The 144,179-nt window shown below is 45.7% G+C and overlaps 1 protein-coding gene across 1 annotated transcript; it reads right to left on the reverse strand.

Annotated features, from left to right (window-relative positions):
* Window positions 1–11,880: 11,880 nt before the first annotated feature.
* FAM78B (family with sequence similarity 78 member B) lies at window positions 11,881–105,444 on the reverse strand. Its single transcript, XM_069547758.1, has 2 exons — window positions 104,355–105,444; window positions 11,881–12,628 (listed from the first exon to the last, which is right to left on the reverse strand). The coding sequence occupies exons 1-2, from the start codon at window positions 104,615–104,617 to the stop codon at window positions 12,106–12,108; spliced, it is 786 nt and encodes a 261-aa protein (XP_069403859.1). The 5' UTR covers window positions 104,618–105,444; the 3' UTR covers window positions 11,881–12,105.
* Window positions 105,445–144,179: the final 38,735 nt, after the last annotated feature.

Consider the following 144,179-nt stretch of genomic DNA (forward strand, 5'->3'; position numbering starts at 1 on the left):
ATCGGGAAACAGGACAGGAAGGAAATTCATGTGGGGAGGTGGGACAGAAGAACATGGAGAAGATGTACAATTTGATGAACTGACACAGTGGGAGCAGAAAAGTGAAGAGGCAGAAGGGAAATGGGACAGGGTGGGGTGGGCCAGATGGCTGGCAGCCAGTGAAAAATAGGCTACATTTCCCAGTGATGTTTCAATTAATTTAGCTGGTTCCTTTTTTTTTTTTTTTAAGATGGAGCCGATATAAGGGAGGTGTCTCAAAATTATGTCTCAAAATTATGTGTACACAGTAAGTGTGCCTGCTTGTGCTCATGCACTGAAGAGGGTTTGATTTTAGACACAGGTGTGATTTAGGAGCTCTAAAAAGCCCCCTTTTGATAAAAAATAATATCCCTTACTGGCCCACAACTGTGCCTGAAATTCCCACCATGAGAGCCATACTTTCAGATTAAGGCAAAATCTATAGCCCCTATTAAAATATAAATGTCACTGGAGAGGGTAACACTCAACTCTTTAGCACCCACTGACTGAACTGTCTGTTTCCTATCCAGAGTAGGACCCTGAGAGATGGGATGGAGGGGTGGGCACATTCTGACAGTTGGGGGAAGAAGGCTTGGTGACGTGGGATGCAGGAGGGGGACAGGTTGGGCAGCTGAGGGTGTGTGACATCGTATTAATAGTTGCTCCAGGAGGTTACTCAGGGGCAAAAGAGTAACCCTTCGAGGGATGGGGTAGCAAAAACAACTCCTCCCACATCACAGGTTTCCTTAGTGTGTGTGTGTGTGTGTGTGTGTGTGTGTGTGTGTGTGTGTGTGTGTGTGTGTGTGGTATATCTAACAGTTTGTAAATATTACAACATTCTGGGTATATGCCCAATATATTGGGTTGGTCAAAAAAGTTCATTCATAACATATTATGGAAAAACCCAAATGAGCTTTTTGGCCAACCCAACAGAATTCACTCGGGCCTTTTAAGAACAGAGTACATCTCTGTATGTCCCTATGATGTGTATACAGTCTGTGCACATGTGTACACACACACCTTTCCTCATACTCCACAGTAAAAGATCTTGTAAGCCATCGGGGATTTGGATGGGTCCAGTTCTTGGGGAAAGGACTGGCTTGGGGCAGGCAACATGGCTCCTTTCTTTGTTATCAGCAGATTTTCGTTCAGTTCAGGTGGCTCTGCAGAAATGGCCAAGGCTTGGGTTATAAACACTGGGCGTGGGCCTTTCCATCTGGACTGGGGTTTGGAGGCATTCATGTGGACTTGGGGAGCCTGGGGGAGGGGCAAGTGGAGAGAGAATCTGGCAAAGGGTAGGTCTGAGATCAGCCCCAGGCCGCGTGCAGGAACCACGCGGGTACAGCAGGCAGGATCTGCCAGCTCTCCAGGGGTTTGCTCTGGTTGACTGACCTAATGGGGAAGAGTCAGAAATGAGGAAGGTTCAGGGCTGGAGGAGTGGGAGGAGAACTCGTCATTCCTCAATGGCCTTTTCCTATTCTTTGCACAGAAGAAAACTTGGGAAATCACGGATGAAGAATGTGGGCGGGGGGAGGGGCAAAGGTGGGAAGACACTAGAAGTGCTTCTCAATCCTAGTCTCACATTAGGATCATCTGCGTGACTTTCTAAAAACACCCGTCCCAGGCCCCATCCCCAGAGATTCTGTTGGAATGCGGTTGGGGAGGGGATCAGACATGAGTTTTCTGTAAGCTCCTTGGTGTCTCAAAAGTACATGTGGCGTTAGTTGAGAAGACAGCACCAGAGCAATCCAGAAGTCTTGTTCTGAGAGGGCCAGGCTGGAGCTGACTGGTCAGTCCCCACCATCGTATGAAGAAGGAGAAGAGAGGGGTCGATATGAGGGGGGACAGTGGGGGACGATTCTGAGAACTTCTATTTGGACAGTCAAGCGTCTACTAGTTTGTTTGGCTTTACGGCCTCACTAGGTCTCTAATCCACTTCTGGTTTAAAATCTGTCTGAGGTGGAGGTGTTTGGGCACAGGGAGAGAATCCCCTGCGGCCCTCCCCTCCCCCCCCCGCCCCCCCGCCCCCCCGCCCCATTTCCTGTTACTTCAAAGAGGAGTAATTCACTGTGCTGTATGGGGCCAAGAAGACAAATTCTGGGGTGAGATGGGAGTAGATTTTTCTGTTATATAATAAACACGTTTCATAAATAAATAAACCAGTAAGCAAGGCAATAAACAAAATAATGCGCTCAGTTTTTGCTCTCTTAAAGTGGTTCTCTCCTCACCCCATTGATCCTAGTGACATACACGAGGCCCTTGGTCACCTGAAGGTGACCAGCCCAGTCGCATGGAGGAAGTAGGACTGCTTTGGCCCCGGCTCTGCAAGGATCAGAGGAATCTAGAGAGAGTATTAACACTGGCCACCAGTGTGGCAGAGGGAGAAAGAGAGGAGCTATATATTCCCTCTGTTTTTCATCCAAAAGTATAGGGAGGGAAGTTAGGGCTTGGGAACCAATGCTGGAACATTTTAGGTATCTGAAGTCCAAACTGACCGGCACTTCATCGCAGCTTCACTTAGAGGTGTGGGGATGGACTTGAGATCTGGATGGACCCAATCTTTCCACACAAAAAGATACAGCAGGCACAACTCCCGCTTCAACACAGCTCCCCAGGAGCCAACCAGCCAGGCTGTGGAGAGTGCTGCACGGCATGTGGTGGGGTGGGAGGGAGGACAGGCCATGGGATGAGGGAATGGGAGGATGGTGAGGAGACAGGTAGGGTGGCGCCCGTTTTAGTGGGAAGGCAGCTATCCAGGGCTTCCGCTTCTGGAGCCAGCAGCCATTGCTCACTTCCTCCTCTTTAGTCTCTGCCATGTGGTTCTGCTCCTGGGCGTGCCTTGTTCTACTAGGTGACCTGTATGTGGACATGGAGACATGTAAATAAAATGGGCATTAAGACAGTGGCCAAAGAATGTTATTCCTTACAAGCAGATGTTTATAATCTGGGCTTCATAAGTAGATTGCAAGGGGACAATGACCCTGAGACTTTTATGCAAAATTATGAGTACTTATTTACATATGCATTGCTCTGTCAAGACAGTCTATAGTATTTATGTGGCTGTTAAGCACAAACAATATTAGATTCTAGATCGGCTATAAGTATAACCCACTAGCAAGGCACAAAAGGGTCTACAGAAATGGGTGGGAATTCCAGACCCTCTACGGCTTTGGTTCTCAGCATCCAAAGGCACAAGGGAATTTGTAAGAATTGCTGATTCACCAGAACTCTATCTATGGCTCTCCCAGTATACCTGCGCATGGGCATATATTCAAGCTCTGCTAAAACATTTTGAATGTGAATCTGTATTACTCAACTTAGAGTTGTTAATCAATTTTTCTTCTTTCAAAAAGACTATTTTTGGGGAGTACTTGCATATATGGTAAGTTGTGGTCCTAAAGAAGTGAACCGAATTTTTAAATTAAAAAGGGTATTTTTGAATGCATGAACGGAGTTGTTTTGAGATAAATCCAAGCATTGGACATCTTCCTCTTGCTTTCCTGATCATTTGTTTATGCTTCGTATCATTGGATTGTTATTATGCGGGGTTGGTTATAGCAACGTACTACTATAATGGCACAGTGAGTTGTTGTGATTCCAAATGAACACAGTTGCATTCAGATTTTAGGCATGGTTTCAGTTTCAGAAAGGAAAAAAAACTCAAATTCTTATAGAGATGGTGAAATAAACTTGTTCCAACTGTTTGAACTTTGCAGACAACCCCACTATATATACAAACGTGGACTTAATAGCCTAGAAGCCATTCTAGAAAGTGTCCCTCCCTTCATCTTGTGCTCTGGAATAACTGCCATGCTCTAGCGTCAGTGAATGCCAGTTCCCCTTCCTGCAGTGAGAGACTGCTTGTGCTGGGCTCTGCCGGCGTTTGATGTTATGCATGCCACAGAGAGACACATATGGTGCATGATGGGGAAGAGTGGGGGTACTGCCTGGATACAGGTGTGCAGAGGCTTGGAGACAACCTCGGAATCTGTCTACTGCTCATGGACCACAGTGGAGAGATACCTGTGTGCAAAAGTCACATCATCGTGATGACCACTTTATATGACTATTATATTTATTATCATATTCCTATTATAGTAGTTATACAATAAGGATGCCTTTAGAGTAGCATAATTTTTGCACAAAATTTTTTTCAACTACATAGTTGAGTTCCATCTATCAATTTTCCCCAAGGCAAGGCACAAGAAGCTTAGAGTTCTCTGTCAATGTGCTCCCACAAACCTAAAAACTTTAAGGGAGTGACTGTGGCACTGAGGACAGGTTTTCTTCCCATTTTACAGATGGAAAAGTGCAGGTGAGCTGTATGAGAAGTCTTGCCTAATAAAGTCAATTCAATATCAGGCCTTAGGGGTTCTCAGGTTTCCGCATCCACAAGACCTCCTGAGCACTTGAAATAGGCTTGGGAAATGACTCTTTCTCTACTGAAGAGGAAAAGACAAGATTGTTCTGGCTGCAGAAAGTTTGGAATCCAGCTGAGTTTAGAGTTGCTTATCCTCTCCTAAGAAATGGCCCATTTCCTTTATGATAAACACGCCCAAAGATAGCATTTCTCCTTGCTATTTTGAATGGCTTTTCAGAGGTGGTATTTTCTTGTTGTTTCTTCAGGTGAGACAGTGAGTCTTTAGTCCCTGATGTGTGTGTGTGTGTGTGTGTGTGTGTGTGCGTACATTGTGTGTATGCATAGCGCTGTGCATGGAGAGGTGGGTGGGATAGTGCCTTGGTCCCTGTTCATCGGATATGCACACACAGAGTCCTTCTTTCTTTCCTAATCAATTACTAATAATAGTTTTCTATAGTTTCTGGTATATAAGGGAATGAGTGGGAAATAATCTAATTGGCTGTTTTGCTTTCAAAGTCCAGTTTAATGAAATTGTTCTCAGCCTGAAATGCATCTTTCCTGTTATTTTTCCAATTAATATTTCACTGGATCACGTCTATGAGGAATATTCTAATTGGTTTGAAGGGGTGGGGGGTGAGGGGATGAGAGCAGATGGAGAGATGACCAGCTGCTCCTCTCATCACCAGAGCCACGCATGCACTGATGCAGCTGTAGGTTTTCCCCAATGCCTTTCCTTGGAGGAGCTCAAAGAGCTTGACAGAGTGCTGCCTTGCCACCTTAACCATCCTCACTGATCTCTTGGGCCAGGCAGACCAAGGGACCTCCTGCCAAGGTCCCTGGGTTCGCTGAGATGTGTGACTCCAAAGGCAAAATGAGTAGCTCCTGTTTCCTGTGAGCATTGTCTACCTGCAGACTCTGTGTAGCCTACAAGAGTGAACACCTCTTATAAACACTTGTTTTAAGAGTGAGACTCCAGAGGGACCTCACAATACCTCCCCATATCTGCTCTTCTTGTGAAGAGAACAATGCATAGAAGATGGCATGGAAACAGGGCTGGGCCTGGGGTGAGGCAATCCGGGTGCCCAGGGCAGAGACCGAAGGGGCCTCCCTCTCAGCAGATGCAGAATCAGTGTTTGCAAACAGGAGTGAGTGCCTTCTTTGATTTTCCAGGGCAGGCACCTTGGTTGGTTTGTGTCTGGCCTGAAGCAAAGCATTCCGTCCTCTCTCCTGTCTCCTCCTTGCTCCCCGTGACGTGGGGTCTCAGCCGTCTGAGCCCAGCCCCATGCCTAGCCATCTCTCTATTCAGATGCTTCATGTGCGCTCTCAGAGCCCCTCACAATCCCCAGGGAGGTCTGCATGCAGCGAGGCTGCTGCTCTGCGTCTTGGCCTTCTCCTTTCTCCTATAACTTGAACGTCTATTTTCCATTCTCTTGGGCATTGCTGACCCAGTATTCAGCTGTTTTAAGGGTCAGGCCACATTTTCTGGGTTAGTGAAGGACAGATAGGAGCCAGAGGCAGAGAAGAGCCTCCTTTGCATGGCCATGTGACCTGCTGCCCAAAGGCCTGACTTCATGTTTGTTTTGGTGAGAAAAGATAGTAGGTTCTCTTTGGGATCACTCTCCAGCTGGGCAAAATTGCCTTTCTTCCCAGAAATTCTGTGGTGTGGCCAACCTGGGAGTGAGGCACAGATTGGGATGTGGGAGCAGGGGGCCTTGGGGAGCAGCCCTGAAGCAAGCTCTGTGGCTGGTCCAGGATGGGGCATGTGAAATAGGGCCTTAGCAGGCAGGGCAGGCAGAGAGAGGGGCCATAGCCAATTATACTTCCAGTGTGGTGAGACAGCTTGGGGGTGGGGGGCAGTGTAGGAAGAAGTATTTCCTCCTTTTATGTGCACCCATGTGACCAAATCTGTAATGTTACCTACAAACTTGAAGTCCCAGCCAAGATCTGGTGCATCTTGCAGAGATGGGAACCGTGTAGAGACAGACAGGCCAGTGGAGACCCACATAAAGACATGTATACATATAATAATAAGAATAATTTCCCCCTCTGTGTTTCTTGCCTGAGCCCATGATAGGAAAAATGTAGCTGTCCCTGGCTGGCTTCTCCAGGAGGTTTAAATAGGCAAATCATTTTGGGATTTCAAGTCTGGCCCAGATCTGATCAGCCTCTTTTCCTTTCTGAAAGATCTCTTGGAATTCCAGCTATAAATTCTTCCCAGAGCTGCTTTCTACAGGGCTATGTAGAGATCTGCTTTCTTTCCTTGACTGCCAGGGTCCAGGCCTCACCAACAAGGTGTCCGGGGGCAGGGTGAACTCAAGATCCCCACTATTCTCCACAAAGCCAGGCCTCCCCTGGCAGGGACAGTGGGCTTCCCTGAGATGGTCTTGGGATTCCAAACTGATGGGGCTTGAAGGCCTGCAACTCTTCCTGGGCCCCATGATTCTACTGACATGACAAGACCTTACATCAGGCAGCACTTCAGACATTTTTGAGTGTTTCCAGACATCACATCGCTGTGTCTTCCTGACTACAATGTTGGCTGGGCTGTGCTAGTGGCTCTGTTAACAAAGGACGAAACAGGCTGAGATGAATGACATGATTTGTTGACGGTCTAGTTCATCAGCTGGGTTTAGAAGATTCAGATCGTTCGGAGGTTCTGGGCTCTGGCCTCTGACTTCAGAGCACCCAAGTAGGCCTCCTTTCCAACATGGAAGAAGAGAGAAGTCACTGAAGACACAGATCCTAAGACCACTGAACCCAGATTCCTCAGGAGAGCTTACTCTGCCTGGTCAAAGTGCATCCAGAGATCAATTAGGGCGGCTGTGCACAGACTTCCCCTGCAAGGGAGTCACCCTGCCTGAGGAAGAGCAGTGGAGAAAATGCTCCATGAGAGTGGAGGAAAGGAGAGGAGCCAGAAGACTGAAATTCAAATCTTAAGAGCACCATTGGTAGTAGTGTGACCTTGGACAGGTCACTTGACCTTCAAGTCTCTCATCTGTAAAACGGGGATACAAATTAGACCTTACAAGGTTATTGAGAATCAAGTCAAAAAGCATTTGTGTCTGTGCTATGCAAACTGCAACAAACTAATCAAATGGGAATTATTGTTGTTATAAGGATTAGACCAATACTAAGAATTTCTATCTTGAATAGAGATGTTTTATACTCTATGTAAAGGGAAGAAAGCACCCTTTTTAAGCTGTAAAGTGCTGTAGACCTCAAAGGAATTGTTAGGAGGAATGAGGTTAATTAGTAACGGGATCCATCATGGGAGGGAGCATGGCTAACCAAGGTAAGCAGAAGGACTCCATTTCTCCAAAAGCATTCTTATGAGTGTTTAAAAATGGCCAAACAACCTTGGCTGTCCTCTAGTCACTGAGCTGGCAACTCTTCTGAAGGCCTTCCATAGGCAGATGTCCTAACTAAGAAACTGGAACCAGACGTACTCAAGATCTCAAAAGAAATTTATGGAAATAAGACTCTGGGGTAAAAATATCTCTGGGCACTGAGCTAGCTCACTCCACTCCCTTTCTATCTAAGGATCATTTAGGCTTAATTATAGAGTTCAGGCATTCATTGGGGTTTTGATTAATTTTCTTTTCAGCTTGAAGCATGTGTGAGTGTAGCAGGTCTCTGTGTGTGTGTGTTTACATCTTTTTTTGCAACTCAGTTGGGAGCTGGCTCTGGCAATGTTTAATTGTGCCCTCAGTTCTAACAAGAATAGTCAATGTGCCAACTGGAGCTTGGAAAGCCATTGTTTCCAGTGCCGCCGCCCCATGGGCTGCTCCTGCTGCATTGAGGGGTGGAGGGTGGCAAGGCCTTGCTCAGCTGGGACCTCAGCTGTGGGATGCTTGCTTTCCTCCCCCTTTTGTGCTCTTGGTGTTTCAGGGATTCTGAGACCAGGAGAGTAGGTTTCCTACTCCACCGATCACCAGTACTGTGCTACAAGCTGGTGAGTGACAGCCAGCTCACCCACACTGCAGCCCCTGGCAGGAATGTTTTCTGGGCAAGTCTCCTTGTGGATTACACAGTTTTCTGCATAAGAAAGCAGTGTTACTTCTCTTAGTTTAATATGCCCACTTAGTTGACGGGTACGGACTACATGACTGTGTAGGTGAAAGTGACCTGCTTTCTCCTTCCTTCTCTTCTGTGCTCTCCAGGCAGGGAACAACTCAGGAGGCGCCACAGTGTAGCATCATGGCAAGAGATGTGGAGCCAAGTGGCTCAGTTTGAATCCCAACTCCCCATATTTTCCATTTGTGTGCCTATCCACTTAACCTCTGTGGATCTCAATTTACTGTTACACTTCTAAGACTCTCTGGGGATGGAAAAATGCACGTGGAAGCCTTTTGTAAACTACTCCATAAATCACAGTTGTTTTATTTTACTGCTCAGAATGACTGCTGAGAACATGATTTTGATCTATGAGATATTCCTAGCTCCAGAAAAGAGCTGCAAAAAGGCCCATGGAAAAGAAGACAGAGAAAGAACTAGCTTCCAACCTTCTTGGGTGCTGCGGACCAAAGCAACAAGCTGGGAATGTAAGATGCTGCAAAGACCCAGACTAAGAGTTCAAAACAGTTGGTATAGGTAAAAGAGAATCAGGAACATTCATTTCTTGGACATAACTGTTTTTTAAAGGATGGATTTCATTGTCTCTAGTGCTAAGAGGGTGAATGGCTCAAGGACTGTGACAATGTTTTGCCTGGAGCCAAGAGGAGAACTACGGGTCTCAGGTAAGTGTGACAATGCTGTGATACGAGATATGGGAACCCAGGTCTTCTCTCGGCTCTGCTGCTGATTATGACCCTGTGAATGATGTGACCCTGAATAGATGAGACCTCAATTTCCTTGAGATTATGGAAAAAAAAATCTCAAAGGAATCTATGAGGAATTTATGATTTAATAAAATGCTCTTTTCCACACAGCAATTAAAAACTCTTGTGCCATTAAGAGACTGTTGTGGTATGTATGTGTGTTTAGAATTCAAATATAGTACTAGGACTACCCAACTAAAACCTAGTCGAGGCACCACACGAACCCCTTTAAACTGATGGCATCTGGTGTCAGACACAAGGACTGTCAGGGAAAGAAAGGCCTGATGGGAGGATGGAGGTGACCCAAACAGAGATTTCAAGATGAATTCACTCTTGTTGGAGAGCCTTTCATTTGGCAATATCTGATGAAGCTGAAAGGTAATGACCTATGGATGACAGAAAAGACACTATTTCCTTATAAAGCAACTCTAACTTCAAAATAATAGGCTGCAGAGCAACAGAACATTCTACCAGGCTGACTTCAGAACTGAGACACCCAACTAAGAGTTCACAGTACTATCACTGACAGTAGCCATAATGTATATTTGCACAGTACCTTTAACTTTTATAAGTACCTTCCTATTTCTCTCATTTTTGTTATTACCTAATTTTCCAGAAAACTTGCCCAGGGCAATTTCTTTTAAAACTCTAGAAAATGTGAGTTTTCAGTGGGAAAAAATGTCTAACCAAGTATGTAGCATTTATAAATACAGATATGCCCTTGAAAAAGTTATGCTATATGTAAACATAATTGTGTAAGTCATGTCATATTTTCATGGGCAGAAATCATGTGTAGCATTTTGTAATGTAAAAAAACCTTTCCTCTTTAACCTTCTGTTTGTTACAATTTTAGATTTTTAAATATCAGGTTTTCTTAAAGTAGGGCCATAAGGATTAGATTTCAGGATCAGTATCCACACTCCAGAATTCCATAAGGGTAACATCTAATTCAATCACAGGGAGAGATTCCTATTTCTGATGTCAACATGGAAAATTAAGCAGCTTTGTATATAAACCATGGAGCTCTCTGAGACTACCTCTCCCATAAAATAAGGAGAGATAGGAAAGGACAGGGAAATCCAAATATAACAGTTGAACTGTTTCTAAATGGAATGTCTCCAGGTTTTCTGTGAGCCACTGCTGTGTCATGAATGTGGTGTTATAAATAGCTCAGCTTGCCATCAATAACTAATCTATAAGAGAGTAGTTGGTGGTTAGGATATGAGGTTAAAATTTGGAGTGGATCTGCTAAACTTCTCATGTAAAGCACCTACTCCTGTGACATGAAGTAACCTGAAGTAAATAAGACCAAACTCCATTTTTGATAAAAGTAATAAACAAGTCTTCCTGCTTTTTATTCTCCATCTTCAAACTCAGATAAAAGATAGATCAGTGGAGCCAACCATGGGATTATAATAACTGCATGAACGTTAACTCTCTCGGCTCTGAAATTAGGCTGGCAATATCCACTCATAAAATCCACAACGGTATTGTGGGAGTTTTAGAATTATTTTGCATGGAGGGTTTTGAACAAGGATCTATCTATCTATCAAAATTAGCACTATCAAGAATAAAAGGAAAAGCTCTTTTGTAATGACTTAAAAGTTCTTTTTGTGGTGATCCTTATGGCAAAGACTGGATACCTTTAAAAACTTATATTGTCCTGACTAGAGGAAATATGGCCTTTCATCCTTATTGGTTGGATCTCACCAATACAGGTTTGTTTGCTGTGAGTAGCTCAGATTTTCATTAAGAGTCTGAAGTTAAGCATTATGAAGCACGTTCTCACAAATGCTCAAGCAGTTAAAGTTGAGCTTCTGTGAAACTGACCTAAAATAAACATATACAGATACACAGCATATGTACTGTGTATGCAGAAAGGCTATAAGCACACAAGCAGATACAGCTAGCAGGTCCTGCCAGCAATCATGCTGGCATGGGTGTTTGCACGTGTGAATGTGTAACAGCAAAATACTATTCTTACTTGTTGAAATGGTCTCGAAACTCTACATGGGTTCAAGCCTTATAAACAATTATCTTTTTGTAAGTTAGGGCTGGTAATAGGAAGAGAAGCAGCAGCTGTAAACAAAATCACAATTTGGGTTTCAGTAAAAACATGGTGAAGGCCCCAAATATCACAGCTATTGCAGAATTCAGAAACTATCTATCCAAATACTGTGACTGAGGATACTTTGAATAAACAGTTTTTGGAAAGATGTGGGTAGATGGAAATGCTGTCATCATCATCAACTAGAACCACCGTCAGCACCCTGGACAGTTCCTAGGAGGCTCTCCCTCGGAACAGAAGCAACATATTGTTTTCTTAGCGTTTCTTTCATTTCAGTGAGTGTGTTGATGATCTGATGATTAACTAATACATGCATAGGTATTACTTTGCAGTAACAAAGTTATCCCCTCCTCCTTCCATTGCCCATTCACTTTCATTCCGCCCCATTCCCCAGCACCCTCCAGTTAGACAATGGGACATATGTCTTACAAACACCTGATGTGGATGTTTTCACTCTCACTTCTAATTGGTTGGGAAGCAGCATTTGCCACAGGCACTGTTTAATTTTGTTTCCATCCCCTGCCTCTCACAGGAAAGAAATGGTCAATAGTTCAGATAAAAGAATCATCCTGGTCAGCTCCAAAATATGGCTACTTGCATGGTAATCACAGCAAGTCTTTCAGAGCAGCGATTTTCTTTATTCCTAAAAGGAAGGGATTTTTCCTAAGGACTATGGTTCTACCAACCAAGGAGCAGCTCTACTCTTCACAAGTGGCTGCAAAGGCTGGCAAACCACGAGGTCTGCTTTGGCTCAGAAACTCAGTTTGGCTCCTGCCACCCCTGGCAACCTCACTGCGTGTCTCAGTGGCATATGCTCCACACACAGTCAGGCCAGTCTGCTTCTACTTAGGAGGGATCACAACTAGAGGTGGCCCCCGCTTGGGCCTCCACATGAGGACCTGGGCATCGTTGGCATTGGGCTTCACTAGTGCGTTGGGGGGTATGGGCTCCATCCGGCTCAGGATTCGGGGCTGCTCCTGCTGAGTCCTGCCCACCAGGCGGGCCCGTTGCCCCAAAAGTTGAAGAGGGTCCACCTCAATGTCCACCCTCATCCTCCACTTGATGGTCTGCAGAATGATCTTCTCTTTCGTGGTCGTGTTCATGGCCACCAGCCAGGTAGTGAAACTTTGGTCCCTCTTGATCCGTGTGAGCAGTGGCACATTGCTGTCACTCACTGGCACTGCCCATGTCACACTGGGGTAGAAATTGTCATTCATGCTGACGGAGAACCTGGAGATCTTGTTGGTGGGGCCAACCAGGGTCACAGTTTCTGTGGTGTTCCCGTACCAAGGGTAGCTCACCCCATCTGAGTCACTGATGGCTTTCACTCTCCCTTCCCTCAAGTCAGGCAGTTCCCAGCTTGACCTGGCAAAGCAGAAGAGATGCACAAGAAAAGAAGAGGCTGAATGAATTTTTTAAAAGCTGGAGAGGTGCCCACCACTTACTAACAGTCAACTTGGGCAAAATGGAAAGTTTAGAGGGGGAATTCAGGTAAAAAATGTCTATGCTGCCTTGCTTCAGGATTAAATAAGAACAAATCAAAACAGAACAAAAATGCAACACCAATACAAGTCAAGTTAAGCCATAAGTAGTTCAACAGAGAGCAAAAATCTCAAAGAAGCATTTGTGAGGTCCACAAAGGCATCAACTATCTGCAACCGTATAACTGTAATGAACTATTTAGAGGTATTCAACTGAATAAAAATACTTTCTCAGGAAGTGTGAGCTTATGTAAGGTTTGTTTGTTAAGAAAAGATGGTGGTTGGAATTTGACATACTTGTAAGGAAGTTGCATGTGGAAAGGAGGGCAAAGAGAGCTAAGGTTAAAGGTTATACTGATTTCATATGAAATCACAATAGTAGAATTTCTACTCAACAAAGAAAAATGTTTAAATTCTAGTCATTGGCCAATCCAGTATTTAGAAAACCTGCACATAGAAACTTGTAATAGGAGATAAGGGTCACCTTTGGGAAACCACCTCAGTGTGCAAGTTGTGCCACAGATTGGGTTATATAGTCTATTGTCCTGTTCTCCCATCACCTTTAAGTCCAGCCTGGAAGTTTAATTGCGTAGTTTAGCAAACACGCCATTCTGGGCACTTTGTTACTCCTCCTGGCTGCTTCTAACTTTGAACGGAAGGAAGGAGGAGAAGATATGCCCATATTCTTAGCCCATGTTTCTCCTCCAATGCCATGGAATATTCTTCATCATCATCATAGCTGATACTTATTGAGTGCTTACTCTATTCCAACCACTGTGCTGAGTTTTTTATGTTATCTCAGTTAATGCTCAAAATATCCCACAAGATAAATATATTTTTATTTCCATTTATACTTGAGAGGATGGACACTTAAAAATATTAAGGCGTATGCAAGAGTTCTACAAGCTGTAAGGCGTGGGGCTGGGAGTCGTCTGACTCCAAAGTCTATGCTTTTGACCACAAAGCAACAATGCCTTCTGAAGTGGCCTTACACGATGCTGGAAGAAGCCAGAGTGGAGGGGATTCAGGCTGTCCAATGATCTAGCAGCTCCCAGCGCAGCCATGGGAAGCTGGACTGGACCCTACTGGGGGCAGATATTGAGTCAGCAGAGTCTGGCTATGCAACCTCCATATATCCTTTCCTGGGACCAAGAATAACTCAGTAATAATGTGTAAGAATTTAATAATTAAGGAAAGGAAGGAGACTGTGCCACTCATCAGCAAAGAGGTAGTCTTGTTCTATACAATGTTCTTCCTCTTACAAAGTGACAGAGATCCTGCAGGACTTTATACCAAACACCTGAAAGGGAGCTACGTTGCCAGGTTAATACTGAACTGTCTCAGAATCCTTCACACAAGGACACTGACTGCTGCCTCCTGCTGCCACTGCCCCCACCCCACCCCCCACCCCAGCGTTCCCTATGCTAGTCAGACCCAGCCTGAAGGGAAGGGAAGGCTGGATTGCCTGGAGAGGAGGTGAGCTCACAGCTTCAAGAACCCTTTATCTTGCCTCCATGCCCTTAATAACTGCTGGCAATAACTGCAGTGTATAATGGTTAGCAGAAACTAAATAAGAGGAATTGACTTGATGCAGAAAGTTGGAGATTTTGTTACAATTTTGTTACCTGTGCTAGTTGTAGCTGGACCAAGGAGTAGCTGCCAGATAATTCTATAGCTGCTTATTACTGTACAAAGGGGAATAAGTGTTGTTTGAGTGGGATATAATCATACAAGGGTCAGGTCAAGTGAGAACCGAACTGCTTGCTGGGTTGATGAAACAACCACACTGGAGGTAGCTTTGTGTCCCAAGTCAAAGGATTGCTACAATTATTCAGTCACAAGGCACTCATTTTCTGTGTTGCTCCAACCTACTTCTTCACTGGTTACAGTGACCAGGCTCCGCTGGCCTGTGGTTTCCTCTGTGGGACTGGAGGACAAGTATTCTCAATAGTGCAAAACTGTACTTGCTCTCCTGTCCTAAACACTGGGCTGGCTGTAGAATGTTGTTTAGGGAATTTGGCTTGTTATAATGCTGTCCTTTTCTGGGCTGAATATCTTGCCATTTAATTATTTTTTTTCTATAAAGTATTTACAGTTCATACTTTGCCTCTATTTTCCTACACAAAATTATGTGAGCAGAGACTTGGGCCCAAAGCTTAGTTTGGTCCCAGATTTTCTGAAAACAGAGATAATAAAATAAAGTTGCACTCTTGTGCCTATCTTGAAAGAGAAAGATGATACCCTTGTCTTAGAAGATTCTCTGGAACAGAGAAATGAAACAGGCTTCTTAATCATCACAATGGTCATGAACTTGAGCAAATTCCAGGAGACAGTGAAAGACAGGGAAGTCCGGAGTGCTGCAGTCCATGGGGTTGCAAAGAGACATGACTTAGCAACTGAACAACAATCATCACATCAAAACAAATGCATCTGGAAAGTGTAGCCAGTGAATGTGGTGACCTTGGGAGGCTACACATTTGTTCATTCCACCCATTGCTGTGACTTTGTCCACTGGTCTACTGGAAATCCCTCAGGTCTGAGGTATGGTCTCTTTCACAGCCCCAGGTGCCCCAGGACTACTACAATGGTTAAGGAAGTGTTTGATTTTGGAAGCAGCCAAAACTCATTGACTTAAGCCTAGTGATTGAGAGTAGGTTTCTTTTTGAAAAGTATCATATCATCTTTCTTTTATGAAAAATAGTTATTAATGTGCATTCCAAGGTAGTGGATTTTTACAAAAAGAGTTATGCCTATAAAATGCATAACTGGTTAATGCAGCTTTTGTAATAGTTTGCAAAGAGATCCCTGATAAGTTCCAAAAATAGCACCACTGGAATCATTCTATAACTATTACAACTACTTCAAATGAGATGCCAGAATCACTTCAAATTCCACATGACCTAAACTAAATCACCACATCCACCATAAACTTGGGCTTCCCTGATAGCTCAGTTGGTAAAATATCTGCCTGCAATGCAGGAGACCGCTGTTCAATTCTTGGGTTGGGAAGATCGGCTGGAGAAGGGCTAGGCTACCCACTCCAGTATTCTTGGGCTTCCCTTGTGGCTCAGCTGGTAAAGAATCCACCTGCAATGTGGGAGACGTGGGTTCAATGCCTGGGTTGGGAAGATTGCCTGGAGAAGGGAATGGCTACCCACTCCAGTATTCCAGCCTGGAGAATTCCATGGACAGTAAAGTCGATGGGGGTCACAAAGAGTTGGACATGACTGAGCGACCTTCAGCATAAACTTGGTTCTTTCACCCTGTCTCTGCTGCAGGCATTGGCCCACTGTTCATCCCATCTTCCAGGCCAGAAGTGTGATCATTTTTGGCTCTTCCTCTGCCCTGTCCTAGACTGCCACAGCCACTGTGTTACTGCATATTGTGAATTTTTTCCCATAGGTGATGCTTGACTTTATCTCCCTTTCTCCATCAAACTCTCACTGCCCTCGTTTAAGCCAAGCCCTCAGCATCTCTTACCTGGTCTACTATAATGGTCCACAACTGGTCTCTCTGCATCCAACTCTGATTCCTCTTAAATTCATCTTCCAGGCTGCACTGATGTTCAAATATGCAGATATGACTATGTCTTTTCTCTGCCTAAAACCCTTCATAGTCTCCTTTACATGGACATCACTGGCACAACCTACAGGAAAAATTTAAGTTCCTTAATAGGACATTTGTGGCCCTCTGGCCCTCTGGGCCCTTCCTGTCCCCATAAACCATGCTGTTTCTCACCTCTGGCCCTTTGCTCATGCTATGCCCTCTGCCTGCAATGCTCTTTCCTCTCCTAAAGTTTACTGTGTGTAACTACCCGATATTTGAGGATCATTGCATGTACTATCTCCTCCAGGAAGCTTTCTTCTGCATTTCCATGGATATCTCCAGGTCTTTATAAGTCCTGGATTTTAATTATCTGGAAGGCTTTCCCCTTTGCCCCCATCATTCCTGGCAATCTTTCCTGATTTCCTGAATCTCAGTGCAATCTTTCCTGATCACCATATTTAAAATCAAAACTTCTTGCCCCAGCCCTCCGCATCCCCCATCTTTGCTTCATTTTTCTCTACAGCAGTCTAATATACAATATTAGACATATGCAGAGTACATATATTTAACTTATATGTTTATTTAACTTATACACAGGGTACATCATGCAAAATGATGAATCAGAAGCTGGAATCGAGATAACCAATAACCTCACATATGTAGATGACATTGCCCTAATGGCAGAAAGCAAAGAGGAACTAAAGAGACTCCTGATGAAGGTAAAAGAGAGTAAAAAGGCTGGTTTAAAACTCAACATTAAAAAAACTAAGATCATGGCATCCAGTTCCATTGCTTCATGGCAAGTAGATGGGGAAAAGATGGACAGTAACAGACTTTATTTTCTTGGGCTCCAGAATCACTGGATGGTGACTGCAACCATGCAATTAAAAGATGCTTGCACCTTGGAAGAAAAGCTATGACAAAACTAGACATTAAAAAGGAGAGACATCACTTTTCTGATAAAGGTCCATGTAGTCAAAGCTATGGTTTTTCCAGTAGTCATGTATGGATGTGAGAGTTAGAAAGAAGACTGAGCACTGAGGAATTGATGCTCTCAAAGGGTAGTGCTGGAGAAGACTCTTAAGAATCCCTTGGACTGCAAGGATATCAAACCAGTTAACCCTAAAGGAAACCAACCTGGAGTATTCACTGGAAGGACTGATACTGAAGGTGAAGCTCCAATACTTGGGCTACCTGATGTGAAGAGCTGACTCATTGGAAAAGACCCTGATGCTGGGAAAGATTGAAAGCAAGAGAAGAAGGGGGCGAAAGAGGATGAGATGGCTGGATGGCATCACTGACTCAATGGACATGAGTTTGAGTAAACTCCGGGAGATAGGAAAGGACAGGGAAGCTTGGCATGGTGCAGTCAATGGGATTTCAAAGAGCCGGACATGACTTAGCAACTGAACAACCACAACATATTATATAACTTACTTATCCCTTGGAGAAGGGAATGGCAACCCACACCAGTATTCTTGCCTAGAGAATCCCATGGACAGAGGAACCTGGTGGGCTACAGTCCATAGGGTCGCAAAGAGTCAGACATGACTGAAGTGACTGAGCACAGCGCAAGGGACAGAGATGGGACAGGGTTAGAGAGAAAGGAAACAAACAACCACAGGACCCTTGCATGTGAAAGCACTTGGCAGCAACTGTAAGAAGCAGGGACTATTATGTGGTGTTCTTACATGAGGAAAGGGGGAGGAAATAGCAACCTACTCCAGTAGTCTTGCCTGGAAAATCCCCTGGACAGAGGAGCGTGGTGGGTTACAGTCCACATGGCTACAAAAGTGCTGGGCACGACTTAGCGACTGAGCATGGATAAGGAAAAGAGAACTATGCAAAGTCATACAGATGGGAAAGGGGTGGTGCCAGGATTTAAAGCCGAATCTCCTTGACCTCAAACTCTTGCCTTTTCTACTGCATCACACTTGTGGGAACAGCTCCTCTGAGTTTTATATCTCACCTTTCCTTCCTTGAAGTCTTTGGTGTGATGGATGGAGGAAGCACCAAGACTGCCCTCAGAAGTCTTGGATGTCAGTCCCAAGGTGGCTGCTGGCTGACTTAGCAAGTCAGCCTCAGGCTGCTCATGTGTAAAATAGGAAGAAAAATAAGTCCACCTCCTCAATCTCAGGGCTATTCCAAGGATCAGATGAAGTGACGTGATGTGTGAACAACTGCTTTGTAAACTGTAACACACTAGGTCAATATTAATCCTTATCATCTCATTTCCCTCCTTCTCCAACAACCCTTCTCCTCATTGTGATAAACACAGTGTTTTTGTTTTAGACAATCAGCCATTGACCTGAAGCTCACAGCTAATGGACTCGCCAATGGAGCTGATAATGAACACATCGATTACTGCAACCTTCATGCTTTCTGAATCCCATTTCTAGAATAAAGACGCAAATCTCAATCAAACAAGCTCATGTGAAGCATTTCATTTAAATAACCAGTCCCTGGGTTCAAGTACAGGCCTCCACCCAGACCCAGCTAGTTTTCCCAGTGTCCATGAGGGCCAGAGCAACCTCTCTGAAGGACCCTTGCTTTGTTCTCATGGAAGCCCTGTGGTCACCAAGTGGGTGTGGGCAGGGGCAGCAGCATTCTTCAAGGCAGGGAGTGGGCAGGTGTGCAGGGCACGGTTGATACTAACACCCTCTGATGGAGACTGGAATGGGAATCAGAGAACCACACACGAGATGATGGTTTCATGCCTGTATAGCTGCCAGGGAAGGCTCTGAGATCCTGGATGGTTCTAAACTGACTCCCCTCTCCCAAAGAGCACCCTCCCAGGCTACCCAGGTTCTTCCTTGGGCTCTGGTTCTGTCCAGCAACTAAAGGGTTAGTGTAGGCATGGCAGAGGACAAGTTCCGCCGCTGAGCCGCAGTCGTGGTCATGTCGCAGGCCCTGTTCTGAGAGTCTCTGGCCTAACCACCATCACAAGCCTGGTCTTAAAGGAAGTCTGACCGCTGTGTAAACTTTACTGCATTTAGAAGGTGGAAAAGAGGCCCCCTACCTTGTCTCTTTATGTCGTGGTCTGAACCTATGGAGTTACCAGTCAGGAATGTGGGAAGTTTAAAGAGCACACCGGGGTTTCTGAGAATTCAGCTTCTTTTCTCCCGACTGTGCTAAGAGCCTTGTGCCCACGTCCCAGGAAACCTGCTCTGTATCACTTCTGGCACATGCAGCACCCAGAATCTTTCCTCCCCACGGCCCACTGCAGAAGAGGCTCTGAAACAGCAGTCCAAGGCAGGTGGGGAGGCTGAGAGGGAGAGGACGGAGACACGCCCCTTTGGAAAGAGTTGGTGGGGACAGGGCTCAGCACTGGGAGAGGGCTGAGGTGGGGGTGGGGTGAAGCCAGCACCCTGTGTCACCCAGGGGAGTCATGAAGTCCATGGGCCCTTGGCTCACTCAGGCACCAGTCCCAGCCCGGGTGCTGGCACATATACTGATTCTCAGATGGTCTGCACCATGATTACAGAGTAAGTTTTAAAATTAGGTTTTTCCTCATTCTGCTCTGTTTATGTCAGACTCTTGAGAAGCCTGTAAATACCACCCTCCCACCTCCCCCTTCCTTCCTGACCACATCCTTTTCTTTCTGGCACACAGGGAGGCATTTTTCCCCCCACAGCAGAAAGGACAATTTCCAGTGTTTTTAGAGTCATCAGTGTTGGGCAAGACTCCACGTTTGAGTGAAAGGCTTCTTTGGTAAGTCACCCTCACGTTCTGTTTAGACTGGGTGTCTCTACCACTGGAGACACCTTTTAGTATGTACTTATCCTTCACCACTGGGAGGTCTGTTACCATCTCGAAGCCCCTGTCTCAGAGGCCTCTGCTGGGCTGTCTTATTTGATAGCCCTGAGGTCTTGGATCAGTGGCCAGTTTTCTGGGTCATGTCTGGGGATGGTTTGTCTCTGACTCTCATTCTGAGTTTCTTGGAGCAAAGTCCTTCCCCCGCAGAGCGAGAGTGAGCTACAGGCCGGGGTAGCTTTACCCATGGAGCATCCTCACATACGCCTGTGGGGTGGGAATGATGAGCTACGGCCGCTACAGAGCTGACCAGGCCCTGGCACATGAGGGTCTGTATCTACCCTCAAAGGGCTCACAGCCAGCCTGAGGTGACAGACCATACCTCCTGATGAGTTGGAGACCAGAATTCACCTTTTCTCTCTATGTGCGTGGCCCCCATCCTGTTCCTCATCATTTTTCCTCTCACTGGGATGCTGCAATGCTGGGCCCCAGCTCTAAACTTGCCCTACCCTGACAAGCCACAGACGTGGTTTTTAAGAAATGTAAATCAGGTCATGCCTCACTTCTCTGAAAACTCCTACGATGGTATCCCTTGCACTTAACATCCACAATGCATTATTTTCCCCCTGTCAGTTCTCCAGCCTCATCTCCACTGCCTCCCCGGCTCCTTACACTCCACCAACACTGGCTGTCTTCACCCTGGAAAAAAACACCTTCCCACCTCTGGGCCTTGGGACTTCCTGTTCTCTTTGCCCAGAGCTCCCTTCTCCCAGTTCTTTCAATGCTTGACTCCTCTTCATCCTCAATTTGCAGTTACAATTCACCTCCTGAGAGGGAGTGAACAACAGAGTGTGAACTTCCATGTGCTGCATCTGCAGCAGAGGGGATGAGATGGGGAAGGCTCTTCAAGAGACCAGGGAGACAGGCCTGATATGGTAGCCAAAGGAATGCAAAGGGATTGGATGCAGAAGCATTGGGACAAGTGTCCTGGGGCTTCTGGCTTGGTGCTGAGTGCCCTCCTTCTGACAGTCAGCACTGCCCATGGGCCCGGCTCCCCAGGCAGTGGGAGAGGCCATAGGAGATGGGTGGTGGTGGGTGCACATTTCGGGCATGGCATCCCCTGAAGCAGACAGATAGTGGGCAGAGGAAGAGGGAAAGTGGACGTGTGGTTTTTCTTCTTATTATTTTGGAATTCTGCCACTACAGGTAGAATCTTGGTTAAAATTTAAAAAAGATATTGTTGGGTGGAGACCATCAAAATGTTAAAAGTATGAGGATAAGGTTATGGGTATTCCCTTTTATTTTTATTTTGTATGTTTTCTCATATAAAAGGGAGCTTCCCTGGTAGCTCAGTTGGTAAAGAATCTGCCTGCAGTACAGGAGACCTGGGTTTGATCCCTGGGTCAGCAACAGCCCCTGGAGAAGGAAATGGCAACCCACTCTAGTATCCTTACCTGGAAAATCCCATGGACAGAGGAGTCTGGCAGGCTGCAGTCCATGGGTTGCAAAGAGTTTGGCATGACTGAGTGACTAACACTGGGTCACTGGGCTTATATAAAAAATAATTAATGTGTATCTATTCTGCAATCAGAAGTGATGAGATGCTTCACAGCATTGCATATCATGAGCATGATGCATTTGGGGAGAAAAAAGAGGAAGAGGAGTGGCAACATAATGTAAGATGAATTGAGCTGGGCAGGCGAGTGGCGACTGGAGGCGACACGGGGAGGCAGCTGGTGCGGCTGACACTGACCTGTGTGTAGCTCTGGACAGCGCTTCCTGACGCACCACACAGCCTTGGGCAGACAGCTAGGCTTCTCAGGTTTTCAGTTTCCAACAAGGATGGGAATAATAATAAAACCTATCTTACATGTTGCTTTTTGAAATAAATGAGAATGCTTTGCAAAGCAATCTCTTTAGTGCCTGGCACAGAGTAGGTGCTTCATGAATGAAAACTGTAATTATGGACACAGCTCATTTAGGGAGAATGTTGACTGGCTGGGACCCAAGCATCCTCAAAGGGTAAGAGGTATTTGCTCCTTTTATGCAGGTAATGTGGCTACCTAAGTATATCCCCTCCATCCCAGCTATGGCTTTTCCAGTAGTCATGTATGGATGTGAGAGTTGGACCATAAAGAAAGCTGTGAAAGTCGCTCAGTCATGTTCAACTCTTTGCAACCCCTCTTGGAATTCTCCAGGCCAGAATACTGGAGTGGGTAGCCTTTCCCTTCTCCAGGGGATCTTCCCAACCCAAGGATTGAACCCAGGTCTCCCGCATTGCAGGAAGATGCTTTACCAGCTGAGCTACAAGGGAAGCCCAAGAATACTGGAGTGAGTAGCCTATCCCTTCTCCAGAGGATCTTCCCAACAAAGGAAATCAAACTGGGGTCTCCTGCGTTGCAGGTGGATTCTTTACCAACTGAACTATCAAGGAAAGCTGAGTGCTGAGGAATTGATGCTTTTGAACTGTGGTGTTTAAAAAGACTCTTGATTCATGTTGATGTATTGCAAAACCAATACAATATTGTAAAGTAATTAGCCTCCAATTAAAATAAGTAAATTTAAATTAAAAAAAAAATAAGACTCTTGAGAGTCTCTTTGACAGCAGGAGATCAAACCAGTCAATCCTAAAGGAAATCAACCTTGAATATTCATTGGAAGGACTGATGCTGATGCTGAAGCTCCAATACTTTGGCCACTTGATGAGAAGAACTGACTCATTGGAAAAGACCCTGATGCTGTAAAGGATTGAAGGCAGGACGAGAAGGGGCCAAGAGAGGATGAGAAGGGGCCAACAGAGGATGAGATGGTTGGAGGGCATCACCAACTCGATGTACATGAGTTTGAGACAGCTCCAGGAGCTGTGATGGACAGGGAAGCCTGATGTGCTGCATTCCATGGGGTTGCAAAGTGTTGGACATGACTGAGCAACTGAACTGAATTGAACTTTCTTCTCAACATTGAGTCAGACTTTGTGGTTAACACAGAGGACCAAGGACACCAACACCGTCAAATTTTGCATACAATTTCACGGGAGAAGGGTTTTCAATTTTAAAATACCTCTTTTGGAAGTTACTAGCCTGGTGAGAGACTACCCTCTCATGCTCTTCTGGGATGACTTGTGGGGCTCCTTCTCCAATACGAGCCCTTTCATCTTCAATTTCTTCACCTATAAAACTGACAGAATGAAACAAACAGCCTCATGAATAAGCTCCTATGCTCTTTGACCAAAGACCTCAGTCCTTGTGCTGATGGCCAGTAGGGTTTGCAGGGCCACAGAGGAAGAAGCTCTGGTTTCAGAAGAGAAATGTCATGGGTACTTCCCAAGGACAGGGAATAGCACTGTTCCAGAACACAAGATCCCACACAAATTGTTCTCCCTGAGGTCCAGGAACACTGGGGACTTACGGTGGCTTCCCTTCATTCACACTCCACTCCAGGGTCTGACATCATCCTGACTGAGGTTCCCGCACCGCCTGCAGCTGGGGAGCCACTGCAGTTCTTGAGCCCCGATGGGCGTCTCTGACTTGCCAGTTGTCAGGCTTCTAACCTGCGCCTTGGTGATGGAAGGAGACATCATACTTGCCTTCACATGGCCTGGATCCCAGCCCCAAGCCAGGCCTCCCCTACAGTTCCCAGTGGAGCCTAGAATCTGGGAGCTTTGTGATGACGAAAGGCCTTTCACAGTGCGGATATCCAATCTCTTTCTTTCTTTGCATTTTTCCTCTTCTTTCTTGTTCCTGACTGGGAGGAGGTGTGGTTTGCTTCTTTCTTTTTTTTTTTTTTTGTTATTCAAGTAGGATTCCTAGTACGGAATCTTCTGTTGATCCTGGGGGTGGACATATTGAAGTCCTCCCATTTACTCCATCTCAGAGAGCTGACACCATCTGGCCCTGTGTGCTCGGCAGTCTCATTGACTCTTTTACCCCAGAATATATGCAGCTTTAACTGTTATTTATACAGATATGGCTAGTTTTCTGGGGGCTGAATCTGATGGTGGCACATATGTATGACGAAGGCAATAAGAGGAAGGTTGGCTGGGAGCCCTGGGCAGCCCGGAGGAGGAGACAGACACTCTGCCACCCCAGTCTGTCATCTGCACCTAACACGGATGGGGGCTGAGGCCAGAACTCAGAAGTCTTCCTGTCTGTTGGCCTGGACAGCAGTTATTATTTCTAGATTTCCATCTAATTTGAGGACTATTAAAGGGGAAAAATTCTTCAAGATCAAGGAGATATGGGTAATGACACAACTGCCAAATCTTCCCCGAGATGAACAGGAAGTCCCTAGACATTTACCATCTGAGTGAATGAATGAACCAGAGCAGGACTCCTGGGCACAAGTCTCTGCAGGCTTGCAGGGGCGCCACCCACCCTCTTGTGTCAGGGAGCATCCTTACCTTTCTCCTTGGACCAGAGCTATTCAAGGCTCATTGATCCCAGCCTGGGAGAGGGGAAATGTTGCCCTCTTCCTCTCTTGCCCACCCCATCAGCTGGCCTCAAGGAACATCCCACAGAGCTCTGGATGCTTTGGGAGACTAGAGTTAGGGAGGCAGGTAGAGAGGCTAACAGACTCTGGTCTGTGCCACTGAGCCAAGGCTGGGGCTCAAGAGTGGCCTGAGGGGTGGGGGGCCAATGCAGGGTTTTGGGGGGTGGGCTCCTTGGCCTCAGTGGTCTAGAGGTTAAACTCTGGAAACTGGGAAACAAAGTCAAAGTTAAAAATACATTAATTGGAGCAAGAGCAAGACCAGAAGAATCAGACTGAGCAAAACAGCCATGCTGACAATGCTGAGAAGATCAAGGCAGACAGAGGGGAGACTCTCAGAAGTCAGGTATTATTAATACCGCTATTACTCATAAGAGCTGGAGGCTTACTGTGTGCCAAGCAAATCTACTAAATGCCTGACACATCAGCTTCAAAGGAGGCACTGCTACTCCCTCCACCTTTTTTTCTCCCCACTTAAGGGAAGTTAAATCACTTGGCAAAGTCACAAAGCAAGTAGGCGGCTGAGCTGGTGTGAACCTATCTCTCTAGCACCTGTGCCCATCTTTTGCCTGGAACCAAAGGTATTGACCACCGTTTCCTAGCCTGATTGCTTGAGTAGTCCCCACACACTGGTTCCCTGTACAGGTGGCACTATAGTGACACTGCAGGTCCCCAGGGGAGGCCTGATGGCAGAAGGACAGGACTGCTGGCTGCTGCCACTGGCTGCTGGGACCAGTCCTCTCTCCCCAGCACTGGGCCAGGTGCAGCTGCAAGCCACATTGGCAGAACATGGATACGCCTGTTCCCCTTCTCCAGCTGCCAAATCCTTCCACTGCTTCTTCAGGGAGCTCCTATATTCTGCCAAATAATGGCCAAGGTATTATTAGTAGCTGAGTTGGTAAAGAATCTGCCTGCAATGCAGGAGACCTAGGTTCAATCCCTGGGTCGGGAAGAGCCCCTGGAGAAGGCAATGGCAACCCACTCTAGTACTCTTGCCTGGAGAATTCCATGCACAGAGGAGTCTGGCAGGCTGCAGTCCATGGCATCACAAAGAGTTGGACATGACTGTGTGACTTCCTTTCACTTTCAGTGGCAAAGGAGGCAGAGGGAAGGGTCAGGTTCACCAGGCTAAGCTGAGGAGAGAGGCAGACACAGAGACGCAGAATGGACCAGGCTGAGGATGGAGGTGGAGGCGTATAGCCGCACAGGCTTTGAAAATCACAGTTGACTGTTTTCATTAGCTTTCCACTGTGTGTTCATCCCAGGCCACATTTCACCGCACGCTGAGCAGGGCAGCAGATGTGGGGAGCTACTAGCAGCAGCTAAGCTGGGGGCAGACCATGAGGATGCTGGCAGCTCTGTGTGTGTTCTGGTGACAGAGCCATGAAGAGGACTCATTAGACAGGTGCCTGCTTAGCACACGGAAGGAGCAGCCATGTGCAGGGAGTTGAGATCCGCACATGCGCAGGCACAGAGGGCTCCGTGCGGGGCATCTCGGTGTTTCCCAGTGCAGCATGTCCGGGTGGGACGCCCCTCTGGGCTCCGTGCGGGGCATCTCGGTGCTTACCAGTGTGGCATGTCCGGGGGGGACACCCCTCTGGGCTCTATGTGGGGCATCTCAGTGTTTCCCAGTGTGGCATGTCTGGGTGGGATGCCCCTCTCGGTTCCAACGGAGGTAAGTGCTTCACACACTTGTCCTCACACGCTTGTCCTCACTGTATCTGAATCACTACCAGGTGCTTTCTGTTAGGCTGACCAAAAAGTTCGTTTGGGCTTTTCTGTTAAATGTGACAGAAAAACCCAAACAAACTTTCTGGCCAACCCAATATTATTGCCATCCTATCTTGCAAAGGGGGAAACAGATGCAGAAAGATTAAGAGGTGCCCAGGATCACATGACTAGTAACCACGGGGCCAGGATTCACACCCAAGCAGTTCTCTCCATGGCCCAGATTCAGGCACTTGGCTCTTCAGAGACAGAGAAAAATACCTTTTCTTGAGCACCTCCTATGCTTCAGGCAGCATACTAGGTCCTTGGTCAACTAGTCCAGGTTTCATAACTGTCCTTGTGAGGGAGGCAAAGCCCTGACTTGGAAATGCAGCAACTTAGATTGACAGAAGTTGGTAACTTATCTACATTCTCCTGGCTAGTAACTACAGAGCTGAGATTTAGCCCAAGAGCAATGCCTTGATGCCGTGCTCTTTCCCCTAACATGGGACAGAGTGTGGTGTGCCTCCTACATGGCCATATAGTGTTTCCAATTTTAAGAAGTTACACTACAACAGGCCCTCAGCATCCAAAGGTTCTGCATCCACAGATTCAACCAACAGTGCATTGAAAATATTGGGAAAAGTATTTCAGAAAGTTCCAAGAAGCAAACTTAAATTTGCCATTGTTGTTGTTCATCAGTATTGTCTGACTCTTTGCAATCCCATGGACTGCAGCATGCCAGGCTTCCCTGTCCTTAACCATCTCCTGGAGTTTGCTCAAACTCATATCCATTGAGTCGGTGATGCCATCCAACCATTTCATCCTCAGTCATTCCCATCTCCTCCTGCCAACTATCTACATAGCACTTGGAGAAGGAAATGGCAGCCCACTCCAGTATTCTTGCCTGGAAAGTTCCATGGACAGAGGAGCCTGGTAGGCTACAGTCCATGGGGTCGCAAAGAGTCGGACATGACTGAGCGACTTCACTTCACTTCTACATCGTATTTACAACTATTTACACACTCATATTGTGTTAGGTATTATACCTAGGTATAAGTAACCTAGAGATGATTTAAAGTATATGGGAAGACTTCCCTGGTAGTCCAGTGGTTAAGACTCCATGCTTCCAATGTAGGGGATACAGGTTCGATCCCTAGTCGGGGAACTAAGATTCCATATGCCATGGAGTGTGGCCAAAAAAATAAAAATAAATAAATAAAATATATCGGAGAATGTGTATAGGCTATATGAAAATACTATGCCATTTTATATAATGGACTTGGACATTACCAGATTCTGGTATACTCCAGGGGTCCTGGGACCAATATCCTGTGAATACTGAGGGACAACTGTATTTATTGACAGGGCTTTGCTCATTGATTGTTTAATTCCTTTAACATGTAATTTTTGAAGTCCTTCTGTGCCCAAGGCAATATGGGGGAAGGAACCAAAGCTGGCTGTAGTCTGGTTCCCAGTGGGTATGGTGACCGGGATGTGAGGAGGAAGGAGGAAGGTGAGGAGTGCTGCTCAACCAGAGAACATTTTGGGGTGTCGGGGATGGCAGAGGGCACTTGTTCTTGGTACTTTATTCTTGATGTTTCTGTAAGTGGGATTGTTTCCTGATCTCCTGTTCTGATAATTCATTATTAGTGTATGGAGATGCAGCTGATTCAGGGCGCACCTGTGTCTACCACCGTTTCCTTCTGCACCCTGAGGAAGGTGGCTCAGGAGTCAGTCTTCCCCAGTGTGAAGTCCAGGCTTACACACTTTGAGCCAGTTCCCTTCAAGCTGTTGATCACCTCCATCAAACACTCAGGGGACTGGCTCTTTCCCTTGGATGGATCATCTCTGCTCTGATGATTCTGGTGTCAGCATGAGAGCCAGGAGGGGAGCTAGCTTTCAACAGAGGCTTCTGAAACCTTGTGCTTTTTAGAGGGTCAGTTGAAAGCAGGAGCTTTATGACTTTTCCTTTATTTGAGAGCCCATCAAAGCCATGTGGGAGCTACTGTGGATTCAGAAAGAACACCAGCATCACAGCTGCATGGCCTGTGGCCCCACCATGTTCCAATTCACTCTCTTTCCAAGGGAATTTTCTTTCTTCTGCAGACCCTGCTGGGTGGGGCAGAAAAAACACTGGGAGGCAGAAGCTCCAGGCCCTCATTCCCAGCTGTCTCTCAGTGGCTCGACTCTCAGGAGTCAGATTCTTCTAGGCCTCAGTTGTCTGAGCTGCAGAATGGAGATAATAACGCCCTCTTGGGGATCCACCATGTGGAAGTAAGTGAAATGCTAGGTTTTATGTCCATTACAATTTCTAGGCTTCACTGAGGAACTTTCAGCTATAGACAAGTCATTTCCACCCTCTGAATCTCTGTGAAGGGCTTCTTGATTAGTCTAGCCCACCTGACTTCCAGAGGGCTGTGTGACTTCTTCCCAGATGTACAGGCACAGGAAGCAGATGCTGGATTAATCTGGGGTTTGGGTTTTGCTGGGCTGGTGGCCTCCCCAGTTTACGAAACTTCAAAGGCTTCCTATCACAGGTAGAATAAAACGCAGAGCCCTAACTTGCTCCACATGGCCTTACCTACTCTGGTCTCTGACTCTCTCCCCAGCTTCACCTCACACTATACTCCCTTGGCTCTCAGCTCTCCATCCCCACCAGCTTCCATGATAGTTCTGAAACGTGCCCTCTCTTTCCTGACTCAGGGCCTTGGCACACGCTGTTGAGAAAGCACTTCTCCCACTGTCAATGTGGCTAACTGAGTAATCTCAGCTGTCAGAGCAAGTATTACTTCCTCTGGGATCTTCTCTGGTCTGCACGTGATCACTGAGCTAAACTAGGTCTCTTATTGAGCCCAGATTCATAGAACATATCACTGTTTGCAATTATATATGTGTGAATGCATTTACGGCTTAATCTCTGTCTCTTCATGCTTGACTGGACACGTAGACTCTGATGACTGTTACAGACTCAGCACCTGCCAGAGTCTGGCTCATGGTGCTGTTTTCGTGAATTTGTGGAAGGGTGAATGTCTGCCGAAGAGGCAAGAGGATGGAGACTGCTGCAAAATGAGGGATGATGATAACGCGCCTGAGAGGTGAGGAGGCAGGGAGAAAGCAGAGGGCTCCATGAGATGGAAGATGAGTCCAGGGGAAGACCTGAGAGTGAGTATTTGAATTTAAGATGTCATAGGAGCAGTCTTGAAGGATGGTCTGTTTTGATGCTCTCAGAAGGGGTACGTGCTGCCTCCTGATTGGGTCTTGTGCAGTTGGGGCATCCAGAGGCCCTGGGGGCTGGGGAACAGACCGGAGAGTAGGAGCGAGCTCCTGTGTTGTCATGACACTGTGGGATGGGGCAGCCCTGCCTCCAGGTATCTGAGGGAGTTGGGATTTCACGTATATTCCCTGGACTCAGCAGGAGGGAGCTCTCTCTGGAAGGCAGGGGTTCTGTGAACATAACTGCAGTGGGGGTTAAGTAGCAGCTTTCCCTCATGGTCTGCAACTGTGTGGCCAAAAATGCCGCATGGATTCTGTGAGTCTCAGCTGTCACTACCCCTGGGCCCCACTGGGGCTCTTCGTCCTCTTGGCAGCAATGATAAAGCTGAACAGCAGAGGAGGTAGGGAAGGCCAGGTAGGAAGCTGGTAATTGCCTCTTGCAGAAGCAGCTCTTCTGTAATACAAAGGTTGATACCAAGGGCAGTTATACAACACTCGCCCTGTCCTGCCCAGGCCTACAGTTCTTCTCAGTGTCCACTTTCTGACCAGATGCTCTCATGTGGATTGAAAGATGTCAACATGAAAACTGGGAAACAGGAAGCCCTGTCCCGTGTGTATCACTTTTCAGGGCTCTTGAGCATACAGCTGTGGGGGTAAATCTTCATGTTCCAAGCCAGGACCATGATAACCATCTGCTCATTCACAAGCCCTGCCCCTAGACAGACAGACCACATTCCAGAGCCACTGAAACTGACCCTCATGCAACAGGAAGACAGGCTGAAAAAGTAAAGGTCATCAGGAGAAGCAGGCACTAGAAGCTGACCACTTTGATGATGACAGTGAAGTCAGAGCCATACAAAATCACAGGTTAAGTCCATCCTCCCACGGCTATGACTAGCTCCACTGAAAGGACTGTTGTTCCAGTCAAAATTGACAGTAAAGAAAAACCACCCCATGGTGCCAGATGGTAACTAGACATCGTGGTGGTCATTTTGTAATGTATAGAAATATTGAGTCACTATGTTGTACACCAGGAATTAACACAGTGTGGTAGGTCAAATTATACTCCAGTTAAAAAACAATCATGATCAAATAGGTATGAAGGCAGGGAAGTTTGCCAAATTCCTTTTAGCAGCATCCTGCTTGCACACCTAATTAGATAAATTGTGGAAAGCAGTTACACTGAAGTCCCACCCAACTGTAGCGTCTTCATTCCAGACCCAAAGCTCAGATGCCATTAGACAGGACAGAAGTCACCTAGAGTGTACACTGAAATGTCATGTTATTTCTGAGAGTGGTGCTGAGGGTGATTTTGTTTTCTGCCTTATATGCTTACGTATGAATTGCTTGTATAATAAAAAATGGTATTAAAGAAAAAAGAAAAACCACCACAGGGATATTTGAAGTCAGTTCCATGATTTCTTGAACTTGTACCATGTGCCTGGCTCTGTCTGGGTACAGAGACCATTAGGACTCATAAGACAGGGTCCCTGTCCTCAGAGAATGTCAACATTATTTGGGGAGGACTTAGAGGCAGATCACTTCAACACAATGTGGTCTATTTGGGGACAGAGACACATCATCATGGGAGAAGGAGTGCTTTTCTGGAGAGAGGATGGTGGTGGCAATAACAACAGCCAACGCTGATGCAGTACCTGCTCTGTGTGGCCACTGTTCATGGCCCTTCACAGGTATTATCTGATTAATCTTAACCCAGTAAGGCTGGAACTAGCCTTGTCCCCTGGGAGAAGGAAATGGCAACCCACTCCAGTGTTCTTGCCTGGAGAATCCCAGAGACAGAGGAGCCTGGTGGGCTGCCGTCTATGGGGTCACACAGAGCTGGACACGACTGAAGCGACTTAGCAGCAGCAGCAGCCTTGTCCCCATTTTACTTATTTTTTAACACTTACATTTACTTATTTGTTTGGTTGCTCTGCATATTAGTTGTCTCATGCAGGATCTGCAGTTATAGCATGCGGGATCTAGTTTCCTCACCAGGAATCAAACCTGGGACCCCTGCATTGGCAGTGTTAGCCACTGGACCACTAGGGAAGTCCCAGCCTTGTCTCCATTTTAAATGGGAAAAAAATGAGGTTTGGGGAGGTGAAGAAGCTAGTCTTAGGGTAATACAGGATTTGAATGCAGGCCAGCTGCCTCCTGAGCAGAATCAGGAGAAAGAATGCAGAAGAGGAAGCAGTGTGAGCAAGGGCCTTGATGCGTGCGGTGGGCAGAAAAAGGTAGAAGTAATTTCTGTATCACCTGAACAGACGCTGGGCTAAAAACAAGGGAGGATGAGGCTGGAGAGGAGGTAGTGGCCTTGACAATGCCCCAGGGCTGTCTGCTCAGGTTGGTACAGGGAGGTAGGGTCTCAAGAATGATTCCTTGTGGTCCTGTTGCCTCCTGCTGCCATGGAAATTCTCCACAATGTTTGGTGACTGAACGAGAAAACAACAGCCAAATATTGGCTTGTGCTGTGCTAAGTTGCTTCAGTTGTGTCTGACTCTGTGTGATCCCATGGACAGGGGAGCCTGGCAGGCTACTGTCCATGGGATTCTCCAGGCAGGAATACTGGAATGGATTGCCATGCCCTCCTACAGATGATCTTCCACACCCAGGGATTAAAACCCACAGCTCTTATGTCTCCTGCATTGGCAGGTGAGTTCTTTACCACTACCGCCACCTGGGAAGCCCAGCAAATACTGGCTTAACATTCTACTTTTCACAACATACTTACCTTTTTTCTTGGCCGTGTCACGTAGTTTGTGGGATCTTCGTTCCATGACCCCGGTTCGGTTCCTGGGTCGGGAAGAATCCCTTGGAGAAGGCATAGGCTACCCATTCCAGTATTCTTGGGCTTCCCTGGTGGCTCAGATGGTAATGAATCCACCTGCAGTGTGGGAGACCTGGGTTCGATCCCTGGGTTGGGAAGATCCCCTGGAGGAGGGCATGGCAACCCACTCTAGTATTCCTGCCTGGAGAATCCCCATGGACAGAGGAGCCTGGTGGGCTACAGCCCATGGGGTCTCAAAGAGTTGGACACGATTGAGCAACTAAGCATAGCACAGTTCCCTGACAGGGGATCAAACCTGCATTCCTGACATTGAAAGCACAGAGTCTTAACCAGTGGATCACCAGGGAGGTCCCAAAACATACTCCTCTTATAAAGGATCTTGTTTAATCTTCATGATAATCTTATGAAACAGACAGTATGTCCTCCATTTCATAGACAGGGAAACCGAAGCTCAGAAAAGCTAACTACTTTTTCTCAAGGTTCAACAGTTAGTCAGCGATGGAGACAGGTCTTGAGCCCACATATAAGTTCTGTGTCTCCTGCCACACTCCCCACGGCCGTCACTGAGGCAAGATGGAGGAGAACGTAGAAATGCTGTAGTAGTCAGTTGAGCTATCATTTTTCTGAAAGACAGGGGGATAGGAGCCTTATGTATCAAGCATCTATTTTTTCTGAAGAATTTTCCAGTACTTGACTCTCAGAAAGATGTGTCCAAATTGTCCATAATGCACTTGGTAAACATGAACCAGAAATAATTAGCTAATGAGCTACCAGCAGTGCTAATTATCTGTGCCAAGAGAGACAGGCACTGAGGAAGGAGGTAAAAAGTCACAGGAAACTGTCTCTTAGATGGTGGGGCTATGGCTCTGCTCCGCAGCTGGGGGTCCTGGACTGGCCTGCCCCCTAAACCTGCCTAATGGTCCTGACCCTACTCTCTCTGGGGGCTTTGTTTAAAGGGACCCCTCCAGGAGGTCAGTGGTCGCAACCCCCCTCCTGCCTCCAGTTAGTCCTGCTCGTCTTCTCTTCTGCAGACATTTCACCTTGGATTCCATTCTGGTTCTCTACCTATTCTCTGCCTTCAGGCTTCCTGAGCCTGTTCTTGTCAATCAGGATGCAGACCTGGCTTCTCTTTTACTCCATGACCCTTAGTTACAAGCCAGCCTTGCCCACCCAGAGCTCCAGTCCTGACACTCAGGAGCCATGGGCATGGGCTCCCCAAAGTGAATTTTGTGTGCACAGCAGAGTTTTTATCTTAGGTCCAACCATCCCAAACATAGTCTCAAATTGGCTCACATCTGCCGGGTTCTTTTTGTGTGAAACAGTAAAGGAGTCTCTCAGACATGCCATTCTAAACCACATTTTTGATGAGTGAAGTGATAAGGAAATTGTTTAATCCTCTCAACAATGTCCACTCTATAGAGAAGCACGTAGGATCTTGAGGTCTTCTAACTTGCCAGTAAGTGGCCAGGCTAGAATTAAACCTCCGCCTGTCTGAGCCGCAAGCCTATACTCTTAGATCCACTTGGAACTTCAGCAGTAGTTAAGGATATGTAAAGAGACAAATACACTGGGCAGCTGCTCCTTAAACGAGCCTCTCAGGGAAGCACTGTGGAACAGAAAAATCTTTATAAATAAGCACCCGTCAGTCTTCTGGTTTTATAAGTTTCTCTAAATCTGTATGTCCAGTTCCTTAAAGTGGGCATGTCAGTTTATGAGAAATGACCCCCAAAAAAGTATTGGGCAGAAAGGGGTGGTGGGAAGACATGGCCAAATCATGTCTCAAGTCTAGTGATGAATGGTGGTTGTGAGCAGCAGGGAGAATATACAGCTGATCATGAGTTCTAATTTTCAAGCAGCTATTCTAAGTTCCTGCCCTTCCTACGACTCTTACCAAGAAAAAAAGGGGTCCTACAGAGACTTGTGGTTGTCAAGGGGGAGAGAGTTGGGGAAGATATGGATTGGAAGTTTGGGATTAGCAGATGCAAACTGGTATTTATAGAATGGATAAACAAGGTCCTATTGTATAGCACAGGGAACTATATTCAATATCCTATAATATAAACTGTAATGAAAAATAATATGAAAAAGAATTTATGTGTGTTATTCACTAAGTTGTGTCTGACTCTTTGCGACCCCATGGATTGTAGCCCGCCAGGCTCCTCTGTTCATGGAATTCTCCAGGCAAGGATATTGGAGTGGGTTGCCATTCCCTTTTCCAGGGGATCTTCTTGACTCAGGGACTGAACAGGATCTCCTGCACTGCCAGCAGAGTCTTTACCATCTGAGCCACCAGGGAAGCAATGTATATATATGTATGACCGAATCACTTTGCTATACAGTAGAAATTAACACAACATTGTAAAACAACTATGGGTTTCTCTGGTGGCTCAACTGGTAAAGAACCCGCCTGCAATGAGGGAGACCAGGGTTCTATCCCTGCGTTGGGAAGATCCACTATACTTCAACACAATGATTTAAAAAAAAAAAAAAATAATTCTTGACATGGGCTTGTGGTGGGGGGAGAGGCATCTGTTGCTTTTTATTTCCTTTTCCCCTGGGCCAAAAGCAGAAGGAAAGAGGTTGATATGTCACTCCCTGCCAGGTCGTATGGGGCCCAGAGCTCAGAGAACCCTTTTAAGAGCCCTCTATGCTATCAAATATCTTCCTGGCCCTTCCCACACATACAGCCTCTAAAAACCCGCGCCACATGAACAGAGGACAAACTCATGAGAGAAAAGTGTGTCAGAGCAATTCTTTGCAGAATAAAAGATTTCTGATCAGCAGAAGCTTTTCAGGGCCCTGGCAGTGGCAGGCAAGCGGGTCATGTGAAAAGAGCGCTTTATTATTTATTAATTTTTTTTTTTTAAAGAAAGGGAGAGGATGAGCAAATGTAGATTAGGCACTAGAAGTAAGGCAGGCATTGATTTTTAGGCAAGATTTGATGCCTCCTGATTGGCTGGGATGATAGAATAGGGCTGCAAGGAAGAGACTGCGTTATCTTGGGAACAATGTCTGCAGAGGGGAGAGGCAGATGTGGATGTGAGGAACAGGAGAGGGGGGCACGTGAGGAGTGTGAATCTGTGCGTATGTGTGTGTGTTCTGGAGTCCACGTTCTACAGAGCCAGAGGGCCGGCAGAGGGAGGGGAAGCAGGAGGCCGGGATGCAGCGCTGAGCTCAAACAGCAAACGCTGAATGCAGCCCCACAGCAGAAGCCATTTGAGGGGGCCTGTGCCTAGGGAAGTGCCCACACCCAAGAGAAACATGTGGCAAATGAAGAGCAAACAGGAGTGGTGGGAATGAAAGTCGATGTGGTCCTGGTGGAGTGTGAGGCTGCAGCCAGGAGGAGGGGATGGAAGTGGAAGGCCACCACCCGACTACAGAGGCAGGAAATGTCCTGTGCTCCCTGTGGGATCGGCCTGCCAGCTTCTCTCCCGGAGGTGTGCGCCATGCTGACATCTGTCCTCCACGAGAACGCTGCGGCAGGCATTTCCCAGTCAAGGTGGACCCAGCGTTCTCTGCCCTTGGCCAGGCTGCACTGGGGCTGCAATGAGTCTGCGGATTCCTGCTGTCGTGTTCTGCCAGCAAGAACTTCCCTCTGCTTCAAACAGTCTGTACTTTAGCTAGAAGGCTGACGGGGCAGGAGTGTCCTGTAGATCCGGGGACAGAACGTGCCTTAATTCTTCTGAAGTGAACATTCTGGCCCCATATGGATGGGGCAATGAATTGAAACGGTCACGTATTCTGGGAGCAGCCCTGAGAAGAGGATGGTTGGGGCCACCTGAAGCTGAGAAGTGCAGGGGAGGGACAAGGCAAGGCTTCTGCTGCCGAGACAGCAATACGAGTGGTTCTCGTTACTGTGGTTTATGCACCTGTGACATGCCAGAGGCTGAAGAGCCTTTTATAGACGTTTCTCCCCTCAATACTGAGAACCATGCTTCTGCAGTGGGTATTGTTATAGCCATTCAATATATAAGAACGCAAGCTCAAGAAGTTGGTGAGTCAGAAGTGGCCAAGCTGGTAGGTAAGATACTTGCCCTCCTCATTAGGCAGGAGACCTCTGTCCATCTGCACCTGCCCTTAGGACCCTGCAGAAGCAAGGCTGCCACACACCTGGGGGCTCGGGCAGCCGGGCCTCACGTGGCTATGTTTCCTCATTCTCCAAGGGCTTGCCAGGCCCTGTGGTGGCAGTTTCCTTTCCTTTGAGCATGGCAAGCTCAGTGCACAGGCTTCTCCCTCTGTCTCAGCCCCTCTGCGGTGGCAGGCCAGGCCCGGAGGGACTTGGGTGGAGGAGTGCAGAGGTGAAACCAGGGTAATGGGGAGGCATGTGGACAGTTTAAATAAAAGCCAGAGAGGCAGGTAGAGGTGGCAGTGCAAGTGGCCAGTGGGCCCGGAGCCAGGCCAGGCAGGCAGGCGAGCTCACGGAGAGGGAGGAGTCAGAACACACAGAGGCTGGCCCCATGCTGGCCCGAGGTTCAGGCACATCGGGGGCATGAGTGCACTTTACAGCTTCCTGATGGGGCAGCAGGGGCCGTCAGGAGCTCTCAGGAGCTCGGAGGTAGGGACTTCAGGGGAAGGAAGGCCAGCACGAGCATTTTCAGTAGGAGAGGTACAGCTGGGGCCTCTAGCACAGACTGCTGGGCAAGGCCCTGGCAGAGAATCCTCACTCCCTGCCTCTGCCCCACAACTCTTGAGCCCCCAGGGACCCTGGGTACCCCTAGTCATCCCTCTCGTCACCCCAGCCCAGACGGAGGCTGGGGGAAACAGGCAGCACACTGCCCACGTGATAGATACAGTTAGTGAGGCACAGACCCTCTCCAGAGAGGCCTCTGGGGCTGGAGCAGGGGAGGGAATCGGGAACCCTTGTGGGTGGAGACACTCCACCGGCAGAGAGGAGAAAGGCGCTGACTCCCGAGGACTGGTGATAGTTAGAAGAAGCACGGAGTTAATCAGATCCTACACGCACAAGCTGCAGACAGAAAGGTAATTCCCCAGCTGGCAATGATAACACCTAAAAATACTGAGCTGTGGTTCTCACAGGAATGCTTAACGGCCCACATTCAATCTAGAGCAGCTTCTGGATTACGGGTTAGAGTAAATAAAGAAGATCAGCTATGCAACATAACCATAGGCTTTTAGCTGAAAATGACGTCTGGTACAGCAGAGTGTCTGTCTCTAAGAAACTCAAATTGCCAGTCATCCCAGGAGGCTCTCTGCTGCTCTCAGCTAGTTTTCATCCTGACTTGTTCTGACCGGTGGGAAGAACACAGGTTTGGATCTCCAGCTTTCCTTTGGGTGCCTGTTGCTTGTTACCCAGGAGAGACTGCTGGGGATGACTGGCCACTGGCTAGCAGGGGCAGTGAGGTGGGTCTACTCCCACCTGTGGGCCAGAAGCTCAACCACTGGCCAGTCTTAACAGCCCCCCGTGCACCTCATTGTACACCTGTCTCTTCTCCAAGAGAAGCAACTTCAAGCGCTCAGCTTCCTGATGGCTGCTCAGTGGCAGCATTTTCTTTGGAAACAAGGAAAAGTCACTCCATGATAGATCTAATTCCTGGTTCTACACTGTCCTTCCCATGTGACCTAGGGCAGGTTACTTAGCTGCTTAGCTGGTTCAGTTTCATCTTCCAAGATGCTGCCCTGAAGTTATCAGAGAGGACCGCTTCAGTGTTCTCATCCTCTTTTCACCCAGCTGGCCTTCCTGTCCTGAACACCCATCACGGCAGGTCTTCCTGCATCTTACTGCACCCTGACCTCTGCCTCTGGAAGCCAGTCTAGTCACCAGGGAAACCAGGCTGGAGTCCTAGGATCAAGAGACAATGAAGAGCTGTCTTCAAAAGGAAAAGAGCAGGATTTATCTCTGGCCCTGACCCTGGGTATCATGAAATCCTGACTTCACATCCTTCCTCAGCACAGCTGGGCACCTTTGAAGAGTCAGGCAGGGAGAGACTGTAACTGCTGTCTTACTTCTGCTGTTTTGGACGTTATTCATGATCTTTTCTTCCTGTGGCTGAGGCCAAGGTAAGCGGTGAGCAATGGCTGGCTTTTCCTCCCATGAGCGGCTACCCAAATCCCAGCGAACAGTGACCTTCCCTGCTCCTTTCTTGCGTGCTGGTCACTGATGCTCTGAGCCCACCCTGCACACACTGGCTGCTGGCTAGGTGGGCATCAGGCACTTCAGATTCCACAAAGTTGGGCACTCCTCTGCTTTGGGAAAGTAGAGCCTGTGGCCCTTAACTATGAAAGATTCAGCTTCTGCTATCTTGTTGGGCAGAGCTCCAGGAAACTCAGCACACCTGGACTTGTGAGGAGCAAGGCAGAAGGTATGGGATGGCATGGCCCGGGACAGGCACCAGCTCTGAGCCTCCAGCTTCTTTGCTTACAATACTAAGAATTAAAAAGTTACAGTTGCGAGCTTGGGCTGGCACTATACCATCAAGCTTTGAGAGGTCCTGTGCCCTACAAGTGTCGACAGGAATGACCAAGAAACCTGAAAGGTCCCTGCTGAGCAAGTATGAAGAAGGACACCATAGCTGTGGAAAACCCAGTGACCAGGATGAGCTGTCTTTGATGACCACAGCTGGAGAGCGGAAAAAATTCAGCCTCTTCGTGAAGACAACTGATGGGACCACTGTCGATAAGGGTCTCCTGACCGCCTTGAAAATGCTGGTCTGGACCTGACCCTTCTCTTTCATATGTCCCCTGGATCAAGCAACCATGGGATTTAAGCAGCTGAGATCAGTTCAAAGAACGCACCTTTCAGCGCATCTGCTCCTTCCGTATTAGGAGACCCCGAAAGCATGGTTTGTTAAAAGTAGGTACTCTCTCCAGCACTTATGGGCAGAAATAGGAAGGATAAGATTATACTGGGTGTTATGTCTGTACTCTGCATCCCAGGAAATGGGCCTCTGCATTCAGAGCTCGATTGTCAAGTCAAGATGCCTGATATGATGATCTCATCAATGCAGACAGAAAACTGGAAGTCTCAGACAAGTCCAGGACAACCTGTAACAGAGGCTAGAATAGCTGTCATCCAACAAGGACACACTGACTGTGGTCCATGTACAGTCTCTGATGTACCTACAGTTTTTTCTGGAAATGTAATCAGTCCGTTCCTTTAGGTACAAATAACTGGGGACTGCCATTTCTTTTTGGCAAAAAAGAAAAGTGGGAGAAAAGTCAAACCGCAAGGTCCCAGAATATGTCTTTATAACAGAAAACTGTCAAGTGCTTACTAAACCAGGATGGCTCCTGCACAGGGCTTTTAGAGGGGATCCAGTGAGTGCAGGTTATTCGAAGTACAGTTCTTAATACATAATAAGTACTTGCAAAATGTTCAATTATCTAATTTCCTATAATATTTAAAATATAACCAGCCAGAAAGTAGGGCTCTTGGTTTCCCAGAGGCTAATTCATTGCCTATGGCTTTCCAGTTTTTAATGTTCTCTGGCTAAATTTCTATCCAGGTCATAGTGGTTTTGCCTAAGAGATAAATTGAATTCAGTAAGTTGCATGATCCAGGTTCTCAGAGACTTGATTAACATCAGGAATCATTACTCAGTGCTATGAACTTCCCTGGTTATATTCTGTAATCTTGTTTCCAGAAGCAGCCAGGTCTCTGGCGTTGCTGCTTCTGTCTAAATTCTTGGGGTGTATCTCCCCACTGGTTCTGTCTACAATCCTCTTTCCGCTTAGTCTTTCCTTCTCCAGAATAGACTTACTAGAGATTAACTTTCTTATTTATCACATTTCTATTACAATCATACTCACAACCCCAGTCCCTGGACAGACACAAAACAGAGAGAAAGGTTAAGGGAAAATACAGGCCCAAGCCCAAAGCAGGGTTCTATGGAGTCCAGCCTATTTCTTCTCTTTTGTTCTCCACTTCATTTGTGTGTGCTCATGTCCGACTCTTTGTGGCTATGGCCTGGGACCCGCCAGGCTCCTCTCTCCATGGGACTCTCCGGTCAAGAACACTAGAGTGGGTTGTCATTTCCTCCTCCAGGGGATCTTCTTGACCTAGGGATCGAACCTGTGTCTCCTGCATCAGCAGGTGGATCCTCTTACCACTGAGCCACCTCACCACTGAAGCCCAGTCTTCACCTCACTTCACCCAGTTTATTTATTTTTCTTTTCCATTATGGTTTATTACAAGATACTGAATATAGTTCCCTGTGCCGTACAGTAGGACCTTGTTATTTATCCATCCTATATACAATAGTTTGCATCTACTAATCCAAACTCCCCAATCCATTTCCTCTTCATATCCCTCCAACTTGGCAACCACGAATCTGTTCTCTATGTCTGTTAGGCACTAACCAGAGTTCTTGCTTAGGTCAACAATCTGAATTACCTTGGACAGAAACCTCTGGAACCCAAAAGGGTACTTTCCCTCAATCCTCCTTTAAATGTTGTCAGACCAAGCTCCCGGCCCTCAGCGCACATGGCACTGCCTCAGTAATGTACCTGAGGAAAGGTCTTGAAGGAGATGTTAATTCATCAATTTCCCTGAAGAGCAGAGCACACACTAATGTCCCACTCTTCTGCAGATGGCTCACCATTCAAGGAGCAGCTAAAATACTGTAAGTGCTCCATCACTCCAAGAGGCAGGTATTGTTTGAGCTCCTGTCCTCAAATCAAGAAGGATTTGAGATCCTTGGACTCAATAGGCTGGACTCCTAGAACCCTGCTTTGGGCTTGGGTTTGGGATTTGACAACAAGGCCCTGGATCACCTACAATTCTGGGAGTACTTCCTATATGCCAGACCCCATGCTAAGAATTCTATACAGTCACCTAATTTCATCTTTGCAACAATACTAAAAAGCACAGACTAGGTTACCCCTATGTTATAGATGTGCAAAGTGAGGCCCAGAGGGGTTATATAATTTAACCAAAGTCACTAATATGTGCCAGAGCTGAGACATGAAACCATTAGACTGTATTCTTGGGAAGTCCACTCAAAGTACATCGTTAAATGTACATGGCTAAATTAGAGAGATGAGAGATTAAAAACAAATATGCTTCCTAATTAAAAAATAAAACTACAGAAACTTACTATCATTAATCAGGCTTGGCTGTGCCCTGCCTGATGGCTATTGAGCCTGAAGACAGTCACTGGCCCGCAGACCCTGCATGCCCTGTCCTGGTCCAGGTGCGGGGCTGGGTGTGGGTGGGTGGGCAGCAGATGAGCAAGCTGACTCTCATGATGAGCCTCCAGGCCGCTTTGCTGTACTCAGACAGGATTCCCCTTCTGCGGGCTCTGGACTCACAGCCCTTCCATATTAGGGTCCTGCCCCCCAACAGGTTTCCTTGGAGACAAGAGACAAGTAGGGGTCAGGGAGGGGGAAGAGGGGAGCTGGATTTTAAATTCCATCTCTCTTACTTGTACCTATATGTTCAGATGACTTTACCACTCCAGTTTTGGTTTCCTCAGCTGCGAAGAAGAGCTAATCGGTCCATCACAGTTGTGAAGATACATTAAATGTGCGGTGAGAGATCACAAGAAGAGCTTTGTAAATGTTAGCAGTTAAATATATAACAAGATGCATTTTCATCAGGGTGTGAATGACCACTGGGAGTTTTGCATTTTAAAGCGTACTTGCATTTTAAAAGAGGAATCTGACAAAGCAAATGAGGCTGAAGCCCTGGGTTGTTGACGTGACACCAGGAATCCAAGAACCCCATTTATTTCCTCCAGCAGGCAGGCCTCTGTCCTTGCTTCAGAAAGGCTCTGGCCCCGCTGTGTTGTTCTAGGTGGCCTCTGTGCATTCACACTCAAGCGTGTTTCCGTGAACAGCCTGGTGCACCCACACTCAAGCGTGTTTCCGTGAACAGCCCACCACAGAAATGCACTGATGTTTCCTGGTACAGAGGGGCTGCCGGGGGTGGGCAGTGGGGAGTGGGGCCTGCATGCAGAGGAGAGCAGCTGTGAAACCTCAGCTCTGCCATGCGAGATGGGGAAGGTAAGGGAAGATGCCACCTCTGACAGGAGCAGTGTCAGGATCCAAATGTATAATCCAAAGAGGGTCAAACACAGGCCAAAAGGAGGCAGCCCATCGTAACCTGTAACACCTGCTACCATCCCAAGATTCACCACCCTGAGGATGCTTGTCGGCAGGCAGACGCTTTATGTAGCAAGAGGCAGGGCAGTAAGTAAATCAAAGCAACATCGTTTATGCTCTTAATATTCAGGCAAAGGCCCACTCTGTGCTCACTCTATGTTGGGGACCATTGGGGAATATGATATATGATATAAAAAGGCATTTCTAATGCACATTAGAATTTTTGAGGTGCTCACACATGTGTTATCTAAGTCCTTGAAACAAACTGCAGAAAATAGTCTAATGCCCATTTAGAGGTTGGGACACTGAGGTTCAGAGAGGGTACCCTGAATCAAAGTAAATAACAGCTCAGGCTAAAGGTCATTTGTTTATTCATTCATCAGTCACAAAGTGGCTGGGGTTTCTCTTAATTGATTTTGGTGTAGATCTGTCATCTTTTAGAAAAGACTGACTGTTGAGGCCAGAGCATCCAGTGGCCTATGAGGGACAGAGATGTCTGTTTGGTTGATGTGGTCTTGCTGGGACAGTGGCTGCTCTCTTGAACACAGAGGGAGGAGTAACAGGTAGAAAACTGAACTTTTACTGACTTCAAACGGTGCCTCTCTTTTGCTCAGCTCCTATGGGTCCAGAGACCATGACACAGAGGACACAGGAAGCCCGGCATCACAAATCACACTGGCTGGTGGTCAGCTGCCATGTTACACACTCTTTTCATCTCTATAACATCTGTGGGAGGAGGTGCAAAAACCTCACTTTACAAAAGGGAAAAGCAGGACAGGGACAGAAGGCAGAGAGCTGTCGCACCCTCCCACTGCTCTGCAGGTTGCCAGGAGCACTGACCACTACAGGACTGCCTACCACCTTGCAAGTCCTCTCCTTCCTTCCATCTTCCCGCTGTCACGACTCTAGTTCACCCAGACCCTGATTTTGTCTCTCTTGAGCTACTGCAACCATTCCATCTGACATTTGTTTAAAAAAAAATATGTGTACAGTTAGTGGGTACCGGCAGTGTCCCAGGCTCTGTGCTGGACACTGCGATAGAACAAGACATGTAAGTTAGTGCCTGCTGTTCCAGTGAGGGGCACGACAGGAGAACAGGCAGCCCTACGTGAGGATAAGCGCGGTCACAGGGACAAGTCCAAGTGTAGCATGAGAACCTGGCAGATGCACCTGGTCCAGCTGATGGAGGCAAGGGGAGGTGGTGCTCATGGTCACGGGTGGCCGGGGACCTCCAAGATGAGTCCAAGTCAGCCATCTTCCTAAGAATCCCCTTTGAGAGTCCTTTTGAAACTGAAAAACCAAGCAAAGCACTCCTCTTTTCAAAACACTTCAGTGGCTCCCTGTCAGCTACAGAATGAAGAACAGGCTCCTTAATGAGGCTCCCAAAGTTCTCCATGTTCTGACCTCATCTCCCACTGTGTCCCGATGTACCTACACGTCTGTCTCTTTCCGAGTGGAAACATCCTGGAGGCAGGGTCTATGTCCAGTTGTTCTTTGCACCCAGAACACCCATTTATTTAGGTGTGTGATGGACTTATTCAAATAATGAAGATATTCCTGAGGTCTGAGTTACTGTCCGCAGTAAGAATCTTTACCATCTGAGCCACCAGGGAAGCCCATTGTTCCCAAAGAAAAGGCCAATTCTGCTTTCCTCTGGGTCTCCAGATGGGAATGGCCTGAGCACCCTGCAATTTTGGTCCCTGAGGGAAGAAAAGAAGTTTAAAAAGGAATGGGACATGTGGCTCCTCTGGCGTGTGGATCTGCACCCCAATTTCCTGACCTCAGCCTTACAGAGAGTTCTTCCTAGTCTTGACACAGTGGAATCCTGGGTCAGTTTACATATCCCTGAGTCAGACCAGAGTCCACGGAAATTCCTTTGAGTGACCTGTCCCTTCCCCATGTCCTTGGCATCCTATCCCTAGGAGCCCCAGGCCCCTGCTCAGTGCTCTGCACACACCAAGTGTTTAGGAAGTTCTGTGTGAATACTGAACACTCTTGTCACCAGGATGAGGTTTATAATGGAGACAAATTCTCCTGTACTAATTTTCAAGGAGAAAAGAAATGCACTTCAAGCAAGAAAATTGGACATCTGGGAAGGTTTCCAGGCAGGAGATTTCCAGCAGGACTTGAAAAAAATGTAGTCCATCCCGCATTATAATAGAGTGGGGGTGGGGCGGTGGCCTTTACCGCACTCCCCCACCTCCCCATTCCCTGCCCCCGCCCCCCCCTCCCGCCGCCCCACCCCGCGCACCTTTTCCCAGCCCTGTGCTCATCACCTCGGAGGACACAGAAGAGAAAGGCGTGTTGCCAGCTCAGGAGAGTATAACAATGTGGATTCCTTATTTTAAAAGAGGCAACAATGCAGCTTAGGTTCTTTGTGGGGTTTTTCCCCTCAAAGCTCAGAAACTGTAACTGCGGATGCCAACGTGTTAGCAATGTCAACTTCAGGGCTCCTGACTCCCAGGGAGACAGTCTAAGTGAAAGTCACTCAGTCTTGTCCAACTCTTTATGACCCCATAGACTATACAATCCGTGGAATTCTCCAGGCTAGAATACTGGAGTGGGTAGCCGTTCCTTTCTCCAGGGTATCTTCCCAACCTAGGGGTCAAACCCAGGTCTCCCTCATTTCAGGTGGATTCTTTACCAGTTGAGCCACCAGGGAAGTCCAGGAATACTGGAGTGGGTAGCTTATCCCTTCTTCAGTGGATCTTCCTGACCCAGGAATCTCCTGCATTGCAGGCGGATTCTTTACCAGGGAAGCTCTAGGAAGACAGTCTAGTCTTGTACAAGAAGTTACCCTCAGCATTCTCTAATTGCTAGCATGGAGATGGAGATTCTCCAATTTAGGGGCGGTTGGGTGGAAGGGTGGAGGATGCAAATGAGGGATGAGGAGGGGCATGTGGTACCACTATGCTCTCCAGATGTAACAAGAAAGCAAATTTTGGTGCCTTAACATGGAACAGCACGACTTGTTCATTCATTTGAAAGATGTCTGCTGTTCTAAGTTCTGGGGTCACAGTAGCAAACAAAACAAAGCTCCTGCCCTCAGGGAGCTTATGTGGTAGGAGAAATAGATAATAAATAAACAGGATAGAGATAATGAGGAATGGGGCTGATTTTTAAGACAGAAGTGCAAGGAAGGCCTCTTTGGGAATGTTGTTCCAGTGTCATTTTTAAGCAAACAACAGAATGAAGTGAGGAAGACAGCTGCTTGTATATGCGAAGGCAAAGGGGGGTGGGTTCCAAGGCAAAGGCCCCACAGTGGTAGTATCTCATGCATTTGAGGTCATCTTGGGGAAGGTGGGTAGAGGTGAGGTCGTGGGGGCTGTGGTCCAAGGGTGAGGCAGACATTATGGGCCCTGGAAGCCAGTTTGAATGAACTTTGGTGCATCTGAGTGCATCTGATTCAGGGTCTGCTGAGCACCTTCTCCGGGGCGGGCATGTCCTAAGACCTGGCGATACTCCGGTGAACAGTCGTAGCCCCCACTTTCGTGCAGCTTATGGTCTAGGAAAGGGTGACCGACAAAGAGAGGGAGTCCAGGACCCAATTGTCAGTGCTGAGGGGGCACTTGGAGGGGCAAAGGGCTCAGGAAAGACCTTCCAGAGATGTCGCTAAAGCCGGAGGAATCCTGTATTCTGTGTTCTAGACCCAGTTTTGCTCATTTGCTATTTCAGTCCAGTTCCTCTCTGAGCCTCTACTTTCTTGTGTATAGAATGGGAATAATAATAATATCTGTTCTTTAAAAGAAAAAATGGCAGAGGATGAGATGGTTGGAGAGCATCACCGACTCAGTGGACATGAATTTGAGCAGACTTCAGGAGGTAGAGAAGGACAGGGAAGCCTGGGGTGCTGCCGTCCGTGGGATCACAAAGAGTTGGTCATGACTAACCGACTGAACAACAACAACAACAACAACAAAAACAGGGTCATAGATGTCAAAATGCTTTGAAAACTGTAAAGCCCCAAATAGATGTGAAACACTGCTATTCTCTTGTTGCATGGGTTTCTTTTCCTATGTATTAGGACTCTGTTTGTTAATGCAAAGACTCCTGGCCTCTCTCCCTCCTCTGGAGACCAACCAGAGCTGGTGGCTCAGTCTTTGAAGATCTAAGCCAAGCTTCTCAACCAGAGGACTGGTTGCAACCTGTAGACTCCTCACGTACTGTGGACACCAGTGTGGCTGGAAATGGCAACCCACTCCAGTATGCTTGTCTGGGAAATCCCATGAACAGAGGGCCCTGGCTGGGCTACAGTCCATGTGATCGCAAAGAATCGGACACAACTGAGCGACTAATGCACACCAGACTTGGCTCTGTCCAGAGAGGCAGTTCTCTGCAGTAAGAGGCCCTCAGCCAGGGAAAGAGCAAAGCCTGCTCTTTTTATAAAGAAGGTCCATCTTGGGAGTAAATTTTCATCAGCAGATTGGCAAGGTCATAGGTTAACACCAAATAATCTCCAACGAACTTAGAATGAAGTGCTTTCCACAAATCTTATTCCATGATTGAAAAGCTCTTTTTCCTAGGTCCCTTTAGGAAGAAGAGAATTTCCTTTCAATTATCATGGGCTTTATGCACATCCACCTGATGTTCCAGGGTATTTTCTTCAATCAGAGTTGTCCTATGGAAGCCTCACCCTCCTCATCTGAAACACCCAGTCTTGATTCATAGGGGAATACTGGCTGGGTTTAAGTACTGGCTCTATGACTCTGAGCACCTGGGCTTCAGTGACTGTCTGGGAAATGAGGGGATGAGACCACAAGACTCAGGACTCTTCCTTTTCAATGACACCTCCCTGCCATCTTGTCCTGTCTGAGAAGTCACCACGTCCCTTGATTTTACCTTGATGTTTCCCTTTCCATGGTCTCTTTCTGCATCTCCCCCCAGTTTAGGGAAAAACACAAGTCCCTGGAGAGGATTCCTGCCTAATATGATATTGTGTGGAACATGTAGTTAACCGTTAGTGGTCAATAAACACAATAGCAAAATAACAGACCCCCAAATAGCGAGTTTTTCTTTGCTCATTTAGACGTGCAGCCATTGCCATCTCGGTACTCCCGGAGCTGTGTCTCCTCATCAGCACAAGCTTCTACTTCTCTGACAGGCTAATAACATAAGAGTCTATTTACTCCCACCTGAGAGTCAAAGTTCCTAGGGCTGCTGCTTCATTCCCAGTTTTAATGGCACTTATTTTCAATGGATATATGCTTTCATTAGCATAGATTTCTGTTGAAAAGGCAGTTAACTATTTTTTTTTTTTTCAAAGCAGGAATGGCTAACTGTGGGTTTATAGGTAAGCTAAAGACACTAGCTGGAAGAAGCACAAGCTGGAATCAAGATAGCCAGGAGAAATATCAATAACCTCAGATACGCAGATGACACCACCCTTATGGCAGAAAGTGAAGAGGAACTAAAAAGCCTCTTGATGAAAGTGAAAGAGGAGAGTGAAAAAGTTGCCTTAAAGCTCAACATTCAGAAAACTAATATCATGGCATCTGGTCCCATCACTTCATGGCAAATAGATGGGGAAACAGTGGAAACAGTGGCAGGCTTTATTTTGGGGGGCTCCAAAATCACTGCAGATGGTGACTGCAGCCATGAAATTAAAAGATGCTTACTCCTTGGAAAGAAAGTTATGACCAACCTAGATACCATATTAAAAAGCAGAGACACTACTTTGCCAACAAAGGTCCATCTAGTCAAGGCTATGGTTTTTCCTGTGGTCATGTATGGATGTGAGAGTTGGACTGTGAAGAAAGCTGAGGCCCGAAGAACTGATGCTTTTGAACTGTGGTGTTGGAGAAGACTCTTGAGAGTCCCTTGGACTGCAAGGCGATCCAACCAGTCCATCCTAAAGGAGATCAGTCCTGGGTGTTCATTGGAAGGACTGATGCTGAAGCTGAAACTCCAATCCTTTGGCCACCTCATGTGAAGAGTTGACTCAGTGGAAAAGACCCTGATGCTGGGAGGGATTGGGGGCAGGAGGAGAAGAGGATGACAGAGAATGAGGTGGCTGGATGGCATCAACGACTCGATGGACATGAGTTTGGGTAAACTTCAGAAGTTAGTGATGGACAGGGAGGCCTGGCGTGCTGCAATTCACGGGGTCACAAAGAGTCAGACACGACTGAGTGACTGAATTGAACTGAACTGAAAGACACTAGGGAGTCTGCTTGGTCTGAAAAAGAGTGGACTTTAAATATCTAAAGAGTTATCATGTATTCTAAATGTTTCTGGATACTGGGGCCCAAGGGCTATCCAGGAAGAGCTTCTGGATATCTGGGAAGGGCATAGGGGCTGAACCAAGTGCAGTCTGAGAAGTAGAGTTGGGAGTGCAGCTGGGATGGAAAGTTAACATGCAGTCCTCCTGGAGTGGGAGTGCTTCCCCCAAAAGTCTGGACCTGGGTGAGCCAGCCTGACATGTGGCAGCTGGGAAGGTGTGAGGAGTCAGGGACAGTGGGCCAGCTTTCTACTGGAAGGAAGGAGACAGCATTGAAATGGTCCTTTGAGGCAAACCTCTTGGACTCAAAAGAGGAAGTGCAACTCATCTGTGGGGGTTGAGGGCAGAAAGAGAAGGTAGAAGCAAGAAGCACGCACAAGTGGGACCAATGGGGTAAGTCACAAGGAAGCAGAGTCTGCCTTTGCTGAGAACTTACTGACAGCAGGAAGGGCCTGGATGGGCTGGGCTGTCTCCTGAGATGGGGAGTTCAGTGCAAAGTACTGGTAAGCACGAATCAGGAACATATGAGGGGCTTCCAGGATGAAGCAGGTGGTGATCCCTAAGACCCTTTAAGTTATGAGTCCACCATTCTATGAGATTTTTAAAAGTGCATACCAAGATAGTCATCTAATGTGTAACCTAGCTAACCACATAGCAAATAAAATCACAAACAATTTCACATTCTAATGGGTTTGTGCTTTCACAAGCTAAAACCTGTAACTTTATTATTAGGGAGAACCTTACTGGTAATGTTTATTACCTTGATTGAGGTGATGGCTTCATGGGTGGATACATATGTCCAAACTCATCAAATTAAATATTAAATATGTGCAGTTTTTTGTATGTCAGTTATACTTCAATAAAGCTGTCAATTAAAAACCTGTAAGTTAAAAAAATCCAGGACCTTATTGGTCATCTAATCCATGGTTGGTCAACTATGGCCTGCTGGCTGTTTTTACAAATAAAGGTTTATTAGAACAGTCATGCTCATTCACTTATACATTTTCTTTGACGGTTTTCATGTTATAATGGCAAAGTTGAGTAGTTGCAACAGTGACCAAATGGACTGTGAAGCCTAAAATGCTTATTTTCTGGCCCTTTAGAGAAAAGGTTTGCCACCCTTCAATCTAATCCGGGACTTCCCTGATGGCCCAGACAGTAAAGAATCTGCCTACAGTACAGGGGACTAGGGTTCTATCCTCTGGAGAAGGGAATGGCTACCCACCCCAGTATTCTTGCCTAGAGAATTTCATGGACAGAGGAGCCTGGTGGTGTACAGGCCTCAGTCTAATCGAAGCCCCCATTTTATAGGTAAGAGAATGGAGGCTGGGCCTCCCTGGTGGGCCAGTGGTTAAGAATCTGCCTTTCAATGGAGGGGACACCAGTTTGAGCCCTGGTGCGGGAAGGACCCACATGCCATAGGGCACTGAAGCCCATGCACCACAAGTACTGAAGCCCACGTGCCCTAGAGCCTGGGCTCCGCAACAAGAGAAGCCACCTCAATGAGAAGAATGCGCATCAGAACTGGAGAGTAGCCCCCGCTCACCGCAACTAGAGAAAGCCTGTGCACAGCAATCGAGACCCAGCGCAGCCAAAACTTACAAAAAAGAAAACAGAGACTGACATCGTTCAGTGACTTCCTTTAGGCTGAGTAAGTTGGTGACTGAATTGGTTTAAGAATCACAGCATCTGACACTCAAGCTGGTGTTTCTCTACCTCAGTCCATATTTCCCAACCCTGGCTGTTCTCTGTACAAGCACCTCTTCACGGCCTGCCACGTTCATATTCCACAGACCCAGAGCCCCAGGGCGGAGGTGGACTGACTGGCCCATGGTCACTCCACACACCTGCTGACCACGTGATGGGTCTCACCCTTGCAAGTTCTGACCCGACAAAGCTAGCTCCAAACTGCTCCTCCAGGAAGGCTGAGGCCTTGGGAGGCAGTGCAAGCTTCTGAGAGCTTCTAAGACAAGCACTCACCTGGCTCCCCGAGCCCCTCTCAGCATTAACATTCACCTTCTGTTATTCAACAAAGGACACATTTACAACTGTCTTGAGTTCAGCCTGAAAATCCTTTTCACAGGTTTCCAGGGAAATTACTTCAAGCAGCCCTGATGGGTTGAAATGATTTTAACACACTCAGTTGCCTTCAATTTCTTCGGTGGCGTCTGCTACAAACAGCAAAACATATGAGTACCTGATATTTACTTTCTTTTGAAATAACAGATTCCAAAAGAGACAGTGCAAAAGGAGGGGGAAAAAACCCCAAGCCCTATGTACCCACAATCATATTTAAAGGAACAAACAGGCAATCTGAGGTCCAAGTCAGGCCTCCACTTTCCCTGTGGGAGATTTCCCAGAGCGACGAGGATCAATCAGACCAACAGAACAATCTACATTTGTCCCGGAGAGTATAAGCTGAAAGCCAGCCCCTACTTTGCCTCCCTAAGAGGGCTATTTTCCTTTTCCTTGCCATTTATAAACCTTTACATTTTCTGCATTTCCACTTCCATTACACATCTCTCTTAGATAAGAAAGAATATTCATGCAGGAGATTAAAGTGCATCAGCAACCCTGACATAAGTGGTCAAGAGAATAAATGATGAGGTTTGTAAGTGGCCACAGGAGACCCCGCAAGCCTTGCCAAGGCGATACATTTGACATGAGTGTGGTTCCCTGGGCCCACAGTACTCCTGCCCAATTCCAACTCAAGTTCAAATTTCAAGGGTGACATTTTCTAGCCAAAGGAGGAAAGTTAATGACTGAGAGAGAAGATGGATCAACAAAGGCAGCTGTGCTTGGGGTTTAGCCAGTGGGATCTGCTGTTACTTGTACTAGTTTGCTCCTCTCAGCAGAGTCAGCTCCTAACAGCTTAAAGAAGAGAACATGTCAGCCATTGGATGGGGTGCTGGGAATCAAAAATAAATAAGGTCACTGTCTTCACATTTATTGAGAATTTATTTGTGCCAGGTCTTATGCTAGGGGTTTTACATGTGCCGTTTTTTAAATCCTTGCACAGCCCTAAGGTCAGCATTATTATCCTCATTTTATACATGTAGCACTTGCAGCTCAGAGAAGTTAAGTGACTGGCCCAAAGATGCACAGGAATTAAGTGTTGGAGCTGCGCTTTGAACTCATGGTTGTATGTGGGTGCTTCCAATCACTCAGTGCCACCTCTAACATCTGGGGACTTTCTTTAACCGCAGGTGCTGGCTGACTGTGCCTCACATACTTAGTGGGGTGCTCAGGTTGAGGAACCAAGGGCACTGAGTTGCTCTATGTCATACTGAAACCAGAACTTCTGAAACTTTCAAAGGTCATTTGGAGAGGGAAGGCAGAGGGTGAGACAGGGAAGAACAAACCCAATCTATGTGGAAATACAATTGTTTATGTTGGCCTGAATTATGTGAATTATCTTGGCTGGTGAGAGTGCCAGATGTACAGACAATCGTGCTAAGTCAGACCCTAGGGCTCCTGAAGAGGGGTCCCCGAAGGCCTCTGCAGGGATGCTGAAGATAACAGAAACACAAGATTCCAGCTGGATCTGGAGTGAGGTGGGTGGAGAAAACAGGAGGAGTCGAAAGCGGCTTCCAAGAGAAGGGAGAGTGGGATCCCCACCAAGAGCTCCCAGTTAACCAGCACAAACAGATAGATGTTTGAGGTGGGAGGGCTCGGCCTGACTTGAGGAACCCTGCTGCACCTGCACACGCTGTTTGTTTTGTTTGTTACTCCTAAGTTTCTAACACCTCTGCCTTCTCTCTACTTGGCCAGTCAGCAGAGGGAGGAAGTGAGAAAGCAAATCAGTACGTCCTGCCGTCACTTCCAGGTGCTGGGCCCAGAACATCAGCTTGGCAATCATTCTCCATGTCCCCCTTCACCACCAATATCAGCAGCACAGTCCCTCAACTCCCCTAAAATTTTCAGGGTCTGGGACAAGAATTTTTTTTTTTAAGAAGAGCCCACATACAGTATGAGTACGTATTTTAAAGTTATAATCTTACAAATTGCTAAACAAAATATGTGCTCTTCTCTGACCCTGACAACTCTAAAGCTTCATGTCTGGAAGACTGGATCCAAATTTAGAATGATCAGACTCCACCGATTTCTGCAGGACCATGGTGGCGGGGCACAGCAGTCACACGGATGTGGACACTGCAGTCCATGAGGAGCACACCCACATCCCCAACAGGCATGCAGGGCCACAGACACACAGGTGCAGACCCTGCGGTCCACAGAGAGCTGATCACACCCAGGTGGGGACACTGAAGTCCACAGCCAGGTTCCATCCACACCATCATCTTCAGTTACATGGGGCCTCTGGGGTTTCCCAAGGCAGTGGAGTCCACCCCCAAGAGGCAGACGTGAGGAAAAGGTCTACAGGAGTTCTAGAAGCAGATATGAGGTTGTTTCATGGAGATTCTGAAGTCGTGGTACCTGAAGCTTACGGTCTAGAAAGAGGAGTCTGGACGTGTCTTCTTGGCCCTTTAGAATGCGATACAATGTGGGGTGCAGGGCTCTCTAAGGCATGGGGTCTAAGGATGAGGGTCTAAGAGGGTCTAAGATAATGATCTTCTCTGATACCCACTGAGCATCATGTAATAATCGTTGCCCTAAGCACTCTATGGGGCTTAACTTAGGTAATTCTCACAGCTCCATGAGCTAGGAACCATTATCGCCATTTCTCAGAGGAGGAACCTGAGACACAGAACTGACAAGCTACTTGCCCAGGGTTATATCTGATGGAGTGGGCTGTCTGGCTATAGGTCTTCACTCTTATCCGTCACTCCATGTCCCTCCTCACATGGTAGAGCCCGCCTTCAGGGCACATAAGGCTCTTACCACTCTTAGACCCTTGTCCTTAGACCCCATGCCTTAGAGAGCCCTGCACCCCACAGTGTATGGAGTTCTGAAGGGCTGAGAAGACATGCCTAGGCTCCTCCCTCCCAGAGGGATGCATGGCCCTCAAGATAACTTCCAATCAGGCACTATGGAGCACCTACAGTATACTTGTTGCCCATATGCCTGAATGTTTGGAATAATTTTTGTCACATCCCTGCATCTCTGATGCCTTTGATGAATCACAGATTAATTCCCAGGTCTGTGTGGTGGACTTGCTGAAGAATCATTTTGAACAGTTGGAAGTAACTTAGAAGATGAATTTTTTTCCCTTGACTCAGCTGAGATAAGGAATTGAATCTTCCCTAAGGAAGGGGTAAGCGTGGTTTGAGGGCATGTGCGGTTTGATGCCGTAGCTGATAACCAGAAAACAGTTGCTCTGCTCAGGACACAGATCTGCCTAAAAAGTGAGAGGTGGAAAACACCCGAGATGAATGAGATTTGTAGAAGCCAGTGCATTGCTTCTTGGCCTTTTGGCCAAGATCCAGTGTCTAGAAGCCAGTGATGGTACCTGCTCTGAAACTGGGGGAGAGTACAAACCAACAAAAAGAAAACTTCTGTACCTCAACCTGGTTCTTTAAAAAGTGCAACCCATCTCTACTCAAATCAGATAATTAAAGTGAAGAAAAACACCATCAGTTTCATATTATGTTTGTAAAGTTTATTATCCAATGCTATGTTGGATATCCAACAACTCACATCTTAGATAATTATAGTTGCTTGACTTAGATAATAGCAACCCACTCTAAAATGGTAAGAAAAAAAAACCAGCAAAAACTGTCTAAAGGTGAGAATGATCAAGGAGCTGGGCTCAGAACTTTTTTCCCTTTACAGCTGCATGATGCTGTTTATGTTATTTGATTTTCCTGAACCGTGGCTTTCTCACCTATAAAATGGAGTAGAAAGTATCTACCAAGGTATTGTGAGAATTAAATCAAATGATATTTGTAAAGTCTCTCGTCTATATAATGAACTTTTTTCTTAAATTTTTTTTAATTTTAAAATTTTAAAAACTTGAATGAAAGGTTCTTCAAATGCTATAGTGCTTTACGATTTTATAAGCGTTCACATACATGGTTTTATATAATCTCACAGTAACCATTTTTCTTTTTTCCCTACTCCATACCCTCTCTCTACAGGAAACCACTAGTTTGTTCTCTATTTCTGTGAGCCTTCTACTTTCTCATTATAGTCACTAGCTGGTTGTACTTTTTGGTTCCACATATAAGTGACATCACAATACAGTATTTGTCTTTCTCTGTCCAACTTCTTTCACAGCCTAATGTCCTCCAAGTCTATCCATGTTGCTGTAAGTGAAAAAACTTCCATCTTATTGACTAAACAGTATTCCATTTATAAATATATACATATACCACCTTTTCTGTATTCACTTGTCTGTTGATGGGCACTTAAGCTCCTCCCGTAGAATGTACTTTTAAAACGTGCTCTCCTCTACACGTAAGCCGTCTCCCCTTCCACTCTTCCCCCTGGCAAGCTTCTCTCATGCCGCCTTTAGGCCCTTATGGGGCAGGCTCTTCACAGCTCCAGGAGGCCTCTTCCATGTGGGGGAAACATGGTCAGGCTGGGAGCCCCGGGAAGGCACAAAGGCAGCAGAGAGCAGGGCCAACTTTTGATGAGGAATCACTCTAAGAAAGATGGGAAAATGGACAAACACATTTAAAAGAAACCCCTTGGCAGTGACAGATAACAGACCACTGGGATGGGCGGGGGGTGGGGGCAGACCTCCACAGCCAGGTGACAGTGTGTTGAGCAGAAAGGCTTTGCTGCAAGGGGAGAACAGAATTTCTCCATCTCTGCCACCACCTGGCCTTGACCTTCCAAGCCAGGCCACCTGCAGCGGGTCGAGAGGCCTCAGGCCCTGGGGTTCACGGGCGGGGACGTGGCTGACGCCGGTCAGCTCCTGGTCCCTCCTGCTCTGGGCCGCCTCAGGCACCTGCCTCCGTTTCTAGGATCCGCCTGTCATCCCCATTCCTACTTCAATTCTCTCAGGTCAGGCCCTCGCCACTTCTCTCCTAGTTGAGGATGACAGCCGGTACCTGGTGTCCCCATCTGCAATCTTTCTCTCTAATTCATCCTCCACAGTGCTGTCAGGGCGATGTCTCTGAGAGGCCCAACCGACCCCAATTTAACACCCTTCAATAGCTCCTCACTCTCAGCAGATGAAATCCCAGCTCTTTGGCGTGGTCTATTAGTCAGGCCTTTTTCATTTGCAAATGTCAGAAACTCCCTAGAAGAAGCTGAGATTCTACCAACAGGTTTGCTGGCAGGACAATGGGAAAGTTCACAGCACAGAAGGAAGGCCTGCAGGCACCTGGGCAGTCTCAGGACCTGAGAGGCCGGGACTGGGGACCATGTCACGGAGGGAAAGAGGCCGTTAGTTCCGCAGAACCACACTCCTCCAGCGACATGCCACGAGGAGCCGTGGGCTGGTCCTCCCAGGCCCCAGCAGAAATTCCTGGGGACCATTATGAATGGCCAGCTTGGGGCACACACCGATCTCTCCAAAACTCTTGTGGCCAGTAGTACAGGGAAGGTGACTGCTATCTGAACCTGGAGGAAGTGAGAAGAAGAGTGGGATCTGGGCTAACAGAATTCAGAAGAAGGTGCTGAGCTAATAAAATCCCCCATGATCTGACCTTGCTTCAGCCTCAACCCTTAGTATCCTGCCTCGAACCTCAAAACAGAAGCAACACTAGCCTCCGTGAAGTTCCTAACACACTCAGGTACATCACACTCGTGGTTTATCAACATCCCTTCCCTGCACCATCTTCCACCTTCTCAACTGGGGTAATGTCTACTTATCATTCCAGATTCAGGTCATTGTTACCTCTTTCAGGAATCTTTCCCAGATTAAAGTCTCTTTTTGGACTCCTAGAACCCCTGTGAATCTTTATAGCACTTATTACAGAATAACACTAAACAATAATAATGACAAGAAAAACAAGCATTTACTATATGCCAGGCACTGTTCTGGGCACTTGACATTCATTTGTAGCTTACAATAACTTGATGATATAGGCACTATTATTAGTCCTCATTCCCCAAGATCACAGAGTTAGTAAGTAGTAGTGTGTGCTAAGTAGCTTCAGTTGTATCTGACTCTGTGTGACCCTGTGGACTGCAGCCCACCAGGATCCTCTGTCTATGGGAGCCAGGTTCAAACCCAGGATGGATCTGGGTCTGTATTCCTAACTACTGTCTCTAGAAATGGCTTGAGGAGCCTCAGTTGGCAGTGTTGGGCTGGAAGCCCTGATTCAGGGACAGTGACAACCATCCTCACATGGTTAGTGATGGCTGAGCAGGCCTTCACAAAACACTGCCAGTCAGGACTCAACAGAACCTTCTCTGTTGGGAGACAAAAGGAGGAAGAAGGAAGAGGAAAAGGCCACTTGGGCCCCTGGGTGTGCAGGGCCGAGGAAGGAATGGGATCAGAGGAGTCCAGTCTCACATCGCCTGTGCCCTGGCGGTCACGGGACGGGGGGGGGGGGGGGGGGGGTGGTGGGGAGTTGGGCATGGGCACAGACACTACACACGCTGGCCGGGCCCTGCTGCCCACCAGGCCATTTCTGTGGAGTATCTCTGGTTGACTGGGCCACACTTTCTTTTTCTCCAATTTGTCTCCATATTCTTTAGGCAAATTTGGCTTCTACGGTTTTCTGAGACTTGCCTAGTGGCACAAAAAAGGAAGGTTCTGCATTGAGCTCTGACGACTGCAGTTCTTTTCCACCCATAACTTGGTAAGGCCAGCACTGGGATGCACCGTGCCGAGGGGATTCTCTCCCAGGGCTGAGGCATTCCTCAGTGTAGCTGCACCTTCCTACCATTGCTGGATGGCCACACAGGCAGGTATCTGACTCACCGTCTTTCCTTAAACCAGCTACCAAATGCTCCCTGACTTGGCTTCTCCAGCCCCAGCGGGTCACAGAGCTTCACAAAATGCTCTATCTGTGTCTGCTAGGAAGGTGGGTAGCAACAGGGAACTTGCCTACAATGGATGAGCCTGTGGAACATACCCTGAGTTTCCCTCCAGTGGGACCTCAACCCAACAAATTAATCAACGTGAAGGTGAGATACAAGAGCAGCCTTTTATTGAGTCTTTGCTATGGGTCAGGCTTTGAGCTAAGTGATTAAGAAGCACTCTCTAGTTCTCACCAATCTCACAAGGGATTTCCCAGTAAATCCTTTCAATGCTATGACTTGAGCATCTGTATATGCCAGGCTCTGTATTGGGCACCTGGGACACAGTAGTGAACAAAACAGACAATGACCTTTAACTTGCATACAGACAGCAAGCAATACAGATAATAAACAAGTAGTAAACTACAAAGTCAATATGTAGTTGGTTAGGGAAAAATATTATAGATAAAACAGAAATACAGATAAGAGGGACTGGGAGTGCTGGGGTATGGTCCTCATTGAGAAGATGATATCTGAGCAAAAATTTGTTGTTAAGTAAAGGAATAGGCTGTGTGGATAGAGGAAGTGGAGAAGGCAATGGCACCCCACTCCAGTACTCTTGCCTAGAAAATGTCATGGACGGAGGAGCCTGGTGGGCTGCAGTCCATGCGGTCGCTAAGAGTCAGACGCAACTGAGCGACTTCACTTTCACTTTTCATTTTCATGCATTGGAGAAGGAAATGGCAACCCACTCCAGTGTTCTTGCCTGGAGAATCCCAGGGACGGAGGAGCCTGGTGGGCTGCCGTCTATGAGGTCGCACAGAGTTGGACACGACTGAAGCGACTTAGCAGCAGCAGGATAGAGGAAGATCATTCCAGACAGAGAATGGCCAGTGTGAAGGCTTGAAGGTGGAAATGTGATGGGAGTGTTCAGGGAGTGGTGAGAAGGCCAGTGAGGCTGGAAAGCAGTGAGGTGGGAAAGGTGAGGATGAGAGGCTACGAAGGACCATGTGGGGTGGGGCTTTGTAGGCCACAAGATGAATACTGCTATCGTCTCCAATTTACAGATGAGCAAACCAAGGCAGAGAAAGTTTATGCCCAACGTGCTATGATTTGTATTAGAGCTGGGAATTAACAAGCTTTAACCACAATCACAACCCATGTGCATATCCTACTACTATATACCCCCCTCTCCACACATGGCAAACCAGGAAGTTTCTTGATAGCCTCTCATGTCAACCAAGTTAGGCTGAGTGGGACCCAAGATTCAGAAGTTTCTGAACTTGCAAGGAATGCTAGAAATCCTCTTGTCCAATTCTGGTATTGTGGAAGGAACAAAGACTTTGTGGCTGAAGCCTGGATGTTCCCTCTTGCTGGGTGACAGGTCATATGACATTTGACAGGTATCCTTACCTGTAAAATGGAAACAATCACTCCTGCCTCATGTAGTTGTGCAGATTAAATGAAATGATGTATGTACCAGGGCTCTGAAAAACGCTTGCAGTTCATCTGTTTTTTTTCTATCTCCTCCCCCAGCTTCTTGGAGCTGCAATCAGTGACAATCCAATCTCAAAGTTCAACACTGTCTCAAACAGAGACAGGATATATATTTAAAAATTGTTAATTGAAGTATAGTTGATTTATAATATTGTGTTAGTTTCAGATATACAGCAAAGTGATTCAACTATACATATATATGTATCCATTATTTTTCAGAGTCTTTTCTCACATAGGTTATTACAGGATATTGGGTAGAGCCCCTGTCATACAGGTCCTTATTATTGACGGAAGATGTGGTACATACACACAATGGATTATTACTTGGCCATAAACAAGAATGAAATAATGACATTTGCAACAACATGGAGAGAAAGGATATGTATTGATAGCCTCCCTGCAATCATTGCCAATATAGTGGGGAGCTTGGAGTTTCCCTGGGACTGTGGGGCACCGTCCCCCTTATCTGTCCCTATGCATGGCAAGTCCACTGTCCTCCACTCTCATCTCCAGAGGTCCCCAAGTGTGAGTCTCTGCAGTTCCTCTCCTATCAGCTGGGGCCCTACTGTATGCACTTGCAGCTCTGTTTAGCGTGATAGACATGTAGTAGGTACTTAATAAACAGTTATTGCTATTACTAGTAGAAATGGAACTCACTGCCACCAAAACTGTCTTGCCAATTTGAACAGACACTGGAAAAGGAAAACTTAATGATGGAAAGAGAAAGATAAATTTAGTTCACAAATCTGTCTGAACAGCCATTACATGTGTGGGCAAGTCAGTGACAGAGAGCTGCACCGAGATGCGAGAGCACAGACTGCCTGCGAGGGTTAGCCCTTGGGCCGGTACCAAGACCACACCTCGCCTGCGGCAGTCCTGGCCGGTCAGGCGGCAAACGGATGTTCTGCACAGAACTACTGAGTGTGCACCTGTGCTTATCTTCAGAGTGACCAATATAAAACGTAGAGCCATCATATCAGACAAGGCATTTCTCTGAGATAAAAAGCACGTGGGAAGCTGCCCTCACTAGTATAAACTTTATTGTAGGAATCTCAGGAAACATGTATAAAACAAAAGCCCAGGACACAGGAGCTAAAGGAAATGGGTAAACAGAGAAATAGGAGAGCTCAGCCAACAAATATCATTTTGACACTATAATTAGATCTATTCCCAGGAGCTAAACTTTGCTTCTTTGTACATCATATCCTTTCGTTTCTTTATTTATTCCTCTAGTTAATTCATTCCTCATTCATTTATTTACTCATTATTTATTCATCCCCAAGTCACTTATTTTATGCATTTATTTTTTTCCTCCCTTATTTGTTCCTCACTCCATGGCAGCCCTGATCAGCAATGGAATGGACCAGGGGAAGCCTGCAGCAGCAGAAAGGAAAGCAAAGGTGACCGACTTGACAGAAGTCACCAGGGGGCCAGGAGCCTGGACAGGGAACTGGGCTTCCGGTCCTTGCTCTGGCACAAAGGAGTTGTGTGGCCCTGGGTGAGCCATGCACCTCTCTGCACCTCAGTCCCCTACAAAGCAGGGGCAACTTAATACCTATGCTAGTTTCCATCATGCCAGCTGGCTGGGCTAATGCGGATGAAAATTCTTGATCAATCTGAACAGGTATCCACAGGTAAGGCGTGGTTTTCTGATCATTGCTGGAGAACAGAGGGAAGAAGGTTCACAGCTGGCTCCCACTGCCAACTTCTATAAACCAGAGCCAGACCACTTGGTCCTTGGACCTCTCCTCCCACTCTCCCCCGAGAGTGAACGCAGCATGGGGCTGTCAGTGAGAGTGGCTGAGGCAGGATGGCCATCTTTCCTGTGACAGCCCCACATATGCATGAAGGATCTCTTTAGCTGACTAACAGATAAAAATTAATGACTAAACATGTATGTAGGCTGGAAGATGGATGGGTGTCCTGGGAGCCATCCCTTTGATTGTCCCTTCTTAGATACATTTAAGAATCACAACATCATAATTGCAGAGTTCATTGGAATAAAATAATATAAAGGGTGAGGGTGGGATGGGGGTCAGGATAAAGAAAAGATAAACCAAAACCGTTATCACCTGCTGACAGGACAAGATGGGAACGTGACAGAGGAGTCCCTGGGAAAGGTGAAGCTTTTGTGGCAACATAAGCATGGGGATACCTGCTCCAGTACTCAAGGGTCCAGGCTGTTTTTCTGACTGGGTGTGTGAGCAGTGGAAGGAAGCCCACCCAGCTGGACCAATTTGAGCTCAGAGCCCCTGCTGTGGGCACACACTTGTGTATACGGATTTAGAGCGTCCCGGTGTACTGTTAGAATGTCAGGAAAAAACAGCATATGGCATATACTCTGCATGCAATTCTGCTCCTACTGTTAACTTAGTTAATTCCAAACTCTGATTCTTTTTGCTTATAAAAGGTGCTTTGCACAGGCACTCAGGCCCTAAGCTGAGGTTTTTGTCCCTCCTCTTTTCACTGAATGTTAGGGACATAAGTAGTCCCTCAAAAATGATAAATGGATTTGAGAAGCCCACCTCCATTGAAAAAACAAAGCGTTGAGCAAGCGACAGTGTGCCCTTTCCCACAGGAAGTGTGCTAGACTGCGTCATGCGTGGATGTGGAAGGATTCGGGAAACACACACATTTAATGCTTTTCCCTGGCTCCTCTCCAATGCCCAAAGTTCCTGGTTCCTGGTTCTTCCTCCATCTCCTCCTGTTCTATTAATGGAAACCTCTTTCTCAGGGATCAGATGCAATGTCCTCTCTGCCTCCTTCCCTTGCTCCTTCACCTCCTACAAGTTCTGTTATTTCTCCCCCTGTACCTTCTTCTCCACTTCCTCATCCCCCATTCCAACCACTATCACTCTAGTCTGACCCCTCAGGCATCTTGTACTTGGCCCTTCCTCACTCAGATTCATCCCTGACACTACTGCCAAACCCCTTCAATACAGCTCTGACCTTGCCATCCCACTGCTCAGAAAATTTCCATGGTTCCCCCATCAAGCTAAAGACATGGTGCAAACATGGCATTTGGAGCCTTCATGAACGGGCCACAGGGTCTTCTCTCCTGCCACCCTGTCATCTAATCCTATGTGCTTCTCTTTGCTCAATCACACTGCTCCCTACTGAAATCCCATTCGACCCTCAGGGCCTGTCCCCCAAAGAACTTCTTAGATGAGTATTTTCTCTCTGCTACCTGAGTGCCTCTTTCTGCCTTAGGTATGTATACTCTGTATTTCCGGTCATTTCTGTGTTTAAATATTCCTCCCACTGGAATTTATCATCCATGAAAATAGGCATGGCTACTCATCTTTCTGGCTCTTCACCTAACACACAGTTGATACTAAATATGTTGGGAAAGGACTTCCCTGGTGGCTCAGATGGTAAAACGTCTGCCTACAATGCGGGATACCTGGGTTCAATCCTTGGGTCAGGAAGATCTCCTGGAGGAGGAAATGGCAACCCACTCCAGTATTCTTGCCTAGAAAATCCCTTGGACAGAGGAGCCTGGGAGGCTACATGGGGTCTCAAAGAGTGGAACAGATTGAGCGACTTCACTTTCACTTTCACTCATCTTTCTGGCTCTTCACCTAACACACAGTTGATACCAAATATGTTTAAAAAAGGAAACAGCTGAATTGCATGAAGTAAAGAATGGACTTATCAAGTTACTTGCGGAACCAGGCAGGGATGTGGTATAGAATATGTGGTTTCTACTTTCTGCTTCTGGCTTCCCTGGTGGCTCAGTGGTAAAGAATATGCCTACCAAGGCAGGGAACGTGGATGCGATCCTTGGGTCAGGAAGATTCTCTAGAGAAGAAAATAGCAACTCACTCCAGTATTCCTGACTAGGAAATTCCATGGACACAGGAACCTGGCAGGTTACAGTCCATGGGTTTGCAAAAGAGTCAGACATGACTTAGTGATTAAAAAACAACTTTCTGCTTCTACAGTTCAGTTTAGTCGCTCAGTCATATCTGACTCTTTGCGACCCCATGAACTGCAGCACACCAGACCTCCCTGTCCATCACCAACCCCTAGGGTCTACCCAAACAAATGTCCATTGAGTCGGTGATGCCATCCAACCATCTCATCCTCTGTCGTCCCCTTCTCCTCCTCCCCTCAGTCAGCTCTTCACATCAGGTGGCCAAAGTATTGGAGTTTCAACTTCAACATCAGTGCTTCCAATGAACACCCAGGACTAGGATGGACTGGTTGGATCTCCTTGCAGTCCAAGGGACTCTCAAGAGTCTTCTCCAACACCACAGTTCAAAAGCATCAATTCTACGGTGCTCAGCTTTCTTTATAGTCCAACTCTCACATCTACACATGACAACTGGAAAAACTATAGCCTTGACTAGATGGACCTTTTCTGAAAAAGTAATGTCTCTGCTTTTTAATATGCTGTCTAGGTTGGTCATAACTTTCCTTCTAAGGAGTAAGTATCTTCTAATTTCATGCTGCAATCACCATCTGCAGTGATTTTGCTGCTGCTGCTGCTGCTAAGTCACTTCAGTTGTGTCCAACTCTGTGCGACCCCACAGACAGCAGCCCACGAGGCTCCCCCATCCCTGGTATTCTCCAGGCAAGAGCACTGGAGTGGGTTGCCATTTCCTTCTCCAATGCATGAACGTGAAAAGTGAAAGTGAAGACGCTCAGTCGTATCCGACTCTTAGCGACCCCATAGACTGCAGCCAACCAGGCTCCTCCGTCCACGGGATTTTCCAGGTAAGAGTACTGGAGTGGGTTGCCGTTGCCTTCTCTGACAGTAATTTTGGAGCCCCACAAAATAAAGTTGGCCACTGTTTCCCCATCAATTTGCCATGAAGTGATGGGATCGGATGCTATGATCTTAGTTTTCTGAATGTTGACCTTTAAGCCAATTTTTTTTTCACTTTCCTCTTTCACTTTCATCAAGAGGCTCTTTAGTTCTTCACTTTCTGCCATAAGGGTGGTGTCATCTGCATATCTGAGGTTATTGATATTTCTCCCTGCAATCTTGATTCCAGCTTGTGCTTCTTCCAGCCCAGCGTTTCTCATGATGTACTCTGCATAGAAGTTAAATAAGCAGGGGGACAATATACAGCCTTGACGTACTCCCTTTCCTATTTGGAACCAGTCTGTTTTTCCATGTCTAGTTCTAATTGTTGGTTCCTGACCTGCATACAGGTTTCTCAAGAGGCACATCAGGTATTCCCATCTCTTTCAGAATTTTCCATAGTTTATTGTGATCCACACAGTCAAAGGCTTTGGCATAATCAGTAAAGCAGAAATAGATGTTTTTCTGGAACTCTCTTGCCTTTTCAATAATCCAGCTGATGTTGGCAAATTGATTTCTGGTTCCTCTGCCTTTTCTAAAACCAGCTTGAACATCTGGAAGTTCATGGTTCATGTACTACTGAAGCCTGGCTTGGAGAATTTTGAGCATCACTTTACTAGTGTGTGAGATGAGTGCAGTTGTGCGGTAGTTTGAGCATTCTTTGGCATTGCCTTTCTTTGGGATTGGAATGAAGACTGACCTTTTCTAGTCCTGTGGCCATTGCTGAGTTTTCCAAATTTGCTGGCATACTGAGTGCAACACTTTCACAGCATCATCTTTTAGGATTTGAAACAGCTCAACTGGATTTCCAACACCTCCACTACTAGCTTTGTTCATAGTGATGAACTAGCTTTGTTCACAGTGATGAAGGCCCACTTGACTTCAGATTCCAGGATGTCTGGCTCTAGGTGAGTGTGAGTGATCACACCATCATGATTATCTGGGTCATGAGGATCTTTTTTTGTACAGTTCTTCTGTGTATTCTTGCCACCTCTTCTTAATATCTTCTGCTTCTGTTAGGTCCATACCATTTCTGTCCTTTATTGAGCCCATCTTTGCATGAAATGTTCCCTTGGTATCTCTAATTTTCTTGAAGACATCTCTAGTCTTTCCCATTCTGTTGTCTTCCTCTATTTTTTTGCATTGATTGCTGAGTAAGCCTTTCTTATCTCTCTGCTATTCTTTGGAATTCTGCATTCAAATGGGTATATCTTTCCTTTTCTCCTTTGCTTTTCACTTCTCTTCTTGTCACAGCTATTTGTAAGGCCTCCTCAGACAGCCATTTTGCTTTTTTGCATTTCTTTTCCATGCATATGGTCTTGATTCCTGTCTCTTGTACAATGTCACGAACCTCCATTCATAGTTCATCAGTTACTCTGTCTATCAGATCTAGTCCCTTAAATCTATTTCTCACTTCTACTGTATAGTCATAAGGGGTTTGATTTAGGTCATACCTGAATGATCTAGTGGTTTTCCCTACTTTCTTCAATTTAAGCGTGAATTTGGCAATAAGGAGTTCGTGATCTGAGCCACAGTCAGCTCCCGGTCTTGTTTTTGCTGACTGTATAGAGCTTCTCCATCTTTGGCTGCAAAGAATACAATCAATCTGATTTCTGTGTTGACCATCTGGTGATGTCCATGTGTAGAGCCTTTTCTTGTGTCATTGGAAGAGGATGTTTCTGCTTCTACAGAATTATAGTCAAATCAGAGAACACCAAAATGTAAAAAGAATGATGATGTCAACTATGATGTCCTGTATTTGCACACATTACTACTTCATGTATCCAGATAATCTTATGAGTTAATGCAGTGCTTCTTAACAGGGGGCAGTTTTGCCCCCCTGAGGACACTTGGCAATGTCTAGAGACACTTCAGGTTGTCACAAGGTGGAAATGATACTGGCATCTGGGGAGCAGGGGCTTGGCCTTCTGCTATACATGCTGCGACTCTCAGCACAGTCCTCTACTCCGGCCCCCACCAAAGAATTATTTGGGCCAAAATATAAATAGTGCTATTGTTGACAAACCCTGGATTAATGTAAAACAGGCATATTAACCCTATAATCCAGATGAAAAACTGACAAGACAGATGATTTCCCCACGATAGCACAGCAGTTCAAGTGACAGTAATTTTCCTCTGTCTAAACTCCAGGTTCCCTGTTTCCCGGCCCTACATTCTTTCTCTTAGATTATGCATCCATCTGCAGAACAGACACCATGGCAGGAACTCAGAGGCACCAGACCTGACCAAGATGCTATTATTAAGCCTGGTTGATGCCAAAACAACCACATGGGTAGGCCCAGGTTGGATAACTTGGTCCACCACCCACTCCTGCTCCAGGATGCTCTTCTATAGATCCTCCAAATTGAACAAGATAGTAGAAGGCAATGCCAGAGGGCAGTGGACCCCCATCTCAGTAGGTAGGGCCAGATTGCTCTGGGGTTGAAGCAACTCCACTGCGCCATGTTGGGAAGGGTGTCAGAGAGAGGAAAACAGCGGCCCTTCCCATCAATAGATTACTGAACCCTCCAGCAGACAGTGGCTTTGTGGAGACCAAACAGCATCAAGGTCAGTTTTCCTTGCTCCAAGTGTTGTATGAAGTCTGGGAAGAGGCCCAATGAGAGTCTATACCCAGAGATGAAAATGCCATGCTGGGAAACCCTACACCAAGGCTTGCTTACTGAATTCCTTGATTCAAGAGAGGCAGCATGCTGGCATGGAGGGCTTGACAGACACAGGTACCAATTTTCCTTAACATTTGAGCCCATGTCCTGAAACCTACCATCAATAGGAGAGCAATAGGTTGGAAAGGGGCTGAGGAAGACTGATGGGGAGAGCAGAGGCTTGGTGGGTATGACCACTTCCTCAACAGCCATGTGGATTTCTGAGAAGGAATTATCTTGGGGGCTCTTGTAGGTAGAACTGGGATTCATGGACAGGATAAAATTCGACAGATTTGGGCCCAGTATGAGAGAGAATAGAGACAACGTATACAACTGCATGTGGTTCCATATCACTGGGATTGAGTAAGAGATGTTGAAGAAGTTCCCAATTAGATATCTCCAAAATCCTGTGTGCTCTATGAAAGAAAAGGCAAGGTTATGTGACAATGTGACAATTGAGGGGTCTAAGCTTATGATCTGTCTGGGATGGAGATGTGACTTGAAAAAGCCCTGCCCCCACACAGCAGGAGACGTTCAGCTGAACTCCGAAGACCTAGGTCTGAAATTCTGCAGTGATATCTTATTACTTTTGTGTAACATGGGGACTAAGTGGCTCAGTAAACAACTGAAAAGTGGTTTTTCTGTTCTCACTTTGTTACTGAGAGGGGTGGAGCCAATTCTCTTCCCCCTCAACACTCACAGTATGAAGAGAATGACACACTGACGTTGACTGCCACTTCCTGAATTCAAAATCTGACACTGCAATTTAACAGCGTGACCTTAGGCAAGTCATGTAATATTCACGTTGTGGTTCCCTCATCTGTAAAATCTGGATACTACGACTACTTACCTTTATAGGGTGACTGCTGAGGATTAAACGAGATGTTCATACAGGACACAGGAAGTGTGGTCACGTGGCTGCTGAATGTCAGCCATCATTACAAAGGGCTTTCCCAAGGCATCGCCCTCTCCTTGCACCTCTGTAGGTGGCAGCAGAGGAAGAGTCTCCTCTGCCTCCCTCCACTGCACAATTTTCCACCCAACAGTTGTTCTTCTCACTAAATTATTCTGCCCAACTAGACAAAGATTCTCATGTTAAGATGAAGGCACAAAGTTAAAAAGTCATTCACTTCCAGTTGTTTGCTGTGAAGGAACAACTATAAAGCATAGTATAGTTCATCAACTATGTGAACCAGGAAGGTCAGTTTTGTTGCTAATGGCCCCCAAGTATTATTAGATAAACAGTGACCTGAGTTATAACACTGGCTTATCAGTGTGATGAAACAATATTTCATAATATCTGCTGGCTTCTGAAGATGAAGCCTGATGAAAGCAGGAAGAGCAGTTTGTAAGGATGTCCAGTGTCCTATGTGTCTCTTCAGGGATATGGGGACAATCTCTGGGGCCAGTCCAATGTCATCAGCAGTACTGGGTATTTGTTGGGCAACTGTGCTTCCAATAATGGGGGAAGGTATGGGTTTTTTATTAGATTGGCAGGATCTTGGCAGGAAAGGGGTATTGCTGACTCTAAGAAGGACAAAGTGGCTTCCTTCTCATCTTTGAGAACAGTATTTCTGCTAGGGTCTGGACCCCAGTGTTCTTCTCTTGGCATTTTTTATGGTGAACAAAGGCTGAGTTTTGCAGAGCTGAATGTCCTGATCTAGGAGCTGAATGCAGTGCCTGAAACTCCTAATAAGGCCCTCTTCTTTCCTTTCTGAAGAGCAGGTTCCATCTCAGGAAAAGATGATTGTTGTTCTTGTATAACTTTAGGTTTATCTTTCCTAAAGATGTACCCCAAAGGTACAATTTCTTGAAAGAACCTGCAATTTACATACTCTGCCAGTAGAGGACAATGATGTGAACCACACAAGACATCAGCTTCTGTGGAGATCTCTCCCCAAACTCCACAAGTGTATAATTGTTATGTCCACTGATTTATTAAAACATGTACAACTTTTGAACAATATTATATGCAAAGCTGAGCAATCTTAAAGAAAAACATGGATATAATGTGGAACACTGAATCTGACTTTTACTGGTTAGGAATGTTTTCTGCTGCTAATTTCATGCCTAATTAATTGCAGAAGACTTTGCACAGCTGTGGACTGCAGGCTGCAACTTCTCCCAGACTGCTTCCTTCAGCTGCACCAGCTTCTCCTTCATTGAAGGCTATTAACGAGGAGCTTGCCATTATAACTGTTCTGTTTTGGAACACCTCTCTCCTTTCTCTAAACATTATGATTTACTGAGTACTGACTCTATACCAGAAACACTTTATGCCACTAATCTCATTTCAGCCTCATCACAATGCCACAAGTTCCATTATTATTTCCATTTTACCATCAAAAGACTGGAGTCTGCTGGTGACTGGGCCACATCTGAATTCAGATTTTGCCTCACTCTTACATACACTGTGAGTTCCTCCCCCATCTCTGTCTCACATCAACTACCAAATTCAAAGAAAAGGAAGTTATGCGCTTCCTGGTGCTGACACCAGCTTCCTTGCACTGCCCTTACAATGTCCATTTTCTATCAGAAGACGGAAGTTCTCTACTTTATCCCTATTGTAAAACAAGACAAAACAACCCTTCCACCCCGCTATTCTTTTACTCTACAAATTACTTGAATGAATGTGCATAACATACTTATTTATAGATTCAGAGAACTTCACCACGAATGGGCCCTCAGAGGGCATTTGATGGAACTCCCTCTCTTTGAGAAGAAAACCAGGCAGGACAAATGCAGTGACTCTGGAGGGTGGAGCGCCTGGTTAGCGGCAGAGGCGGGGCTGGATCAGCGGCCCTGTCTTACAGTTGGACTGTAGTACCCTGTAAGCTGTTTTTCTTTATTCCTACTTAGAATTTTTATGTTTTCTCCACTAATCCCCTGTAGGTTTTTCAGACCATTTCAGAGAATTCTGAAAAAGTGGCTGGGTGAAATGATCAGAACATCATAATCATCGACAGCAGAAAGAAAGAAAAGAATGAAAAAGAAAGAAAAAACAAGAGGTTCGATTGGTTAAAATGGCTTAAAAAGAATGGAGTATGAGAGTTTAAAACACCTCAGTGAGTCAGACCAACATTCACTCCACCTTATCCAGAGCCCCTAATGGTGGTGTCACCAAGGGTCATGGGAAACTATGGGAGACTCATCTCTAATGTTAACTTAAGCACTTGGAATATGTTCCCGAACTTATCGGGTTTCTTAACCCAATTTATATTTGTCATCTATGACTCTAAAAGTTCATTCCTGGAATCTATTTATAATTTCAGCCCATACTGTTTCTAGGAGCAACGATTTTCACACATTTACTACCTACAGTGTAAAGTACTACTTCCTTTTATTGGCCTAAAACTATCAAGCTCTCTAGCTGTGCTCAGCAGGTCAGGACGAGAAGCCATTAACATCTTTCACCTAAAGAATTATTTTTAAAGCAGCTAATTAAGTCTACAATGAAAACAGGTATATTTACTATGCAAAAATGTTAATTAGGCCAATTTTGAGGTTCCTACAAGTTTCCTGAAAGAGTTCAGTCCACCTACAGGACTTTATCTTCTCCAGATGTCTTCCAGGTAGAATCTACTTCAGTAGGAATTTTCTTTACATGCCTGTGTGGGCATGGTTTGTGCCTTCCCCAGAACAAAAATAAAAACAGGGAGTCTGAGGGGCAGGGATATATAACCTATAACTAGAGTCTTATAGCAATGACATCGTGAAAGTGCATTCTTTGTTTTCAAAGTCCAAAACCGAAAATAACTCCTTTCTGAACGAAGGTATGTTGGGAATGGTTAACTGACTCCCATAGCTAAAGCTGGGAGACGGCATAGCAGGAAACACCATTTTGATGAAGATTCAGATTTCATCACTTGAACCCTTCCAGATCATGATTTAATGAAAGTATGCATTGCTCCCCACCCCGACCCTGTTTCACTAACAATAAAGAATAAGTGTCTGTTGTTTTCTATTCAGCCCATAGCATGAGACGTGTTGGGTGAAGACATTTTCCTTAAAGACTCAAAGAAAGAACAGCTAGATGGCACCCTCCGAGTCTCCTTTTGTGGTCAGGACAGGAAAGGGATGGAGAGACACTTGGGTCAGAGAGAATTCCAGACGGAGCAGTTTCCACTAAGGTGCAGGGTTCTGGGTTCGCAGCCCCAACCGACACAGGCACAGAGCGCTTCTAGTTCAGCACCATGGCGTCTGTCCAGAGGAGAGTGGAGGCTGGTGCCCAAATGTGCTTCTCTCTCCTCTAAATAGATTTACAATCTGTATGCATTCCACAGAGATAGTGCAAAGGTTAATAATCTGAGATATTTTAGAATCAGTACAGACCAAACCCACTTTCCAAAAGCCAGTTTTCGATGTGCTAAGAAGAGATCTAGTCTCCCAAGACCCAGGAAATCCCCAGGGGTTCCTGCATTTGTAAGATGGAGCAGAAAGAATGTATAAACATAGCAAGCCTCAACACTAAGTCTTTTCAAATAGCCCCTTTGAGGGGAACTTGTCAATCACCAGTATTTTAAGATGGGCTAAGTACAGTGCCTTAACCAAACCCTGCCAGTAATTTGCTTGTTTATGAGACCAGCTGGGAACTAGCAAAGGACACAGGAGATGTAACAGAACAAGGCTCTAAGAATTCTAATGCATGGAGGGTGTCAGAGATTTAATGAGTTCAATCTATACCAATGTCTGAATTCACAGCATGGCTTATTCCAAGAAGTGCCAAGTGCTTTAAAGATGACACGTTAATCTTCCCAGAGCCTAGGTAATGGAAAGCCTGAGCCTTCAGGGACAGGGTGTAAGGTTGGGGAAGAAGACTTGTGGCTGTGTGCTGGCCCCCCAGAGCGGATCAGTGACGCGGGTAGCAAGACAGCCATATCCAGACGCCTCATCCTTCTGCCCTGATTGCTGCTGCCGGTGCTGCCAGCTCTCACTGCCAGTGTTACTCCAAATTGTGACTCCTTACTTCTCACTTTCTTTATGGCAGCAGAACTTTATTAAGTAATAACCAAAAATAAGAGGGCCAAAGAAGCAGATAAGTGAGTAAACGGGGTAACAGAAAGACGTGCCAAAAGAAAAAAGCAATGAGCACATGGAAAGTATGGGGTGGACAAATCTACCTCCTGCCTAAGGTCCCGGGCCACCCTGCCCATAGCTGGCAATGTATCTGCTCCAGAGAGTCTAGGCTCTCTGCCCCTGGGCAGGAAGAAGATCTAGATGCCTGGTGGGGTGTTCAAGGCCCTGGCCTGGCCCAGTACAATAAGGCTCTACCCCATGTGTCAGTTCAGTGCTTGGCATAGAGCAGGTGCTCACTGAGTGTCTGTCTGTTAAGTGTCTGTCCATGTACTGCATTCTACAGTTTAGTAAAGTGCTTGCTCACCTCATCCCCTCACTTCTCATTACTATGGTGCTATTGACCCTCAAATTAAAGTCAAGAACACTACGTCTCTAAAGGAGAGAGAAAGCGCCTGAACACATATCATCTCATTCCATTACTTCTTCTAAATGTCTGTAGAAAAGGAATGTCCCAGGCTGACTTAGTAGAAACAGCATGAATTGGAAGGGAGGAGGCCAGGTTTCTATACCCCAGAATGTTAGGATAGAAAAGAACTTGGCGAATTAGCTGGGGGATGACAAGCAGTTTCTTTCTATGTGTGAACTCTGATTCCCAGTGGTGGCCGCCGACCCCCTGGGAGCATGGCACTGAGAACTCTGGGGCTGCGGAGGGGAGAAGTATGCTGTGATCGATTAGCCATGTCTGCCACAGGTCTGGAAAGGGTGAACAGAACCAAAGATGTTATCTATCGTCATATTTTCTTTTTCTAGTCTACCTATTTGTATTATAGATAATAAATTCTATTAGAAAATTAATATATTCAAAGCCACACAGATGGAAGGGAGGTGAAATCTGAAGTCAGGACTCTTGACTACTAGTCCAGTATATTTTCACTATTTCATAATAATATCCTTGCCCCAATACTTAGTTCTAGCTCTACAAACACAGATAAATGAGTCCCCTGTGACTTTTGTTTCCTCACGTGCAGATTAGAGGAGATAAAACCCTGTTTTATCAGTCTCAGAATTACTCAAAACCAAATGAAATGCCAGAATCCCAGAACTTGAAGCTTGCAGGCCCACATTCTTGCTACTGCACCACGATGCTATCAATAGACATGAAAACACTGAAAGGCAAAAGCAGCCCTAAAAATGCAAAGCAGTATTATTGGAAGAGTCTGGAGCCCTAGATTCTCTTCAGCTGCATCTGTTCCACACCTGCAGGCTTTCTCTCTATAGCCAAACGGGCTCAGCTCAGGAACAGTCAGGGTGCGAGAGAAGCAAGGCTAACAGGGAAGCAGTCCTCAGACCCCTGGGAGGCAGTCGGTCTTGTGTATGTTGCAGAGGAGAGCATGGGACTGGAGGTAGAAGCTTTGTCCTCTTATATCCCACTCATTCTTCTAGCCTACTTTCCAGAGTACATGTCCCAGACCTAGTCAATGAACATGAGTTGTGTGACTGGAATTCGGGGCTGCAGGCAGCCTCCCTGCTTTTCAGTATTAGGGCTTACAAGGGAGTGAGCTGGGATTTCTGGTTTTGCATTGAGGGGTTTTCTCTCTGTCTCTTACTTCTGCTCCCACCTCACTCTGCTCATCAAAGGCTCCATCTCTCCGGCTTGCTAATTCCTCCTCCTTCTGACTCACTCTTATTGGTTCTTCAACCGACTTGGATAGCCTCTGAAGTCCTCCTTCTTCAGCCTCAGAATCACAGTGATATCAAGAAAAAGCACCCACCCCTTGCCATGCACGTTTGTGAAGTACTGGGTTTGCATTCCTTTCATAAAAACAGCCATGGCATTTACCTTTTCTCCCAGAATGAAAGTCACCAGTGTAGAGGCCAGGATTAAGCCTAGAGGTGTTAGAATACAGAGAGATCACTCATCTTAACTAGCCTTAGATTCACAACATTGCAGGGCTGAAAGGCATTAAGAAGCTCTAGTCTAACCAGCCACTGGAGACAAATCATAAATATTAAAATTAATGTATTTGAAGTCACACAGCTGGACTGTAGCAGAAGTGAAATCTGAAGCCAGGACTCTTGACGACTAGTCCAGTGAGTTTTCATCATGTCAGATATTCTGGTCCCAGCACTAGTTCCCCTGTGCTGCAGGCCATGGGGTTGCAGAGAGTTGGACACGACTGAGCGACTGAACTAACACTCAGTTCCAGCTCTATAAATACGGATATATGAGTCCTTTGTGACTCATTTATAAAAGTACCCCTGAACACAGCAAACACTAGCTCCCAGGCAGCCCATTTTGGGAGTCCAAGAAACTCCACCCAATACATTTATTTTTGCATGTCACTGCTCACTAGATAGTAACCTCCATAAGGTAAGGGTTTTTGTCTCTTTTATTCATTTCTGCATCCCTATTGCCTAGAATAGGGCTTCCTTGGTCGCTCAGCAGTGAAGAATCCTCCTGCAACGTGGGAGATGCATGTTCAATCCCTGTATCAGGAAGATCGCCTGGGGAAGGAAATGGGAACCCACTCTAGTATGCTTGCCTGGGGAATCCCACAGACAGAGGAGCTTGGTGGGCTATAGTCCATGGGGTCTCAAAAGAGTAGGACATGACTTAGGGACTAAATAACAACCTTGCTTAGAATAGTGCCTGCATATGGAAGATGCTTAATAATTATTTGCTTAACAACCACTGGTCTTTCTAGCCCACAGGGCCTTTTGAGAGAGTCTGATCCTTTTTATCTTATATATTATAGCACCTCATATAATTAAAAACAACTGGTATATCCCTGAGTCTTCTTCCTCCATCCCTAAATACTGACAATCCCTTAAATATTATCTGAAGTATATCCAGACCTTTTACCATCTTGGGGTGTTCTCTGAACGTGCTCCAGAATCACAAGACAGCAAGGGGGATGTCTGATGTTTTCCGAGCTAATCCATGTTCTCACTTTAGACACAAACTTGGAGACACATAAAGGCACAGCAACTGTGCTAGGAGGAGAGGCTTGGGCTCAAATCTTTATTAAGTAGCAGGTCGGCCAACATAAGGGCTTCCCAGGTGGCACTAGTGGTAAAGAACCCACCTGGAGTGCAGGAGATGCAGGAGACCCAGGTTCACCCCCTGGGTCAGGAAGATCCCCTGGAGGAGGGCATGGCAACCACTCCAGTATTCTTGCCTGGAGAATCCCATAGACAGAGGAGCTTAGCAGGCTACAGTCCATAGGGACGCAAAGAATCGGACACGACTGAAGTGATCTGGCATGCAGGCACACAGGCCAACATCAGAAACAACTGATAAGCTCTATGATGCAGAAACTTTGTAGGTAAAATAAATCCCAATGTATTTCCCAACTTTTTGATGCTATCCCCGTGAGTAGCATAAATAGGTGTCTCTAAAAGGAAACTAACGACTATGGCTCTTTATTTAGTCAGATTTTTTATTTCTTCAAAGAGCACTGTTGACAAGTCAGTGTATGTTATGAACTGTGCTGGGCTTTGAGGCTACAAAGCTGAGGAAGAAACACTTGACGCACTTCTATACACTTGCCACTTACAATCTAGTGGAGAAACCCAAGCAGACAAAATGGCCACAGTGATACAGGGGCAGAGTTAACAGGGAACAGAGAGAGAGGAGCCACTAAGTCAGTGTCAGGGAGGTGGGGTAGGCTTCTTGGAGGAGGAAGGAGCATTTGAGCCCCAATAAGCACCACCAAGACATGCCTGGTCTGGGTTTGCCACTGGTTTCAGGTTGAACCCTGATATATACAAGGTGTGTAGCTGGCAGAGGGGGTGCAGGGATGGTCTTAACCATACTAGCAAATCCCATGGGCTACTCTTCCTGTGGACACCATCAGCCAGGCTTGTGTTGCCCCAGAAATACATTCTTTCAGCCAAAGAGCTGAACAGCCTGTTGCTGTTGCTTTATCATGCAAGTCCAAGTCGGGCTGTCCTACTTTGGGGATGAAGGTTAGAGGCTGAACTCTACCATGATGCGGAGCCAGGGTGGCAGCCTCCCTACCACCATCGCCAGGGTCCCTCAAAGGCAGGACGTAATGAAGGCCATACAGGATGTGGGGCAGGGTGGAGGGAGATTTCTCCAAACCTTTTTGGAGGACTGCTTTAAATGACCAGGAAAGAGAGCTGCAGAGCACATGTGTTTCTGACACCATCCAGCAGGGCTGGACTCTTCTTAGCTAGAAGATAGCCTTTCTATTCCAGGAGCAGAACTGCTATCTACCCGTCGCATCCCCCTCCCCACCAAGCCTTCAAATGTGCAGATTCCTTATTCATTCTTTCATCCACCTCACAATCCACCACCAACATACAACTCCTAAGAGTTGCCCCCATCCTGGAGAGAGGAGGGAAGAGCAGAAACCACAATTAGGTGACAGCACCAGCCCCAGCCAGACTGCGGCCCGGGGGATCTGGATTGGACAGTGAAAGTGAATATGCAAATTAGAATCCAGACATTGTTAGGGGCTAGAGACTGATTATAAATCTGGGAAGTCAGACAGCAGCATTACAGAGCACTGGGCCTTCAGAAAATGATCGTTAGGGCAACTAATGAATCTGAGCCAGAGGAGAGAAAGAGGCACCCTCATCTCTGCTCTAGGCTGGGATGAGGAAACTGACCTGCAGAAGGCTTCTTTCCTTTTCTAGATTGCCAATGCTAAGTCATATGACTTGCCTCAATTTCCCTTATTGCAAACAGTGGGCAAAGTTGCTGAATATAAGGAAACAGTGGATGGTTCTAAGAAAATGCTTGATAAGAAAACTACAAAGAAGACTTAATTTTTTTTTTTTTGCCATGGTTTGTATCAGTCTTGACCACTGGTTTATAGCAAGAGAGGAGGGGCAGTGCTCTGAAATTTAAAAATCTTCCTATTCCCATCATCCTATTCACTCTCAGAACATCCCCATGAGGCTGGGATCTTACTGTCTGTTTTCTAGATGAAGAGACAATGATGGCTGAGAAAAATCAGGCAACTTGCTCAGAGTTTATGACCAACCAATAGTAGAGGTGTGACTACAATCTGACCTTCGGACACTAAAGCCCAGGCTGCCTCTGTAAGTGAAAGAAGCTGAATTAGAGGGGCACTAAGTGTCCAAACTAAAAAGCCTCTTGATGAAAGTGAAAGTGGAGAGTGAAAAAGTTGGCTTAAAGCTCAACATTCAGAAAACTAAGATCATAGCTTCTGGTCCCATCACTTCATGGCAAATAGATGGGGAAACAGTGGAAACAGTGTCAGACTTTATATTTTGGGGCTCCAAAATCACTGCAGATGGTGACTGCAGCCATGAAATTAAAAGACGCTTACTCCTTGGAATAAAAGTTATGACCAACCTAGATAGCATGTTGAAAAGCAGAGACATTACTTTGCCAACAAAGGTCCATCTAGTTAAGGCTATGGTTTTTCCTGTGGTCATGTATGGATGTGTGAGTTGGACTGTGAAGAAAGCTGAGTGTTGAAGAACTGATGTTTTTGTACTGTGGTGTTGGAGAAGACTCTTGAGAGTCCCTTGGACTGCAAGGAGATCCAACCAGTCCATTCTGAAAGAGACCAGCCCTGGGATTTCTTTGGAAGGAATGATGCTAAAGCTGAAACTCCAGTACTTTGGCCACCTCATGTGAAGAGTTGACTCATTGGAAAAGACTCTGATGCTGGGAGGGATTGGGGGCAGGGGGAGAAGGGGACAACAGAGGATGAGATGGCTGGATGGCATCACTGACTCGTTGGACGTGAGTCTGAGTGAACTCCGGGAGTTGGTGATGGACAGGGAGGCCTGGCATGATGGGGTTGCAAAGAGTCAGACACGACTGAGCGACTGAACTGAAGTGTCCAAAAAGTGGACACCTTTATGTGTTTGCGATGCTCCCTTGATATTGAAGGCTGGGTCAGTGAGCAGGCAAAATGCTCATAAATGGCTCACCCGCCATGGGCCAACAAATCTGTACTATGTGCCCACTGGGGCAACAACATGTAAGGTGCAGAGACAGTCTCTGCCCTCATGGTCCCTAGTGCAACAAAGAGATAAGTCAACACACAGTTACATTATAGTCAGACAGATGACTAAAGGGGCAAACACCCCACCACAAGCAGAGGTTCAGAGACATGAAAATCTCTGTGGGTTTGACTCTAGTTACTGAGACCCTATTTCCCTGCATATTCTAAGAGCATCAAACAATTGAAGGGAAAGAGTTGGAATATTGCTACCTGTGTGTTCTTCCATGTTGTTTTGAAACCACTTTGTCTAAGACAGAATTTCTTAAAGCTATTACATTTGAGTGTTTACTATGTACTGGAAGCTGTGTCCCCAATAGGTACTTAAATATTTGTTAAACAAACAGCTGTAGAATCTCCACAAACACTCTGCAAAGTAGGTATGTTTATTCCCATTTTACAGAAGAGAAAAGTGTGTTCCTACTAGAAGGTGACAGGACTTGGATATCCACGTGGGACCTGGTAAAGAGTGACCTATAGAAGAGTGGGCAACACTCTGGCTGCCCAAGGTGCTTCTAGAGGCAGTCCCTGACAGCGTGCGTTGTCTTTTAATCCACATTGAAGGATGCAAAGCTGTACAAGCCAGGGATAGACTGCAAGTGCCCCTGACTCTGTTAGAGGGAAACTGTTCTGGGCTGGGTGAGGTAGAGAAGGGGAGGAGGCAGGCTGATAGGTAGTGAGCTGCTCTCGCAAAAATGTGGTGTTTTTTTTGCAATCCTGGCAAGATGTGCCAACTGTGAGAGGTCCTGGGTTTCCTTGTTCTGAGAATAGTTTCCCTGTGGTCAGACTGGCTATGGGGGTGACTGACACAGTGGCAGGCAGCCCTGCTCTGCCCTAGGGCGTGTCTGCATGGATGGAGGCAGCTGCCTGGTAGAGTCTATTGTGCAATGGAAAACAACTGGTAACGAGTGGAGGGGTCAGACTGTACTTATTGAGGCTCCAGTGTCCTGAACAACTTGGGTCTATAGCCGCTTGGGACTCTTGTGCCCAGAAATCCACTTCCAACCTGGAATCTCTCAGATGCCCTTTATTACTCAGGCCTGGGAAGCCTGCATAACTGAAGCTAGGACACAGTGCAGCTGCAGAAGCCTTAGGTTCATAGAGAAGCACTTGCTGAGCATTGGGCACGGAGCTGCAGTTCACTCGCTCTCTTTTCAAGGGACTCGGGATCTAGTGGGGACAAATGGGAGACTATTTTTACACAAGGACTGATTATAAAACAAAGAAACTGATTTTTGTTTGTGATTTGAGGAATCAATATCATTACTTGAGGCTTGCATATAATGTTCTCTATCTCAACCAAATTATAAGTCTCCCAAGGGCGCAGCTGTATCTTCTATGTCTCTGACTCCAAAGTTTTAGCACATGAAGGCCTTCTAGACCTTTTTTTTATGGAATGATGCAGGGGCAACTGGTGGCAAACTGGGTTAATCTTAAATCTACTGAGTCCCACAGACTTAGGATGATGGTTTGGTGGAAAGGTTACCTGAAAAGGAACTGTGCTTACACCCTGAGTGAGATAGCGGGACAGGCTCCAGGATCAAACATGCACAGGGCTTCTCAGGTCAAGGGGCTCGGACCAGAGAGGACTGTGGTTTGGCCGACAGCACTAGAGGCGACAGAGCCCAGTGGTTACAAGTGTAGACTCGTAAGCCAAGTTCATTTGGGTTCAAATCCCAGTTCCAAGCTGTGAGATCTTGGACAAATCAGTTAATTTCTCTGTGTCTCAATTTCCTCATCTGTGAGTGGCCACAGCAACAGTGCCTAGTTCATAGGGTTGCTGTGAGGATTAAATGCTTTGTTGCTGTGGTTCAGTTGCTAACTCATGTCTGACTCTTTGTGACCCCATGAAATGAGTATCCCAGGCTTCCCTGTCCTTCACCATCTCCTGGAGTTTGCTCAAATTCATGTCCATTGAGTCTGTGATGCTATCCAACCATCTCATTTTCTATTGTCCCCTTCTCCTCCTGCCCTCAATCTTTCCTAGCATCAGGATCTTTCCCAATGAGTCAGCTTTTCACATCAGGTGGTCAAAATATTGGAGCTTTGGTTTGACCATCAGTACTTCCAATGAATATTCAGTGTTGATTTTTTTTTAGGATTGACTGGTTTGATCTCCTTACAGTCCAAAGGACTCTCAAGAGTATTCTCCAGCACCAAAATTTGAAAGCATCAATTCTTTGGTGCTCAGCCTTCTTTATGGTCCAACTCTCACATCTGTACATGACTACTGGAAAAACCGTAACTTTGACTAGACTGACCTTTGTCAGCAAAGTAATGTCTCTGCTTTTTAATATGCTGTCTAGGTTGGTCATAACTTTCCTTCTAAGGAGCAAGCATCTTTTAATTTCAGGACTGCGTCACCATCTGCAGTGATTTGGGAGCCCAAGAAAATAAAATCTTCCACTGTTTCCACTTTTTACCCATCCATTTTCCATAAAGTGATGTGACTAGAGCCATGATCTTAATATTTTGAATGCTGTGTTTTGTTTTGTTTTTTGAATGTCGAGGCAAGCTTTTTAACTCCTTTTTCACCCCCATCAAGAGGCTCTTTAGTTCCTCTTTGCTTTCTGCCATTAGTGTGGTGTCATCTGCATATCTGAGGTTGTTGATATTTCTCCCGGCAATCTTGATCCCAGTTTAAATGTGTTAAGATATATGAAGTATCTGGAAACACGTAAGTGCTAGTTATTAACACATAGAAGAAGCTGGGCTGGTGGAAGGGACACTGAATCCAGGCTGGGGGAAGGTGCCAGGGGGACTCTCTGGGGAAATGACACATCCTGGTGGGAACTAATGGTAAAGAATTCACCTGCCAGTGTAGGAGACACAAGGGATGTGGGTTTGATCCCGGGACAGGAAGATCCTCTGGAGAAGAAAATGGCAAACCGCTCCAGTATCCTTGCCTGAAAAATTCCATGGACAGAGGAGCTTGGCAGGCTATAGCCCATGGGGCTGCAAAGAGTTGGACACGACTGACTGTGTCCAGGGGACCTGGTGGAGGGACCACAGATGAGATGGTTAAGAGATGCCTCGGATTCTCTAAGTGGGGAAGGTCTCGCATTAGTTGCTAAGGAGTTTGAACTTTATCTTGAAGGGCATGCAGAACCTTAGGAGGGGGTGACTTGATCATATTTATACTGTGAGATGCTCATTCTGACTGTGATGCAGAGGATGGGTGGTAGAGGCGAAGAGTGTGGAGAAGGGAGGCAGGGAGGCCAGTTAGGAGGCCATGGCAGTAAGGCAGATGGGAAGCGTAGGCTGGCACTAAAGAAGTGGGGAAGATTAGTTAAATAAGTCACGTTAAACAGCAAGACTGGCAGATACTAAACTACCAACAATAATAATACATATGGAGCCCTCAACAACGTGTCAGGCTTAATAGCCGGCATGGATCATCTCATTTAGTCCTTACTCACACCCTGCAAACTTCATAGGGGTGCGGTGGAGGGACGAGGGAAGGACAGATGCACTTAGGGACTGGAGGACAGACAAGACACTACCTACTAACTTACCTTTGATAGAAATCAAAAAGGAAATTTTATCAAGGAGTAAGTAATCATGAGGCAGCCAAAACAGCTGACAAAAGGCACCAAAGAAATCCTGAACACAGATTAGTGGGCACAGTAACCAGAGGTCCCAAGGCATAAAGGAATTGGTGGGTGTTCACTGCTAATTATTCAGGAAATAAATATCAACATGTAAAATTGCCTGATAGTCTGCAGTCTGTCAAATGCATGTGCGTGTGCGTGTGTGTGTGTGCGTGTATGTGCGTGCGTGCGAGAGACAGACAGAGAGAGAGACTATATTTTTACAAATTCATGCACGCTCCAGCATTTGGATGGGAAGAAAGAGCTGTGAGTAAGGGAGGGGTCTAGGAATGAGTCTGATTCTCCTTATGAATGATCGTGATGTGGGTGTCACTGGAATGAAATCAACAGATGGCAATAAATTTGTAGAAAATGAAAGAGACAGATTTAAATCCAGGATCACAGGAACCCTTAAACTGCTTCTATCAAGGGAGGCATACGAACATTAAATATTTCCTGAAGGATAAGCTTAGTTCTGGAAGGTGGGAGGCAAGGACCGGGAAGAGGCGGCTGGCTGTCCCCATGATGGAGCAGGAAGAATTAGAGAGTAATGGGGCGGGCAGAGACGGGAGCAGAGTGAGGTCTCTCATTCATCTTCAGCTGTACTGGCTCTTGACAGACAGGGAGTGGGTGGCTGTTTATCTCTCAAAACTCAGCTATTTTCTTCAGTAACAAGGTGTAAACTAACTTTGCTCAGGGCAAGATCTTCTGCTGCAAAGGGAAAAATCACACCAAAGGTACAGAGCCTATGGGTGAAGGACAGACCTTCCAGGGAAGCCCCCTCTCTGTTCTCTATGGAGGTACCTCACCTGGAGGCTTCCTTAGGAATTCATTCATCTTTCCATAAGAAAAGCAACTCTTCCTACCTCCTGCCTGGGAAAGGGAGAACTTTGGGTTTTTTTTGAAAAAGCAAAAGATGGGGTGGGTATTGCGGGGACTCAATACCTGCCAGACATGACTATCATTTGAAAGGCACACATCTGCTTCCAGTTTCCTAGATCTCAAACTTTGTCAAAGAAGACAGGAGGCAGGATGTCCTCAGGTTGGCTTGAGTCCATTATAGTTAAAGTGAAGGATGTGCCTGAGGACAAAAAAAGCTGAACCCTTGTCTGACATCCTCAGGAGGCCAAGGACTGCAGGCACAGCCATCCTTGCCTCAGACTCTCCTCTGCTCCATCAATGTCTCTGTCACATTTGTCTCTCCAAGTTAGAGGTGCCTTCCAGACAAGGAACGGAGGCAAGATTTTACATTTTGCATGATTTCCCACCTGCCTCACTCCCCTGCCCAACCTGTTTGGCAAAAAATACCATCCTGGAGCACATCTGGCATCCTGCCTCCAGGGCATCCTGCTGGTTGGCACCAGGTGCCATCATAGCATCAGCACTTGGCCTGTGCTTTAGAAGGAAAAGAGGACTTCCTAATGGGCAGAGGGAATGTGTGGAAGGGCCTGCATGGTACAGGACATCCACCTGTTCTGGGTGGTGTGGAGGAGGGGGAGGAAGAGTCAGATGTTTCCTCCAATTCCCTTCCAGTTGCTTCACAAGTTTGAGAGACGCCATAAAGCATTATCTTAGAAAAAGTCAGCAGAGTGTCCGGTCTTGGGTCTGTATATGATCAAAAACAATCTCCAGTGTGACACAGTTGTGGCACCCAAGGGGGCCCACCTAGGCAAGGTTTCCAATGAAAGGGGACTGACTCTTTCTCTTGGTTGGTGGCACATTAAACTGTTTCTCAAATTCAGGACCCGAAAGGCTAGTAGGATGGTAAAGATATTTTCGTCCATCTGCACCTTCTGGCCTTGGAGAAGTCACGTAACTTCTGAGTCTTTGTTTCTTCATTTGGAAGAGAAATGATACTTTCTCTACTTTTACTTTCATAGCTACTGTGAGAAGCAAAAGAAATGCTATAAGCAAAAGCACTTTGTAAGCTTTTATTACCAGGATGAAGGATGGTTAGTAGTAACATGCCTTGCAAGGGCGAGAATCTTCCCTGAGGACAGTTCAGAGGTGTGCTTTAGGCCTTTAGTCCAACAGACTAATATCTCAGAGTTACTGCCACCACCATTTTGTCGAAAAGGCTTTTGACCTCAATGGCCAATTTCTAACTTCTCCATTCAGGGTTTTATGGCATCTGGGACCACAAAACATTGGGTTTATTGAGGGTCCTGTCTGAGTCACCTTTTCTATCTCTGAATTAACCTTTTTGATTATTGGGCCAGGGGTGGCACATTATAAAGCCAACACGATGTCAAAGTGGACCGAGAGCAGGGAACACGTCTTGGGGGACATTTCCTCCAACCTCTCAGCAGAGGCAAAGAACCTCCTGAGCACTAGTATTCATTTCATTTGGGCTTGCAGGACCTGGGATTTTCCTGGGCTTCCTTCTGTGGAAGCATTAGTTCCTTAGCCTTCCCCAGTAGTCCGTGCTCAAGCTCAGTTTATGACTTTGTGATGATGACTTACAGTCTCTCTTTGCTGGTCTCACCCCCTGCCATCAGGGTTCCTAAAAATTCTGAGTTCGTAACCTAATTCCAGGGCTTTGAGCTCTGGGTCTGGATCACACCTGCTTAGTGTTTAAGTGAGACCATATCTAGGAGGAGATGAGCACAGAGATGTTAGGAAAGAACAAAGTACAACTTTGCAAGCCAGCAACTGACACAAGCAAAGGAAATTTGCTCAAACCCAGGACAGGAAAGACTGGCTTGTGTGTGAGGTGAGAACAGTTGGCAAAGTCCTAGGGGCTGTTGAAGGTAACAGCTGGTATCTCTTACTGGAATGCTATGGTTCCAGAGATAGGAAGCTGGTATGATACTGGGAGAAATAACACCCAGATGGAAATCAGTAAACAGGAGGCCTGGGGAAGCCTCTCATGCCTGCTGCCTGCTCAGGCTAGATCTCTGAGAACAGAGTCCAAGGATGAACAAGTTAGACACCACAAGGATGCTCTAGGAAACTGCTGAATGGCTAGAAATTCTGCCTAAAGTTGGATGAAAGGTGAACTAATGGTGGATGTCAACTGGTCTTTACACATCTACAGGGTTTTCCCTCCTCTGAGTGGGCCTCCTGGACCCAGCACAGTGCCAAGTACCAAGGTGCTGCACAGTACCAACAGGCTGATCCAGCAGGATAAAGGGTTCTTACACAACCATGGCAAGCTTTTCTTCACAGTATGAAATATTCCCCAGCACAGTTTCTGCCACATACCAGGTATTCAATAAATATTTGTCCATTTAATTATTTGTTCACCCATTAAAAAAAAATGTAACAGAAACATATAATGCCTGTGACTCATCAGGCACTGTTCATTCTGTTCAGTTCAGTTTCAGTTCAGTCACTCAGTCATGTCTGACTCTTTGCAACCCCAGGGACTGGAGAACATGAAGCTTCCCTGTCCATCATCAGCTCCCTGAGCTTGCTCAAATTCATGTCCATCGAGTCTGATACCATCCAACCATCTCATTCTCTGTCATCCTCTTCTCCTCCAGCCTTCAATCTTTCCCAGCATCAGGGTCTTTTCCAATGAGTCAGTTCTTTGCATCACCTAGCCAAAGTACTGGAGCTTCAGCTTTAGCATCAGTTCTTTCAATGAATATTCAGGACCAATTTCCTTTAGGATTGACTGGATTGATCTCCTTGCTCACCAAGGGACTCTTAAGAGTCTTCTCCAGCACCACAGCTCAAAAGTGTCAGTTCTTTGGCACTCAGCCTTCTTTATGGTCCAACTCTCACATCCATGCATGACTACTGGAAAAACCACAGCTTTGACTAGATGGTCCTTTGTTGGCAAAGTAATGTCTCTGCTTTTTAATACACTGCCTAGGTTTGTCGTTACTTTTCTTCCAAGGAGCAAGCATCTTTTAATTTCATGACTGCAGTCACCATCTGCAGTGATTTTGGAGCCCAAGAAAATAAAGTCTGTCACTGTTTCCATTGTTTCCCCATCTATTTGCCATGAACTGATGGGACCGGATGCCATGATCTTAGGTTTTTGAATGTTGAGTTTTAAGCCAGGTTTTTCACTCTGCTTTCACCCTCCTCGGAGGCTCTTTAGTTCCTCTTCGCTTTCTGCCGTAAGGGTGGTATCATCTGCATATCCGAGGTTATTGATATTTCTCCTGGCAATCTTGATTTCAGCTTGTGCTTCATCCAGTCCAGCATTTTACATGATAAACTCTGCATACAGGTTAAATAAGCAGGGTGACAATATACAGCCTTGACGTACTGCTTTCCAGATTTGGAACCAGTCTGTTGTTCCACGTCCGGTTCTAACTGTTGCTTTTTGACCTGCATACAGATTTCTCAGGAGGCAGGTAAGGTGGTCTGGTAGTCCCATCTCTTGGAGAATTTTCCACAGTTTGCTGTGATCCACATAGTCAGACTTTGGCAGAAGTAGATGTTTTTCTGGAATTCTCTTGCTTTATCTATGATCCAATGGATACTGGCAATTTGATTTCTGGTTCCTCTGCCTTTTCTAAAACCAGCTTGAACATCTGGAATTCTTGGTTCACATACTGTTGAAGCCTAGCTTGGAGACTTTTGAGCATTATTTTGCTAGCATGTGAGATGAGGGCAATTGTGCTGTAGTTTGAACATTCTTTGGCATTGCCTTTCTTTGGGATTGGAATGAAAATTGAACTTTTCCTGTGGCCTGAGGCCACTGCAGAGTTTTCCAGATTTGCTGGCATACTGATTGCAGCACTTTCACAGCATCATCTTTGAGGATACAAAGATGGAATTCCATCACCTCCAACAGCTTTGTTCGTAATGATGCTTCCTAAGATCCACTTGACTGCGCACTCCAGGATGTCTGGCTCTAGGTGAGTGACCTTAGATTTTCTATCATTCTTCTGTGTATTCTTGCCACCTCTTCTTAATATCTTCTGCCTCTGTTAGGTCCACACAGTTTCTGTCCTTTATTGTGCCCATTTCTGCATGAAATGTTCTCTTGGTATCTCTGATTTTCTTGAAGAGATCTCTAGTCTTTGCCATTCTATTGTTTTCTTCTATTTCTTTGCATTGATCGCTGAGGAAGGCTTTCTTATCTGTCCTTGCTATTCTTTGGAACGCTGCATTCAGATGGGTATATCTTTCCTTTTCTCCTTTGCCTTTTGCTTCTCTTCTTTTCTCAGCTATTACTTCCATCACCAGTCACATCCACATCACTTTGCCTCAGCCTCTTCATTTTCCTTTCTGGAGCTATTTCTCCATTCTTCTCCAGTAGCATATCACCTACTGACCTGGGGAGTTCATCTTTCAGTGCCATATATTTTTGCCTTTTCATACTGCTCATTGGGTTCTCAAAGCAAGAATACTGAAGTGGTTTGCCATTCCCTTCTCCAGTGGATCATGTTTTGTCAGGACTCTCCACCACGACCTGTCCGTCTTCAGTGCCCCTACATGGCATGGCTCATAGTTTCATTGAGTTAGACAAGGCTGTGGTCCATGTGATCAGTTTGTTTAGTTTTCTGTAATTGTGCTTTCCATTCTATTTTTTAAAATGCAACAAAACATATAATGCCTGTGACTCATCAGGCACCATACTAAGCACTTTATAAATGTGAATTCATTACATCTTCCCAATAACTTTATGACGTAGGAAATATTATTACCTCTCATTATGGATGGAGAAGCAGAGGTGTAGAGAGGTTAGTTATACTGCCTGAAGTTACACAGCTAGTAAGTGGTGGAGGCAGGGAGGGGCTCCCGAGTAGCTCAGATGGTAAAGAATCTGCCGGCAATGCGGGAGACCCAGGTTTGATCCTGGGTCGGGAAGATCACCTGAAGAAGGGAATGGCAAGCCACTACAATATTCTTGTCTGAAGAATTCCCTGGACAGAGAGGATGGCCATGGGGTTGCAAAGAGTCAGACATGACTGAGCAACTAACACACACACACACACAAGTGGTGGAAGCAGGATTTGAACCTGTGTACAGAGGCTGCAAGGTCAACGCTTCTTAATACTACAGTGCTTCCAGTCAGAGAGGAGTAAAGGACAATGCGTTTTCAGTGACCCGTGGCTATGAACGCCATGCTCTTCTCCCCAGTGGCACACTTCCTGTTCACCTATGGCTTTATCTTTAACAATAATAACTGCAACAATGAGTCTCCAATGCTGTGGTCCACCTACACAGAAACCCCAGATGAATGCAAGGTAAGATGTAAGGGGTCTAGAAAGCTGGTAACACAAAAAGAACTGAAATCTTTGATACTATTCTGTTAAGGGTGATTTTTTTGGCTTACAGATAAATCTTGAAATACCTTTCATATGCATGCAGTTTGGTAAGATTGTTTGCAATAGTTTTGTTATCAGATGTTCAAATTATTTGCTGTTCCCAGCATTCTCAACCACTGCCTGCAGTTTGAATTTTTCTTTCAGGTGAAGCAATAATATACTAATATTGGTGGTCAGAGTGTATGTTTGGAGTCCTTTGAACCTGGTGTTAAATTCTGGTTTTAGCACTGTGAGTTTGGGCAAGTTACATGATCTTTCAAAAACCTCAGTTTCTTTATGTGTGAAATAGAGATAAGATGAATATAAATGAACTTTAAATGAGATGTAATTTGTGTACCTGCCTCCTGAGAAAACTATATAGGTTTCACAGATCAAGAAGCAACAGTTAGAATTGAACATGAAACAATGGACTGGTTCAAAATTGGGAAAGGCGATGTCAAGATCGTATATTGTCACCCTGCTTATTTAACTTATATGCAGAGTACATCACATGAAATGCTGCACTGGATGAAGCACAAGCTGGAATCAAGATTGCCGGGAGAAACATCAATAACCTCAGATATGCAGATGACAGGACCCTTACGGCAAAAAGTGAAGAACTAAAGAGCCTCTTGAGAAAGATGAAAGAGGAGAGTGAAAAAGCTGGCTTAAAACTCAACATTCAAAAAACTAAGATCATGGCATCTGGTCCCATCATGTCATGGTATATAGGTGGGGATACAATGGAAACAGTGACAGACTTTATTTTCTTGCACTCCAAAATCACCGCAGATGATGACTGCAGCCATGAAATTAAAAGACGCTTGCTCCTTGGAAGAAAAGCTATGACAAACCTAGGCAGCATATTAAAAAGCAGAGACATTATCCTGCTGGCAAGGGTTCATATAGTCAAAACTATGGTTTTTCCAGTAGTCATGTACGGACGTGAGAGTTGGACCATAAAAAGACTGAGCGCTGAAGAACTGATGATTTTGAACTGTGGTGTTGGAGAAAACTCTTGAAAGCCCCTTGGACTGCAAGGAGATCGAACCAGATCCTGAAGAAAATCAAACTGTGAATATTCATTAGAAGGACTGATGCTGAAGCTGAAGCTCCAATACTTTGGCTACCTGATGCAAAGAAATGACTAATTGGAAAAGACCCTGCTGCTGGGAAAGACTGAACCAAGGAGGAGAAGGGAACAACAGGGGATGAGATGCTTGGATGGCATCACCAACTCAAAGGACAGGAGTTTGAGCAAGCTTCACAGATGGTAAAGGACAGGGCAGCCTGGCGTGCTGCAGTCCATGGGGTCGCAAAGAGTCAGACATGACTGAGCTACTGAACAATAATTTGTGTAAAACACCTAACATCTCCTGTTCATCTTGTGCTTATTAGGTGATGAATCAATAATAGATCTCTGGGTTAGGAAAGGACCTACCCTGACAGCCAAGTGTGTTACACAGCTCAGATTTCTGATGGGTACTAAATGGACTTGAGGGAGGAAACAATTCATTCGACCAGTTGGAACTCAGGAGGCCCGGCTGACAATTGTGATTCAGGACCTTTCTTACCAATATAGTTGTCTATTAGGCTAGCCATTCCTGTAGACTATCATTACAGTATGGAGTTTATTTCCCAAAGAAATGATAAGCTTTCATAAAAAATGAAATTCAATGAATTGAAATACTATCAGAAACACAAAGTTTTAAAATAAATGCAATCCTTTGAGGACTGCTAAGTGGTCTGCCACTTTACTTTTTGTATGACCTTGGACAATTCCTTTTACCTCTTTTTATGTTTGGGTTTTATTTTCCTCTCTTCTTTTAACCTGCAAAAAATTTAAAGGAGTAACAGCAGGGAATTTCAACATCATTTCAGCTTCCAAAGGTCTATCAGTGTTTTTTATTCCAATATCAGCTACCTAAAGGGAACAATCAATTTGGAATCAGATAGCAAGTGTGACCACTTCCTCACTTAACCTGCCAAATCACTTACAACTTGCATAGCCTTGGTTTTCCCCTTGTTATATGGACAATAATATCATCTCTAAGAGTGAGCATGAAGTTCAACAGAGGTAACATACTTGAAAGTGTTTTTGTAAACGCTGATGTGCTAGCTTTGTCTTTCGTTATCAAAGTCGAGCTTTATATGGCCCCAACCACCTTGAGATCTCCACAGCCCTAAATAGCTCGATACAGGGAATCTCCACGCCCAGCCCCTACCTCTGGAGACAGTCAGCCTGCTGAGTGCCAGGGCCATGCCAGGCATGTATGCCTTCTCAGGGGTCCCTGGGTATGCCTTCCAAATAGTAGACAGCTTTGCCTCCCAGCTGCCCTCCCACCCTCCTTCCTCCTGTTGGTCCTTCTCAGAGCCATCTGGAACAGAAGGAGGTTAAACAAGCTCACCATTTGCCAGAAGCCAAATGCCAGTGCAAAGTGAGCCTCAGGGGGAAGGCCCAGGGAAGGAGAGTGGGGAATCTTGAGCCAACTCATGTCTCTGCCACTACAGAGAGTCACTGAGGATGCCTGTGCTTGAGTGGGGCCTTGAGGTTTCTTAGGAAAGCAGCTTCTTCTCCAGCAGAACATTCTGTCCTGCCAAGGCCATCTTGGGCCCTGAATTGCGTACAAATGGTTGGCAAATGCAGTCATCATTCAGCAGTCGCTTCCCACACTGCAGAGGCACTGGGTCCACTGAGGTAGTGGTTTGCACCTGTCATTCATGCCCAGTACAGAGCAGGGGTCTTGTTGGACACTCTTGTCCTTAGCTGTGGGCCCAAGATCCTCACAGTGCCTTGTCTCCCCTCTTCACCCTCAATGTCAGTGCTAAGAAACTTCAGCTCTTTTTATCAAAGCACCTTAACACCTTGCCTAGACAGGCAGCTTGCTTTGAAAGGCATCCCTTCAAATTGGAAAAAGTAGCCACTAAAAGCTCTGTCTGTAGTTGAGGAACAGAAGAATCTCGTACACAAATCATAATTGTGGTAGACTAAATATCTTGAAAAACCCTCCGTTACAAATTTCTTACTGAATCCACAGTTGGGGTTGCAAAACAAATCCCCAGGAGTCAGAAATGAAGAGGGCACTGAAAATCAAACAGGTAAACACGCTCAGGCTGAAAATGTATAAAATGACAGTGGACAGCCCTGCAGGAAGAATCATCAATACCCAAGCAAGAGAGAAATTCCAACAGACTTTCTCAATCACTGATAGGCCGAGCAGATAGAACTTGGCAAGAATATAGACCATTTCCATAACATAGCTAACAAGCTTGAGCTTACGGACATAAGAGACAGTAAAAATACATTCATTTAAAGCATACATAGAAGCCCGTCGGGAATGTTCAGAAGTTAAATGGAGTGGCCTGGTACTGGGATTTTGAGCTCCTATGAAAAGTGATTTCTGCCACCTCAGTTCTATCCTGGGTCATGTAAATATCCCACTGTTGACAAACAGGGATGCATCTGAAGAAAATGAATGCTTAAGATTGGAAACAACTGCATGAAACTTGTAACAGTTCAGGAGTTTCATTGCTACCTTGTAAACTGGTCTGTGCTCTTGAACTGCAGATATATACTTAGCCCTTGACCTGTCCCAATGAAGACAGCCTGACCATCCCACCCACTTCTTTCTCTCTGGCTACTCTGCTTCCATTTAACCGGAGATATTTCTAGGAGAATACTTTTTCAATGTCTTTGTTCTTTCAAGATGGCATGACAACACTCCAAGGTGCTTTTCCTTCTCGTGGATACAGACACTGGCATGTAACTCTAGACACCAATTCTGACAACCAGACGTTTCAGGAGGCACCAGATGCTGAGGGTAAATCTTGAAAAACACCTCTTGGCATCCAAGTAGGGGATTTCTTTCTCAGAATAACCACATAAACATGCTTTTGTTCTGATCTAGAAGCATCCCCACTCTTCTTGGCTCAACAGTGGCTGTTTGTCTGATTAAAGAGTGGTTGTTTGTCCAATTGTAGGGGTACCTGGGCTCTGACTCCTCAATCTCAAGTCTGAAGGCATTGATACAGACTGCAGAAACTATGGCCTCTGTGAGTGGAGAGGAAACCATTGTTTGTTTGGACACAAACAATCCTCCATGAAGACTGTACCCATGTCTCAGCTTTAGTGTGGGATCGACACCACTATTCAATCATTCGGTGAAAGCCCACTGGCCACTTGGTGGAAAGTGCACAGACCCTAAGGTTGACAGTTTCCATGAAAACTTTCTCATGTCGACAAATGTTACTTTCTCATGTGGACAAATTCTCCCCTTCCATTCGGCAGTGAGGCCTGGGGGTTTCTGCGAGAGAGAGGGGCCCTTGGCACTGCATCTGCACCAAGACCCCCCTCTGTCAGCCTTGCTCTGGGTCCAACTCTCCATCTAATTATGTATCAGGTCCATTTCTGAAAGTCTTTTCAACAGTGATTTAGCAACCCCACTAGTAGCCAGATGGTCTAGGTTCCCAGTGGGATTTAGGTCCTGAAAAGATGAACTCTTCCAGGGACATCTGAGAGAAGCCGGCAGTGGCTTGGGCAGGAGGATGTTTGCCTTGGCTGCAGAGAGACCACTTTGGAGTTCCTGGCTCCCTTCCATCTCAGAAGCCTCTCAGCTCGACTACCCATGTGGAGAAAGTTTCCTGCGGGGGTTTTCTGCAGGGAAGCCTCTGCGGGAGGTTGTTCTCTGGCATCGGCCGTGTGGGGTGGGGTCCAAACAAGGATGGGCCAGTCCCCACCACGTTCACACCTGGGAGGACAAAGCGTCCAGAGCTTGTCTCGGCACTCTGGGCAGGAATGAGGCTGCCTATGGTTCCCCTGGACTGCGTCTATCCCTGCCACTTGTCCTCTCTGTCTGAGGGTCTGCTCTGGACACCTAGGCCTTTCTGATGGCTGCTGGGAAGCCAAGGGCTGTAAAGCAGGTTCTGAACCTCCTTTCATGCCCCCTCTCTCTGCTGCAGACTGTGTGCTGACTAGGTCTGAATGCTGGTCACACTGATCCCCTCATCCCTGCCCCCACCTGCTCTGAGGCTGTCTCTGGTGCTCTGGTTCTAGCTGTTCCAGCTGCCTCATCAGACCTCCAGAACACTAGTTTAGTTGCCCATTTAAGGAACAAGCAGTTTTCTTTACAGAGATCATGCTCACTCATGAGATGAAGGTGGAAGTCCAGGACAGGCTTGGAGGGTCCAAGGAGGACAGAGGCGTGTGTGAGCTTCTCTGGCTACAGCCCCCTCTGCATGTGTGTTTCTCCCTCAGAGGGACAGAGTAAGCCTGACAAGGAGGGCCAGGAGACAGGGGGCCTGGGAGCAGGCATCTGGCTAAAGCTCAACAGCTTGAAAGAGCGCCTGACCAGAGACAGGGTCAGAGGGCAAGCAGGGAGATACTGAGATGGACACGGAGACAGCACAAGTGTTGGACAGGGATGAAGGCAGGCAAAGCCTTCCCAAATATAGGCTGATCAGACAGGACACCTAAAGGGGCCTCCTTCTCCACGGAGGCCTCTAGAGAATGCCAGAGGTAAGTCATTAGTACAGGTTTTGAAAGGAAGGGCTAAGGCTGGAATGGGACCACACTAGTACAAGTTTTGAAAGGGAAGGCCAAGGCTAGAATGGGACCTTGTTGGAGAAAGCAGACTTCCTGACATGATGCTGAATTTCTAGAATCTTCCTCAGGAGAGGCAGCGTGGAGTGGTGCAAAGATCTTGGATTTAGTCAGATAGGTAGAGGTGACAGGCTGCATGGAGGCACAAAGTCAGCTCCCTTTTCCTCTAACCCATCCCTCAGATCCCAACAAGGGAAAGCAAACTGTGCTGTAGCCCAGCCCACTTGCTCCTGCTCCTCCCCGCCCTCACCTCCTTTAGAGTAAGTAGACACAGCGCAACTGGATCAGAACCCAATGTTAAACTGTATCGAGTTCACAAAACATGAAAGGAAAAAAAATGGAGAAAACCCAACTAAAAGCCACAATAGAAACAGTCTCCAGGCTTCCAGGATCTCCCTTTCAGACTCCCCATCTGCTCCACTCCACAGGGGCCACCCAGCTGAGCCCTGCTGTCAGGGGAGGGCCCTGGCCCCCTCACAATCTGTCATCTCTGACATCACTTGGATCTCATTTCTTCTGGAGCTGCCAGGGGCCCTGGAGCTACCCTGCTGCCTGTGGGCAGGGGACCAGGGGTCTGGGGATGGCCTCGGCACTTGGGCTGGGGATGGGGAGCGTTGAGGGGCGGAGGAAATGGATTCTTGGTTGTTGGGCATCCAGGCCGAATCTCAATTGTCAATTTTTCCATGCATGCCTCCTCCCCTGGCTGCCAAGCCCTCCCATTTCCTGCCATCTGTGCTGGGCGTCTCCGGGGAGCCCCTCTCCTTTCTGGTTTGCTAATCACTGCCTATGGACACTGGGAAGAGGCTGGTCTCTGTGCTCCTGGCACCTGGGTAGCCATTCCCTGGGGCCCATCTGAGTTCCTCTCTGTGCGGAAGGGCTGTGCTCTGGCCTCCCTTGGGCGGCCCACAGACTTGGACCCTCAACAAACGGGGGGACAGGAAAATAGGTGGCACGGACCCCTGACAACTGCAATACAGACCGAGGTGTCCCAGCCCTGACTCACGGAGTGAGCTACCTGCTCCCGTCAGGCCTGGTGTAGCCTGGTGGTGAGGAACGTTGGCGGTGGAGTCAGAGAGACCCGGGTCTCTTCCCGGCTCCAGCACTCACTCGCTGTGTCAGCGAGCCTCTCTGGAGCTCACTGTCCGCGTCTGTAACGTGAGCAGCTGGGCTACGTGATTTCTCACACGACCCTAACACCCCCAGGTCAAGGGTGACTCTGTTGACCTGCCACTCACATTTTCCTGGCTGTGCCTCTGCCCTGTAACCTAGAGTCTGCTAGGACTGGTAGCTGGAAGCAGCCTTGTGCGAGGCAGCTGGAAGGGGAGGGAGTGCTGACCTGGGTGTTGGGAGGGTCCCCTGGGTCTGACCCCAAGACCTGATCTCATTAACATGCCTGGACCAGCTGAGCAAACCAGCTGGGAGGCGACGAGACTGGCTGCTTCCAAAGTGGTTTAAACCCTTTGTTCCCTAAGTCTCCACAGCAAGGACAAAAGCAAGCACTCAAGGCATTATCCTGAACGCTCTCTGCTCATCCATGGGTTCATCCATTCACTCGACCAGTTGGCCTTAATGCGGCGGTGAAATATCGTAAGGAGTCACTGCAATTCTGGGTTCTGATCCTAGCTCTGTTGCTTGTGAGTTGGGTAATGCTGGGGAAGTTACCCACTGTCTCTGGGCCTTGGTTTTGTCATCTCTAATGCGGGGATAGTACGGTAGCCATCTCTCAATGCATACGAAGCATCTAGCACTGGCGAAGTCTTCAACAAATGGTGGCTGTGATCATCACTAGGTTGAATACATTGTTTACAGCCTCGTGGGGAGACAGACACTAGCCTAATGCCTGCCCACTTCTTAAAGTGTACATGTGTCCCAGGAAGACAAGCTCCCTGGCTCCAAGGGCCAAGAAGACATCTTCAACAGGAATTTGGGTTTAGTTCTTTAGCACAAATCTCTTATCCTTCCTCAAAAAAAAAAAAAAAAAAAAAGTGAAGTTTATTTATGGAAATTTGAAAGAGTCTCAGATATTTGAGTCAGTTAAAACCTGGTCTTGAAGCGAGTTGCCCAGGCTTTGGTGTGAAGGCGGTCATTTGCCATTTTGGAATGGAGGCTCAGCTGGTGGCTCTTGGGAGGAGGGGGGAGAAAGCCACCTCTCATTCTCCTTCATCCTTCCCTCCTGACACATGCCAGATCCTGACTCACTCCCCTTACCCATGCCCAGGGCAAAGGAACGTTTCCTTTGCCTGTTTCTGGCAGTTTCCAGCCTTGCCAAAGGCTGTCCCTGTCATCACTTATGCCCACAAACCGTGACCTCCCTGGCCTGCCTGTCCCTTCAGGATGCTGCTGAGCTTGCTGACTGAGGATGCCCATTTACTGCTTCCCATTAGCCAGACTTCTGACAGCCTCTAAGCACCCTGGCCTGACACAGCCCACACACCAGCTTGGAAAGGTCGGGTCTCAAGAGAGTCAGTCAGCCAGAGGCTTTTTGAGACAGTCTTGTCACAGTAACCCCACCGAGGTGCCGTCAGGTGACACACGGCCTTATTTATTTTGCTTAATTGGACAGCCTGAAAATTTCTGTTTGCTTTTTTGGAACACATTTGAATGTTCCTATCTGCCCACTCTTATCTTCAGAGACCATAAATGGTGCCCTCCAAAATGCTTGTGCACCGACTGACCCTGGTGCTCCATGTACACAACCCTGGGGATGGCCTCTCTCATCCCCACCTCCTGTACAGGGTTGGCACAGACCATGCACTTGGCACAGGAGGGCATGAAGCAGCCCTGATTCTACCAGTGCCCACCACAGTGACCTTGAGCACATGAGTTATTTAATCAGCTTGCTTACCTAAAATAGGAAAAATGGCTGTCCTACACAGGTCTCATGATTTCAGGATTATGTGAGGTTCCCTTCTACAGAGACACATTCATGAAAGTATAAGTTAAAGATCTACTAAAGATGTATCAGGAAGAATGTATTAAAAATAGTTCTGGACACAAATTATTTCAGGTGTGGGTCTCATTGTCCACCCAGGCTGGAAACTCCAGACCTTCCTGAAAAGGGACAGCACAGTATCACTCCAGCCCCAAGTCCTTGCCTTCTCATCTGGGGCCCAACTGACACTGACATCAGGGGGTCTGGGGCAGGGCAGGCAGGCCCCATGAGGACCTGGCTGAGATGCAGGCATAGCGCCAAGGACTGGGAGCAGCAGGGTCCTGGCTGCTGCCCAGAGTCCACAGCTCAGAGCAGATCTGGAAAGGCAACCTCTAGGTGGGACAAAAGGTAGCAGCTACCCCCTTCCTCTGAGTATGAATGAAAAACAGCCCTGGCTCTGAATATAAAGTGAGCCTTTCTCCTCTCCTCTGACTCTGAGTGGGACTTGGGGGAGCGTGGCTCATGCACAAGGGACCCTTCCCCAGAGTGTGAATGCTTCTCTCTGCCCGGGAAGCCACAACCTCCCTATTCCTTAAGGCTGATCCAGAGTCACCCTCTAGTAACAACAGCCATGTTGCTGTTTAGTCGTTCTGTCATGTCTGACTCTGCGAACCCATGGACTGTAGCCCACCAGGCTCCTCCATCCATGGGATTCTCCAGGCAAGAACACTGGAGTGGGTTGCCCTTTCCTCCAGGGGATCCTCCCGACCCAGGGATTGACCCCACATCTCCTGCACTGGCAGGTAGATTCTTTACTGCTGAGCCACCCGGGAAGCTGAGTAACAGTCATGCTCTATAAAAAAACAAAACAAAAAAACACACGTGCACAATACACTAGTTTGGAGAGCACTTTCACAGTTTTCATCTCACTTGATTCCTGACCCCCAGCCAAGTAGACAGGATGGGACTTTTTGCTGTCTATTTACATGAATGCAAACTAGACACTAGATTGTTAAGGAATCTGCCAAAGGTCATATGGCTCGGAATCGAATCCAAGGTCTTCTGACTCACATCCCTGTGCTGGAAAGATAGCTGGTGTACCCTCAACCGGCACAGTGAACAGTTCCAACTGGCTTGTGTCAGAGCTGCTGAGGGAGTGGGATCCACACAGCTAACACAGTGGCCTGGGTGAACCTTGCAATAATAGTGTAAGAATTCCCAGGAGCCAGCGGAATTTCTGCTGAGTGAGGGTAGAGCCAGGGGTTCTTCCCACTACCAGAAGAGGGTCCTCTTTGTCCTCCTAATCACCTGTCCAAACAGCAATTGTGTGGAGAGTTTGAGGGATGAATGGGCTCACAAGTACAATAACTGGGGAGTCTGTGTAACTGCTGGGGTCCAGGGCTGCCCATCTGGGCTGACATGTGAGCCCCAGGGAAGATCCTGGAGGAGACAGCACAGGACTAAAACCTGCAGTCCCGGCCAGCTTGGGTCCCTGAGAGGTGAGGTGTCCCCCTGCTCCCAGGGAATGAGCCCAGGGATGGATGGACCTGGTACTCCACCCTCTTGGCCCCACCCTCTCACAAAGATTCAGCTCAGCCACCAACTAGATGCATGATCTCAGGCAAGTCCTCTGACCCCCTGAGCCTTAGTTTTCTCAACAGATATAATCAGAACATCTAGCTCCCAGGGTGAGACAAGATCAGAGCACTCCACAAATCGGAGGGAAGGGGATCTTACGTCTCACACTAGATTCTGCATTTCCTGACTCAACCTGCAGCCTTCTTGAACCTGGAACATGAAGCATCTGCAGACCTCACCCCGCAAACAGTATCCGCCGCTGCTCTCACGTGGAAGGTCGCTGACACTCTGCAGGCCCACACCTCCCAGCTCGCCTGTCCTGCTTTCTCCACCCAGCGCAGCTGTGTTTCAGCAGCCCATGCTACACAAGCCACATTTTAACTCCCACGTACTGCTCCCCTTCTTTTTCTGAATCATGTTTCATTGCCTGTTCCTCCAACCCCCTCCAACTCCAGAGTTGTGCTTTATCTCCAGTGAGATTAATGCTTCCTGATAAGACCAGCTAATCTGCTGCTGCTCCTCTTTTGCCGAGATGGAGAAGATTAGAGGCAAAGGGTTAGGCTGCCTCCCTTTCAAGGGCACTCAGGACTTTAATAAGGGAATTGGATCCTGCTTTCCCATCTGATGCTCTGGGACAGGGTCCCCATCGTTTCTGGTGAGGACTAGCCTTCACTACTTCCAGATAATGGGGCCCCTGACTGGGGGTGTCATGGGAATGGGGGAGGGGTGTTGGTTCTGGTCTCCACAGGGAGACTGAGGACGGGGCCGCCAGCTGCTGAGAAGCACTGGGCCTGGTGAGACACGCACCTGCACACTCATCCGGCTCCTGGGACGCATGAGCCGAGCTGGTCCCAAGAGCAAAGTGCCTGAAGGAGGCATCTCGACCAGTGAGGGCCACGCTCAAAGCTATGCTGCACATGCTGCCCTGAACAAGGGCAGTGTTTGCTTCGGGGGCAATCACCCTACTAGACCAGGTGCTTAAGTGCTGGCTAGGACCATCACCTCCAGAAGTCCCGGAGTTCAGGCCATGAGTTACTGATGCAGGTGGAACAGTGCTACGACACGTTCCCATGTCCCAGCTCCTTGGGCAGACGCTGAATGCCACTCTGCAGCAGGTGACGAGACAGTTGGGCCTCAGTGTTTACTGAACCGCACTCCTGGTGTGCAGAACACTGCAGGGAAACAGAGGAAGTGACAGACACGCGCCCTGGCTTGAGGAGCAGGGAATCTCGTGGGACAATGCAGCTCAAAATGACACAAAAGCACGGCGGAGTTCAATCGCTCGTGTGTTAAGCGACTGCTGGAGAGTCAGGAGTTGGAGAGATTTGTGGCATTAGCACTAGGTTTTACATGAAAAGCTAATTTTCCAGAAAGACGTGATTTTTTGAAAGGGACACAGACTATTTGAGGTTAGAAAAAGGGCTCCTTTATTTTGATCTGGCAACCCACTCCAGTATTCTTGCCTGGAGAATCCCATGGACGGAGGAGCCCGGTGGGCTACAGTCCACGGGGTCGCAAAAAGTCGGACACAACTGAGCGACTTCACTTTATTTTGATCAAATGTTTAACGCCTGTTATGGGCAAGCACTATTCACAGGGAAATAAAATGTATATAATACCTGCTTTAATGGGGTTTACAGTCTTGTAGATAAATCAGAAGTTACATAAACATATAAATACTTGCTTACTAACGGTAACAACGAAAAGAGTAGTGTGTTACTCAAGAGAACAGGAGAACCCTAATACAAACTATGAACTCAGGGTTGCCTCTCTGAAGTAATGGCTGAGACCTGAATGAGGAGTAGGAATTTGCTAGCAAAGGGTAGGTGTGTAGAGCATTTCAGACAGAGAGCAGCACGTAGAAAAGTTCTGAATCAGGATAAAGCTAGTTCCTCTGAAGAACTGAAAAAAGGTTGAAGGGGCTTAAGAACAGAAATTCAGAGTGGGAAGAGATTTGCAAATTTTATCCTGGGATTGTAATGGGAAGCCATTAAAGGATTTAAGCAAGAAAGCAACAGCATTTACACTTTTAAAATGTCACTTGACTATCATAGGGGGAATAGGCTGGATGGAGGGCAAGAACAGAGGTGGCAAGTTTGGTCAGAAATCCTCTGTCGGAGCAAGTGATAGGGGATGATGACGTGTCCTACACTGGAAGAGGTGGGCATAGAAAGTGGTGGCTGGATTAGTTATCTGCGGGATGGGATCAGCAGGATTTGATAATGGAATGAATGTCGGGGGAAGTATCTACAGTGACAAACAGATTTTCAGCTAAGGCAACCCAGGGACTGAAGGTGTTACTAAAATGGGAAAGAATGGCAGAGGTGCAGCTTTTGGGTGGGAGCTACAGCAGAGATCAAGAGTGCAGGTTTGGATACATTGAGCTTGAGATTTCTTCCAGCCAGCCAAGTGGAAACTGTGTAGACACATACGCCTGTACTGCAGGTGACTCTGTATCCCAAAGGCCATCTGGTGCCCTTGGGATGGAAGAAATAACTATCCCTCCAGTACAGAATGAGAAGTGTCCCAATGAACTGCATTTTGAGGTCAGATAGAGGAACAGCCAGAAAAACAGCAGGAGAGCTAAATGATGGAAGTGATTCAAGACACAGGAAGCTGTCAACCATGCGGAATGTTGATGAAAAGGTAAGTGTCTGCTGGATCTGGAAATATGGAAAGCCCAGACGAACTGAGCAAGCGCAAATTTGGAACTGAGAGAAACCAGCTTGGAATAAACTGAAACGGTAACAGAGGTGGGTGGGTATAGTCAAACCCTCAGTAATGTTGGCTCTGCGGGAGGAGGAGAGCCAGGAGCTGTCTCCTGAAGGTGAGGTGTGAGCTCCCACCTCCTCAAGCTGCACCCAGGCCAAGGCTCTCCAAGCCCTACACCATCAGCCCTAAGCTGACCACAGCTGACCCTTACAGCTCTAGAAGACACCACGCCTAGGCACGGAGGGAGCGGGAAGGGCCTTCAGCCACTGCCGACTCTCCCCCTCAGCTTTGCCTGCATCTTTGGCACATGAACCCCACTCATTCTTGGGTATTGTACTCTAGCATTCAAAACTTCCATCATGGGGTGGAGGGAGGGATGGATTGGGAGCCTGAGATTAGCAGATGCAAACTATCACACATACGACAGATAAACAAGGACCTACTGTGCTGTATAGGAACTGCGCTCTATCCTGTGATAAACCGTAACAGAAAAGAATGTGTGTGTGTATCTGTGTGTCTGTGGGTGTACACACATATATGCTTGTGCTTAGTCACCCAAGTCATGTCTGACTCTTTGTGACCCCATGGACTGTAGCCTGCCAGTCTCCTCTGTCCATGGGATTCTCTAGACAAGAATATGGGGGTGAGTTGCCACGCCCAGCTCCAGGGGATCTTCCCAACCCAGAGATTGAATCCAGTCTCCCGCATTGCTGTGGATTCTTTATGGGCTGAGCCCCTCCAAATATATATATATAGGCTAATCACTCCACTGTACAGCAGAAATTGGCACAACACTGTAAGTCAACTATATCAATAAATTAGAAAAAAAAAAAAAAAAAAATAGACCTGTTCTATCATAAGGGTCTTAAGTCTCTACTGAAAAGCTCCTGCATGCCCAAGAGGCACTGAAAGGGTATGAAGCGCTTCCTCATACTCTTTTGGTTAGAAGATCTGATCTCAGCCTTCCCTTTTCCGGATCTACTCTTCTAGGCCTTCCCAACAGACCCTTTCTGACTTTATCCCCCACTGTTCTTCACCTTGAAAGTTCCTCTCCTGCCTTTCTATGCCCCTTTCTATTTTCCTACCTCCAGGTAGTTGCTGTTTTTGCTCTTTAGAACTAGTCCCTCCTCCTTGCCTGGCTGAATCTCACCCATCCCTTGCATCCAGCTTGAGTCTTTACAGATCTAGAACACTTGGCCTGGTCCCTTTCACTGGCATTTCTCCTATACTACTTGGGAGCACTGGCCTTTTCTGCCTGTGCCCCTCCTTACCTCCTGCACTGAGGAACACTGAAGCTGCCTGCTTATTCCTTTGTTTTCTTTGCTGGCACTGGTGCATCAGAGGCAGTTAGTAAAATAAACATTTGTTTATTGATGAGTTGATTGAGAAAATCCCGTGGTTCTTCCTCCCTGAAGGATGAAGCCTTGCAGCAGTCTTGGCAGGGCTGCAGGAGCAGGCTCATCAGGGCCAAATGAGAAAGAAATGGGGGCCACAAGCATTAATAGCCTGCTTCCTACAGAATCAGTAGGGGGAGTTTCAAGTCACTTGAGTTCAAGTTCAAATTAGGCTCTGGCCATCCTGACCATCAGCTATTTCAAATGCTCCTGTAGAAGACGTCCCTTTCTTGGAAATGTGGAGAAATTTAAACCATGAAAGCTCATGTTTTCTTTAAACCTATAGATAAAGTTTTCTTGGCATTTTAAGTTGCAGGTTTCCTCTGGCATAGGCCCTTTTAAATGTTGAAAAAGGCAGTTTTATAACCTATAGCCTCTCATCATACCATGCTTCATGCAACAAGACCATTACACAGGGGTGAAAATTCAGCCTGCGGTGTTTTCTCCACTCAAGGTACTGGCTAAAATGGACATAGTAACTAATAGGCTGCAGTGACTTTCATACAGTATGGGTTTCTATCAGAAAGTTTACACTGGCCAAGTTTTCAGGGCCAAAACATTTCGTGGAAATTGGTTCAATCAAATCCAGGCTCCAAAGTGGCCTTAAACACACACAGCCATTATTGTAGCCACAAAGACAGGAGGCCCCTGGACACAAATCTAAAATAATATGCTTTATGATTTCTTGGGGACTATTTTTGTCCCCCGCCAACAACAACATGAAAAGCAAGAATCTTAAAATACTGAAAGTGGTAGTTTAAAGGCAGAACTTTTTTTTTTTTTTTTTTCCCCTCTAAATCCCAAAGGCAAGAACTCAGCAAGGAAGGGTCAGGGAGAATGTGTCCCTCTCAGCAGACACCAAGTCACACCCTAAAGTGGGTTCCCATGTAGACACATCTTCTCATAGAGTCAAGAAAGTTCAACTACCATGTCTGTTTATACTTCTCCTGAGGTAGAATATATTCTCTTTTATGAAAGAACGATTTATTTACTTTCAGATTACTAATTTACAGGAGATGTGAGGCAGCAGAGACTCTTGGGTGTGCAGTCTTGGGAAAAGCAAGACTTTCGGCTCAGTCCCTCCTAGTGTCTCTCAGAGTGGCCCCAGGCTGCAATTACTGCCCTCAGCCAATGCTGCACACTGCCGTCAGGGTCAGGCCAAGAGAACAAACATGAGGATGCCCTTGCCCTGTCTGGGGCTTTCTCTGATTTAGCTGGAAATAATAAGTTTCTTAAAAAAAAAAAAATCTTTAAGAGACACACATGTTCAGATATAATAATTCTTTTGAGGGGGTGTATGTTTCTAAATGGCACATGTGTTAGTTGCTCAGTCGTGTCCGATTGAGACTGTAGCCCACCAGGCTCCTCTGTCCGTGTGATTCTTTAGGCAAGAATACTGGAGTGGGTAGCCATTTCCTTCTCCAGGGGATCTTCCCAACCCAGGGACTGAACTGGGATCTCTTGAACTGCAAGCAGATTCTTTACCGTCTGAGCCATCAGAATTCACCCCAAATAAGATTTCCTCTATTTCTCACATCCAGCTGCCTTCCGGAAAGACAAGAACACTCTGGGTGCAGAGACAGAGCAAAACGGGCTGTCACACTTCTTCCTTAGGAAGGAGCTTTCTCCAGCATTGTATTTTTATGATTAGAGAGGAAAGTTCAGACTCTCTGGGGTAGGGAAAAGGGTGGGAGTGGGAGCCAGGAGAGACAAAGCAACCTGTCAGAATTCCTCTTAGCACCCATGACTAGTGTTAACTTACATGCTCCCAAAGTGCAATAAAAAGCCTGCAAACTGCTGTTAAAAAAATAGTTTGACCTTTTAAAATGGAAACTCTCCCACCTTATATCCATATTCAAAAGATGAACCTAGGGAACTCTGGAGTTTTAGATTACTAATGAAATGAGGCTGACTTTTCAGAAGAGGGTTTCCCTACGGGCTGCAAGCTAATTAGGGTGTTCTAGACCTACACTGTAACAGCAGGCAAAATGCAGGCCCCAAACCTTTTAGCCATTGTAGTTGCCAACTGTCCAGAGTGTACTTCTGAAAGGAGTCTGGCAGGGAGTTATGAAAATTTAGTTAATAAAAAGGTCCTGGACGAGACTGTCAGCAGCCTGCGGTTCCGGGTCAGCCTGTCGGCCCCTGGCGGCAGAGGAGTCGCCGCGATCCCGGGTCTCCACCGCAGCTGCGGAGCCCGGCGCGCGCCGAGCGGCGCTGCTGAAAGAAGTTGGAGAGCTCCCAGCTCTCCGACAGAATTCGGCGGTGGCCGCTGGGGAATCCCTCCCAGAGCCGGAGAATAAAGTTTTGGAGTAAGTAAAGACCCTACACCGACATGAGACCCATACTTTCACTGAGCACAGACACGTATCGCACCACGCCAATTCAGAGGCTGCTCGCACAAGGTCATCAGCCTCGCTCCGCTGGGACGCGCCCGGAGCCTTCCCACTCCCACCATCTCCAGTACTCTTCCGGAGGGCGCTGAGCCAGAGAGGTGGCTGTCGGCGGTGCGGTTCCGGATGGAAACGCCTCCAGGCTTTCCGGTTCGGGGGACAAGAGCTCGAAGTCAACAGTCGAAGGAAAAAGGGCAGACCAAGTCCAGGCTGGACGCCTGGGACCTTCCTCTCCAAACCGGCTCGGGTTTCTCCAAAGCACGCGCGGTACAGCCCACGCGCCCCAGGCACTACACTACTCTCTACAGGTTCCCCCAAACTCTTCCCCAGAAGCCCTGCAAACCACAGACGGCGCCCGGAAACTCCCAGGGCACTAGCCAGCCACCCCCACCTCCGTCTCTTGAACCCTCCTCAGAGCGTTCTTTCCGCCCCGCACCGTGCTCCTAGCATTCATAGGCAATCAGAAGCAAACCGCGAGAAAATGCCTTCGCGAGGAGCCTCCCTACACACATCAGCCCTGTCACTGAAACAAAAGCGTAGGGAGGAGGGAGATGGAAAAGGAGGCGGGAGGAAGATTTATAAAAAGGATGGGGAGAGCAGTAAGAAGGAGCTGGGGAGGAGGGTCGGGGTGAGGAGAGACCCCGCCACGAAGCCCGCTCCTACTCCGCGCGGCCGGTCGCTTACATGCCCAGGTCGCTGTAGGTGTTGAAGAACTCCATCTGGTTGCACGCCTGGATCCAGCCCACCACCCAGGTCTCGTGGCGGGGGATGGGGGGCATGACCACGCGGGCCGAAGCTTTGAAGTAGGGGGTCTTGTAGCGCAGGACGATGGGCGAGGTCTCCTCGATGCGCGTGGGGCATTGGTCGATGGTGGCGCACACATCGTACACGACGATGTTCTCGCGCCGGATCCGTGCCTTGCAGGTAATGCTTTGGATACAGCCCATCCTGCCGCCCGGCGCCGGCGCGGCGCGGCGTGGGGCAGCGCCGGGGACCGCGCGGGCAGCCGGGGGCGCCCGTCACACCGGCATGGCGACGCGCCGCCCGCTCTGGGTCCGGCTCAGCTCGCGCCTAAGAGCGGGGAGCCGCCGCCGGGCATCCTCCGAGGCAGCCCCCTCCTCTCGCCGCCTTGCGGGGTCCCGGCTGCCCCGACGCCCGCCCGCCCCCGCCCACGCCCACGCCCGCCCCCTCTCTCCCGCAGGGCGCGCGGAGAGCGTGCGCTCCTAGAAGGCAGCGGGCGCCTCCGCCAGCTCCAGGGCCCGAGCGGAGGGCAGGGAGGGGAGCGGCGCTGCGAGGAGTGATGCCCACCCCGGGCCGGAGCCCCCCGCCCCTCGCCGGAGAGGAGGAGGCGGCAGCGGTGGCGGCATGGAGCCGGGGGAGGGCGGCGGCGGCGGCGGCGGCGGCGGCAGCGCCGGGTCTGTCTGCCTCCGCGGCGGCAGCGGCAGCAGCCGCCGCCGCCGCCGCCGCGGCCGCCGCCGCTGCATGAACCTCTGCACCGCGGCGGCCCCCCGCGTGCAGCGCACCCAGCGGCGGGCGAGCGGGCGGCCGGAGCAGCAGGCGGAGGCAGGCGGAGGCAGCCGTGGCAGCGGCGGAGACCTGCGCTCCCGCCGGCCCCGCCCCGCAGCTGGGCCGTAGCGACACTCCTCTGCCGGGCCGCCGCGGGCTCAGGGCCGCCAGGGGCTGTGACCCAGGGTGGAAGGCCCCAAGGGCAGGGCAGTCCGGGACGAGATCCGCGGAGGAAGCTGGCTGAACGCCATGAGTTTTGTCCCTCTCCGGCTGCCGTTCGGGTCGGGCTGGGGGGGTGCTGCGTAAGGGTGGGGGTGTTTAAAGGGCCGCCAGCGCCGGGGTGGGGCCCGACACGTGGGTCTTGGGAGGGGCGGGGCTGCAGTGGGTGGCTCTCCAGGGGTGGGCTTGGGGGTTGTGGGGACCCCTCCTGGGTCGGGTGGGTGGAACCGAGAAGGGCGGGGCGCTGTCCAGAGTCTGGGTGGGAACGCGGCAGTGAACCTTTGGGGCAGCCTAAGGGTTAAGGGAGCAGCTATATCTGAGATTGGCCCGTCATTTATAATGTAGTTTGTTAAGAATTAGGCTTGAGCTCCCCTAGTATTTTACCCTGAAGAAGGCCGAAGTCTGGGCTCCAGTATGGTGCTAAATGCAGTGAATTTACGTCTTTCCCTGACTGGGTTTGCCCTGGAAGCTTTTCTTTGCACCACTCTACACGGTGAGGGTATCCAGAGAATTCTTCCGTGCCCTAACACGCCAAGAGTTTTGGTTGAAGCTCGAACTCAGCTTCACTCATCATCTGCCTTCATTCAAATCTTTTCCTTCTTTGAAAACCGTCTTTCAGCAAACCCCTACCCATTGGGAGATTAGAGCAGTAGTGAACGTACCCTAAACGCTGCATTTTGAATGTAGCTGTGTCCCCAGACGGGTTACGCCTTGCGATACAGACTGGCTGCATTAGAATGCTTAGCAGCCTTCTTGAGGTTGCCCAAGGTAACCTGTGACCTGTTAAGTACAAGGAGAACTTAAGAACATTTTTGGAACCAGGCTGGATTTAAATAGTAACTGCTTAATGGTACAAGTCCAGGGCCATTTGTAGTAATCCATCTGTCCTGTAAAAATCCTGGATCACAGGGACCTGCTCTTTCCTTTGCTTGTGCCATGTGACTGGCCCGCAGTAGCTGCACAGCAGTTTCTGTGAGTGAATGAATGAGTGAACAAAAAACAGCATCACAGTAACTGTTCTGTGGAGACTGCCACCACAGATGTTGGACACTGTGTACAGTGTGGTGCCCGGTGTCTGACATTGCCCTCTAAAATGCCAAACAGGAAAAAAAAAAAAAAGGTTTTACTAGGCATTTTTTCCCATTTGTATTTTTAAAGCCAATACCTTCTTTTTAAGTATTTCTTCCATGGTCATTGAGCATTTGTTGGATCCAGTGTCCAGGTGTGAAATGTTCTGACTTAGGCTGCACAGGACGCTGGTTAGAGTTGGTCTTTAGCTAAGGACAGATGTGATGAGTAATTTAAAAGTCAGTTGAGATCTAAAAGTACCCTATCCTTATTTTAACTTTCCTGGCATCTTGATTCAGGTTAGAGTTAACAAAAAAATGTAGTTTTTGCCCTTTGATAACATGCTTCTCTCATTTTACCATGTAACCACCAATCTAGATCGCTGGTCCTTCCATTCAGCAAACACTGACTGCGTGGCAGGAGCCAAGCATCGTGCTAAATACTAGGATTCAAAGACAAGAGCTTGTGGATCATGGAAGAAGATAACTTTGTTACCACGTTCTTGCTGTAAACTGTGACATGTGCTTTAATAGCATGTTTTCAGGGCCACAGGAGCCCAGATAGAGGAGCCACTGAGAGGTTCACACATGGCTCTCCTGAAGCAGTGGCATTTGAATTGAATCTAGAAGGTCTGGTAGAAATTCGATAAGAGTACAGAAGTGAAAAGGCCATGCAGCACAAGAATTGGATAGATACAAAAATGCATAGAGGTATGAAAGAACACAGCATAATTAGGAAAATAAGCAGTTCACAGTTAATGCAATTCTCAAAGTGTTATGTGTAGACCCATGGGCATCAGACTCACTGGCCAGTTATTGATGGAACCCTATTTTTATCTTCAGTGGAAACTAATGAATGCAAGATTTGCATTTTGAGAAAAATTACTTTCTATCAACTTGGGGGATAGAGGAAGGACAGGTTAGAGGCACTGTGTCAGAATACTGTGATGCCAGATGATTTGGGTCTCAGCTAGGGCAGTGGCAGGGGACTGGAGAGGCCCAACTGCTTTTGAGAGTCATTTAAGAGTTAACGTCGATTTACTTGGTAACTGATTAGATATTGAGAGAAGAGTCTGGCCAGTTCTAAGCTTTCCAGCTTCAGCAATTAAATACGTGTGATCCTAATAGCCAAAACAAGGTGACAAGTGGAAGCAGATTGAGGTCGTGTGTTGTCATGTTAAGGTATTGTCATGTGAGGTATTTTGGGGAGGGGGCCAGATTGAAGTCTCAGTGGTTATTCAGTTACAGGAAATAGACTAAGGGAAAAGCATTCAGTTGGGGGAATTTAGTTGTCTATGTTGATTTGTCAGGCTGCAATTTTGTGGATAAATATTATTCTTTGTCTTCTGGTAATACATACTGAGCCTTCATAAACAGGGAAGGGCAATAGTACTCTTCTCCAAATTATAAGAAAATCATATAAAGGAGATTATATCTTGTTTTTCCAACTTAAAATGAGAACATGTTATATCCAGTAGAGTGCCAATAAAATATAATTCATTATTCACAGATGTGGACCCCTGACATTCTCAAAGTGTTCATCCATGACCTTCATGAGTCTCCAGAATCATGAATATCACTATGACATATAATTTCCCCTATAAAAAGCAGTAAAGTGTAACTGAAAAATGCAAGGCATCTCTTTTAGACTCTTAATGATTCTATAAATATGGGGCCAAGGTAATTTCTAAAGCTTCTTAAATAAATTTTGCCATTAAAATAAACTCTTTACTTCATTACATCTGTACCTTATTAACTCCATATTTCTCTGACTCTGCAAAGGAAAAAAAGTTAATCACAGTGTGAGAATTACTACATAGATGCCAATGAGAAAAGAGGTAAGCTGTGCTGGGGCACAAATGCCAGGTGTGAGGTGTGATCCATTCACTAGTAAATGGGTGGCAAGTATACTCTGGCCTCCTAGCAGACCATTCAGATTTGTGTCTCAGCAAAGTAACTACAGCAATGTTTCAGATCACTCAATAAAGACTATTTTCATTCATGAACATTCAGTCTGCAAAGAGCAATGGGCTGCTGCATGTAGCTCAAACCAGAGTCCTCAGAAGTGCGACGATGCCTCTGTGCTGCTCTTGTAAGTTTCTCTTCCTCTCTTGGTAAAGTCTCCCCTGCCTCTGTGAGCATCATGTACCTGCCGCTATTAGCATCTTTCCTGCTCTTTCGTGGTTGTTTGCTCACTCTTGTCTCCCTTAGCAGGCTGTACACCTCTCAAGGGGATGTGTCATCTGCCCTGTTGCCCAGCCTGGTGGCTGGGACCTAGGAGCTGCTCAGTAAATGTCTGAATGACTAAATTTATTTTTTTATCTGATAAAATACTATTTCCCATAACTTAACTATGAGCACTGTCTCTTTACTTACATTAAGCATATATTTTTATGTATTTTTAATTAATTTTATCTATTTATCTTTGGCTATGCTAGATCTTCGTTGCTGCATGAGGGCTTTTCACTAGTTGTGGTGTGTGGGCTTCTCATTGTGGTGGCTTCTTTTGTGGAGCACGGTTCCAGCGCGTGCAGGCTCGGTAGTTTTGGTGTATGAGCTTTGTTGCTCCATGGCATGTGGGATCTTCCCGGACCAGGGATTGAACCCGTACCTTCTGCATTGGCACGCAGATTCTTTACCACCGAGCCACCAGGGAAGCCCAACGAACATATATTTTTTAATCTACTTCTTTCTGCATGACACCTCTTTGTCCTCCACTCGCTTTGTCTCTCTCTCTCTCTCTCTAGCATCCCTCAGTTTAGTTCAGTTCAGTCACTCAGTCATGTCTGACTCTTTGCGACCCCATGAATTGCAGCACACCAGGCCTCCCTGTCCATCACCATCTGCCAGAGTTTACTCAGACTCACGTCCGTCGTGTCAGTGATGCCATCCAGCCATCTCATCCTCTGTCGTCTCCTTCTCTTCCTGCCCCCAATCCCTCCCAGCATCAGAGTCTTTCCCAATGAGTCAACTCTTTGCATGAGGTGGCCAAAGTACTGGAGTTTCAGCTTTAGCATCATTCCTTCCAAAGAAATCCCAGGGTTGATTTCCTTTAGAATGGACTGGTTGGATCTCCTTGCAGTCCAAGGGACTCTCAGGAGTCTTCTCCAACACCACAGTTCAAAAGCATCAATTCTTCGGCGCTCAGCTTTCTTCACAGTCCAACTCTCACATCCATACATGACCACAAGAAAAACCATAGCCTTGACTAGACGGACCTTAGTTGGCAAAGTAATGTCTCTGCTTTTCAATATGCTATCTAGGTTGGTCATAACTTTTCTTCCAAGGAGTAAGCGTCTTTTAATTTCATGGCTGCAGTCATCATCTGCAGTGATTCTGGAGCCCCCAAAAATAAAGTCTGACACTGTTTACACTGTTTCCCCATCTATTTCCCATGAAGTGATGGGACCAGATGCCATGATCTTAGTTTTCTGAATGTTGAGCTTGGTGTCAAATCGATGCCCTTTGTCTTGAGCACTATTATCTACTCTCGAAGGTTATCAGTCCTAAACACCAAGAAATGGAAAAGCTTTAATGACAGGACCTCGGAGACAATCATTCCTTGTGAATAACTTCGTTCGAGTTTATTCTCAGGGCACACACAATTCCTCCTTTGTACTTCATGCTTCTGATGTTCTTGTGCATGACAGAGCCTCTCAGTTCTCCGAGTGAGAGCCCTAGAGCGCACTCTCCAGGATGTTGGCCTCTGTATCCCCTTTACAACCCTCTCCCTCAGCCTCCAGTGACCCCACACTCCATGTTTCCAGAAGCTGGTCAGTCTCTGACTTTCTTTTTCCTGTCAGTTGACTCATTACTCAATTTGTCAAGTGAGCTTTTTGGAAACTCTGGGTCACAAAGGCCTATTTTCTAGTTGATCTTGGTAAGAGTTTTCAGAGACTGTAACAGACCACCAAAAATTGTTGAGGAATTACCCCTGGAACTTCTTAAAAGGGAGATAATTTCTATTTGACTTAGACGGTCCGAAGGCAAGCAAGGGGTTAACTGAATTCTCAAGATCTTAGAGAATATGATTAAAGAAATGACTCTTTCGGGGGTAAAGCCCTCCTACCACCACTTCAAGTCAGAGTAACCAGTTTCTTTTCCAAGCTCGGCTAAGAAGCCTTACAGGAAGTGGACCCTGGCAATGGACCCAGGCTGCTTTGCTGAATGTGTTCAGCCCAAGGTGCAGCAGCTTCTTCAAGTGGCCAGTATTCATCAAGTTTTTCTAGCAGCCTTGCATTACAATAGGCTGCAGACACTACCAAGGATGCTTTAGTTGGTGAGCTATCTTGTTGAATGTCATTTGTGCCTGTCTTTGCCACAAAGTCCTTTTCTCAGTCCTTACATGCAGGGCTTGATGCTCTTCTTTTTAAAATACACACAGCATGTGCTTTTTTTAAAAAAAAAAAATTTTGTTTACTTGGCTGCGCTGGATCTTCGATGCAGCATGTAGGATCTACTTTCCTGACAAGGGATTGAACCTGGACCCCCTGCATTGGGAATACAGAGTCTTAGCCACTGGACAACTAAGGATATCCCTTGAAGCCTTTCTTTTAATTCCAGGATTCTGCAAATCCCAGTTCTCTTGGCTTCTCTGATTCCTTTTGCTTCCTGCCTTCCCCCAGGGTATATTTCGTAAGGAGCCCTCCTCCCCAGCCTGAACTCCCTCAAGTCATTTACCCATGTTGCTGGTTTTAACTATTATTTTCTTGAAAAAAAAATTTTTTTAACTTTATTTTCCTTTCAATACTGTATTGGTTTTGCCATACATCAACATGAATCCACCACGGGTGTACACGTGTTCCCAATCCTGAACCACACCCCCCCCCCACCTTCCCTCCCCATACCATCTCTCTGGGTCATCCCAGTACACCAGCCCCAAGCACCCTGTGTCCTGCATCAAACCTAGACTGGTGATTCATTTCTTATATGATATTATACATGTTTCAATGCCATTCTCCCAAATCATCCCGCCCTCTCCCTCTCCCACAGAGTCCAAAAGACTGTTCTATACATCTGTGTCTCTTTTGCTGTCTCGCATAGAGGGTTATCATTACCATCTTTCTAAATTCCATATATATGTGTTAGTATACTGTATTGGTGTTTTTTTTTTTTCTGGCTTACTTCACTAGGTATAATAGGTTCCCATTTCATCCACCTCCTTAGGACTGATTCAAGTGTATTCTTTTTAATGGCTGAGTAATACTCCATTGTGTGTATGTACCACAGCTTTCTTATCCATTCATCTGCTGATGGACATCTTGGTTGTTATTTTCAAAATTATTTATTATTCAGTGATGTCTTCCAAGTTCTTCCCTCCAGCCCAAATATTTCCTGAGCTCAACACCAGCTTGTCCATCTGCCTCTAGATGTTTCCATGTGGATATACTGCCAACTTCTTCATCTCAGTGAGTTGACACTTCTCTTCCTGCAAACCAGGGTCTCCTCTTGATGACCTTGTTTCTAGGTGAAGCTTCCTCCCTCTCCATCTTTGCCATTCTCCTCCCACACATCAAGGCAGAACAAATTTCGATCCTAATCCCACCTATTCTAGAAACTTCGGGTAGTTTTTGTTATTATTTGAATTCACTGCAGATCTTTTGAATTGGTATTGAAGTGCTCCATTGATGGAACCCCAAGTAGTGCTTCTAGCCTTTTTTTCTCTGCTTCTACTATACCCTGGATTTCAGGCCAAGCAGATGGCTCACCCGTCCCTCAAGAGGTCTCCATTCTTTCCTCTTCTCTCTTTGTAAGTTATGTTGTTGACTGAAAATTCATATCCCACCCTACTCCACACAATCATAATAATAGAATGGTGTATGTCTCACTGATTCCTCCTCTAGGTCTGTGAGGTAATATCATTATCCTCTTTTACAGACAGTGGTGCCAAGAGAGTAGGAATCTGCCCCAGGATCAAAACTAGCAAGTGGTTGTGCCAAGATTCAGATCTCTGTCTGACCACACACTCTGACTCCCTGACTCATGAGAACTTCTGCAAGCACTTCAGCTAGCCATGATCTTTTCAACCCCTGAACTCCTGCTCAGAGCATACACTGAACACTGAATAACTCATACATGAATAAATAGAATAATAGCAATTTTAATAGCTTTATAAGATTAAAGGAGAAGAGAGCATTAAGGATAAATCCAAATTTCTAGGCTAATTTGAGAGAAGGAGAGTTTGATGGGTCGGGGGTTGCAGTGATCTTGATATCGGGATATATCCGCGCATCCAAATGAAGCTACCCCATGGGGAAGTCATTGATGAGTATGTCTCATCTGAGTTGTCATTTTAGAAATTGTGGTTTATTTTATTTATGCATTTCAGAGCACACAGCGCAGCTTGTGGGATCTTAGTTCCCTGACCAGAGATTGAACCCGTGCCCCCTGCAGTGGAAGAGCAAAGTCCAACCACTGGACTGCCAGAGAACTCCCCGGAAATTACAGCTTAGTGCAGTTCCTTCTATCATATTTCCTTCCTTCCTTTTATGTCTTTTGCCTTCCCTTCTTTATTTTACTTCAGAAATATCATTGAGACTTTTCTTAGTATCTGATATTATGATGGTGCTTACAGGTGTATATGTAAGATACTACATCCTGTTCTTACCTTGTTCATAGCGCTCACCCTTTAAAAAATACTATTTATTATATATCTTTCTCATGAATACATTACCATCTCAAGTTTGTGCCTCATATTTAATTTGATTTTGTGTCTTTAGTTCTAAACACAGTGCCTGGCACGTAGTAAATGCTCAAATGATATTGAGTAAAGAGTCGTATGGTGCAGAACGAAAGAGAGGATATTTTGGGTTGAGATCAGTGCTTCTTAAATTATAATGCATGTATAAATCCCCTGGAGATCTTCTTAAAAGATTGATTCAATAGGTCTGGGGTGGGGGCGTGGGGGGGCCCAGAAATGAGATTCTGCCTTTGTAGTCAGTTTCTAGGTCCTTGTTATTCAAAATGTGGTTTGTGGACTCATAGCATTGGCATACAAGTTGAGAAGCGTGATGGAGAGGATGGTGTGTAAGGAAGAAGCAGGAAATTTAGTGTGGCAGAGAATAGCCCCTGAAAGGGCAGGCATGGGGATTGATGAGCCCAGAAAGGAGGTTAGGACCAGAGCCCATAGCTCCCAGGTATAGTGGAAGGCTAATGCAGTTGGAGTCAGGCATGCCGTGCTGTACTTCGTTGGAGTCAGGGATGCTGTACTTCGTTGCTCAGTCATGTCCAACTCTTTGCAACCCCATGGACTGGAGCCCACCAGGCTCCTTTGTCCATGGGGATTCTCCAGGCAAGAGGACTGGAGTGGTTGCCATGCCCTCCCCCAGGGAATCTTCCCAACCCAGAGACTGAACCCAGGTCTCCGACATTACAGGCAGATTCTTTACGAGCTGAATCAGAGTCAGACATACTTGAGTTCTAATCTCAGTTTGGACAAGTACTGGTGGTACAATGTCACTGCTCCTAATTCTCACTTTCCTTGTATACACATGAGAACAGGGAAAGCAAAATGTCTTCTTCACAAGGCTGCTGTGAGCATCAATTCAACGTAAATTTTCTAGATCAATGCCTGGCCCATGGTGGGCGCTCAATAAATGGTAGTGATCATCATTACCAGGGTAGATGATGGACAGTGTGAGTCTGGGCAGATAGAGAAAATATCATTTCTGCCTATAGGGATTTCTAGAGTGGATGAATCATCAATGTGATAGGCCTCTGGCTATTGCCTCTCCCATCTCTATTTTGGTCATACTTCCCTGGTGGCTCAGATGGTAAACGCCTATGCCTACAATGAGGGAGACCGGGGTTCAATCCCTGGGTCAGGAAGATCCCCTGGAGAAGGAAATGGCAACCCACTCCAGTACTCTTGCCTGGAAAATCCCATGGACGGAGGAGCTTGGTAGGCTACAGTCCATGGGGTCTCAAAGAGTCAGATACGACTGAGAGACTTCACTTCTTTAGAGGCTTCTCTATTTTGGGTTCATGACACAAGGGGATAAACTGTAAACTGATTTCATGGCAGGAGGCCCCAGGTGAGATTTCACTCACAGTAGATCAGGTCAGTAAACACCCTCAGCAGAAGGCAGGCACCTGGATTTGCTTTGCTGTCAACCACATTTCTTTTAGACAACTTCCCTTTTGTCTTCTTACTTCACTCAGGTTATCCTGCCAAATACCAACTAATCTTGGAAGAGGTATGTCTGACCAAATTCTTTCATGTGGGTCAGATAATAGAATTTGTTGGAGCAACAGTTCGGTGTCATTGTCTATCCACACATGATCTTTCTCATTAGTTGCTGTCCAGCCCTTGTGCTGTGTGGGAAGCAGACCCCTACTTGTCCTCAAACACACCCTTCTCCAGCTCCTTTGTCTCTGTTTGTGTTCAGTCCTCATCAGCCAGAGCACTAGTCTCCAGAACAGTCTCCACTGGAGGAGAGGAAGAAAATAATAAAATTCCTATTTTATTTGTGTTTTATTAACGACTATACAGTATCAGTGTTGTGGTACTGATGGATACAATTTATAAATAAATAGGCAAACCCACATGGCAACTACTGATCTTTTATCTTTGCAATTGTCTAGTTGCAATTCCTTCTAGTCTGGTCTGGGCTCAATCCTATCTTGTATATTACACTGAGGATTATCTTTTGTTTCCAATCTCTTTCAAAAAGTTGAAATTAGTTAATTTGCAATGTGGGTTAGCTTCAAGTGTACAGCAAAGTGATCTGAAAAAGAATATATATATTCTTTTCAATTTTTTTCCTTTATAGGTTATTACAAAACATTGCATATAGTTCCCTGTGCTATATATTAGGTCCTTGTTGTTTATCTATGTTGTGTGTATATGTTTATCTATATTGGGTATACTATGGTAGTGTATATACGTTAACACTAAGCTCCTAATTTATCTGCCTTATACCAAAGATTCTCTTTCTAAAATGTATTTCTCATTGTTCACTGGCCTGTCTAAAGTCATTCATTCATTCATATGCTGCCACGCAGCTGCCACCAGTCAGGCACTATTATATTCTAGACTTACAAAGATGAGTGAGATGCCGCCCTTGCCTTTACAGAATCCAGGAAAGTAGGCTCCTTGTGATCTCCTGCTCCACCATGTGATGAAAGATTTTGTAATCTGCAACCTAATTTCCAAACTCTCCTGTTTACATTTAGTCACACCGAGGTGATTAGCATTGCCTAATTTTCACCTGTGGGCTCTCCGCTTTACATTTTACATTCTGCAAAAATGTAAACGCCATAAGGGCAGGGATCCTTGTATTCCAAATGCCAGTATATAGTGGGTGCTTAACAAATACTTACTGACTGCAGGACTACTTAGTGTGTGTTGATTCCCTTCCTCATTAAGATCTTTTCTCTCTGTCGCATATCTTTCACAGCCAAGTCATCCTTCAGATCTCAGCCTAAATGCCACTCCTTCAGCAACGCTTTTGACTTCCCAGACTCAGTGAGGGCTCACTATTGTGCATCCTTAAATCCCTCTGTACCTTTCCTCACAGCATGTATCATATTATTAATAATCATTTCTGGGATTATTTAATTATGACCTGTCTTCATCGCTGGATTATAAACTCCGTAAGGGTAGCGACTATGTTTAATTTTGTCATTGCTGTTTTCTCAGGCCTTCAAAACAATGCCCAATACATAGTGGTTGTTCACAAAATGTCAAATGAGGGTGCTGACTTTATCTTAGTAACCTGCTCAGTTTCCTAGTCCTTCTGACGGGAGGGAAAGGGACAGGGCACAACCTTTAAAAGAGTGACGTAGGCCAAGGACGTGACTCAAACTGATTAGAACAAAATAGGTCCAAGATGGCTGATGAGTTGACTTCCACTAAACCTTGAGCCTCAGCATACACTCATTCTGACACATCAGCAAGCTAAATGACATACCCACCAATGCCATGACAGTTCAAAGTTCGACCATAAAGGTAAAAAAGTGGTCAGTGGCTCAATTCTTAGAAATCCCCATCACTTCCCTCAAATAGCTGGAATACTTCAGCCACTCCTTAGCCTAGGAAATTACGCATGCCTATAAAAATATCTACTTCTGATTCATTGATTACAATAAAGTATTTGACTGTATGGATCACAACAAACTGTGGAAAATTCTTAAAGAAAAGGGAATACCAGACAACCTTACCTGTCCCCTGAGAAACCTGTATGTGGGTCAAGAAGCAACAGTTAGAACCTTCAGTTGGTTCACTTCAGTTGCTCAGTCGTGTTCAACTCTTTGTGACCCCATGAATCGCAGCACGCCAGGCCTCCCTGTCCATCACCAGCTCCTGAACTTTACTCAAACTCATTTCCATCGAGTCGGTGATGCCATCCATCCATCTCATCCTCTGTCGTCCCCTTCTGCTCCTGCCCTGAATCCCTCTCAGCATCAGGGTCTTTTCCAATGAGTCAACTCTCACATGAGATGGCCAAAGTATTGGAGTTTCAGCTTCAACATCAGTCCTTCCAGTGAACACCTAAGACTGATATCCTTTAGGATGGACTGGTTGGATCTCCTTGCAGTCCCTGGGACTCTCAAGAGTCTTCTCCAACACCACGGTTTAAAAGCATCAATTCTTCGACGCTCAGCTTTCCTTATAGTCCAACTCTCACATCCATACATGACCACTGGAAATATCATAGCCTTGACTGGACTGACCTTTGTTGGCAAAGTGATGTCTCTGATTTTTAGTATGCTGTCTAGGTTGGACATAACATTCCGTCCAAGGAGTAAGCATCTTTTAATTTCATGGCTGCAATCACCATCTGCAGTGATATTGGAGCCCCTCAAAATAAAGTCTGACACTGTTTCCACTGTTTCCCCATCTATTTCTCATGAAGTGATGAGACCAGATGCCATGATCTTAGCTGAGCTTTAAGCCAACTTTCACATTCTCCTCTTTCACTTTCAAGAGGCTTTTGAGTTCCTCTTCACTTTCTGCCATAAGGGTGGTGTCATCTGCATATCTGAGGTTATTGATATTTCTCCTGGCAATCTTGATTCCAACTTGTGCTTCTTCCAGCCCAACGTTTCTCATAATGTTCAGTTCAGTTCAGTTCAGTGGCTCAGTTGTGTCCGACTCTTTGCGACCCCATGAATCGCAGCATGCCAGGCCTCCCTGTTCATCACCATCTCCCAGAGTTCACTCAGACTCATGTCCATCGAGTATGTGATGCCATCCAGCCATCTCATCCTCGGTCGTCCCCTTATCCTCCTGCCCCCAATCCCTCCCAGCATCAGAGTCTTTTCCAATGAGGTGGCCAAAGTACTGGAGCTTCAGCTTCAGCATCATTCCCTCCAAAGAAATCTCAGGGTTGATCTCCTTCAGAATGGACTGGTTGGATCTCCTTGCAGTCCAAGGGACCCTCAAGAGTCTTCTCCAACACCACAGTTCAAGAGCATCAATTCTTCGGTGCTCAGCCTTCTTCACAGTCCAACTCTCGCATCCATACATGACCACAGGAAAAACCATAGCCTTGACTAGACGGACCTTTGTTGGCAAAGTAATGTCTCTGCTTTTGAATATGCTATCTAGGTTGGTCATAACTTTCCTTCCAAGGAGTAAGCATCTTTTAATTTCATGGTTGCAGTCACCATCTGCGGTGATTTTGGAGCCCCCTAAAATAAAGTCTGACACTGTTTCCACTGTTTCCCTGTCTATTTACCATGAAGTTATGGGACCAGATGCCATGATCTTAGTTTTCTGAGTGTTGAGCTTTAAGCCAACTTTTTCACTCTCCTCTTTCACTTTCATCAAGAGGCTTTTTAGCTCCTCTTCACTTTCTGCCATAAGGGTGGTGTCATCTGCATATCTGAGTTTATTGATATTTCTCCCTGCCATCTTGATTCCAGCTTGTGTTTCTTCCAGTCCAGCATTTCTCATGATGTACTCTGTATATAAGTTAAATAAGCAGGGTGACAATATACAGCCTTGACGTATTCCTTTTCCTTTTTGGAACCAGTCTGTTGTTCCATGTCCAGGTCTAACTGTTGCTTCTTGACCTGCATACAGGTTTCTCAAGAGGCACATCAGGTGGTCTGGTATTCCCATCTCTTTCAGAATTTTCCACAGTTTCTTGTGATCCACACAGTCAAAGGCTTTGGCATAGTCAATAAAGCAGAAATAGATATTTTTCTGGAACTCTCTTGCTTTTTCCATGATCCAGTGGATGTTGGCAATTTGATCTCTGGTTCCTCTGCCTTTTCTAAAACCAGCTTGAACATCAGGGAGTTCACGGTTCACATATTGCTGAAGCCTGGCTTGGAGAATTTTGAGCATCACTTTACTAGCTTGTGAGATGAGTGCAATTTTGCGGTAGTTTGAGCATTCTTTGGCATTGCCTTTCTTTGGGATTGGAATGAAAACTGACCTTTTCCAGTCCTGTGGCCACTGATGAGTTTTCCAAATTTGCTGACATATTGAGTGCAGCACTTTCACAGCATCATCTTTCAGGATCTGAAACAGCTCAACTGGAATTCCATCACCTCCACTAGCTTTGTTCGTAGTGATGCTTCCTAAGGCCCACTTGACTTCACATCCCAGGATGTCTGGCTCTAGGTGAGTGATCACACCATCATGATTATCTGGGTCGTGAAGATCTCTTTTGTACAGTTCTTCTGTGTATTCTTGCCACTTCTTAATATCTTCTGCTTCTGTTAGGTCCAGAGCATTTCTGTCCTTTATCGAGCCCATCTTTGCATGAAATGTTCCCTTGGTATCTCTAATTTTCTTGAAGAGATCTCAGTCTTTCCCATTCTGTTGTTTTCCTCTATTTCTTTGCATTGATTGCTGAGGAAGGCTTTCTTATCTCTCCTTTCTATTCTTTCGAACTGTGCATTCAAATGGATATATCTTCCCTTTTCTCCTTTGCTTTTCGCTTCTCTTCTTTTCACAGCTATTTGTAAGGCCTCCTCAGACACCCATTTTGCTTTTTTGCATTTCTTTTTCTTGGGGATGGTCTTGAATCCTGTCTCCTGTACAATGTCATGAACCTCCATCCATAGTTCATCAGGCACTCTATCTAGCAGATCTAGTCCCTTAAATCTATTTCTCACTTCCACTGTATAATCATAAGGGATTTGATTTAGGTCATACCTGAATGGTCTAGTAATTTTCTCCACTTTATTCAATTTAAGTCTGAATTTGGCAATAAGGAGTTCGTGATCTGAGCCACAGTCAGCTCCCAGTCTTGGTTTTGCTGACTGTATAGAGCTTCTCCATCTTTGGCTGCAAAGAATATAATAATCTGATTTTGGTGTTGACCATCTGGTGATGTCCATGTGTAGAGTCTTCTCTAGTGTTGTTGGAAGAGGGTGTTTGCTATGACCAGTGCATTCTCTTGGCAGAACTCTGTTAGCTTTTGCCCTACTTAATTCCGTACTCCAAGGGCAAATTTGCCTGTTACTCTGGGTATTTCTTGACTTCCTACTTTTGAATTCCAGTCCCCTATAATGAAAAGGACATCTCTTTGGGTGTTAGTTCTAAAAGGTCTTGTAGGGCTTCATAGAACCGTTCAACTTCAGCTTCTTCAGCATTACTTGTGCTTGGATTACTGTGATATTGAATGGTTTGCCTTGGAAATGAACAGAGATCATTCTGTCGTTTTTGAGATTGCATCCAGGTACTGCATTTTGGACTCTTTTGTTGACCATGATGGCTACTCCGTTTCTTCTAAAGGATTCCTGCCCACAGTAGTAGATATAATGGTCATCTGAGTTAAATTCACCCATTCCCGTCCATTTTAGTTCACTGATTCCTAGAATGTCGACGTTCATTCTTGCCATCTCTTGTTTGACCACTTCCAATTTGCCTTGATTCATGGACCTGACATTCCAGGTTCCTATGCAATATTGCTCTTTACAGCATCGGACCTTGCTTCTATCACCAGTCACATCCACAGCTGGGTATTGTTTTTGCTTTGGCTCCATCCCTTCATTCTTTCTGGAGTTATTTCTCCAATAATCTCCAGTAGCATATTGGGCACTTACCGACCTGGAGATTTCCTCTTTCAGTATCCTATCATTTTTGCCCTTTCATACTGTTCATAGTGTTCTCAAGGCAAGAATACTGAAGTGGTTTGCCATTCCCTTCTCCAGTGAACCACATTGTGTCAGACCTCTCCACATGACCCATCCATCTTGGGTGGCCCCACATGGCATGGCTTAGTTTCATTGAGTTAGACAAGGCTGTGGTCTGTGTGAGTCCAAGTGGCTGTGGTCCAAGTAAGTTAGAACCTATTTGGAACAATTGACTGATTCAAAATTGGGAAAGGAGTATGACAAGGCTGTACATTGTCAATCTACTTATTTAACGTATATGCAGAGTACATCATGTAAAATCCTAGGCTGAATGAATCACAAGCTGGAATCAAGATTTCTGGGAGAAATATCAACAACCTCATATATACAGATGACACCACCCTTATGGCAGAAAGTAAGGATAAACTAAAGAAACTCTTGATGAGGGTGAAAGAGAAGAGTGAAAAAGCTGGCTTAAAACTCAGCATTCAAAAAACTAAGAAAATGGCATCCGGTTTCATCACTTCATGGCAAATAGGAAGGGGAAAAAGTGTAAGTGGTGACCGATTTTATTTTCTTGGGATCCAAAATCAGTGGTGATGGTTACTGCAGCCATGAATTTAAGAGACACTTGCTCCTTGGAAGAAAAGCTATGACAAACCTAGACAGCATACTAAAAAGCAGAGATATCACTTTGCCAACAAAGGTCTGTCTAGTCAAAGCTATGGTTTTTCCAGTAGTCATGTATGGGTGTGAGAATTGGACCATAAATAAGGCTGAGCACTAAAGAATTGATGCTTTCAAATTTTGATGCTGGAGAAGATCTTGAGAGTCTTGGACTGCAAGGAGATCAAACCAGTCAATCCTAAAGGAAATCAACCCTGAATATCCCTTGGAAGGACTCATGCTGAAGCTGAAGCTCCAATAGTTTGATTACCTGATGCTAAGAGCCAACTCACTGGAAAAGACTCTGATGCTAGAATTGAGTGAAGGCAAAAGGAGAAGAAGGCAGCAGAGGATGAAATGGTTAGATAGCATCACTGACTCCATGGACATGAATTTGAGCAAATTCTGGGATATAGTGAAGGACAGGGAAGCCTTGTGTGCTGCAGTCCATGGGGTCACAAAGAGTTAGACAAAACTTAGGAACTGAGCAGCAACGATAAAAACTGACAACTCCCTTCCTTGGTGCCTCTCTCGCCTCTGAGATAATCTGCACTCTATCCATGAAGTGTGTTTCTTTTTAAATAAATCCACTTACCTGTCAATTTTTCTCTCACTGAATTCTTTCTGCGATGAGATGTCAAGAGCCTAAGCTTCATTAAGTCTTGGGACCAGGTGTGATCTCAGTTAAAAGACCATGGGTTTGAGTCCCAATCTGAGTTGCATTGTTTCATTACTAGATACATTTATCTCAGTGCTAGTTTCGGGATCTCCTCCATAGTTTCAAGTCCTACCCCTCCTGGACTTCCTCATCCAAATTGTGTTGGGGACATGTATCTGCAGATAGCACGAGAAGTTGTGATGAGATGGTGTGTGGATCCCCAGGTACTGATTGTGTGGAGTGCTTTAATGTGTGTTGTATTTACTCAGAAAATTCAACCTGGGGCTCGGTCCAGGCTAAAGAAATACAATCTGGGGTAGAACTCTTAGTGAGGGTTTACCATTTGAAAAAAGTATTTACTTATATATATTTTATTACTGTTGGGAAATAGTGATTGATGGAAAACAAGACCAAATCACTAATAAAAGGAATGAGTAGTATATGAACACAATATAAAAGGGAAGGAGAAAAACAGAGAAGATCTTTAAATTGGGTTTTTACTGAAACAGAAACTAATTATATTGGTATTACTCAGTAAGTATCACACACAGTGGAAGCAAAATAACATTAGTATTTACACTTCCTGAGGCAACACCCACAATTCTGTACCAACATGAGACAAGTATCAAGTAGGTCACACATCACAATTTTATTTCATAAACACCTCATGGAGCTGGGTGGAGAATGCCATGCTCTCTCCCCAAAATGTTTGAAGCACAGTTGATTACATCTTAAAATAGACTCAAAGCCTGGCACTGGGAGCTTTATTGGAAAGTTATGTCTCTGAGGCTTTTTGTCTTTCCATTGACAGAGGATTGAAACTGATATCAACTCTCTAGTCCCAGGAAGTCACAGAAAGATTTTGAGCCTCTTGTTTATATTTGTAATTCAAAAAGATGATCTTCATGGTTATCTCCAGATTTTCTCTTGTTTTTGTTTTCGGAAAAAGCTTTTCTTGGGGCAAAAGATGAGAATTTGACAACAGGAACTTGAGCTCTATACAGTCAACAAAAACAAGACCCGGAGCTGACTGTGGCTCAGATCATGAACTCCTTATTGCCAAATTCAGACTCAAATTGAAGAAAGTAGGGAAAACCACTAGACCATTCAGGTATGACCTAAATCAAATCCCTTATGATTATACAGTGGAAGTGAGAGATAGATTTAAGGGCCTAGATCTGATAGATAGAGTGCCTGATGAACTATAGAATGAGGTTTGTAACATTGTACAAGAGACAGGGATCAAGACCATCCCCATGGAAAAGAGATGCAAAAAAGTAAAATGGCTGTTTGGGGAGGCCTTACAAATAGCTGTGAAAAGAAGAGAGGCGAAAAACAAAGGAGAAAAGGAAAGATATAAGCATCTGAATGTAGAGTTCCAAAGAACAGCAAGAAGAGATAAGAAAGCCTTCTTCAGTGACCAATGCAAAGAAATAGAGGAAAACAACAGAATGGGAAAGATTAGAGATATCTTTAAGAAAATTAGAGACACCAAGGGAACATTTCATGCAAAGATGGGCTCGATAAAGGACAGAAATGCTCTGGACCTAACAGAAGCAGAAGATATTAAGAAGAAGTGGCAAGAATACACAGAAGAACTGTACAAAAGAGATCTTCACGACCCAGATAATCATGATGATGTGATTATTAATCTAGAGCCAGACATCTTGGAATGTGAAGTCAAATGGGCCTTAGAAAGCATCACTACGAACAAAGCTAGTAGAGGTGATGGAATTCCAGTTGAGCTGTTTCAAATCCCGAAAGATGATGCTGTGAAAGTGCTGCACTCAATATGTCAGCAAATTTGGAAAACTCAGCAGTGGCCACAGGACTGGAAAAGGTCAGTTTTCATTCCAATTCCAAAGAAAGGCAATGCCAAAGAATGCTCAAAGTACCACACAATTGCACTCATCTCACATGCTAGTAAAGTGATGCTCAAAATTCTCCAAGCCAGGCTTCAGCAATATGTGAACTGTGAACTCCCTGATGTTCAAGCTGGTTTTAGAAAAGGCAGAGGAACCAGAGATCAAATTGCCAACATCCACTGGATCATGGAAAAAGCAAGAGAGTTCCAGAAAAAACATCTATTTCTGCTTTATTGACTATGCCAAAGCCTTTGACTGTGTGGATCACAAGAAACTGTGGAAAATTCTGAAAGAGATGGGAATACCAGACCACCTGATGTGCCTCTTGAGAAACCTGTATGCAGGTCAAGAAGCAACAGTTAGAACTGGACATGGAACAACAGACTGGTTCCAAAAAGGAAAAGGAGTACGTCTAGGCTGTATATTGTCACCCTGCTTATTTAACTTATATGCAGAGTACATCATGAGAAATGCTGGACTGGAAGAAACACAAGCTGGAATCAAGATGGCAGGGAGAAATATCAATAAACTCAGATATGCAGATGACACCACCCTTATGGCAGAAAGTGAAGAGGAACTAAAAAGCCTCTTGATGGAAGTGAAAGAGGAGAGTGAAAAAGCTGGCTTAAAGCTCAACATACAGAAAACTAAGATCATGGCATCTGGTCCCATCACTTCATGGTAAATAGACAGGGAAACAGGGGAAACAGTGGAAACAGTGTCAGACTTTATTTTAGGGGGCTCCAAAATCACTGCAGATGGTGACTGCAGCCATGAAATTAAGAGACGCTTACTCCTTGGAAGAAAAGTTATGACTAACCTAGATAGTATATTCAAAAGCAGAGACATTACTTTGCCGACGAAGGTCCATCTAGTCAAGGCTATGGTTTTTCCTGTGGTCATGTATGGATGTGAGAGTTGAACTGTGAAGAAGGCTGAGAGCCGAAGAATTGATGCTCTTGAACTGTGGTGTTGGAGAAGAGTCTTGAGAGTCCCTTGGACTGCAAGGAGATCCAACCAGTCCATTCTGAAGGAGATCAACCCTGGGGTTTCTTTGGAAGGAATGATGCTAAGGCTGAAGCTTCAGTACTTGGACACCTCATGCAGAGAGTTGACTCATTGGCAAAGACTCTGATGCTGGGAGAAATTGAGGGCAGGAGGAGAAGGGGTCGACAGAGGATGAGATGGCTGGATGGCATCACTGACTCGATGGACGTGAGTCCGAGTGAAATCCGGGAGATGGTGATGGACAGGGAGGCCTGGCATGCTGCGATTCATGGGGTTGTAAAGAGTTGGACACAACTGAGCGACTGAACTGAACTGAACTGAACTGAACTGAAGATGTGAAATGGGAAAGACTCAGTGGGCTGTTAGCCTACTATGTGGGTTTACCTATTAAGCTTCAGTTCAAACATTCTTTTTTCTGTTTTTACTAGTATTTTGAGGAGAGAGATAAGGGGAGCTGGGCACTTTGTTGGAGGTAAAAGCAATGCCTAGAAGGTCTGGAAGTAAGAGAAGCATGGTACAGGGCCGGGAAGACTTCCAACACATTGACCTGTGGTGGAAGTCATCCAAAGGATGGGCAATTCAGAGATCAGATGGGATACATAGAGGTCAGCACAAAGGCTCTATTAATTTTTACTTCCTTGAAGCAGGGGTTGACAACTGTGGCATATGCTCAAAAGAAGAAGTCAGAGTAGGGAACTGTCAGCCAGGTTGGAAGTAGACCTTGTGCTCATCTACTATCTCATACTACAACCTTGGCTGAATAATTCATCGTTTCTGAGCTTCAGTTTCTTCATCAGAAAAGTAGAATTAGTCACACCTTCCTCATTGCCTCCAAATAGAATATTATATGTATAAATACTTGGACATAGTGGGACTATGCATACATAAGTCAGATGATGACATTTTGAACAGAAAAGATGATGTATTTGTTTTTGGAGCTCTTCCAAGCCCCTCTGAGGATCTTTTCTTCATTTTGGATTGATTGCCTCTTTCTGTAAAGCACTAGATTGTATCTCAAGTGGCTGTCAACTATTCTCTGCTAAGGTGCTTATTGACTGATAATTTATGAAAAAATCTCCCACATGCCAGACAATATGCTAGCCATTGAAGATTCAAAGGTAAATACTATTCTTGCCCTGGTAGAATTCACAGTCTAGGAAGAAAGAAATTAATATAAAAGACGGTGAAGTCCTATAATAGAAGTTTTAATAGCATGTTGTGGGAGAGATAGGAGAGATATGGAAGAGAAGCCTGAGGCAGAAGGGGAAGTCTTCTCAGAACAGAAGATATATGTTCTAGGATCTGAAGGAGGAATAAATGTTCCCCATTGAGAGGGCCATTGTGGGTGGTGTTTGCAGGGGAATGGCATGGGCAAAGGTATGAGCATATGGAAGTATTTTAAGTATTTAGGAAATGGAGAGAAGACTGATGCAGATAAATTCTAATTTAAAGGTAGAATGGGGAAAGATGGAAGACAATATAGGATGGGTTGCTGGAGGCTAGGTCTTTTCAGTGAATTTGGAGCAGGTTGGAAAAACAATGGAGTATTACCATAATAGTTTTCTTTGGTTAAACTCCATTTGGTCACAATGAATCATCTTCTTTATATATTGATAGACTGGGTTTGCTAAAATGTGGTAATGACATTTAGTGATTATATTCTGTGGGTTCTTTATTATATCATTGTCTGGTTTTTCTACCAAGGTAGTGCAGGCATCATAGAATAAATTGTAAGTGGTCCCTCTTTATCATATCAGTTTTTTATTTCTGCTCAACAAAGTGACACAGATTTTGTGGCTTAACACAACAAAAATCTATTATCATACAATTCTGAAGATCAGAAGTCCAAGATGAATTTTGCTATGCTAAAATCAAGATATTGACAGGGCTGACTTCCTTCTGGAGGCCCTAGGACAGAATCAGTTTCCTTGCCTTTTCTGGCTTCTGGAGGCTACCTGCAATCCTTGGCTCATATCATCTTCCTTTATCTTCAAAGCCAGAAATGTAATATCTTCTTTGATCTCTCATTTTGAGTCTCCTCTTTCTTACGTAAAAGGACTCTTGTGATTACATTGGGTCCACCAGGATAATGCAGATTAGTCTCTCCATCCTAAGGTCCTTAAGTTTAATTACTTCTACAAAGTCCCCTTTGCCACACAAGGTAACACATTCTATTCTTCCTTCCTACTTTTATTCATTTTTTTAAAGGAAAAATTTGTGTAGAATTAGTATTATTTCTTCCTTAAATGTTTGGTAGAACTTGCTGGTGAAGTCATCTGGGCCTGGAGATTTCTTCATGGAAAGATTTTTCGCTACAAATGAAATTTCTTTAATAGGCTTAACACTATTCAGATTATATGCTTCTTTTAAAGAGAGCTTCAGTAGATAATGCCTTTAAAAATAGTTTTTAACATTTCATCTAAGTTGCTGAATTTATTAGCATAAAGTTGGTTATAATAGACCTTTGTTATTTTTTTTAATCCCATAGGCTATATTGTGAAATCCACTTTCTGTTTTACTTTGTTATTAGTGTCGTCTCTCTTTTTTTGGTCATGAGCAATCTGTGTAGAAGTTTATGAGTTTTATTGATATTCTCAAAGAACAAGCTTTTGTTTCACTGATTTTATCTATTGTTATTCTCTTTTTATTTTATTGGTTTAGACTGTTATTATTTGCTTTCTTCTTACACTAGATTTATTTCAGTTCAAAATACTTTATATGGACCCTTGTGATTTCTTCTTTGACCCGTAGTTTAGTTATATATGTGTTGATGGTTTTCTTCTTTAAGCATTTTAAAGATGTTGCTCCACTTTCTTCTGCCTTATATTGTACTCAACGAGAAATCTCTTGTGATTCTTACTCTGTTCCTCTACATGTGATATTTTTTTTGTTTTTTAATCTCCATTTTTTAAAGATTTTTGCTTTATCATGGGTTTTGAACAATCTGATTTTGATATGCCTTGGTATACTTTTTGTAATGTTTCTTCTTTTGAACTTCTTGGATCTGTGTCTATAGTTTTCACCAAATTTTGAAACAAATTTTTTTTCTTCAAAATTTTTCTACATCTTCCTCTTTCCTTTTCCTTTCATTTATGGCCATAAATTATACATATATTAGACTACTTAAAGTTCTTCCACAGCTCATTTTTACTTTGGTAATTTTTTTCAATAATTTTTCTCTCTGTAGTTTATTTAGAATCCTTCTATCATTATTCTTATTATTGTCTACTGAACATTTTTCTACAGTGCTCTTAACATTTTTTATTATATTTTTTCATATTAGGAGTATTTTTTATCTGTAAAAGTTCAATTTGGATCTTTAAAAAATACCTTTTATATATCTCCTTAACATGTCCATGATTTCCACTATCTTCTTGAGTATATGGAATGTACTTGTATATGAAATAGTTGTTTTAATGTCTTTGTTTAATAGTTCTCTCATCTGATCCTTTTGAGGTTTGTTTTTAAACTCTAGTAAGTGGGACCTGGCAGTCTTTTCAGTTCAGTTCAGTTCAGTCGGTCAGTCATGTCCGACTCTCTGCAACCCCCATGGACTGAAGCACACCAGGCCTCACTGTCATTCACCAACTCCCAGAGTTTATTCAAACTCATCTCCATTGAGTCAGTGATGCCATCCAGCCATCTCATCCTCTGTCCTCCCCTTCTCCTCCTGCCCTCAATCTTTCCCAGCATCAGGGTCTTTTGAAATGAGTCAGCTCTTTGCATCAGGTGGCCAAAGTATTGGAGTTTCAGCTTCAACATCGGTCCTTCAATGAATACTCAATGAACACTTCAAAGAACGCTTCCAGTGATCTCCTTTAGGATGTACTGGTTGGATCTCCTTGCAGTCCAAGGGACTCTCAAGAGTCTTCTCCAGCACCACAGCTCAAAAGCATCAATTCTTCGGCTCTCAGTTTTCTTCATAATCCAACTCTCACATCCATACATGAGTACTGGAAAAACCATAGCCTTGACTAGATGGACCTTTGTTGGCAAAGTAATGTCTCTGCTTTTTAATATGCTCTCTAGGTTGGTCATAACTTTTCTTCTAAGGAGTAAGTGTCTTTTAATTTCACGGCTGCAATCACCATCTGCAGTGATATTGGAGCCCCCCAAAATAAAGCCTGCCACTGTTTCCCCATCTATTTCTCATGAAATGATGGGACCAGATGCCATGATCTTCGTTTTCTGAATGTTGAGCTTTAAGCCAACTTTTTCACTCTTCTCTTTCACTTTCGTCAAGAGGCTTTTTAGTTTTTCTTCACTTTCTGCCATAAGGGTGTTGTCATCTGCATATCTGGGTTTATTGATATTTCTCCCGGCAATCTTGATTCCAGCTTGTGTTTCTTCCAGCCCAGCATTTCTCATGATGTACTCTGCATATAAGTTAAATAAGCAGGGTGACAATATGCAGCCTTGATGTACTCCTTTCCCTATTTGGAACCAGTCTATTGTTCCATGTCCAGTTCTAACTGTTGCTTCCTGACCTGCATACAGATTTCTCAAGAGGCAGGTCAGGCAATCTTTTACATGGGGCTAATTTGGCAATACTCTCTGGAATCCTCTTCCTGAAAACCCAACCTATTCCACTCCAATTTTGGGGAACATAAACTATTCCCAGCCCTGTATGAGCTTTGAGAGTTGTTTCTTCTTCTCTTTTCCAGTGGTTCTTTCTCCTACCTAAGCTACTTTCCTCATGTGTTTGTCAGTCACTCAGTTGTGTCCACCTCTCTGTGACCCCATGGACTGTAACCTGCCAGGTTCCTCTGTCCAAGGAATTCTCTAGGCAGGAATACTGGAGTGGGTTGCTGTTCCCTTCTCCAGGGGATCTTCCCAATGCAGGGGCAGAACCCAGGTCTCCTGCATTGCAGGCAGATTCTTTACTGTCAGCGCCACTGGGGAAGCCCAGTTTCCTCATACATAAGCACTAATCAGTACTGAGCCAAAGTATCAAGGTGAACCCTCTGCAGAGCTCTGGAGCCCTTTCTATATGCAAGTCTATTTCTCTGATACTTCACTTTGTGAACTCTAGCTGCCTTGGACTTCCCAAACTCCCAACTCTATCTCCTCAACTCAACTTACCTTGGACTCCTCTCTCTGTTCTTTGCCTAGGAAACACTTCCTAGGCATCAGTCTGGGACAACCATAGGGCTTCCTTTGGTTGTTTCTTCGTTTCTCAGGAGACTCTGTCTTTTACTGCTTATTCCCAATGTCAAAAATCATATACTTTGCATTTTAGTTGTCTTAGGAGAGAGGGTAACTTTAGGCATTTTCAATTCATCTTTGTTGAAATTAGACGTAAACAAAAAATAGCTTAGGATGAGATTGCTTAAAGATTTGACTTCAAGATGCCTTAGATCCAAAAAAATAATGCCATGGTCACAAAAACCTAAAGCATGGAAATCTATGGCATAGTAGGGAGCAAGTGACTAATATCAATATGCCTAAAGTCGATATAATCAGTTCCACCTTGCTTCAGATCAAAAGCACACACTAGACCCTGCTGACAACTGCTGGAGCAGGGTATCTACACCCTCATTATCATGGGTGAGGGGCATTACTGTGCTCTTGGTTCTAGGAAACCCAGCTGCCCCAACCTGCAAGAAGTTGATGAAGTCATCAGGCAGAGTTGGGCCTGGGCCCCTGGTCACAGTAGATTTTCCAGGCTTCCTTGAAGATTATTTCTGCCTGTGTTTCTAGGGAAACAAGCTTGAGCTCATGGGACCTCCTAACACCTCAGAACTGAAACTCAAGACCAAGAAGCCATCCTCCAGTGCCTCAGTTCTGCCCACTGGAGTCATGATTAACTTTGTGGAAACAGAATTTTGATAAATGACCTTCTTTCCTTAACAGTAATTCAGATTTCTTGAGTGGATCTGTGCTTTACATATGAGAAAACTAAGAAAAAGGCAGATTAAGTAAATTATTTAGGAATACACAGTTAATAAAAAGGAGGTATAATATTTGTACTTGGGTCTACTCAAAAAAGAGTGCAGCAGCTGCGACGACGCGCAGAGAGCAGCTGAGAGGAGCTACCCCATGTCCGAGGTCAGGGGCGACAGCCGGGAGGAGCTAACCTGCCTGAGGCCAGGGGCAGTGGCCAGGAGGAGCGACCCCACGTCCAAGGAGCGGTGGCTGCATCCAAGGAGCGGTGGCTGCGTGGGCGCCAGAGGGCCTAGAGGAGCTATTCCACGTTCAAGGTCAGGAGGGGCAGTGGTGAGGAGATACCCCTCGCCTAAGGTAAGGAGCAGTGGCTGCGCTTCGCTGAAGCAGCCGAGAAGAGATAGCCCATGTTCAAGGTAAGAGAAACCCAAGTAAGATGGTAGGTATTACAAGAGGGCAGACACACTGAAACCATACTCACAGAAAACTAGTCAATATAATCACACTAGGGCCACAGCCTTGTCTAACTCAATGAAACTAAGCCATGCCCTGTGAGGCCACACAAGATGGGTGGGCATGGTGGAGAGGTCTAACAGAATGTGGTCCACAGGAGAAGGGAATGGCAAACCACTTCAGTAGTCTTCCCTTGAGAACCTTATGAACAAATGAAAAGGCAAAATGATAGGATACTGAAAGAGGAACTCCCCATGTCGGTAGGTGCCCAATACGCTACTGGAGATCAGTGGAGAAATAATTCCAGAAAGAATGAAGGGATGAAGCCAAAGTAAAAACAGTACCCAGCTGTGGATGTGACTGGTGATAGAAGCAAGGTCCGATGTTGTAAAGAGCAATATTGCATAGGAACCTGGAATGTCAGGTCCATGAATCAAGGCAAATTGGAAGTGGTCAAACAGGAGATGGCAAGAACGAACGTCAATAGTCTAGGAATCAGCGAACTAAAATGGACTGGAATGGGTGAATTTAACTCAGATGACCATTATATCTACTACTGTGGGCAAGAATCCCTTAGAAGAAATGGAGTAGCCATCATGGGCAACAAAAGAGTTCGAAATGCAGTACTTGGATGCAATCTCAAAAATGACAGATTGATCTTTGTTCATTTCCAAGGCAAACCATTCAATATCATGGTAATCCAAGCCTATGCCCCAACCAGTAACGCTGAAGAAGCTGAAGTTGAATGGTTCTATGAAGACCTACAAGACCTTTTAGAACTAACACCCCAAAAAGATGTCCTTTTCGTTATAGGGGACTGGAATGCAAAAGTAGGAAGTCAAGAAACACCTGGAGTAACAGGCAAGTTTGGCCTTGGAATTTGGAATGAAGCAGGGCAAAGACTAATAGAGTTTGGCCAAGAGAATGCACTGGTCACAGCAAATACCCTCTTCCAACAACACCAGAGAAGACTCTACACATGGACATCACCAGACAATCAACACCAAAATCAGATTGATTACATTCTTTGCAGCCAGAGATGAAGAAGCTCTATACAGTCAGCAAAAACAAGACCGGGAGTTGACTGTGCCTCAAATCATGGACTCCTTATTGCCAAATTCAGACTCAAATTGAAGAAAGTAGGGAAAACCACTAGACCATTCAGGTATGACCTAAATCAAATCCCTTATGATTATACAGTGGAAATGAGAAATAGATTTAAGGGACTAGATCTGATAGATAGAGTACCTGATGAACTATGGAATGAGGTTTGTGACATTGTACAGGAGACAGGGATCAAGACCATCCCCATGGAAAAGAAATGCAAAAAAGCAAAATGGCTGTCTGAGGAGAGCTTACTAATAGCTGTGAAAAGAAGGGAGGTGAAAAACAAAGGAGAAAAGGAAAGATATAAGCATCTGAATGCAGAGTTCCAAAGAATAGCAAGAAGAGATAAGAAAGCCTTCCTCAGCGATCAATTAAGAAATCGAGGAAAACAACAGAACCGGAAAAACTAGACATCTCTTCAAGAAAATTAGAGACACCAAGGGAACATTTCATGCAAAGATGGGCTCGATAAAGGACAGAAATGGTATGGACCTAACAGAAGGTATTAAGAAGAGGTGGCAAGAATACACAGAAGAACTGTACAAAAAAGATCTTCATGACCCAGATAATCACGATGGTGTGACCACTCATCTAGAGCCATACATCCTGGAATGTGGAGTCAAGTGGGCCTTAGAAAGCATCACTACGAACAAAGCTAGTGGAGGTGATGGAATTCCAGTAGAGCTGTTTCAAATTCTGAAAGATGATGCTGTGAAAGTGCTGCACTCAATATGCCAGCAAATTTGGAAAACTCAACGGTGGCCACAGGACTGGAAAAGGTCAGTTTTCATTCCAATCCCAAAGAAAGGCAATGCCAAAGAATACTCAAACTACCACACAGTTGCACTCATCTCACACGCTAGTAAAGTAATGATCAGAATTCTCCAAGCCAGGCTTCAGCAATACGTGAACCATGAACTTCCAGATGTTCAAGCTGGTTTTAGAAAAGGCAGAGGAACCAGAGATCAAATTGCCAACATCTGCTGGATCATGGAAAAAGCAAGAGAGTTCCAGAAAAACATCTATTCCTGTTTTCTTGACTATGCCAAAGCCTTTGACTGTGTGGATCACAATGAACTGTGGAAAATTCTGAGAGAGATGGGAATACCAGACCACCTGACCTGCCTCTTGAGAAACCTATATGTAGGTCAGAAAACAATAATTAGAACTGGACATGGAACAACAGACTGGTTCCAAATAGGAAAAGGAGTACATTAAGGCTGCATATTGTCACCCTGCTTATTTAACTCATATGCAGAGTACATCATGAGAAATGCTGGACTGGAAGAAACACAAGTTGGAATCAAGATTGCTGGGAGAAATATCAATAACCTCAGATATGCAGATGACACCACCCTTATGGCAGAAAGTGAAGAAAAACTAAAAAGCCTCTTGATGAAAGTGAAAGAGAAGAGTGAAAAAGTTGGCTTAAAGCTCAACATTCAGAAAACGAAGATCGTGGCATCTGGTCTGATCACTTCATGGGAGATAGATGGGGAAACAGTGGAAACAATGTCAGACTTTATTTTTTGGGCTCCAAAATCACTTGCAGATTGTGACTGTAGCCATGAAATTAAAAGATGCTTACTCCTTGGAAGAAAAGTTATGACCAACCTAGACAGCATATTGAAAAGCAGAGACATGACTTTGCCAACAAAGGTCCGTCTAGTCAAGGCTATTGTTTTTCCAGTGGCCATGTATGGATGTGAGAGTTGGACTGTGAAGAAAGCTGAGCGCTGAAGAATTGATGCTCTTGAACTGTGGTGTTGGAGAAGAGTGTTGGAGAAGACTCTTGCTAGTCCCTTGGACTTCAAGGAAATCCAACCAGTCCATTCTAAAGGAGATCAGCCCTGGGATTTCTTTGGAAGGAATGATGCTAAAGCTGAAACTCCAGTACTTTGGCCACCTCATGTGAAGAGTTGACTCATTGGCAAAGACTCTGATGCTGCGAGGGATTGGGGGCAGGAGGAGAAGGGGACGACCAAGGATGAGATGGCTGGATGGCATCACGGACTTGATGGATGAGAGTCTGAGTTAACTCCGGGAGATGGTGATGGACAGGGAGGCCTGGTGTGCTGTGATTCATGGGGTCACAAAGAGTTGGACACGACTGTGTGACTGAACTGACTGACTGATTGATGACTACTTTCTGGGGATAGGCAGATGGGGAAGGAGTTACCTATAGGTTAAGCCTCTCTCCCAGGCCTAGGATCCTTATTTTAAAGAATCTGGCTAGGACTTCTCTGGTGGTCCAGTGGTTAAGAACTCTTTACCTGCCAGTGCAGGGGACATGGGTTTAATCCCTCATGTGGGAAGATCCCGCATGCCCTGAAGTATATAAACCCACAAGCCACAACTACTGAGCCTGTGTGCTGCAGCTGCTGACGTCCACATACCTAGAGCCTATGCTCTGCGACAGGAGAAGCCATGACAATGAGAAGACCGTGCAACTGCAGCTAAAGAGTAGCCCCCACTCACCACAGCTAGAGAAAGCCCCGCAGCAGTGAATACCCAGTGCAGCCAACAATAAATAAACACAGAAACATTTTTAAGAAAGAAAAAAAACCAGTCTGGCTAAATAGCCTAGAGGATCCTTACCTTATATCTTCTTGAAACAGTATCATTTCCCATTTAGTTTCTTTTTATTGAGGCAGAGTCCATAGAAGCCAATGCTGAGGAAGTATAGCCAGTGGAAGGAAGTGCAAGCAAAGCCTTCACCTCCTTGAATGACTAGGAAGGGCTCTTTCTAAGGGCCAGTTGTGATGACTCATAATGATGATAGGTTATCATTGTGATAACAAATGCCAGGCATCTGTGCATTTTGCTTAGAAGGCCTTGTTGACTGTAAGCATAAGCATATGTGTGTCCAAAATGTCTGCTGAATCACTGAAATGCCTGATGTAGGTCAGGACACACAGTAAGCACACAGGAAATGCTCACTGAATGAATAAGCAGAGAGAGTTCCATAGTTGCCATGGGCTTGGAGATGGATGCACTTATTGAGCTCTTCCTGAGTGTGTGTCAGCAACATTGTGGCATACGAAACTAAAAATGGCACCTCACCTGCCATAGTGAGTTTTCCAGTCTGGGGCAAAGAACTGTAGTACAAAATAAAAAAGTTGTAACGTCTACAAAAGCAGTGATTCACAAAACCCAGGAGAAAGAGAATCCTTAATTCAAGCTTCTTCTTAAAACAGTAGCCCTCTGAAGCTAGTGTGTGCCTGTTTTCTAATCACATGTTGTAAAACATTTCCTATATTTGGGATATTTTCTGCATTACAAGTCTCCCCCACCTCCAGGGGAAAAGTAGACACTCACTTTTCCAGTCGTTCTTGCAATTGGGTTATGTATATTCACAGATCCGAGTGAATATCCGAGTGGTTGTTCCGAGTTCTGCCAATCAGATATGCTGATGGGAAACTCTGATTAGGAAAAGAGTAGAGGGAAGAAGTGGGGGCTGTAGCCCAGTTTATGATGAGGAAGACTGTGGGGGCACTTTGCTGTTGGGAGCAGCAGAGGCGGGGTTCAGGCTTCCAGGTCCCAGTGTGAAATCTGTGCTGTGTCAAGTCCTTCAGTGGGATCCCCGAGGAAGACATCAGTACGGTCCAAATATTGTTCCTTATCATGTCACCTCCAAGGCTGGCTTTCTGACCCTCTGAGCTACCCCCCAATTTTAATTTTTAAAAAATATTTATTTATTTATTTGGCTGGGTCAGATCTTAGTTGTGGCTGGCAGGCTTAACTTGCTCTGAGGCATGTGGGATCTTAATTTCCTGGCCAGGGATCGAACCTGCATCCCATGTATTATACGGTGGATTCTTACTCACTGGACAACCAAGGAAATTCCCCAAAATCTTTAATAAATTATTTTTCGGCTTAAGGTAGCTATAGGAAGTTCTGTTATGTGTAACTGAGAACCTGACTGAAAAAACTCTCCTTTGTTGACTGGTAAGACTTCCTTTTTAAGTGTTTCATTTTTAAGCAAATGTGAAGAGATGTCATTTGTTTGGTTTTTTTTTGATTAAAGATACAGCTTTTTAAGAGCTTCTGGGTCAGAATGAGCGAGTACGTCCCAAACTGTTCTTGAAGAAGTGAGCATACTTCTCACTTCTGAAAATTTCCTTGCAGTTTCTGCACTCTAATTATACTGGGCATGAGTGTTCTTCTGCCTGCATCCTCCTTTTTTATTAGTATCCTTGGATGTCCAGCCTGAGGTATGCAGTCATCCCAGACCGTTCCTCTCCCTCACCTACCAGTGACAAACGTTCAGAATTTGACCTTGATGTTATTGCTCAAACTATTGCTCTTCTTCCCATCTCCACTGGTACTCCCTTAGCTTAGTCCTCTGTCTGTCATATTTTTCTCCTAGTTCAGCCCCTGTCTCTAGCCTCTTCACATTTCAGGCCATCTTCCATGCCACAGAATTTAATCAAGCTACCTTTCCGTCCAAGATAAAACCCTCCAATGGTTACCTATTTCTAGTAGAAAAATGTCCAAGCTCTTTTGTAATTTTGCCCTGGAAAATCATCCTAGATATACTTCCTACTGTGCTCTCATCACCTCCCTTGTCTAGCCACCCACTGGTCTCCAAGTACCTGGCTCTCAGAGCTGCATCTCACTGTGCACTACTCCCCTCTCTTGAAATGTCCTTTGTCATATTATGAATTTGGCATACTCCTACTCATCCTTCAAGATTTAGTGATAATGCCACCCAACTCTGGGAAATGGTTTCTGCCATTTCCAGCAAAGTGTAGCAATTCTTTTTCTGTGCGCCCAGCCTTTCCCCATCCTTCTAATATAGCACTTACAACATTATTGTGTTTATTGACTCCTATGTGTTTATCTTCTCACTAGACAGTGAAGCTGTAAAGAGTAGGGGCAAAGTTATCTTCACCTCTGCATCTTCAGGTTCAAGGACAGTGCCTGGCACTTAGAAACTCAGATGATGCTTGTGAAATTAGCAAATTAATTAATAATAAAAACACTTGCAGGAAAGAATCTTGAAACTAGTTGAAAACACTGGCAACTTGGCAACCGGAATTCCCGAATAGAGGCTGTTATTAAAATAGTAAGATTCTAGTCACTCTGGCCACAGCTGTCCCGTCTCCAGCGAACCATGTGCATCCCCTAAGGGGAATCTTTTTGCACAGACAGCCTAAAAGCAGACCCAGAAAAGGAAATGAAACACCTGCTAATTTACAAACACCTAGGTATTTCGAATAATAATTAGCACAGAGCTCACTAATAGTTAAGGAGTAATTAATAGGTAAATGTTGGCATTTAACAAAACGTTTTCCCCTTTTTCTACCCAAACAATGATTTTAAATTGAAGATGCTCAAAATGGCATGAAAGGGGAGGAAACCATTCCAGACATCACGTGTATTTAAGAGACAGTGCTGCTGGTGGGCGTCCTTCATTACCATCGTTAACCACAATGGGAACAGCCAGTGTTCACCGAGCCCCTGCCAGCTGAGGCAGAGGCGCAGAATTGAAGGCACGCCTGCTTTCACAAAAAGCTCTCATATGAAAATAAATTACACTCGTGAAGCAAATGAATTTAGAGAGAGGCGGGTGATAACTCACAATCCAAAGAGACCTTGTTCTAAACAAAAGGATCTCCCACAGGGCTCCTTTAAATAGGAAACTGCTAGGGAGCAGTTAAAACATCATTGAGTTTATAAGGAATCGATTAAGAACCAATTCTTTCAGAAACCAATCTATTGCACAACGGGGATGTAACTATGTTTAGAACTGCTGCTGAAACTTTTGCCTTGCCACCAACCTTTGCCAGCAACCATTACACAGCAACAGTGAATAAAGGGAAATGTATAGAGAAGGTCAGGAGAGCCAGATTCGAATCTGGCTTTTGGCCATGCTGGTTCAGCCTGGAACAGGGGCCAGCAGTCTTGGGGGTAAGGATTAAAAAAGAAAATGAGCTTGAAATAGCCCGTGGCATGGGTGGTTGTTCACTGGTGTATTAGTTTGCTAGGACTGCTATAACAAAGTACCACAGACCAAGCTGCTTAAAGAGCAGAACATTGTCTCATACTTCTAAAGCCCAGAAGTCCAAGGTGTGGTGAGGTCAGATCCTCCTGAAGTTTGTTCCCATGCCTCTCTCCAAGCTTCTGCTGCTTTGCTGCCAGTCTTTGGTGTTTCTTGTTTTTCTGCTGCATCACACCAATCTGTTTTAATCATCATACAGCATGTTCTCTGTGCGAATGTCCACTATGACCCCATGCTAACTAATTACATCTGCAATATTCTTATTTCCAAATGAGGTGACATTCTGAGATAACAGGAGTTAAAACTTTCACATGAATTTTGAGAGAACACAGTTTAATCCATAACAGCTCATTATTGCTCTGGCCTTAAGTCACTGGAATGACAGACATGCTGTGTTTTTTCACGGTAGATATTTTGCTTTTCTTGGCTAAGATGTTGCCAAGTGAAAGGCGTTTTTATAGAAATAACAGCAAGCCACAAAGAGAAGATCTTGAACATAGAAATCAAGACAAAAGGGAAACTTCTAGGAGAGAGTAGACCAGGCAGTAGCTTCAATAGCAGTTTTCTTCTCCCTGACAGCCTTTTATCTCTTCCCTCTTAGGAAAAGGGCTGTATTCACCAGGGATTTGGTCACATTCTCCTTTCCGCATGAGGAGTATGAAGGAGGTCTGGCACTCTATTCTTATCATGACTCATTTTTCTTTTTGCAGGAAGAAGATTCCTCATACCCAGCAACACCATCCTTCTCTCAGATGGAGAAGGCTCTCTACCTCCAGGGTTCTGCCAAACCATCCACAAGAGCATTGAATTGGTCATTTCCTCCCAAGCATGGCTTTCAATAAACTAAAACACACACACACACAAACACAAAAAACAACCAACTGATGCTGTTTTCTCATAGATTATATCAGTATTATCATGGGATTGCTGCATGTATGGAAGTCAGAAACTGGAAGAAATTATTTGAGGAGCTTTAATATCTAGGACACACTTGTTCTGTGCTCTGGTCTCCACCCAGTGACCCTTGGATATTGGGGTAGATTAACTGTAGCAATGACTGAATTTGTTCCCACCACCTGTATCCAGGCATTTGATAATGCTCCCCTGCACTGACTTTCGGCATAGTTATGTGTCTTGATTTGGCCAAGGGAGCAGCCTCAAAAGCACCTGTATATTGGGGCTGGTCCTCTTGCTGGTCTTGCAACCACTGCTGCTGCCACCAAATGATCAAGTACAAGCTTGCTTCCTGGAGGAGATACCACATGATCAGAGATAAGCCATCCCAGCTGAGCCGTCATAGACTAGCCCATTGCCATCAACTCTACAGCTGATCACAGATGTGTGAGTGCCCAGCTGATATTAGCAGAGTATAGTCCCAAGCTGCAAGAACCACTCAGGCACAAGAGGCCTACACTGCAACTTATCAAAATTGTGAGCCAAAGTAGTGTCTTTTTTCCTCCCTTTTTCTTTTTGTTGTAGGCCACCTGATTTTGAAGTGTTTTGTTATGTAGCAAAAGTTAACTGACACAGATATCTCCCTAAGGGTTCTCCTGGAGCCCGGTGCCACTGGTGGGGTCATATGGCTGGGATTTTAGGGACGTTTTCTACTGTGCCAAGTGTAATGTGGGTGAACTGGGCTAGCAGGGGGGCTCTGTTACCAGTCATGCTCTGTGCTGTTTGGGAGCACAGGCTTTGGACTCAAACTGGCCTTAATTCCAATCATGGCATTATGTCAGTGTAGAAGTAACAGCTATAAAATCTCATTGGTATAAAAACATCAAAATCTCAGTGGCTTCACACCATAAAGGTGTATTGCTCTCCTATGTCACTGCTCATGTATATATTTATGTATTTGGTGCCCTATACATATGTGATGGGATTCCCTGGTGGCTCAGATGGTAAAGAATCTGCCTGCATTGCAGGAGATCAGGTTTGATCCCTGGGTTAGGAAGATCCCCTGGAGAAGGAAGTGGCAACCCACTCCAATATTCATGCCTAGAGAATTCCATGGACAGAGGAGCCTGGTGGGCTACAGTCCTGATTGCAAAGAGTTGGACACAGTTGAGCAACTAACACACTTCACTCACATCTGTGATGATCTGCAGAGCTGGCTGGCTGGCAGGTCTAAGAGGGCTCAGTTGGGATGGTATCTTGTCCTCCAGCTGGCTAACTTGTGCATGATCACACTCATGTATATTCATGTAGAGGTTCAGGGACCAAGGCTCCTTCCACCTAGTGTGTTCTCTGAGTCCTCCACTGGATCTTCTGCAATCAGCCAGGAGATAAGAAAACAGAAAGAACATGGAGAATCTGGTGGGTTTAAGGGCCAGGGCTGTAAATGCCAGAAGTTAATTCCTGCCTCATTCCATTGCTAGAACTAGTCAAATGGCCCCACCTAGATGTAAAGGGACTGGGAACATGATCCAGTAGTGTGCCAAGGAAAGAGAGAAAATACATATTAGTGAGACACAGAAATTTGTCTCATTTAGCAGTTGATTAACTAGGTAATTAGGCAAGTTACTTGATTTCTTTGATAGTTAAATAGTCCTGTGTGGATTGTGCAATCATGCAGAAGTGACCTCACGCCAATCTGTCTTTTCATTCTGGTCTGTGTCCATTCATACTAGGAATTGAGGCTGTTTAACGCCACATTAATGCTATGCTATTTTTGAGAATCAAGCCCTATCTGGCATACCAAGGAAGAAAGATACAAATGGTTTTCCCTGGGTGCAGGAAATGAGTGGGTGCATTGGAAGAAATGCAAGGAAATTTTTTAAATTATAAACCATCTGTGAGTTGGTCTTTTTTTTATTATTGTCATATGCCAGTAAATAATAATAAAATACTCCTTCCTAAAAGAAAAACTGTTATCTAACTGTGGAAAATTCTGAAAGAGATAGGAATACCAGACCACCTGACCTGCCTCTTGAGAAATCTGTATGCAGGTCAGGAAGCAACAGTTAGAACTGGACATGGAACAACAGACTGGTTCCAAATAGGAAAAGGAGTACATCAAGGCTGTATATTGTCACCCTGCTTATTTAACTTATATGCAGAGTATATCATGAGAAACGCTGGACTGGAAGAAGCACAAGCTGCAATCAAGACTTGCCAGGAGAAATATCAATGACCTCTGATATGCACATGACACCACCCTTATGGCAGAAAGCGAAGAGAAACTAAAGAACCTCTTGATGAAAGTGAAAGTGAAGAGTGAAAAAGTTGGCTTAAAGTTCAACATTCAGAAAACGAAGATCATGGCATCTGATCCCATCACTTCATGGCAAATAGATGGGGAAACAGTGGAAACAGTGGCAGGCTTTATTTTTGGGGGCTCCAAAATCACTGCAAATGGTGATCGCAGCCATGAAATTAAAAGATGCTTACTCCTTGGAAGGAAAGTTATGACCAACCTAGACAGCATTTTAAAAAGCAGAGACAACGCTTTGCCAACAAACGTCCATCTAGTCAAGGCTATGGTTTTTCCAGTAGTCATGTATGGATGTGAGAGTTGGACTATAAAGGAAGCTGAGCACCGAGGAACTGGTGCTTTTGAACTGTGGTGTTGGAGAAGACTCTTGAGAGTCCCTTGGATTGCAAGGAGATCCAACCAGTTTATCCTAAAGGAGATCAGTCCTGGGTGTTCATTGGAAGGACTGATGTTGAAGCTGAAACTCCAATACTTTGGCCACCTGATGTGAGGAACTGACTCATTTGAAAAGACCCTCATGCTCGGAAAGATTGAAGGCAGGAGGAGAAGGGGATGACAGAGGATGAGATGGTTGAATGGCATCACCGACTCAATGGAGATGAGTTTGAGTAAACTCTGGGAGTCGATGATGGACTGCCTGGTGTGCTGCAGGCCATGGGGTCACAAAGAGTCAGACACGACTGAGCGACTGAACTGAACTGAAGACCTAAACAGTTACTGCAATGCTATTGTGATTTAATGATATTATGTAGTTAGAATGGGCCCTTAACATACAAAGGCCCAACCCCACACTTGAAGAGTACATTGGAGAGGTATTTGGATTTCAGATTCGTTTGAGCATGTTTTCAAATAATCATCCTGGTTACTGTTTCACTGTTTTATTTATTTATTTAAATTAAATAATTTATTTTAATTGAGGAATAATTCCTTTACAATATTATGATGGACTTGCCATACATCAGCATGAATCAGCCACAGGTATTCATGTTTCCCCCTGCCCCATCCTGAACACCCCGCCCACATCCCTCCCCACCCTATCTCTCTGGTTGTCCCAGAGCACAGGCTTTGGATTCCCTGCTTCATGCATTGAATTTGCACTAGTTATGTATTTTACATATGGTAATGTACATGTTTCAATGCTATTCTTTCAAATCGTCAGTGGGAGAAGGCAAGGGTGGAATGTTTCACTGTTCTAAACTTCTAAACACAAACAGGAATCATGTGGTCACATAGAATGTTAGAATTAAAGAAACTCAGGTTCTGTTTCATCATCTTCACAAGCATTGTTTATTTTTGCTTTGCAGCTTAAATTCAAGAACATCTAGTACCACAGGTGTTGGAGACACAAACTGATCCCAAAGGGAACTTTTGTTGTTTTTCAGTTGCTAAGTCATGTCCAACTCTTTGCAACCCCATGGACAGCAGCATGTCAGGCTTCCCTGTCTTTCACTATCTCCAGGAGTTTGCTCAAACTCATGCCCATTGAGTCGATGATGCCATCCAACCATCTCATCCTCTGTCACCCCCTTCTCCTCCTGCCTTCAGTCTTTCCCAGCATCAGGGTCTTTTCCAATGAGTTGGCTCTTCACATCAGGTGGCTGAAGTTTTGGAGCTTCAGCTTCAACATCAGTCCTTCCAATGAATATTCAGGGTTGATTTCTTTTAGGATTGACTGGGTCGGTCTCCTTGCTATCCAAGGGACTGTCAATAGTCTTTTCCAGTTTTCCAGTCTAAACCATTATGAACTTATTGGAAGCTCATCAAATTCACTTCCATATAGAATATAGTATCTACTTAAAGGATAAGTGTTTTTGTCAGCATGATGTGCTATAAAACATACCACATACTGGCTGGCTTAAAGAACATTTGTCTCCCACAGTTCTGGAGGCTGGTAAGTCCAGGGTGAAGATGCTGGCCAGTTTGGTTCTTGGTAAGGGCTCTCTTCCTGGCTTGCAAATGGCTGCGTTGTTGCTGTATCCTCACATGGTAGAGAAAGGAAACTCTGATGCCTACTCCTCTTCTTATAAGTGCACTAGTCCCACCATGGAAGCTCCACTTTTATGAAATCATCTAAATTTAATCACATCCCCAAAGCCCTACCTCCTAATGCTTAGGTTTAGGGCTTCAACAAATAAATTTGAGACGGGACACAAACATTCAGTTCAAAACAATCAGTAATGAAATTGTACCACTCTGAAGATAATTCGGACTCTATGGACGGGAGTCTGAGTGAACTCTGGGAGATGGTGATGAACAGGGAGGCCTGGCGTGCTGCGATTCATGGGGTCGCAAAGAGTCAGACACGACTGAGCGATTGAACTGAACTGAACTGAACTGAAGATAATTTGAGGGAGAAGTCAGAAAGTGATATGCTTTGGGCTCACATTTTGCTAGCTTCATCACTGGCTGCTCCACAGAGGCTTGGTCTTTGATATCTGCTCCTTGCTAGCACTCAGCCCCCAACTGTGTTTCCTGAATCCTCCCACATGAAGTAAGATCTTCATTAGAAGCAGGATGACTGGATAGGTCTGCAGAATTCCAGGTCTTAGATCTAGACATTGTGGCCTAGACCACACAGTTCACTGGCTGGTGTGGCAAAGCCATGTTGAATCCAAAGGTGTAAGCACAGAAGCAGATCATCATCTCCTGAATCCTTATCCTTCTTTCTCTCACCTGTAGTCTGCTGCCCTAGTCTTTTTGCTTGTTTGTTTTGTTTTTAAGTTAACTAAATACCAGCTGCCTATCAGATAGCTCTGTTCAATTTTCCTCTTATCCAAATAATTAAATCCAAATCTGTACGGATCTGTTCTTCCCATTCATGACCCCTT

Source organism: Ovis canadensis, chromosome 1 (assembly GCF_042477335.2).
Source record: "Ovis canadensis isolate MfBH-ARS-UI-01 breed Bighorn chromosome 1, ARS-UI_OviCan_v2, whole genome shotgun sequence".
NCBI lineage: Eukaryota > Metazoa > Chordata > Mammalia > Artiodactyla > Bovidae > Ovis > Ovis canadensis.

Coding starts and splice junctions, on each gene's coding strand:
- FAM78B (XM_069547758.1), bottom strand. CDS start 104,617: ATGGGCTGTATCCAAAGCATTACCTGCAAGGCACGGATCCGGCGCGAG. Junction 12,629..104,354: donor ACCTACAGCGACCTGGGCAT/GTAAGCGACCGG, acceptor CTGCTTTGCCAG/GTCAAGCTGGGAACTGCCTG.